The sequence below is a fragment of the Phocoena phocoena genome, chromosome 3 (genome assembly GCF_963924675.1).
Source record: "Phocoena phocoena chromosome 3, mPhoPho1.1, whole genome shotgun sequence".
In the NCBI taxonomy this organism is placed as follows: Eukaryota; Metazoa; Chordata; class Mammalia; order Artiodactyla; family Phocoenidae; genus Phocoena; species Phocoena phocoena.
In genome coordinates this window covers 78,243,162-78,387,340 of record NC_089221.1, presented here as the reverse complement: position 1 = coordinate 78,387,340, position 144,179 = coordinate 78,243,162, and the positions used below count along the sequence as shown (strand labels likewise).

Genomic DNA, 144,179 nt, shown 5'->3' with positions numbered 1-144,179 from the left:
TGATGTGTAATATTTAAGATACATAAATTTGACGTGGGGTAAAATGACGCATAAAATGCACTTATTTTTTATTAGTTTTTCACAGCAAAGAATTAAGCAAATATTTCCTTTATTGGAGGTACAATTGGCTCCTATTGGACCTTTGGAGGATAGATAATATTCTCACTTATTTAGAGATAAGGGCATGTGAAGGGGATTAATACTTTATTTTGATAAAGCAAATTAAAATAAGTTATTAAAATGGTGAACTTTTAGAAACTACAAATGATTTAAGTCTCTTAAGAAGAAAAGTGAGGTATTTGTCTAAGATCAATTATCTGGAAAATATACTTATATCACTGCTTAAAAAGGAATGCTTAAATTAGCAGTGTGAATAAGGGGCATGAAAACAGGTGTTTGAACATTTGGTTTGTGTCTCTGAGTAGCACAAGCTCTGGATCCCATGCCTTCGAGCTTAGTTATCACCTCCAGCCTCTGTGCCTGAAGGTCCGTTCTTACAGTTTGCTTGATGAGGAAAATCAACAAGCTTTCCTACCCTCCTGCTTTCTCATTCTCTCTGATGCTCTTTATCCTCATTTTAGAACCTTTGATTATATGTTCAAATCTGGTACTTGCAACCTGGATAACTGAATCAAATTGGGAGAGAAAATGGATATTTTCACCTGCAAAGACTAGGAAGAAAAGACATGCAGATTTTTGTGTTAGCGTATCTTAAAATAGCCCAGGGGTGTTGAGAGCATATACAGCCTGTACCATGAACCTAGGAATGCTGGACACCATCGTTGGATGTTGAAGAATTATGGGTCAAAATATAATGGTGACTATTGTAAAAGTAATTGCTGATAATAATGTTTGTGAAAGCAAATTGTCAAGGTGATTGTTGAATTATTCCGAGGAGTAACTATTCTGTAAGAAGGCTTCACAAAGGCACCATTTACCTAGGCTGATGGATCCATTTGAAAGTAAAAAGAATAAATGAATGGGCCAAATACAGAGCCAGTCTAGAGATCCTCATGTTGTGTGTATGTGTGCATGTATCTCTAGCTCTCTCTACCCATATATGTCTCTATATATGTATTCCCTGATGTAAACTACAAAAATCTCATTAAACTGATATAATAATTATCCTGCCTAGATTAAAGAGATCCTGCAAATTTTCAGCAGAATTTGTACATGTTTTCCTTATGAAACATAAAAAGTATTCTTTTGAGTTTCCTGATACTGTGAAACTTCTGTTTTTTGACACATTGATCTACCATTTACTAGATCAACAACTGTGAGGGAAATAGAGATAGATGTCTAGCTGGGATCTTTGGACTTAATTAAAAGGGCTCTAATAATAGATTTTTTTTTTTTTAGCTGTCCACATCATGACTGGCATTGAGATTGTTTCTTTCTACACTAAGGCAAGAGATGTCCACTTATTTTGAGACAACTGTGAAGTGTATATGCAGGAAGATGTGTTAATAGAGTGTATATGTGTGCGTGTGTGCGTGTGTTTTTGAGAGAATGAGAGAGGAAAGAAAAGTATCATATTGCACAATTACCTTCCTGTCTATTGGAAGTTGGACTAATTTGCCATGAATATCAGGACTGTCCTGAGGGATACCCACGTGGGTAGTCTTTCAGGCTAAGCACAGAGAAAAGGCTAGCCAAGGAACTGATGTTTTTGAAATGTGTTTATAATTTTCCTTGGGGCTTCCATTTAAAATGTTTCAAGTGTTTGGATGAAATTTAAAAAAGAACAAGAAATGAAGAGGCAGAGTGATACTGCTCTGTCCCGGCTTTAAAAATTCCTGAGCGTAGCTCTAGCTAAAACATCTTTCTGAATAATTCCTAGCGTCACTTTAGAAGTGCTGCTGGGAGTGATGGTAAGTGGTCAACTTGGCATCGGATAACCATGACACTCTTTCAAGTTAACATTGTTAAGAAATAATCAAGTCAGGCAAACAAGCATGAACATGGGGAAAAATAAGTTTGGTGCTATCCAAAAATAAAAACAAAAAGCCACTGGCATGAAAAAAATCAACAAAAATAAATTTTAATGCAAAATGTAGTTGCACCTTAAACTTACCCACTCTAACACCAAATGTGCACCCAACAAAGCAGCTTCTTTATTTTCTATGGCTGAAGTGATTTTCCTTATGAGGTCCTCACCAGCAGGGAGAAGACTTGCCAATAAATAGTATTTTACTTTCTTCTAAATGTTCCATAACAAGTAAAGGAGGGTTTAAATGGCATCTTCTGGATGACTCCCTTTTCCTGCCCAAGATAAAGTGGTGGAGTTCTGGTATATGAAGGGAAACTAATTGTGACCCTATGGCAGGGGTAGCTGGAGTCTTAGATCCACTGACTGTCCCCTGGATCCTCACTTCTCTACTGTTCTACTCTCTTTCTGCACTGCTGACCCTTAAGCTGCAATTGGTTCAGTCTGGCCATTCAAGAAGAGCTGCCCCCTACTCTTGGAGGTGTAGTCCTAGAACCTTCCCCCTGTTTCACAATCTTTTTTGCAGAAACCTCTTATTTCACCCCCAAACATTTGCCAATCCACATCCCCTCACTGGAGGGTGTGGGAACTTCCAGGACCCCTGCTTGTCACTCATGGACCGAGTGGATTTGCCAGAATAATCTGTGTGGTCAATAGGGCACAGCCTGACCACTACTGCAGTTCCTTCCCCGCCCGCCAACCCCGGGGCACTCAGCCCCCTTGACCTGCTTTGCAGCATTTGCTCATTATTTAACAGGAAAAGCAGCTGGGCCTAAAAGCTGCTAAAGTTAATATCCAGGTTCATTTCTCGTGATTTGGTGTGAGATGGAAAGGAGAATGTCCAGAGATTTTCATTATTTATGTCTTCCTGCAACTAGAGCTGGTGCTTAATCTTAGTGGGATTTAGAGACTTCAGTTCCTCAGGGACAGAGGGAGGAAAGTACCATGGTAATAAATCCTTATGAATTCATTTAAGATGAAGATGCTATTATGAGAGGTAAAGCTGGGGAGGCGTGATCCCAGGTCCTGTCCTCAGCTACTTACTCACCCTGGTGTTTCATTTCCCCACAGGTTGGGATGGGGGTTCACTCTGACAGACTCACCACTGGCCAGGAAGAACTGTCAGATTCTGGGCAACCACAATGGCCAAGGGACTCTGGGAGGTAACAGAAAGGATGTACAGGGAGTACCTGAGAGAAAGAAAGATGACTGTGGTCAGGAAGGGGGTGGGGTGCATTTGAATTTAAGAGGAGGAACTACCCTGGGGTCTGGTTGGCGTCTTGTTCTCTGGGAATGAATGCTGTATATAGGGCTTCCTCTGGGGGCAGCGGTAGAAGTAGGCTATTGACCATCTCCGCTGCCATGAGGAGTAGACATCTGCTGCCTTTGGCCCAGGGCACCAGCCAAAGGGCAGAGGACAGGTGAGGCCTTGCTCCCTCTTCTCTCCTTCTTGTCCAACAGCACAGTTTTTCTTATTGTTATTGTTTTTAAAACAGGCACAGAAAGGCTAAATATCACAGTTGTCTCATTCCACAAGGCAGTCTGGCAAAATCCAGAAGACCTAGTTTCTGGTCTCAGTGTCCACACCATCTCCTTAGGCAGAGGCATTCTCTGAGACCGAGATCCTAACCAGACCCCAGGGTGGTTCATCTTCTTAAATTCAATCTCCCCCCTACCCCACTTCCTGACGACGGTCTTCTTCCTTTCTCTCAGGTACTCCTTGTACATCCTTTCTGTTATCTCATTGAGTCCCTTGGCTATCCTGGTTGCCAGCATCCTAAGCTTCTTCCAATGTTTGGGGGAATTTCTTGGTGAGAGGAAGAGCCACTTCTCATGTCAGGAGGGAAAAAAATGCCAAATATTCAGACTTCCTGGAAAGCTGGAATTTAGGCCCATGACAGGGACCCCAGCCATCAAGATCTCTTGCACAGACTTTGAGTTGGGAGTTGACACAAGTTGTACTTAGCAAGGAAATTCAGGGGGGGAGCCTTCCTGGGCCCCCAGAAGAAGGGCTTTTGGGGGTGGCATCTCATGTCTGGTGGGGTCAGTGCTCAGCAGTGGTAGCCTCGCTTATCAGTTCTGCATCCTAATTTGGACCTTCTTCCTGACAGTGCAGCCCTACGTGGTTCTTTAGGTCTGGAAAATTCTGTGAGCTCCCTAAGAACATTTTAGTATTTTCATTTTCTTCTTGAAACAGCCGCAGTTGGCTTCTAATTGTATCCAAAAGCGCTAAATGATACATATGGTTTACGGGACATTTTATGATCCGACCACTACTTTCCTCCCTAGATTTATCTTGTAGTGTGACTTCCCACCTCATATACTGCAATTTAGACACATGTAAAGTCTTTCATCTTTTCTTGCTGGCTCTTTCTTTCCTCCAGAACTGTAGAAACTCTCTGCCTTCTGTCTGGAAAACCCCTCTCTGCCCTCTGCACCTACTCATTCTTTGAGTCTCAGTTTTGGCACCACTATCATTGGGACAGTTTCTATGGCAGAATCTGCTAGTTCCCCTCCTCCCTCTACATCATTAACAGAACCCCAATTTTACACAGACTGGTATGGGCCAAGTTAGTGCTACTCACCTCCTTAGTCTCTCCGAAACTATGAATGGCTCTGTGACTCAGTCCTGGCCAATGAGTTGCAAGTAGAAGTCTGCCAAGTGGGGCCCCCAGGATGTAAAGGGTCAGACTCAGTCCACAGATGCCTCTTTCCCTGCTCCTTCCCTTTTTACCTGTAATGCAGACCTGATGTCCAGCATTGAAACAGACGATTTGTGGCCATAAGAATAAGAGCCACACTGGAGGAGAAGGAAACCAGAAGGAGCCTGGGTTCTCAATGACTTCCTGGTACAGTTGCACCAGATATGAACGGCTTACCTGCAATTACTTGTTAAGTAATACAAATAAATCTCTATTTAGTTAGGTCACTGTTGTCAGCCTTCTGAGTGCAATTCTGAGTCCCTTAGGCACGCTGGCTAGGTGCTCTTTTTAGTTGTTCTCACAGTATCCTTTACTGCCCCTATGAATTTCCTATTTACTTGTCTGTATCTTCACTCTCAATGGTAAGCTCCATGAGGACAGTGATTAGAGTGGCTTGAATTGTGTTCCCTTAAAAGTTGTGTTCTAATTCTAATCCCTGGTGTCTGTGAATTGGGATCTTATTTGGAAATAGAGTCTTTGTAGATGTAATCATGTTAAGAAACATCTTATTGGATTAGAGCCCTAAATCCAATGACTGGTGTCTGTATTAGAGAAAAGAGAGGGAGATTTGGATACAAAGACACATCCAGGGAAGAAGGCCATGCGATGCTGGAAGCAGAGATTGGAGTTACGCTGCCACAAACCAAGGAACACCCAGGGCCTCCAGAAGCTGGAAGAGGCAAGGAAGCCTCACTCCTAGCGCTGTCAGAGTGAGTGTGGTACTGCAGATACTTTTAGATTTCTAGCTTCCAGAAATGAGACAGTATAAATTTCTATTGTTTTAAGCCATATGTAGTCAGTAAATTGTTACAGCAGTCCTAGAAATCTAACGTCATCCCCATGCCTGCAGTATTAAGATTGGCACCATGCCACCTTATGTTAGAGTCACCAACCCTCGGATTTCTCTTAGAGCAGGTCAGCCCTAGAGCTATAATGTGGGGTGGATCAGAGCCAGAAGAGATACTTGGTCTGCTTTGTGAGCTAACAATTTGTTAATTCTGTGTTCTGTGTCTTGGCATCCTCACAATGAAGTCAGCATCTAAGAACCCGGAATCCAAGGATGGCAAACAGATTTTATTCTGATTGCCTAGGGTACTGTTTTGCACAGGATTCTGAAGCTGTATTTGGTCATTTATTCCATTTATCCAACAATTATTTATAGAATGCCTACTATGTGAATACGTGAAGTACTGTTCTAGGTCCTGGGAATCCAAAACACACAAAAGAGCAAAATTAAGCAATCTATCAATCCTTGTCTCCATAGAGCTGATACTGGAAAGAGTGTTCTGATGAAGCAAAGATGTCTTCCATAAACATGGGAGGGAAGAACTGAAGAATACCTTCAATTTGCTGTCCTTCCAAACACAGCCTTGGATTTTCAGGCAGTTCCATAGTTGTATGTACCTTTTCTTTGTTTTCATATAAAAATTTACTCCACTCGGGCCTGCTGGCAGCTCTTTCTTATTTTGATGTTTAAAGAGCACAGGAGTGGCGGACCTCAGTTTGAAGAGAGGGGCTGAGTGCTTGGTGCTAGATGAAACAGACCGCTAAAACCCAGGGGAAGAGTTAAGGACATTCTCTTGCCTAAATCAGAATCTCAAGAAATTCAGAGTGTACCTCAGTGAAGCAAAAGATTTCATTTTCCATTATAGAGTAAAAGCTAGAGGTTGGAAGGTGTTGTAGATAACTTTAAAATAATAGCTGTGGATAGTTGTCCAGAATAAGGCTGGTATGAGGTTAAATGTGTCTTTAGCTGAACTTCTGAGAAATAATGAAAAAAATGCAAGCTAAATTTAAAGACGTAACCAGTCCAATATGCAAATGAAAAGTTCACACACACACACACACACACACACACACACACACACACTCCACATTCAATTTGAAAGGATAACTTAAGGTTTTATCTTGGTCTCAAAGAAGCTGGCTCTAAAATTTGGTGAGAGTCAGGAATCCATTGGAAACACATGCTGTGTAAGCAAGTCCATTTTCCAGATTAACAGAATGCCAGTGTCTGTAAGTCCTAAATTCTCCAGTCTGTGTAGAGCAGGCTTTTTTTTTTTTTTTTTTTTTTTTGCGGTACGCGGGCCTCTCATCGCTGTGACCTCTCCTGTTGTGGAGCACAGGCTCCGGACGCGCAGGCCCAGCGACCATGGCCCACGGGCCCAGCCGCTCCGTGGCACGTTGGATCCTCCCGGACCGGGGCACGAACCCGCGTCCCCTGCATCGGCAGGCGGACCCCCAACCACTGCGCCACTAGGAAAGCCCAGAGCAGGCATTTTTATATCAACATGCCAGACACCTCAATTCATGTTATACCACCTCCTTTGACCATACTTGAGGTCTTTTTTCAGTCATTTGAAGCAAAATTATGTTTTTCATTGTAATTTGATTGTGAAAAGAGAAAATGGAACGTAATTTTGGCTGGAGGCTGAGAAAATATGAGGATATTATGGTAGTCTCAGGTGGACACTTTGGTTCTGACACAGGCAGACAAGAGTACAGCCATTTTGGAAAAGGACTGGGGACCGGCCTTGGGCAATACAGGCCTTGCAAGCTAAAGAACAAAGACCCTGGGGGCCTGACTCCCAGAGGAAAAAAAACTAAGCTTGCAGGAATAAAAGCTTAACTTTATCTCAGTTATACTGATGAGTATACCTAGTTGCCACAAGACAAGAAGCTCAACTATAAATTTTCACCTTATCTGTTCCTGTGCTTTCTTGCATAAAATCATCACGCATCTTTCTCCTCACAGAAGCACTCCCTATTCCTGACAACCACCACGGAGCCACCTGCTGTTGATCAAAGAAGTGTGATGATTTCTGGAAATTATCAGTGATCATGAGATAAACCCTCCCTTTTTTTTTATAAAAGCAACCCGTCCCTTCTACTCGAGGAGCTGTCATTTATTTCCCCACCTTCTTCCTTGTGCACAAGCTCTTTTAATAAAAAGCTTTACTTGCCTAAGGGTCTTGTGGAAGCGATATTCATTTCTATGGTATTGTTGTCCAAGAATCTGGAAAGGGCCTGGTAACAGTTCAAGGTGAGGTATGGCTTGAATTTTCTGGTAAATATTCTGGCAAATATTCTATTCTCTGTCAGCTGATATCTTAGGAATATGACTCTGGGAGTTACTGATTCAACATTCAGAAATTATGGAACTGTGCAAATTTGACCTGTCTTCCACCTCACTTGCGATATCAGTCAAGTCACTTACGGCTACTGTAAACTTCAGGTCCTAACACAATTACAAAGACCTCCAAGTCTGTCTAATCCGGCTGCAGACTTATTGGAAGGAAGGTCCTCTCTCCACGACCTCAAAGCCCTTTTCAACTTTGTAATGTATTTTTGTGCAAAGAGGCTCTGAGGTCAGCCCAACCAGTGACAACTGAGCCCTGAATCTCATTAAGCTCTTAACAGTGTGAAACTCTGGCCAAACAATTTGTGACATCTGCATACACTAATTTATGGCTGCTTTTAAAAAATATATGCACTTTCCCTTTAGCCATGTAACCAGTGACTCTTAAAGTAAGCTCCAAGGCCATAAGTGGATTACTAATATATTTCACTCTCTCGAAAAGTACATCCTTTCCCAGTTCTTACGTGTAAGGAATACACAAAACCGTAGACTTTTATTTTCACATAGGACTTAAGGCTGTTTATGGCTAAATTAATGGATGAGCTATTAGAGTTACTTAAGTTTGATATTTGCAAAATTAGCACATTAACTAAGCATATTGAGGACTTAAATTCAGTATTATACTATGAAGACCACACTGTGCTATCAAATGTGGTAGAGTTTGAATATTACATGCCTACACATAATTTGAATGTCAGAATCCTGGTATTGCTGCAGTACCACTGTTGTCTTAAAATAGATGTCATTTTAGATGCTGTTCTTTTTGCCTTTCCATTCTAATTTATCATTATTTTAGCTCCATTATCATCTGTTTATTTACTGTGGTAGCTTGGTTAATGCTACAGTGTATGGTGATACATATGTGCATCAACAATATTTTTGGCCTATGACCCATGATTTCTGTAATGACTAGATGTTATGCATCTATGTTACATGGTTTCAGTGTGAATCATCCCTCCTGTCATTTCTAAAATCAGAATGCCTTCTGTCTCTGTCTGTTTTTCTCTCCCTGTATGTATTTGCTTATATAGTGATACTTCCTTTTCTTCACCTAGTTCTTTTTCCTTTTGAGAAGTGGGAAATGGGTGGGGGGTAGGCGTGGCAGGGGAATCTTGGGTCCTGCCAAAGAAGGCCACACTGAAGAAGTCTGAGATATCATAATACAGACTTGAATGCAATGTAACAGAACGAGGCGGAGATAACACAGATTTATAAAAAATTGATACTCATGTTTTATATTTTAATTCACACCACCTTTATAATAATTTTAAAGTTCTTGGAAACTTTATGCAAACACAAAATACATATATCTATTTGTTCCTTTCTCCTCTCTTATTTTGTGAGGGATGCTCCTTTACACAGATAGTTTTCAAAAGACTACATATCATCACCAAACTAGAAAACAGTGTCTGATGTAAATCATATGTATACATGTATATACATATACACATATACACTTATACACATAAGTGCGTATTATTTGTATAGTATCTTGACGGCTATTTCCAATGCATTCTATTTTCTCCATTAGAATGAGACAAGGGGTGGTCTTATCTCAATTTGTATTTGACTCCTTAAAAGTCACCTAGCTGAGAAATGACCCAACTGGAATAAAGTGACCAAATTTTCTAAAGGCAAAGTTGGTTTCTAATCTTTAAAAATTCCTAGATAAAAGAAAAAAAAAAGAAATCACCTTGGCAGTTGAATCCTTTTTGGAGGAAGGAGGCCACTTCGTATTTTACTTTTTAGTCAAGAGCCTGACTGTCATACACCATCTCACCACACAAAACATAATCCTGTTCAACATATCGTGACAGGTGTTTTTGAACATGTAGACTGTCAAATTAGAGTTGTACAGGCTACATGACGATATTGAGAACAAACACTTGTTCTTGGGGGAGTGCATTTAATCACGCTGATGTACTTTACCACCTATTTAGAAATTTGAAATCACTCAGTGGTTGAGCTGTCACAAAAATTACTTTTAGACACAATACCTGTGAATGAATCATAGCTATGGTCTCCCTGTCACCTGCTGCCTGTATCAGTAGTGGAGTAAGAGACATAGAGACAGAATTCTTTTGTAATGGCTTCTAAACAGTACATGTGCTTTTAGCATCAGTCTATTTATTGAAGTCAATAGTTGGGGAGACATTTTCTGGCATAAAATTTAAGTTTGTGTGTAAGTCAAGCACATATTATTTTTAGCTTAACTGGAACTCAAAAAGAATCTGTTCTAGAAGAGATCCCCTTTATCTTTTATTTTGTCTAATTAGCTTTGGAATGCCAATAAAAAGATGCTTTTTCTATCCTTCTGCTCCATTTGACATATTCTAGGGGAGGATGTTTTGGAGTGGGCAACATACTAACATACCCAAATTTACTAAACACACAAACAACAGCTCTCTTTTCATCCTCCTTCCTAATTTTCTTCATAATCTGTCTCAAAAATTATCTACTTCAAACTAACTAAAATCAACTCTAATTGCACTTTTAGTTTTTAAGTCTTCAGTATTTTTATCAAATATTGGTCTATAAGTGATGTAAAATAGTTTTATGAATATAGTGATTTATGACCCTAGCTGGGTTATAAATGTTTCATGTTTGTACTCATTACCATGGGATTGGATGAAATAGGCACACCCCTTAGGCTAATGCTTCTTGGGGTTTGTCTTCAAAATAACACATGGGCTTGGGTAGAATGCAGATTCCTGAACCACACCAGACGCACAAGGTTAGAATATCCAAAGGATAGGGCCAAGTAATCTGCCTTTTAGCCAGCATGCCAGGAGATTTTCATGAACACTAGTATTTGAGGACCACTGCTCTAGACAGTGTTTCATCTAGATACACTTAGCCAACAGATAGTAACTCTTTAATAGGAAGGAAATTAGCATTTATTAAGTGCCCAGTGTAGTGTATAGGTTACATCATTTAAGTTGCACACCAGTATTTTGAAAAGTGATATCATCCACAATTTGCTCAAGAGAACATGGCGCCTCAGATGTTAATGCTCTTTTCTGTTCCAGGATCCAATCCAAGGTACGACACTGCATTATAGAAAGATGGGCTTGCTAAGGAAACTGAGTAGTCATTTGGAAAAATATAAAACTAGATCTACACACAAGAATGAACTCCAAGAAAATCAGGGACAAATACTAAAAACAGTATTATACATAAATGCAAAAATAAAACCATACAAATACTAGAAGAAAAACATGGGTGAATTTCTCTTAATCTCACTGTAGGAGAAGTTTTTCTAACTATGTCTTAAAATCTAGAGGGAATAAAAGAAATGACTAATAAATTTGATAACAACAATATTTGTATGTGTCAAAAAAAACAAACCCATAATCAAAGTCATAGGAGAAAATATTTTCAACATTAAGAGAAAATATTTTCAACATATATCGTAGACCAAGGACTACATCCCTAATGTAAAAAGAATTCTTAAAATTTGTGGGACAAAGATGGAAAGCAAATAGGAAAATGAGAAAAAGACATGAAAGACAGTTGACAGAAAAAAAATATATATAAAATAACCCTTCAGCATATGAAAAGATGTTCAAAACTACTAATAATTAGATAAATAAAAATTAAAACACTAAGATAATATTTTTTGCTTATAAGATCAACAACTATTAAAATGTATGACAAGCACTCTTTTGGCAAGGCTGTAGGGAAACAGTCTTATACACTGCTGATGCAAACATTAACTGGTACAACCATTCTAGAATTTGGCAATTTCTAACAAATCTACGTATGCATTTACCTCTTGACCAAGTAATTCCACTTTTAGGAATTTACCTCTTCAACAATACAAAAATACATGCATACGAGGTTATTCATTGTTGCACTGTTTGCACTGAAACATACTGGAGACATCATAAATCTTTTATAGAGTACCTGAATAAATTATGGAGTACTATGCAGCAGTAATTAGAAGGATGAGGAAGAGATTTATGAACTGATACGGTGTGAGTTCCAGGATATATTGTTAAATATAAAAAAACAAAATATAAGAGTATCTGTGGTAAGCTATCTTGTAAGGGAAATGGGATATGAGATAAAATGTATTTATCTGCTCATCTGTGCAAAAAAATACAGAAAGGATAAAAGAGAAAATAATGAGATAGGTTATCAACAAAGGGTGGGTGAGAACAGAATGGAAAGAATGGGAGAACTTAAACAGAAAAGAGGAATGATCAAAGTGACACTGCTCCGAGTGTACCCTTTCATACAGTTCTGGCTTTTAGAACCATGGTAATGTTTCACAACCATTAACTTAATCTTATTTTATGTCAAAAATTTAAATTCATTGACGTGAGTTTGTGAAAGCAACTCCAAACAGAATACAAAGAATAACAAATGTGCCTAACTATAAAACAAATCAACAACAACAAAAATCACACTGAAGCGGGTAGGGGAAAAAGAAAAGGAACCTAAGTAAAACAATATTTTCACAGTAACTCCAAGGCTAAGGACAAAAGAAACTATATACAAATATAGTACTCTAGTTAGTAAATTTGTTTTTTACAGGGTTATGGGTTAGAAAATCTACAACTACTTTATGTGTATTCTAGGATTGAAAAAATAAGTAAATATATTTTGGATAATGGGATCCAGGTATTTCTTGTTGGAGAAAATATTACAAATAAGGCAAGGAGGAAGGCTAGAATGAACCCTGTGGAGATGAATTGGAATTGGAGGTACCATTTATGAACTCAAAGGTATATATACACACACACAGAGATGGATATAGAGATAGATATAAATTCATGTATATGTGTGAGTATATCCATCCATACCTATATTTCCTAGCTCTCTTCACTAAAAAGGTCTAGAAGCAAGGAGACTCCAGTAACAATGAGCACCTAAACACCTAGATCTTGACAAAATTCAAAATCCATCATGATTAAAAAACTAAATCCCATAGCAAATGAGGAAAAAAAACCCAAAACGTCCTTAGCTGGACAAAGATTATCTATAAACACCTATCACATACATTATGCTTAATGATAAGAATACTGAAAGTTTCCCTTTCAAGATAGGAACAACACTTCTATTTCACATTGCACTGGAAGTCCTAGTTGGTATTGTATGGCAAGAAAAGAATATGTATAAGGATTAGAATGAAGAGCAAAAATGATTATTTATAGATGTATGGTTTTTTACATTAAAAAATCTAAAGGAGGGCTTCCCTGGTGGCGCAGTGGTTGAGAGTCCGCCTGCCGATGCAGGAGACATGGGTTCGTGCCCTGGTCCGGGAAGATCCCACATGCCGCAGAGCGGCTGGGCCCGTGAGCCATGGCCGCTGAGCCTGCGCGTCCGGAGCCTGTGCTCCGCAATGGGAGAGGCCACGACAGTGAGAGGCCCGCGTACCGCAAAAAATAAAATAAAATAAAATAAAATGTTTATTAAAAAAAAAAAATCTAAAGGAATCTATAGCTGGACAAGTAGCAGGATAAAAATATCCATACACAGAAATCAATTTTCTTTCTAAATGATGAAATATAAAAAGAGTAAGATAAATAGAGATAGCATTTACAGTATTATAAAATATCAAATATCTAGGAGAAAAATTTTATCAAAGTGTGTCTAAGATTTCTGCACATAAAATTATAAAATTTTATGACACAATTTTTGTAAGATCAAATACCCTGGAATAAATCTTCTAAAGCATATGCCAGACTTCTACAGAAATCATTCTAAAACTATGAAAAAACTAAAGGCTTAAATAAATAACTGATAAATATACTATGTTCTCCATATCAATCTATAAACCCAATGCAATCCTAATGAAAGCCCCAGCAGTATTTTTGTTAGAACTTGAAAACCTATTTCTAAAATGTAAATGGAACAACAAATGGTGGCAAAGAACTAAGCCACACCAGAAGAGCAAGTTGGGGGGACTTGCCCTGTTAGATGTTGTCTCAGTCCATTTGGGTAGCTGTAACAAAATATCACAGTCAGGAAAGCTTATAAACAACGGAAATACATTTCTCACAGTTCTGGAGGTTGGAAGTCTGAGATCAGGGTGCCACCATGGTCTAGTGAGGGTCCCCTTCTGGGTGGCAGGCTTGTATCCTTACATCGCGGAAGGGGCTAGGGAGCCCTGTGGGACCTTTTCTAAGAACACTAATCCGTTCCTGAAGGCTCCACCCTCATGACCTAATCACCTTCCAAAGGCCCCCAACTACTAATATCATAACCTTTGGGGCTAGGGTATGAATTTAGGAGGGAGACACAAACATTCAGACCAGAGCAGATGTCAAGATTCCTAAAAATCTATAGCTGGCAATGTTATATTTCTTGACCTGTGTCATGACTACACAGGTGTTTACAATATACATTAAGCTATACATCTAGGTTTACTCACCTTATTGTGGAATAGATGATTTCTATTGTGTTACGTTTCACAATAAAAGGTATATTTAAACAACGAAATTTGTTTAAAAAAATTTTTTTTTCTGTCATTCCAACCAAGATTCATTTGTGGGTATTAAGTATTTGGACTGCAAATGGCTCAAAGCCATGTAATATGTGACTTGGTATTTTGACTATATGCTCTTTGACCTGAGTGGAATCAGCTATGGCTATCTCAAGTACAGTGACATTAAGATGTAAGAAGGGACTATGTAAAACCTAGGACTTTTACCAAAAGGAAAACACACACACACACACACACACACACACACACACACACACACACACACACGGTATAGGGCCTGGTCCTTGAATTCAGTAACTACTCTTAACATGAAACCCTATTCAAATATATCAGAGAGAGTATGTACTGGCATTTTTGGCTGAACAAAAGAGCTCACAAGTAATAATGGGAGAGAAACAACCTAGGAAAATACTTTGTCTGTTTCAAAGAGGAAGTGAATTTATTAAAAAGTCAGATAGCATGTTTCTTTTACCAGGATATTTTCTGAAGTTCTTTTTCAATGTCGGGAAAGGTGTGTTGATGTCTAGCCTGGGTACTTTTTCTTTAAACACTCTATCCTTGCCTTCCCAGAAAATGTATCACATATGTTTCTCTTAAGTACTTTGGTAACTTGTCCTCTCTTTCATTCCATGCCCCTCAATTAAAATTAACTTTGTTTCTACAACTCCTCCAGATTTTTCTTCCCATCTTCTACTTTTTCCTCCCTTTTCTCCCTATCACTTTCTGAGTCCTCAGGTTAAAATAGAATGGTTAAAGAGGCAAGAGTTTCAGAAAAAAATAAGAGATGGAGGTGAAGCAAATGTCAAGTGATCATAGAAGGTAAAACAAAGAAAGATAAAGGAGAAGAGACATGGAAAGTTCAGTCTTGGGTAGGGGAGGTGAAAGAGGAAGGAGAAACACAAAGATAGATTGGGTATTTTGGGTGAAATTTACCGATGGGGGCTCAACTGAGGCACTATCATCTATGCTCCATTAATCCACTTATGACTGACAAAGCCATTTAGCAAATCCTTTAACACAAATCAGTATCAGTATGAATGAAAGGAATCTGAGTAACAGCCATCTTCTCTAACTGGAGGTTTATTATTTTCAAGAAAATACTTTCAGAAGAACAGGAATTAATACTGTGTTTCCCTCCTAGATAAGATCAGGGATTCACAGAAAGGACTGGTATTTTTCCTATAATGTGATTCCCCCAAGGAGCAGTGTGCTCTGAAAGTTACTTTGGGATTTGAAATGGTCTATGGTAATAACCTTTTGCAAATCAAAAAGCAACCAACCCACAGGATTTGATTTCACCAAAAAGGACACGACATTTTCTTAAACTTTTCTAAACTCACCCTAATATTTCACTCTGTGTCATCAATGTACAAGAGAAAAATAAAGCTGAGTTCCAAAACACGAATGAATTAGAGAAAAATATAAATTATCAAATGGAATTTTGTCTCCATGAATGAAATTTGGGCACTTCCATTGTTATCAAGCTCCTACATACATGTGTCAACCATACCACTTTCCCCAGGAATGAAATATTCAGAACCACGATGGGTAGGGATTATCACGCTAACAAACATATTATCAAAATATTGGCACTGAGAGGCATGTTAGAGAGACGCTTATTCAGACCTTTTTAATTTTCATTGAGAAATTGATACCTCAGAGTGAGAATCAAAATAATGATAACAATGAATATTTACTGATTGTTTACTGTGTGCCACCAATTTTAGGGTGTTAACTTATATTTAATTTAGACCTGTAGTGACACAATTAAGTAGGTACTACTAATATCCCATCTTATATTTTACAGATAAGGAATCTTATCTGTAGAGAGAGGTACTATTTAGGTAAATGATAACACTCCGTTCTAATATTAAGTTGAAGATGTAGTTCAGTGACTTGTACAAGATCTCTACAATATTTACTAACCAGCTGCTTTAAGTCAAGTACTGGGCTAAAGCACTGAAAATGAAATGGTAGACACAACAGAAAGGATTCCCTGACTTCATAGAGCTTACAATCCAGGGACCACAGGCAGTCAATTAAGGAAGCAATAGTGTAAAACATTTTAAGTGCACTCTTAGGGTCAGTACGGAGAGAGTGTGGTAACCAAAGAGCAGACATGTCTAACCTGGTAGGAAAGAGTCAGTTCTGGGGAACAGGGTAGGATACAGTTCATTCACAGAACTGGAACCCAGATCCCCTTGAATCCCAGGCCAGGGCTCTTTTCAATACCTCATGTTGTATTGCTTCATTGTACCTCCATTAGCAAAGGCCTCATCATTCATTATTAAGGTTGTTTACCTGTGCTGCTCTGTTTGGTTATTAAGCAGTTACAGTCAGTATTGGCCACACCCCAGCAGATGGAGCGCTCATCTACTTCTATTTGGTTATCAGCTTAATCAGTTCGTATATATCAGCACTTAACAGAAAACTTGACTTTGCAAATGAAAGCATGCATGTATGATGCCCATGATAATTATTAAAACATGACCCATATTAAATGATATCCACTAATGGTTTAGTCTTGGGTAAAACCAGCCCCAAATTAGGATAAAATATATATTTTTAGTTTAATTAACTTAGTCTGCAGCCCCAAAATAATATGGATTAGATGGTAAAACCTGATGAAAGACCCAGACCTGTTTGACCTGTACTAGGCCATTCTGGAGGGCTACTAAGAATCACTGTGTCTAATCACTTCATTAGAATGGCTATAATCAAAAAGATGGACAATAGCAAGTGTTGGAGAGGATGCAGAGGAATTGGAACCCTCTTGGAACCTTCCTGAAGGGAATGGAAAATGGGACAATCATTTTGGAAGGTGAAGTTTCTCAAAGAATTAAACATATAGTTACCACATGATCCAATAATTCCACTCCTACGTACCCAATAACTGAAAACATACGTCCACACAAAAGCTTGCACATGAATGTTCATAGTAGCATTATTCATAATAGCCAAAAAAAGGGAAACAATCCACATGTCAATGAACTGATGAACAGATAAACAAAATGTGAGATATCCATACACTGGAATATTATTCAGACCTAAAGTAATGATCTACGCTAAAACATGGAGGAATCTTGAAAACATCATATTGAGTGAAAGAAGCTGGACACAAAAGATCACATATTATATGATTCCATTTATATTAAATGTCCACAACAGACAAATCCATAGAGACAGAAATCAGATTAGTGATTGAAGAGGTTGGGGGCAAGAATGGAGAGTGACTTCTACTGGGCATAGGGTTCTAGGGGGAGGAGGGATGTAATGTTCTAAAACTAGGTAGTGGTGAGAGTTGCACAACTCTGGGAATATATGAGAAAAGCCCCACTGAACTGTACACTTTTAAAGGGTAAATTTTACAGTATGTGAATTATACCTCAGTATAACTTCTATCTAAGAAATTATGTCTAATGACATACAGTTTATACAGAAGTCATGAATATAGTTAATATTTTTATATAGCTCTCTCCATTCAAAACAAAGTATAAAATTGAGGAAAAGATAATTCAAGCCTGAAAATACTTTTACCATGAATAGGCAGCTACTTTTTGCAAGCATGGCTTTTTCCATCCCATTGCCTCTGTTCTCCACTTCATTTCCATTCACAGATATAAACAAGGCTACTGGATACCGTGTTCCATTCTTATCTACTTCTTTGGACTTGAGTTTTATTTCTCCTCTGGTCATGTTCTCCTTGCAATTCTTCTGTCTCTATGTTCTCCATGTCTTCAAGGAACTCTTCCCATTCTTTTGTGCTTCTCAGAACATCCTTCTTCCGGGCTAGATCATGAAAACATTCGTCGAAGTGCAGCTAATATGCACGATATTGAAACTCCAAACACTCGAAACATATCCTCCCACTGGGTCAGAGCCTCTTCTACTTCTGTGACATCAGGGCCATTGTCAGCACTTTCAATGTTTAGCTGTTACTGTGTATATTTTCCACCCCTTTTGGTTGGATAGGTCTGGAATTGTTAACCAAACAAAAGAAGGCTTGTTGCTAAGCCTGGAAAAACCAAAGCTGTTCACGGACAGCTTCCTGTTTGCCCTGCATGATGTGGGCAGAGGGTAGGGCAAGGCTCATTCTGCTTACGTCTGTATGTACAGAAGATGAGGAACGTTTTTGTCTCGCTTACTCAGACACACTCACTCAGAGCTGCTTCCAGGACCCATCTGTGGTAAAATCTGAAAATGTGCTATGCACAATTACACAAGCAAACACAATGTCCCAAGACAAATATGCCCTATTAGTAAGCAGGCCAGAACTGAAGTAAAAACAGGTGTTTCTTATATTGGGTCTGATTGCCTACATGTGTGGCTACTCTAAAATTATTTCTTAATTACTTCAAAGGTTTAGCTCCAGCAGAGAGGGAGAGAGCAAACTCTGTGGGAGTCCTGAGGGCTCTTTGGTGCTCTGCCGAATTAAAGCTTAAGCAGCTGAATCCTGCTGTAATTAGTTAATTTTTTTTAAAAAAAGAGCCATCACAGCCCATTTTTCCTAAGCCAGCAAATTATATATTTCAACTACTATATTAATTTTCCTCTCAATAAGCACAGGCTTTATTGACCCAGTTACCCACTTTGATAGGAACCTCACTTGACTTTGTGCCACATGGTTGATATGCAAGGTGCCCCTGAACTTGTGATCTATATTATATGACCAAAGGAGAAATGAATTATACAAAAAAAGATAAGAGGAGGCATTCTGCCATGTTTGCATTGCCAACACTGGACCACCCTAAGCAGCCCTGGAGAGCAGTCATTTATTTCTAGTAAGTAGAAAAGACTGATGATTTTATTTGTTTCTCAACCTCAGTATTTTCTGTGGATAAAGCAGAAGAGACAGTGTGGAGAGCCAGGAGCCTGCTCCATCAAGAGGACTACCTGTATATGGTATAGGAGCACTAACTATATTTTTGGTATCCCATTAGGCACTAAAAAATGAAAAAAATTATAAATTGTAGTCTCTGCCTTTGAGGATATTAAAACTAATCTGGTACTGGAATGCATAAATAAAGGTGATGAATAATAAATGCCAAAACATGGGCTACATCCTCATGTTATAGGCATTCTCAGTACGGTGAGATCTGAGGATGTGAGCTGGTTACAGATGACATGGCAAAATGGGATAACCTAGAAACTTGTCATTTTGTTGAAATAATACTAAAAAAATGATTAATTCTGAAAGTGTTTATGACATCCCTTAAATTAAGCAAATTAAAGATTAAAAGGGTAAAGTAATGAGGCCTATTTCCCACATATAGAAGAAACTGGACCCTGGACTCAAACCAGTTAGGTTTAATTCTAAGGCCCCATGCTCTTAAATGCACAATATTTTCCTTATTCTAAGAGCATGTTCATTCTTGTTTCTTTGGGCTATAATACATTTTCTTTTATTAAATTCTGGTGATAACGGCAACATTTAAGTGTCTTTACTTGGTAAGACACTACAAGTTGGCAGCTCTGTTTATTTACTCTCCTCTCCAATTCTTTAATTTTACTAATCCAGGAAATCCCAAAGTCTAGGAATTACTTCTCTAGATTTAAATTTCTGTAAAATCTAGATAGTAAATATTTTAGGCTTTGTAGGCCATATGATATCTTTTGCAATTACTCAACTCCGCTATTGTAGTGAAAAGCAGCCCTAGATAGCACCTAATCAAGTAAGTGTAGTTGCTTTCCAATAAAATTTTATTAATGGACACAAATATGAATTTCATAAAATTTTCATGTGCCACAAAATATTATTACTCTTTTGACGTTTCAACTATTTAAAACCATAATGACGGTTCTTAGCTCTCAAACTGTATACAAATAGGCGGCTGAGCGGTTTTGGCCCTTGGTCCGTAGCTTACTACGGCTTGGACACTGGACAAGCTGTTAACCCATGAAAACAGGGAATAAGACTCATCTTGACAATTTCCTTTCATGCAAATATATATCGTGAAAAGATATTTAAAATCAATTTTCCAGAGCAAAATCAGTAACATAAGGAAGATGAAATGCATTAAGATTCAGAGCCCAACTATGAGCTGCACAGAGGAGTTATAAACCCAGCACAGAGTACAGCTCCCTACCTAGGTGACCTTTGTCAGTGCACGTCCCGACAGAATCCCTTGGCTGGGAGGGGTGGCTTCCAGATGGAGGACAGTAACTGATCCATTCTGAGTTCGGGGAGACAAGGGACCATTCGATCCCTTAAAGGAAACATGATTCAGATAGGAAGGGAAAAGAGTCAGGAATTCTAAGGGACTCACGTGTACGAAGTTGTGCAGGTAGGAACACATGCTGAGTTCGAAAGACAGACAATTCATAAGACATAGGATGGGATTTGGACTCAGGAAGAATTAAAGATAAAGTTGCGAACATGGTTAGTGGAGAGCTTAAGGAGGGCTAAAAATGTGTATCTTACTGTGGAAGGCAGGGGTTAAAAGGGAATTGTCAGGAGCTACACCTAATATGTGGTTGTTTTGTTTAGTCTATATAGCATTTTTATAAATTTGAGGCAGTCTTTCAAAATCCAGTTTCTCTTGAAAAATTAGAAGATCTACAAATACTAGCCCAGCATTCCCGTGGCCTTATAACAATATGCATAACCCAGCTTTCCACAGTTCCAAACTCTTCTTACTGATTTATTTCTATCTCATTTAATTCATTTTTGCTATAGCCATATAGAAACTTCTCAGATCCTTGAAGCTATCATGCTCTCATTTGCCTCCAGGCTATTACATACACATTCACACATTCACATTCACACACACACACACATTCATCATCCCTCTACAGCCCAACATCTCCTACTTATCCTTCAGGGCTAACATTAGATGTGGCCTCTTCCAAAAAGCCTTCCATGATGTGCCAAGTCTGGGTCAGATATTTCTAGAGCATCCTGTAGCCAAGGGTGATTTTTCTATTGACCATGACAGTCTGAGCAAGGTCTGAATGTGTAATTGTTTCCAGTGTATATGGGGTATGATTTATCCGTTCACAGACATTTATTGAGGATCTATAGTGCCAAGTACTGTTCTGGGTACTGGGGATGCAAAAGTATACAAAATTAAGTCCCAGTTTTCTTGGAGCTTAAATTCTAGTGCAGGGTGACAGATATTAAGTTAATAAGTAAGTAGTACGCAAGACAGTGACAAATGTTATGGAGAAAAGTAGAGCAGGATAAGGGGGCTGAGTGCTCCTTCTGTAAAGTGTTTAGGGCAGGCCTCACTGACAAAGTGACATTTGAGCAGAGAGCAGAAGAAAAGTGAGGGAGCAGGTCATGTGGACATCTGGCAGAAGAATGTGCCAGGCGGGGAGAGGAACAATAGCAAAGGCCCCGAGGCCCACCTGACAAGGAATAGGTCCATAATAATCACCAAAACTTGCTTTCAAGAAAGGATTGGAATGTTTTTGTGTTAAACTAAACTCACTGGTGGGAGTTACTACATTACCTTTCTTGGTGAAGGTGGATTTTTATTTTAATAGGAATCAAAACTTTAAATTAAAAGAATCATGGCAAACTGAAATGAATCAGCAGAGCTCATGGAGACTGGAACATGAGTATCCATTATCTCTGAAATGATGTAATTGGGTAAAACAGGTATTACCTTGGGAAATAACTTGGCACAGGCTAATCTCAAACTGTAAAAGATAAACGAGCTTCAAAGTATTATTAGGCTGTATATATTTATTGTTTACACCAGCACCCCACTTATTCAGAGGCCATTTATCTGGAAACTTTGACTAGACTGATCACAACTGGGAACGAAGAAGAAAAGAAAATGGTTCTCGGCAGCTAAAACAAACGTCACAAAGCCCGCGTATTAAGCTCGTGTAGCACTCTACAACCGTGTCGTGGAAAAGCGTCCCCCCGCTTCTCCAGAGCACTGGATTCCAACCAGAAAAATTATATGTGTATGTATGTATGTGTGACTACGTGTGTTCTTATATGTATACGCATTTATACTTACATATCGCCGAGTTCTAACAAGCCTGGTTATCTAGAAGCAGCCATTCTAGAAGGTTTAAAGAAGTCTGCTGAAGTCAGGTACTTTGACAATGAATAATAATGATACCTGACAGTCTTGTAACAATGGTAGAGAAAGAAAAACATTAAAAAGTAGTGGCAAGAGTTTACAGGGTTTATCAACCCGGGCTATGGGGTGAGGGAAACAGCTTCATGCTCGTAGAACCTGAGGAGGTCAGCGTCTGTGTAGCTGTGCCTTAGTCATTTAATTTTCATACTGACAACCGTGATACACAGAGGTAATGCGTGTCATGCTATAGACAGTCTGCTCTGTTTCAGAGATTGCGGAGGGGTGAAAAACAGTACAGGGTAATTTCTGTCTGGAATGACTATAGAAAATCAGGAGCTTAAGTGGCAGCCTGCATTAATCCAATCAGCACATATTCAGGACGGCTGCCACATGTTCCAGTGACAGAGACAAAATCTCACCCTGACGGAACTGACACAGGAGCATGGGCACACAGAAGGTGTTTAAAGCCAGGTGATGGGGTGAAATCACCAAGCTTTGGATCTGGGATGTGTGCTTTAGTGGAGTGTACATTCTCGGCTGGTGTTGGGTAGGAGGGCCATCATTAAGTTGCCCATATCTGCATCCTAAGGAGAAAGTTTGTACAGGAGGCAAGATGCTCCTTAGTTGTGACAACTAAGTGGCAGATGTATTACCTGCGTATTCTGGTTTCAACCCCTCAAGTGAAATTCTCTTAATTAGTAGAACCATGATGTCAAGCTTCATTATCTGTATCTTTTTATAAACAACTTCATCTTATTTCCAGGGGTTATTTATAGTTTGCCTAGAAAAAAAGTCACCTATTGGTCACTCTGTTTATTTATGACCTTGAATGAGGCTTACAGGAGTAATTTTTTTTAATGCACAATTTCTCTTCTATAAAAAAGAACTTTCCACCTGTTAATCTCTATAAAAGAGGTTGGAGGTAGCTTCTCCCTACAACTGAGCAGGGGCAGAGCCTAGTTCAGGACCTACTGCAGGCTGGGCTGCCTGAGACCCTGCCTATTCTCTTTTGGTTGTATTCCAGTCCGTTTCCAGGGTTGGCTACCTTGCCATATCATTGTACTATTTTTTTTTAACATGTATTATCACCATATGCCTATATTATTACTTTTAAAATATCATTATTTCAATTGGCTCACTTTTAGCCTAAATTCATTTAGAAAGGACAATTTATATCACTATCACAAATGGAAAGTTAGCATCAGTTGTCATAAATAGAAGCTACTAATAAAATAAATGCTCTGTTGCTTGCCAAAACCTCTGAACCAAACGCCTGCTTTCACTTTATCGGTAAAAGAGATTAGCAGGAGCTTTAAAAGCATACTAGCACCGGGGTTCCCTGGTGGCGCAGTGGTTGAGAGTCCACCTGACGATGCAAGGGATGCGGGTTCGTGCCCCGGTCCGGGAGGATCCCACATGCCGCGGAGCGGCTGGGCCCATGAGCCGTGGCCGCTGAGCCTGCGCATCCGGAGCCTGTGCTCCGCAACGCGAGAGGCCACGACAGTGAGAGGCCCGCGTACCGCAAAAAAAAAAGCATACTAGCACCAAGCTAAGCCATTCTTCTTGATGATTATTGGAAGGATAGAAAAGGGAATACAATATTCCCTTTGAGATTCAATATTACTTAATTCAGGGGTCAGTGGACCACCTAAAATCATTTCAATTGCCACTGGTGAAACATTTGGGAAATAGGGGAATTTTTCAAAGAAACAATGTCTATTTAGTGTACCAAGGAAGTAGACTGGACATTTCGGTATTTTGTGTGTTCCATTAGGGTCAGCACAGAGCTGGGAGCAGGACAGACACCCCATAATTGCCACCTTGACATCTACAACTTCAACTGCACCCTGCCTCTGCCAGACATCCACAAAATTGCTTCTTTTGGTTGCAAAGATTTGGGCACAGTAAGATGGCTGAGCTCCGGGACAATAAAATCATAGTGCTGGGCCTGTTGACAGTGAATCAATCACCAACACCTCTTTTGTGTTATAACGACGTGAAAGTAGCACTGTAGAATTTTTAAAGGGAATTAACTTTGGATCTATGTTCTGATATATGCTTAGGAACTCACTAGTTTCAGATCTTGGCCAGGTTATTTAATCTCTCTGGCTTTGGTTTCCTTGTGTGTAATATGGGTCTGATAATACCTTTCTCATAGAGATGTTATCAGGACTAATGAGGTAGCACATATATTATGGTTGTTACGTTGTAGGGCTGCAATAATTTGGAGCTATTTTTTAGGATAGCACATAGATAGTCTACGATAGCTCCAAGGCCTCTTCTTACATCATAGTTGAGAAAGAAAAAATTATATTTGGAGAATTAGGCAAAGTCAGAAAAGCATTTCTAAGGATACAAATTGGAGAGAAATCTTGGAGAAATTATGCAGGCATTCCAGATCAAAAGTCCTGCTCATTAGAACTAAGGAAGGCCGGTTTGCATTGTTTTTTTATTGTCTTGATTCATCTAGATGATTTCCTGAATTCTCTCTTTCGCAGCTTGGATACATCTCTAGTGTGGACCAACAGATGCATCACTTTGCCCATTGTGTTTCATGGATGTTTTTGCATACTGAAGAATTATTTTTTAGATTTAGGTTTTTAGTTGCTGCCAAAGTCTTCTGATAGTGCTTTTGATTGAGTCTAGTTACCTGAAAGGTCAATGAATCATACGCCATATACGCTGGAAACAATTACACATTCAGACCTCGCTCAGACTGTCATGGTCAATAGAAAAATCACACTTGGATCTCCCCCAACAGTGCTTTATGGTGAGGCCCCAAATACCTCCTGCAGCTGCATTGACACATTATTGTAATATAGCCAGGATAGCCATTTTCTTTTTTATATTGTTCCACTCTTGATTTCGTAAAGGAATTCTATTCCCTTAAATAGAATTAAAATTCATAGTTTCCTTTACTTACAGTCCTCTCTAGAAGAACTCACCATACATAGGTAGTGGCAAAATAAAGTTAATCTGGAAAACAATTTTGTTCACCAATTATAAACCTTACTGCTTCTCCTTAAATACAATTAATAACTGTGCTTGAGTCAACGCAAAACGGGATCAAAACTGGATTTATGCGTATACATGGTGAAAAATAACAGATAATTATCCAACTGGCATTTAAAAATTTTTTAATTGAAATATAGTTGATTTACAATGTGATATTAGTTTTAGGTGTACAGCATAGTGATTCAAAATTTTTAAAGATTATATTCCATTTAAAGTTATTACAAAACAATGACTATATTTCCCTATGTTGCACAATATAACCTTGTTGTTTATTTATTTAATATATAGTAGTTTGTATCTATTAATCCCATACCCTTATCTTGCCCCTCACCCCTTCCCTCTCCTCTCTGGTAACCACTAGTTTGTTCTCTATATCTGTGAGTCTGTTTCTGCTTTGTCATATACATTTGTGTTATTGTTTTAGATTCCACATAAATGTTAACATAGAGTATTTGCCTTTCTCTGTCCAACTTATTTCGCTATACACTCTAGGTCCATCCATGTTGTTGCATCCATGTTGTTGCATCCAAAACAACATCCATGTTGTTGCAAAATGGAAGAATTTCATTCTTTTTTATGGCTGAGTAGTATTCCGTTTTCTATATATACCACATATTCATTTTGTTTTACACTTTATTTAAATTTATTTTGTAACATTTTGATATTTTCATTGTACAAGTCTTGAACATCTTTTATTTAATTTATTTCCAAGTATATTATTTTGGGTGCTATTATAAATTGAGTTTTTTGTTTGTTTGTTTGTTTGTTTGTTTGTTTTGCAGTACGTGGGCCTCTCACTGTTGTGGCCTCTCCTGTTGCAGAGCACAGGCTCCGGACACGCAGGCTCAGCGGCCATGGCTCACGGGCCCAGCCACTCCGCATGTGGGATCTTCCCAGACCGGGGCACGAACCCACGTCCCCTGCATCGGCAGGTGGACTCTCAACCACTGCACCACCAGGGAAGCCCCACAAATTGAGTTTTTTGTTTCATTTTTAAAAATTGTTCATTCCCAGTATATAGAAATATAATTGATTTTTGTATCTTCAACTTCGATAATTTCCCTTATTCATTCTAACCAATTTATACATACCTTAGGGTTTTATTTTGAATTTTTTATACAGCAGGTTCTTATTAGTTATCTATTCTATACATATTAGTGTATATATGTCAATCCCAATCTCACAATTCATCCCACTACCACCCCCGCCCCCCACCACTTTCCCCCCTTGGCATCCATACGTTTGTTCTCTACATCTGTGTCTCTATTTCTGCCTTGCAAACCAGTTCATCTGTACCATTTTTCTAGATTCCACATATATGAGTTAATATACGATATTTGTTTTTCTCTGTATGACAGACTCTAGGTCCATCCACCTCACTACAAATGACCCAATTTTGTTCCTTTGTGTGGCTGAGTAATATTCCATTGTATATATGTACCACATCTTCTTTATCCATTAGTCTGTCGATGTACATTCAGGTTGCTTCCATGACCTGGTTATTGTAAACAGTGCTGCAATGAACAATGGGGTGCGTGTGTCTTTTTGAATTATGGTTTTCTCTGGGTATATGCCCAGTAGTGGGATCGCTAGGTCATATGGTAATCCTATTTTCAGTTTTTTAAGGAACTTCCATACTGTTCTCCATAGTGGCTGTATCAGTTTACATTCCCACCAACAGTGCAAGAGGGTTCCCTTTTCTCCACACCCTCTCCAGCATTTGTTGTTTGTAGATTTTGTGGTGATGCCCATTCTAACTGGTATGAAGTGATATCTCATTGTAGGTTTTTTTTGTTTGTTTTTTTAAATAGGATTTACTCTTTTTTTCTTAATTAATTAATTAATTTAGGGCTGTGTTGGGTCTTCGTTTCTGTGCGAGCGCTTTCTCTAGTTGTGGCAAGCAGGGGCCACTCTTCATCGCGGTGCTCGGGCCTCTCACTATCGCGGCCTCTCTTGTTGCCGAGCACAGGCTCCAGACGTGCAGGCTCAGTAGTTGTGGCTCACAGGTCTAGTTGCTCTGCAGCATGTGGGATCTTCCCAGACCAGGGCTCGAACCCATGTCCCCTGCATTAGTAGGCAGATTCTCAACCCCTGCGTCACCAGGGAAGGCCCCTGATTGTAGTTTTGATTGGCATTTCTCTAATAATTAGTGATGCTGAGCAGCTTTTCATGTGCCTCTTGGCCATCTGTATGTCTTATTTGGAGATATGTCTATTTAGGTCTTCTGCCCTTTTTTTCATTGGGTTGTTTGTTTTATTAGTATTGAGCTGCATGAGCTGTTTATATATTTTGGAGATTAATCCTTCATCCATTGATTCATTTGCAAATATTTTCTCCCATTCTTAGGGTTGTCTTTTCATCTTGTTTATGGTCTCCTTTGCTGTACAAAAGCTTTGAAGTTTCATTAGGTCCCATTTGTTTATTTTTGTTTTTATTTCCATTACTCTAGGAGGTGGATGAAAAAAGATCTTGCTGTGATTTATGTCAAAGAGTATTCTTCCTATGTTTTCCTCTAAGAGTTTTATAGTGTCCAGTCTTACATTTAGGTCTTTAATCCATTTTGAGTTTATTTTTGTGTATGGTGTTAGGGAGTGTTCTAATTTCATTCTTTTACATGTAGCTGTCCAGTTTTCCCAGCACCACCTATTGAAGAGGCTGTCTTTTCTCCATTGTATATCCTTGCCTCCTTTGTCATAGATTGACCATAGGTGTGTGGGTTTATCTCTGGGCTTTCTATCCTGTTCCATTGATCTACATTTCTGTTTTTGTGCCAGTACCATATTGTCTTGATTACTGTAGCTTTATAGTATAGTCTGAAGTCAAAGAGTCTGGTTCCTCCAGCTCTGTTTTTTTCACTCAAGATTGCTTTGGCTATTTGGGGTCTTTTGTGTCTCCATACAAATTTTAAGATTTTTTTGTTCTAGTTCTGTAAAAAATGCCATTGGTAATTTGATAGGGATTGCATTGAATCCATAGATTGCTTTGGGTAGTATAGTCATTTTCACAATATTGATTCTTCTTCCAGTCCAAGAAAATGGTATATCTCTCCATCTGTTTGTGTCATCTTTAATTTCTTTCATCAGTGTCTTATAGTTTTCTGAGTACAGGTCTTTTACCTCCTTAGGTAGGTTTATTCCTAGGTATTTTATTCCTAGGTATTTTATTCTTTTTGTTGCAGTGGTTAATGGGATTGTTTCCTTAATTTCCCTTTCTGATCTTTCACTGTTAGTGTATAGAAACACAAGAGATTTTTGTGCATTAATTTTGTATCCTGCAACTTTATCAAATTCAGTTTTCTGGTGGCATCTTTAGGATACCACAACTTCTTTATCCATTCACCTGTTGATGGACACTTGGGTTGCTTCCATATCTTGACTATTTTAAATCATGCTGCTTTGAACACTGGAGTGCATATATATTTTCAAATTATTGTTTTTGGTTTTTTGTATATATACCCAGAAGTGGAATTATTGAATCATATGGCAGTTCTATTTTTAGTCTTCTGAAGAAACTCCTTCAGAGTTTCTTCACATCCTCACCAACATTTGTTATTTGTAGACTTTTTGAGGTTTGACAGGTGTGAGATGATAGTTCATGGTGGTTTTTATTTGCAATGTGGAGCATCTTTTCATGTGTCTGTTAGCTAGCTGTATGCCTTCTTTGGAAAAATGTCTATTCAGGTCATCTGCTCATTTTTCAGTTGGGTTTTCTGATATTGAGTTGTATGAGCTTTTTATATATTTTGGATATTAATCTCTTATTGGTCATGTCATTTGCAAATATCTTCTCCTGTTCAGTAAGTTGTCTTTCCATGCTGTTTTAATTATTGTAGCTTTGTAGTATAGTCTGAAGTCAGGGAGCATGCTACCTCCAGCCACGTTCTTTTTTCTCAAGATTGCTTTGGCAATTCAGGGTCTTTTGTGATTATATGTAAATTTTAGGATTATTTATTCTTGTTCTGTGAAAAATGTCATGGGTATTTTGATAGGGATTGAATTATATCTGTAGATTGCTTTGGGTAGTATGGATATTTTAACAATATTTATTCTTTCAATCCAAGACCATGGGATATCTTTTCATTTCTTTGTATCATCTTCAATTTCCTTCACCAGTGTTTTATAGTTTTCAGAGCATAGGTCTTTCACCTCCTTGGTTAAGTTTTCAACTGGCATTTTTAAATAGCTCTTTCTGCTATGTTTTGAGATTCAGAAATAATGACTTTGAGGATTTACATTTCATCATACTTTGGAGGCCCATTTTTCTGTATTCATTCTTTCTTAGCTGAAATAAACAGTTGGGTTTTTTTTCTCTATAGCTGTTGGGGGTCATGGCTGTTCATTGGCTGAAGTCATTCCTTAGCTACTTGTTATTTCTGTGACAGGATGTTTAAAAATACATCAATTTCCTCACTTTCATTGTTCAACAGATGTTTATTAAGAACTATGTAGTGGTAAGCACTGTGTTAGATTCTTGAGGTTATATGTAGGTAATAGGTGGTATGCAAAGATGTATGACTAGGTCCTTGCTGTTCAGGAGTTTGCAATCTAAGCTTATGTAGAGTTCATATAAAGAGTTAAATATATGCCGCAGAAGTAAATGATAGGTGCACTGGAGTACTGCAGGGAAAGAGTAGAAGAATCAGAAGAGAGGACATAGGTCAGATCTTGCAGGAAAGGCAGAATGTCAGTAAATGAAGAAGGAGGGCAGCCCAGCAGGAAAGAATTTTCTTAATATGAACTCCTTCAGTTTAGTCTGATTCAGCCATCATTTGCTGAGCAACTGCTAAGGATAAGATACCTGGGACTCTGAGAGATAAAAATATGAATATGAAATAATTCCTGCCCATAAGAATGACCAGTCCAGGAGGTCCAGCATCCAAATAACAGATACAAGTCCCAGAAAGAGAGAATAAGGAATATTGATGGCAAGAAAATGAGTTTCCAGATTATCCTTCAGATTTCCTGACACACATGAGTTTTCAGATTGAAAGATACACTAAATGTCCAGTACAATGGATGAAAATAGATCTGCACTGAGGTACTTCACTGTGAAATTTCAGAACACTGGGATAATTTTTTTAAAAAAATGTTAGACCTCCAGCAATAAAAAAACCAAACAACAGGAATCATAATAACTTTGAACTTCTCAACAAAACATTTGGCAGTAGTATGAAATTAGAGTAATATTTAAAATATTCCAAGGAAAACATTTTCCCAACATGAAATGATACATCCAATTAAATTCTTAGTTAAATGTGAGGGTAAATTGAAGGCATTTTCAGACATGTACTACACTTTTTCAGAATTGTATTTTTAAAAGTACTCTGTAAACACAAGGGAAAATACCAAGAAGGCAAAAGAGACAGAATCCAAGAAATTGGCTCTAACTCAAGAGGGTGGTGAAGAGAATCCCTGATGATGATGAAAGTGTACAAGATACACCAGGCATGAAGAGAAGAATCCTGTCCAGACAGGCCAGGCGGTTCTCGGAGAATATCCCCAGGAAGATGAGATGGACAGATTAGTTGATGCATCTGAACATAACGAGAGGAGATTTAGACAAATGAGTGAGAATTTAGAGATGAATTGGTGATAAACACATAAAACACTAAGCAAAGAACACACCTGGCAAAGTGTATAAGAAGGAAAAAGTAATCATAGTAGACAATATGCCTCATGGGTGAAAAGACTTTACACAGTCTAATCATGTAAACACTGAATATGTGTTTAAACAAGATTGTGATATAACTGTATGAAGAGACAAAAGTTAACTGCGTATGGCTGGAGTGCAAATGTGGTTAAAGAAAACTAGGTGCTTTTAGGCTAGATAATGCTTAAAATGGAAAAAAAAATCAAGAAAGCAGAAAATAAGATAATATAGAGATGTGGAAATAAAATGAAGATAAAATACTGAAAGCTAAGAAAACAGAAAGGGTTGTTTTGGAGGAACTGGAAATGGAACAGACTATGGAGGGCAGAGGACTCCTCATTTCATGAGTCCAGCAGAAGTAGTTGATCTAATTACATGTATAACTTTATACAAATAAAATGCCAAATATTTTTAAAGGTACTATTTTTCTTCACAATTTATCAAGGAGTCTAGGTCTAGGGAATGGTTGCATTTTTAAATGGCATATGAATCAATTAAGCAGCAAACAGAAATGTTTTTGAGGGTCTCTGCTGGCCTACCTTTTTTGATCTGTGATACTATCTTTGTGTCCTTGTGTCTTAGACCAGATTCCTTCCTCATGTGAACATGACAACCTGGGCAAGCTCTAGATATTTTGAGTTTCTGGGTTGATCTTTCCAAAGGGACTAAATGCACTAAGAGCTTTGAGAGTTTAAGCACTGTTAGAAACACATCCAAATATTCACAGCTTGTTCTGATCTGAAATGGCAGCAAGCAGCAGAAGGATCTATAGTTCCAAGGATATATGTAAAGATATCATAGTCAATTGAGGGCAGGGAAACTGTTTCCAAGCACAGTGCTTGGTATTTGGTGAAAGCATAATAAACATATGTTGAATGAATGAATGATGGAATGAATTAAATAGAGCAAATTCTTTTGGGACGGCTGACGTCCCAAAAGACGTTACTTTCTATCACTTCTTTAAATCCAGCAAGGCAAGGACTCAGATGAAGTTATAAGCCCAAGGGACATAATTAGAAACATTTTATGCACAAATTTCCTGTTCCATTTGGAATTAAACCTAGGCCTTTAAGATTAATAGCCCCAGGCTTCCCTGGTGGCGCAGTGGTTAAGAGTCCACCTGCCAATGCAGGGGACACAGGTTTGAGCCCTGGTCTGGGAAGATCCCACATGCTGCGGAGCAACTAAGCCACTGCACCACAACTACTGAACCTGCGCTCTAGAGCCCGCAAGCCACAACTGCTGAACCCACGTGCCACAACTACTGAAGCCTGCGTACCTGGAGCCCATGCTCTGCGACAACGAGAAGCCCGCGCACCGCAACGAAGAGTAGCCCCTGCTCACCACAACTAGAGAAAGCCTACACGTAGCAACAAAGACCCAACACAGCCAAAAATTAATTAATTAATTAATTAATTTTTTAAAAAAAGATTAATAGCCCCCACACCTGTTAATACACTCTCTGTAACACACCCAGCACCGCAATAGTAGAGCAATAGTTTTCAAAATGAGGTTCTTTATACAGGGGCAGTCCTATCCCATGAAAATACTCCAGACAAATGCCCTGAGTTGCTTCCTGGTCCCTCCTCTCCACTCAGCCAGGAGGGCCCTGCTTTTATCTTTTTTTACAGATGAGAGTTCCATCCAACAGGACATCTCTACCGCTTAAAATGAAACCACTGATGTAAACATGTGCTGTTCTAGCAGAGCAGCCGTTCTACTTCTTGTTGCGTATTTTCTGGAGAGACTGGAACAGATATGTGGTCTCACCACACGATGGACAGCATGTGAGCCAATTCAATTAGAATCTCAAAGAACAGGGCCCCTCGGCTGACATCTGGGTTTTATATACATGTGCACATGTATGTGCGCACACACACCTCATTAGGCACCCAATGGGTAAAATACATCTTTATTTATCTGTAAATAAATGTAGTGTTTATCATAAATCCACATTTCTGTCTAAAAGCAGAAACTGTGATCAAATTTTCCCAAGTGGATAGTAAAATTATTGCTCAGCTATTCTAATTTCAAACTCAGACAATTTTAAGGTTCTGCCTTTCTCTATTTTCTCCCCTGAACGATATTTAAATTCTGAAGAGGGCTTGGCAGGGGTGTGCATGTGTGTGTGCGCATGTGTGTGTGGTCAATAGGCATTCTTTATTCTCTGCTGGCATCAGCTGCTATGTAAATTGTCTTGCCTACCCTTTGGAAATAGGCCCTTATGCTCCTTAGTTCTGCTACTGCCTGAGGTCCTAACACGGGTTCAAGCTTCTTAGAGTCCACTGGTGTTCTCAGCCACTTCCAAGACCCCTTGGGGCTGCACACTTTCAGCTGTCACCATATTACTGGAAGCCTGAAAGAAACTCAGAGAGGTATCTCATGCTTTCTCATGCCTTAACTTTTTTATTTTATTCCTCTCTTGCCACTGTCCTATGAAACACATACACAAGGCTCTGCCACCCTGAACTCTCAAATGGGAATCAGGCATTACTGCACTCTGTCCAGGTCTGTTATTTAGCCAACATGCACCAGAATGATCAGTTGGTTTGATTGTGTATCTCTTCTAACTGGCCAATCTTTGTGCTATGTTAAATACTTAGAATGATGACTATACTCTCAAATCTCCGAAATGATAGAAAGCTCAGTCACTTCTCTCTCTTAGATGTTGTTCTGATGGGGACAGGAGCTGAAGTCTCATGCCCATATTCCACTGTTGCTTTTTCTTCAAGGTAACTTTTTCCCCAAGTCTAGATAACCTTTATCTGGTCTCCAGGATGGGGCACTCTGACTCTTTCTGTATTCTCTTCCCATTCTATTGTTTATAGCACAAACTTTATGCTCACTCAGTTTCCTTCGGGGCTTGGCCTCTTGCAGATCAAAAGAAACTGGAATATCTATACCCTTGACTTTATAGATTACTTTCTTTGCAGTGAGGTTGAAATTTTATTTTTAGACATTCAAAAGCTGAGCACTGACTGCTTATTTTCTTTTTGTATTCTTGGTATAAAACCCCACATCTTCTCTGAAGCAGTGCTTGCTACTGACTGAATAGGAGAGGATGTTGGACCCTGGCTAATATCTCAAAATTTTATCCTGCCACACCTGTAAGAGTGATGGGCCTACCCAGTCCTTTCTTTGTGCAAACATGGAAGAAGGCCAAGAAATTAGAGAGAAGCAACTGGCCATGGTATCCTTCAAAGTCATGTTAATGGTAGAGTACTTTGTGATGTAACCCAGGGTCATGAGTAAATGGTTCTTATACCATAATAAAGAGTCGAGTTAAGAACAGAAGGACGGGTTTCTTATGTAGACTCAATGAAGGGTTCTGGTAGGGAGGTAATCCTAGGAGTTCTGTGATGTTCTTTTGGACACAAAATTATTTTGCAATTCCAAATAGAATCCCAGCACCCCTTACTCCCCACCCCAATTTCACATAGAACAATGAGAACTGGGTTCATCTTTTCTCAGAAACCAGCATGTTTCTTTTCATTTTACAGAAATTGAATCATATATTATAAACTTTGCTTATTAACTCTACAAAATAGGCTGTGACCAGGCCTACTTATGGAGAGCCACTGAATACACATAAGTGGAAGACTCCCCCGGTGCAGGTGTAGAATAAAGTAAATCACAAAAGTGTGTCATGATAAGAATCTCTGGACCTAGAACCTGGACACAGCCAGGTAGCACGATTGCTAAGTATTACCTTACATGGTAGAATAAATTGTTTCTGGGGATTGAAATGGCCTGGAAAGCATACAAGGAAGTAAGCCTGATCACTGTTTGCCCTGGGCCTCTCAGACTTGTCAGATTTCTCACCTGCTCAAGCTGCTGACCACTGCTTTATCCCTGGGGGAAGAAGAGGAACACCAGAGGCTATTCTTGGTCAGAGGCATCCTTGTCAATATTGTCCTCATACCCTTTTGACGCCGGATACAGCTTGTGAATAGAATTCACTGGTGCCTATGAGTTCTATTTCTGTCATTTTTGAACCCAGTTACAGTCTTCTCGAATCTGGGCAAAAATACTGTGACCTTGGGCAAATTGCTTAGTCTATCTAAGCCTCAGTTTCCTCATCTATAAAATGGATAATAAAGATAGTTTCCTTATAGCATTTTTTGTGTGTGAAATTACATGAAAAAAATTCATTAGGGTCCTTAGCAAAGGGTGAGGACAGAGAAAGTACTTTGTTAGCTACTATTATTAATGTTCTTAATCTGTCATTTTCCACATGGAAATTGATATATTTCTATGTCAATAACTATTCATTGGCATAATTTTTTAATGATTAGATAATCTTCCATTTTATGAGAGTCCTACGGTTTATTAACTAGTCAAATATTGGGGGTCATTTAGATTGTGTTTATTTGTTTGGCTATTATCCTTTCAGGTAAAGTTAGCTGATTAAATGCATGTGTCTACATGCACTCCCTCCCCAAACCCCTCAAAAACTACAGGGAAGGGATTTTTTTAAGGTATAAACTCATTGTAATGAGAACAGGAATGGAAGCGATAGCAATAAAATTATGGAAGCAGACAAGCAAATACTTTGGCGGACCCAAGAAAATTGAATCTTAAGCCAGCAGCAGGGAAAACTAAGAACTAACCCTTTCTACATCTCAGAATTCCCCTAAGGCTTGGGAATTCATGGCACCAAATGGCTCTGGAAGCTGAGATGTAAAGAGATGCTAAAATAAAATGGATTACTCTAAAGCCTGCTTCTGAAGCAACTATACCCCCAGATCCCCTTATCACTACCAGGAATCCACTCTTTTGCCACCCCAGCCAAAGACTAAAGGTTTCTTCCCTACAGAGAGTAAAACAGGGATTTACCAGGACACAAGCACAACTAAAGGTGGAGTTTTCCTATGGAGCTACGTGAGGCATAATGGATGCTGAGTTCCCCAGGGTTCTTTTCCCTCTGCAGCCACCCTCTCTCCCTCCAGACTGGGGGTTGGAGGTTGGTGTCTTCTCTGTGGCACCTGACCAACCCAAGAGGAAAGACTTAAAAGATTCCGGCATCAGTTTTCTCACCTCGACTATCTGCTAGACCGCCCTACAGCAAAGTTCTCACTTGTCAGTCCCCTTTGAAAGGATCACAACTTCCAACCATCCTTTCCTTGCCTCACTCTTAAACAAGGTCTGGCAATCAAGGATCGCCAGATATCTGAGGAATGCGTTTGCTTTGACAGAGCAGAAACAGAAAAAAACAAAAACCAAAAAAACTTAGTGGCTGCACAGGGGGAGGAAACTTCAAAAAAGCAAAAAACTGGCAGGAATATTCTCAAAGATACGAGGACATTTTGCAACGATGAGAGAAAAACAAGGACAAATAAAAAGGAACATTCGTAAAACAAAAAGGATCTCTTGGAAATTAACAATATGATGGCAAAAATGAAAATGAAGGACTCAGTGGAAGAGCTGGAATATAAGAAAAATTTTCCAGAAATAGTAAAAAAAAAAAAAAAAAAAGACTGTAAATGAGAAAGAAAAGATTTTTCTTTTATCTATTATACACAATGATTTGGTGGAAATCTTTGAAAGAAAGATTTTAAATTATATAAGCCAGCAGATTTTGCAGCATGAGATAAAATCAGAAAAGAATTCAACTGCTAAAAGGTCTTTAAACTTTAAAATATAGAAAACAGGAGAAGTTTATTCCCAAGTGCCAGAACATCTAGGCAGACAGCAAGTACTAGAACTTTATTAGTGATCTTTCTAAATAAAACAAATTTTATGCCTAGCACCTACAAAGTGAAAAATCTGTTACACGAGGCATATTGGCAAATCACGATCTCAATGCACCTATTTTCAATGAGAGCTGAAAAGGCCTAAGCCGAAATTGAAGACCAGTGTAAAAAAATAGCCTCTTTACATAAATCTCTCCAGCTAATCTTCACAAGCTCCAGAAAGGGTGAGGGGGCGTGAATAAACTCTCAACTCCTGGCTACTTCTATGACTACTCTGATTCAGCCATGAGAAATGACTGACCAGCAGACTTAACTTGCTTTTTACCGTCATTCTTCACATTGCTAAGATTCACTTGGAATGTCCTTGAAGTTGCATATGTTATTAGGTGATAAGAGTATTTTGACAAGGTCAAGTACACCCTAGCAAAATGAAATGGAGAATTCAGGCAGTTAAGAAGTCCTAGACCTAATATTTCACTTTCCCTAAAATATGCAGGAATTGAGACTAAAACGTTCTTAAAATTCTCTGCTTTATTTTACTTCTAATCTTAATCCGTACCTATGCCTTACAGAGGGAGGCAGAGAGCTGCGGTTGTCAAGTAAATCTGATCTGTGTGTATTAATAACCACCCTGTGATGCTCAGTAGATTTCCTTCCTAGCATGCTCTGGGACACACTAATTCAGTCATCATCTCTGGGTGTGGGTCCATGGCATCAGTATCGTTTAAAAGCTACCTAAATGACCCAAATGTGCAGCAAGAACTGACAACCACTGATAATCACATCTATAATTTGGGCTAAAAACACTTAGAAACTCATGCTTTGGATTAGCTATTTATATTTCTTCAAAAGTTGGTAAGCGCTAAGTATCTTCTTTCTTTGAAGCGGTACAGATATAGTATCCAAATAGGTGACCATACTTTGTTCGATTAAGTGGTTTATAGCTGGCACTTGGCTCTCTTTTCTGGTTTCTCAGCAATAAGGTTCAATAAGGTGGGAGTTGGGATGGGGAGAGAGGACCAAGAACATATTTCCTGGAATGCCTGGCTGATTTGAAGCAAAAAATCAATGTAAGTAAGATTCCTATTGGATTGTATGGATAATAATCCTATACCTAGTTATGCATCTTAATTAGAAAGACTTTAAGGGCATTAAAGACTTTCAGGGCATTAAATTTGGTTCTAACGTTAATAAGCTCTGGAAACAAACATGGGCTATTTTACTCTTTGTGACAGGGCCAGAGCCCAGCAGCCATGTGAGAGCAAAATGATTACTTCAACTAAATAATTGTCTTCCTAATTGGCTCCAGGGAAGTTATATATATATATATTATTTTTCCCTTTGAGTAATTACTCTGTATTTTTCCCCCAGGTTCAGTGGCATTTTCTCTAAAGAGATAATAATATAGCTAGCTTAACAGTGGAAAATAACCTCAGGAAGTCTGTTTGAAAGGCTAAAAAAAAGAAGAAAGAAATGAGAAGATAGAGAAGACAAGGGGATGAAGAGGATGATGGTCACAGTGACAAAAAGGAACAGAAGAAAGAGAAGCAGGAGAAGCAACAGCAGAGTAGGAGTGAACACTGGTTAAGGGCCTTTCAGAGTTTCTTACGGCCTCCAAGGGTATTTGTTAAAGTTTGCAGATACCTACACCCCACACTCTCCAAGAATCAGAATGGGAGGAGGGATGCTTAGCAATTTGCATTTTAAACAAGCACCCCAGGTGAACTTTATGTAAAATAAACAGTTTGAAAATTACTGGCCTAAAATATGCCTGGTACTAATGCCAGGGATGCTGTCCAATTGAACTCATTTATTTTTCGAGCTCCCAGTCTTGCAAAAGCAACAAAGGGTAATAATATTTTAAGATAATATAAACCTAGGGACATAGTGTTTCCAGGATTACTCTCAAACCATGGGCAGTTCTCTTTGATTCAAGGCCAAGAGAATGACCAGAGAGGACAGACCAGCAGTCATGACAGGTAGCCTTTACTGAGCACTTACCATGCTGCACCAAGCCCTGTTCTAAGCGATTTACATGACTGAGAACCTTCAGTTCTTATAAAGAGTAGTCAGTATTATTTCCCCTACTGCACAGATGAGGAAGCTGAAGTTTCAGTTTAAGTAAGAGGACTCATATCCTCAACTGCTCAAACTATTAAACATCAAAATATTCCATGCAAAGGAAGATAGAAGTACTGCAGGCCTGCGTTCTCATTTTAGCTCTACCAGATTAATTATGCAAACTCTGGTGGCCTCACCTGCCTATGACTTAGGTTACTTGTCTGTAAAATGGGATTGGTGGTATTGGTGTAGTGAGAAGCTAGTAGATGTTAACTCTTTATCAAGAGCATAAGGTACCATATAAATGCCAGTTATCATTATACTCCTGTAATCATGGTACACGTGGGCCAGATCTAAATCTTCCCACATGAAGTTAGAAAATAGAAATGAAGTAATTTTGTTACTATTCAATCACACAGGTAGAATCATAGGTTGGTTCTAATAGCAGGAGGACAAGGTGGAGGGGTGAAGTAAAGTTTTTAAAAAGGTGCCCCTTTGACTGTTTTCTCTGTGTGCCTCAAACTTTGACCACTACTCCTGATACTGACTGTAGAATACACTGGCTCAAGATTTCACACAATACTTTTATTTTTTTTTTTTTTTGCGGAAAGCGGACCTCTCACTGCTGTGGCCTCTCTTGTTGCGGAGAACAGGCTCCGGACGCGCAGGCTCAGCGGCCATGGCTCACGGGCCCAGCCGCTCCGCGGCATGTGGGATCTTCCCGGACCGGGGCACGAGCCCGTGTCCCCTGCATCGGCAGGCAGACTCTCAACCACTGCGCCTCCAGGGAAGCCCCACACAATACATTTTCATCCTACTTAACATATCAAGTCAACACAGTACCTCATTTTTTTTAAAGTGCCATTTTTAGAGACTGTGTTTAGAGGAGTAACTTTCTAGTTCTTCCCAATACCCTTAACTCAGTGACTGTTTATTCTCCACCATGAAATCAAACACCAAGTGCTCAAAGAGGAAGGAGCTGGTACCCAAAGTCAAATGTGTGATGTCAGCTGCATGAGCCCAAGGTAAATTACTTCACTCTTCTCCATCTCAGTGGAGTAGAGTTAATCAAATCTGTCTTGCTCCTCTCAACAGGATTATGGGAAAAAACTACCGAGAATATGCAAGACTATGCTAGAAAGAGAGAAAAGAGGGAGGGAAGCACACTGAAAAGCAGTGAGTAGGAACAGAAGAGAGAGTGATGTGCGAATTGGGTGCCAGAGCCAGGCAGGTTTAAGCACTGCAATCACACAACCAGTGTGCTTCCACAGCCCCACAACCTCCTCCGCATTGAAAAGACAGTTACATAGCAAACTGTGGTATATCCAATGTGCTCTTTTCTCAATAAAAATAACTATCATTTACTTGCACTAGGTATATTATATACCTGCATCAGGTAAGTTACTATTATAGACCTTTTTACAAATGAAGAAACTAAAGCACAGAAGGGTCAGAAACATGTCCAAACATCACCAGCTAATAAGTGGCAGAACTGGGATTCAAACCCAGGCAGTCTGCTTCAGAGCCTGTTCTTACCTCTGTGCTTATTACTTTTCAAAACAGTGTCCATGTAGAGTTTGGGGCCAGTCTGTCAAATGGTGTCAGTTTTCCAGTCAACTCTCAACTAACCTTGCAAATAAAATTAAAGGCCGTGCTTCTGCTTGGTCTAGCGATAGAGTACCAGGAAGGAGAAAATGGATCACCAGCCACGACACACCACAAAACACTTTCTCATGCCCATTTTTCCCCAGCTTTCCCAGTGCCAAACCCCACATTTCCCCATGTGTAGGTGTGACCCCACCCTAGAATCCTGATTAACCTGGACTGGAGAGTCAGAAAACCATGAGCATCCTTGAATTGACCCCTTCACCTTGCTAACATACCTTCCACCTCCATCCCCACCAACACACCCACTCACAAGTCCATCTCTTTCCCAAGTTCATGGGCTGGGTATGAACTCTTGCCACCTATTAGTTTCTTCCTGGGATGTAACAACCCAGACCTGGCCAATTACACGTTTTCTTAAGCTACTGGACCTGCTGTCCTTTGCCTCTTTCTTCTTGTGAGTAAAGAGCTATGGCTGCAGTGTGGCCAGTTCTGGACAATACAGGAAAGAGTCTTCAGGAGGCTCCAGGGAAAAGGTTGCAGACACAAATTCTCAGAGGAGATAGGCAGATACCATAGCTGAACAAGTAAGTCAGGCATAAGAGAAAGTTGTCTTTAAAAACTTGATTCTTTCTGCTGTGCTTTGTTTTCCCACTTTCGATACAGTTAAGGATACCTGAACTCTATCATAAGAAAACAAAAGCAGGGGTAAACGTAATGGCAGAAATTGACACTTTGTCTCAGTGTCTGAGAATGGTGGGAATTCAGACCCATATATTCTAGTTTTTAAAAGAAGCCAGAAAACCCTATTTGCATTAGACATCTCCTGAGCTTGAGCGTCAGAAACCAGTTCAGAATTTTAAAGTAATGTGCTATGGACCGATTCTGCTTTCACAGATTTGCTTTCTCTTTCCAGTCAGAGAGCAGTGGTCAAAGAGGCCCAGGAGAGCAGCTGAGAACTGAGTCATCTGTGCTAGGGTGGCAATTTAAGACCCTCCTCCATCCCCCAGCATCAGCTTTAGGATTGGTCATCCTCAGTGAGGGATAAACAACAATGGACTGAACCAAACTTTTCCTTTGCTTCTCATCTCCCTCCAGTGAATGCTGGAATTAATCTGCTTATTGTTTAAACAAATGTAATCCAGGAAGGATTGCACTGAAGCTGCTGTAAACAGGTGAGGAAAAGCAGGCCTCAAACAGTTGTCTCTAATTGTGGTTATAAGAGTGGGCCAACCCTGATCTCAGACATGACAAGCAAGAAATACAATCAGTAAGGCTGAAAAGCAATCTCCTGGAACGTGGAAAAATAAATAATGAGGATCATAAGTGCAAGTGTCCGTGGAAGTGAAATTATTTTTATTTTCTCAAAAAAATAAATTTGGACATTATTAATTTACTTTGGTTCTTTTTGTCATGACTTCAACAATTATTTTTGCATGGAAATAGTCTTTCTCAAATAGTAACTTTATAGTGGAGGATAACATGGCCAATGCCACTTTACTCAAGGGATCAGAGATTGCATCACTAGTAATTAGGCATATGGATATCTGTGCCTCCTGATACCAGGAATGAAAATGACATAACATCACTTCCTACTAAAAAATGCATAATTCCAATCTAATCATGAGAAAATTTGAAGAAGTTCTGTAGAATAGTTAATAGTATTGTATCAATGTTAATGTCTTGGTTTAGCTAATTGTACTATAGATACATAAGGTGGGAAAGCTGAGTGAAGGGTACATAAGAGTTCTATGTACTGTTTTTGTAACCTTTTGTAAATCTAAACTTTCAAGATGAAAAGTTAGAAAAGATATTATCTTGTTTTTATAACCTTACCCCTAAGTCTTCTTTAAACAATTTTTAAGGATTTAAATTTATCACATGCTATATTTATATTATTTTGTCTAAATTAACTAATTCAACATTGATATTTGCTTTTAAATGTTAAATGATGCTTAAATGCATCAATCACAGGACAGATAATATGCAGAATGGGAAAATATGAATTGTCAATGACTATTCTTTACTTGCTTTCTGCCTACTGAAGGGCATGGTGATTGTTTATGTTTCTAAACACTTTTTCTCCTTTTATTATGGGAACTTCCTTTTGTTTCTAAACACTTTTTCTTCCTTTATTATAGGGACCTCCACCTCACCCTTCCTTTGGGGAATTGCTCTTTCCTTACTGAAAACTCTGAAATAATGGTTCGGCTACAAATCGTAGTAAAGCTAATACCCTCCTCCCACTTTCAAATACAACGTTGGCCACATGGCCTACATCTGGCCAATCACAGCACTAAAACTTCCTGACCACAGTGATTGGCCCAGGGAGAACATATCACCCAAACCTACCTAGCACCCAGAGTTTTGTTCTGGGACTTTCATGTTGAGGATGGAAAGGAGGTCCTCTTTTTCTCCTTGGATTATGAACTGGAAAGCTGTGATCCCAGAAGTACCAACAGTTGTGTATTTTACCCTTTGGAGAAGCCTGAGAAACAAGAGCTAAGAAGATGTAGAGGCTGAGAAGTGAGGAGAGAGTGGGTGGGGAGGGCACTCGATAATGCTGTTTAAGTCTCTGATTCCAGTCTCCTGGGCCAGTTCTATCTTTCTTTTTTCAAGCTTTAATAACATAAGCCAATGTAGTTCCTTTTTCTTGTTTAAGCTAGTTTTAGTTAGGATACAGCTCTTTGTCTTTTGAAACCAAAATAATTTTGATTCATCCAAGATTACTTTTGTTTTGATAGACAAAACTGTTACATGTATCAGATGATTCTGTTTATACCACTACTACTTGGGACTAATTCAAGGGGAGGGGACAGATAATATGATAATATGGGTAAACTTCAATTAAGAATAAATTTATTCTAAACATGAGACACCTGAACCAGTGTCAAAGATCACTGAGAAATATTAGAAAGCAGAATAAAGATTCGTACTGAAAGACGAGAGAGTCAAAAATTCTCAGTTCCAAGAATGAAAAAGAAGTTCTATGAACTAGATCAGTGGACTACCATCAATTTCAGAACAAATTATTAAAGTTTTGGTTTTTATTACTCACAAAATAAATTTTGATCACTGACACCCAGCATGACATACAGTCCTATAGCCACTATATATCTGGACTTCTGCATATCATGTGACAAGGTCTTTTTGCTTTCCTTTTGAACAGTCACTGGCAAGATAAATTTGTAACTGATTCTAAAGCATAATGATTATTAAATCAATTAACTTGTAGGGAAGTTTCTAATGGTTCTATCTTTTCTCCTGTCTTTTAATTAATTAATTTAAATCTTTTTATTAATAACTTGAATGAAGATACTAATGGAAAGTTGACTACATTTGTATATAGCATAAAGCTAGGAGCAAATCAATGGATGAAAAAAATCAAGATTCCAAAAGTCCTGAGAGGCTGAAACTCAACAAGGAAAACACTTAACCCCCTGCCTCTATATACACAGATAACAAAAACATAAAAACTGTGCAAATCAGGGTGGAAATGTAACTTAATAGCAGCACATGTGACTACAAATAGAGATTCTAGTAAATTATTTGTTCAATAAGAAAAAAGTAAAGCTAATTCAGTTTTAGGCTATAGTGGCAAAACGATAGTTTCCAAAAAGAGGTAAAATTCTTGCTCTAATCAACACAGGTTTGGCCAACTATATTACATTTAATTCTGGGTGCCATATTTTTAAAAGTATGGTAAAAAGACCCTGTTCAGACAAGAGTAACCAGGATGCAAAATCATTAAAAAGATTGGGGATGTCTAACCTAGAGTAGAAAAACTTAGACAAGACACACTAATCTGTCTTCCAGGTCAGAAGAGCTGTCATAAAGAAAAGAGCTTGAGACCTATCAGTGTGGTACTATAGGGCAAAGTTAGCATGACTAGAGGCAGATAATGGGGGAAGATTTATGTCATTATAAGGAAGGGTTTTGTAACTATTTGAGCCAACCCAAACCAAAGAATGGGCTGTTTTTGGGAGACCTTGAATTACCTAACCACTTGATAGAAATATTCCTTTTTTTAAAAATTTCAATTTTATTGGAGTAGAGTTGACTTATAATGTTGTATTAGTTTCAGGTGTACAGCAAAGTGATTCAGTTATACATATACATATATTCATTCTTTTTTAGATTCTTTTCTCATATAGGTTGTTACAGAGTACTGAGTAGAGTTCCCTGTGCTATATAGTAGGCCCTTGTTGGTTATCTATCTTATACATAGTAGTGTGTGTGTGTTGACCAAAGTTCTTGATTTATCCCTCCCCCCCTTCGACGTTTCCACTTTGGTAACTATAAGATTGTTCTCAATAACTGTAGTCTGTTTCTGTTTTGTAAATAAGTTCATTTGGGTCTTTAATTTTTTATTAGACTCCACATATGAGTGATATCATATGATATTTGTCTTTCTGTGTCTGACTTACTTCACTTAGTATGATAATCTCTAGGTCCATCCATGTTGCTGCAAATGGCATTATTTCATTCCTTTTTATAGCTGAGTAATATTTCATCATATATATGTACCACATCTTCTTTATCTGCTCAAATCAATAAAATTAGAAATGAAAAAGAAGTTACGACTGACACCACAGAAATACAAAGGATCATATGAGACTACTACAAGCAACTATATGCCAAAAAAAAGGACCACCTAGAAGAAATGGACAAATTCTTAGAAAGATACCATCTTCCAAGACTGAACCAGGAAGAAAGAGAAAATATGAACAGACCAATCACAAGTACTGAAACTGAAACAGTGATTAAAAAACTTACAACAAACAAAAGTCCAGGACGAGATGGCTTCACAGGCCAAGTCTATCAAACATTTAGAGAAGAGTTAACTCCTATCCTTCTGAAACTCTTCCCAAAAATTGCAGAGGAAGGAACACTCTCAAGCTCATTCTATGAGGCCACCATCACTGTGACACCAAAACCAGACAAAGATACCACACACAAAGAAAAATTACAGGCCAATATCACTGATGAACATAGACGCAAAAATACTCAATGAAATACTAGCAAAACGAAACCGGAAATACATTAAAAGGATCATACACCATGATCAAGTGGGATTTATCCCAGAGATGCAAGGATTCTTCAACATACGCAAATCAATCAGTGTGATACACCACATTAACAAACTGAAGAATAAATACCATATGATCATCTCAATAGATGCAGAAAAAGCTTCTGACAAAATTCAACACCCATTTATGATAAAAGCTCTCCAGAAGTGGGAATAGAGGGAACTTACCTCAACATAATAAAGGCCATGAATTCAAACCCACAGCTAACATCATTCTCAATGGTGAAAAAGACTATTCCTGAGGAGTGTTATGTATTTAGGGATGTGTTAACTAGATCAATGCTTCTCAAACTTTAATTGCATGTGAATTGACATGGACTAATTAGAAAAACTGATTCTGATTCAGTAGTTTTGGGGTGGGGGCTGAGAGACTAAATTTCTAACAAGCTCCAAAGTGATGCCTATCATGTGGTATATGGACCACACTTTGAGAAGCAAGGAACCAGATAACTTGTTAAGGTTACTTTTTGATACTGAGAATCTATAATTTTCATTAAAAAAATACACTTCAGGAACAAAGAAAGCAGTTATGTACTGTGTTTTCCATATGAAAATGGCAGTGTTTGAGCACATAGAGGAAGCAGGAGCATTGCCTGGAGACAGAAGCAGCCATACTACAAAACTTACTCAGTAAATGCATATTTTTAAGGAACCTGTTCTAAGGTAAGAAAAATTGTTAATAAATACTTGTATATGACTACATTTAATTATCCACTTTCATTAGAAGTGATGAGTCATATTCAATAATCAGAATTAATAGCACTCATTTCTTCAATTTTAATAATCCAAATCTATATTAAATTCAAGACTTTAAGTGTTTGTCTAGTTCACTCAGCAGAAGTCCTTTATAATTATCCATCACTTCAGAGCCTTTCAGTGTACTGACTTTGCTTTATTATTCTCTTACCTTCATTTCTATAGATTAGGGCTTTCCAGCTGGTAGAACTATAGATGTCCTTCAAGATATTCGGTCTTCTTATCCTTTGGGAAGGCCAGCCAAGTAGCTTGATCCTGGGCTCCTGGGAAGAAGACCCAACCAGATTGGCAATTAGTCAATCACGATTAGTGAGTGACAGCTAGCACTCATTAGTCTGGCCTCAAGACATTGAGCTCAACCAAGCCAAGTGTCTATCATCTTGATATCAACTTCAGCAACTTGCTGCAAGCATGTCCGTTTTTATCTTAGGAGAAGGCTCTGTGGATCTGTTGGAGAAGTTCAGGTCTTAAGTGCTTCACTAGCATAGCATGCCCACCAAAACTTGGCCATGGGAGGATAGACAATGAGAAAGAAAGAGGTTTTTGGCAGGTGTATCTTTAAGTGATGATCCTGATATCAGTCTTCCCATACATTAAATACTTTTATCCATTTGTGGCAAAGTAAGTGCATGGTAACATCTCTAAAAGGTTTGTGTATTTTTCAATTTAGAAAAATGATTTTGTAATACTTGACATATAAAGTTTAGGTAAATTCTAAATCTATAGCATCCTCTTATGAAATTCCAATGGTAAATCTCACAAGGAGCTAAAAGGAAGAGTTGCTATATTTAAAACCAAATGTTGCAAATTGTTTAATGGTTGTAAAACTTGTTTCAAAATTTTTATTCTCTTGTACAAAATTCTTTTTTCATTGACAGCAACCATCAACAATTCAAAAAGCCTTACTGTTTTGATTAGAAATGGTATATAGGCTTTCAAGCATAAAACCTGAGATAAAAAGTTATATTGATGGAAGTATATTCACAGTTCTCAATTTAATGTTATCTATATTCAATTTTAATATATTGCTCCAAATATTGTATTTTATTTTCTTGTCAAAACTGTATCATATAAAAAAATGTAATGAATACCTTTACTAAGTACCATACAGATATTCCCAAATTTCCTCCAGTTTTACCCTGGTGTGTCATACAAATATTGTAATTTTCTATTTGGGGGAACACTGCTATAGGCAGATTTCCCTCTATAATATGTTCTGTTACCAAATATCTTCTATTATACGGACTAATTAATTATATATTTGTCTTAATATATAGCTACTATTACCCAAAGAAAACAGGTAAGTCTACATAACAATTGGAAAATGTTAAACCTAAGTTATTTCCTCACTCCTTCTCCTATGCCTCTTGAAAAAAAACCTGGAATATTATTCTGGAGGGCTAGCAATGCTCTTTTTCTTGACCTGAATGGTTATACAGTGTTCACGCTGTGATAAATCATTGAGCACCTGGCTTTGTGCACTTTAGTGTACATAGTTTATTTCACTGTAACAAAAGGTTTAAACATTTTGTTTTCTAAGACTAAAGAGATACGGTCATCTCTGAACATATTCTTACTTCCTGTTCATAATAGCCTTGCTCTTATTACTTCCCAAGAAAACCTAATAAATGATTAACTGTATCACTGGGCAGTTGGGAGCAGTCATGAAAGGCATGACACTTACTTAATAATTCATAATAGAAACACAGTCCTCCTCAGTTTCTGAATTATCCTGTTTTCTACATAAATTAATCAGATGAATCAAATGCTGTTAAAACCAACTTAAGGGTGATAATTGGCTCTTCTAATTCATGATATAAAATATGACAGTGATGGGCCTGGAGGTTATTACTATGATCCACATAGCAGGATAAGACTAGCCCTTGATATGACAAAGTTAAGATGAATTCTACATCTATTTGCACCCTCCAGCCTCGGTAAGCATTCATTTCTTCTGCATCCCAGAAACTGTGGCAAATAAGGTCCATCAGATAAGATTCAGAGAATTTCAAAATAAATTACTGATATATATATATATATATATATATATATATATATATATATATAGTATATAGTTTGGATGGGGATACTATCTTTTTACTGTGAGAATTTAGTTTGCCCTATTAAATATATCAACCAAATGTTTATTCCAGGTGTGTAGGGAACTGTCAAATTGACAGTAAATATTTAATAATATTTATTAAATAATATTAAATATTTATTAAATAAAATTAAATATTTTAAAATATTTAATAATGAAACACGATTATTAAATATTTGCCACAAGTTTCTTTTGCTTTGCTAGCACACAGTTAGCATCTGTCTGTTGTGAGAATGAAACACGCTAGAGAGCTTGAGGCCACAACTCAGGCTGAGGCACGAAGAGAAAAGAAGACAGTTCACCCAGACATCAACATTCACACATGTGAATTTACGGAGCTGACAGAAGAACTGTCAATCTGAGCCCATTCTACAGCACCTCATGTGAGAGTTACATTATAGTAATAGACTTAACTGCATCACATGGCTTATTAACGTTGGAATTTGTTTTTGTTAAGAAGCTTTATGTTTAAAGAAATTATCAATCTACTCCACATTTCTGCAAACATGGAGGCAAATGCATTTCTCAGCCTTATCCTCCACCAAGCCTCCATCTCACTTGCTTCCGGTAAAAAGTTATCTCTTGCTTCCTTTCTCCACAAGCTCATATGCTTTCTTCCACTCTTATCTCTTTTCTTCTTTTAGAATAGGCTGCGCCCCCCGGCGGCTGTGAGCTTAAAAAAAGAAAAAAGACCTTTCTCAGGCAAGACTTTGAATCCCCTGCAATTTTACCTTTGGGCTGAGACCGTCGGTTTCCCGCGAACTCCGACGGAGGTAGTCACGATCATTACCTAACCGTCCTTTTCCCTTGAGGTCAATTTCTTATTTTTCCATTTTAAAGAGAGGAAAGGCACCAGTCAAAAGAGAAACAGTTTGGTTCTAGGCGGTTGCGGGAGGACGACAGTTTTTGGAGCTCAGAAGGGCAGCTCCAGCAACCAGCGCTTGTGGCGCTGTCCATTCCTCGGTGCTGAATGGAGATCCTGGCATTTCCCGCCAGGTTCAACCCCTCAGGATCAGAATAGGTTCAGCCACAGTGCACTGTACCCATTTCCCTGTTCTGGGATCGTGGGGGAGGGGTGGGTGGCGGGGAGAACCATTTAGACGTCTGCTTATTCTCTTTCCACGGGAAAACACCCTTCCACAAAAAGAAATTGTGCATTTTATGGGAAAGTAATGGCATAGCTTCAGTTCAACACCAAAGTGAAGAGCTCTACTGAAGGAAGAATGGAAAGTTCAGAGTTAATGAAACCTGCTCTTTCTCTCCCTGAGTCAACACAACAGCACTTGGGTCCCTACACTCCCTTGTTTATAAATAAAGGAAATAATTTTCTGTTTTAAAAAATCATGTGAATAAAAATAAATAAAATTTTAAAGTCACGAGATTAATCATTTTTTTTTTTTCTGATAAGGACTGTAAGGTGGGTGGTAGTGGGTCCTGCAATATCTGGAATAGAAATTTAGATATTGTTTTACTGAGGTTGAGAAACGGAGGAGAGAAGGATGTAAACTTGTTAACTAAGGTGGTTTGAACGGTTAAAAATACGTTTTTAAAAGTATTGCTTTAGCATTGTCTTCCAGAAGTGCTCGTTTATCCCAGGCGATTTAGGTTAGAATCCGGGCAGTAGAAGCTTCCCTCCTCTCTGCCCTCCCAGCCTCTGTCCGATTTGAAAGACTGAGAAAAGCCCTGTTCTTCATAGCAAGTGCCGATATCCACAGGGCCGTTATAAGAATCCTCCTCCCTCCCTTCCCCTCTTACACAAGATAATCAAGTAAAGATAAAGAAAACGGACAGAAGGGAAGGAAAGTGTGCTGCACTCCAGATCTTTGATTCGCGGTAGTTATATTCAAATGGGGCACTTCTCTTTGAGAAGTGAAGGTGTTCCTCACGGCTACAGAATTTACAATCAGAACGGGAGCAGACTTAACCGATACGAGCAAACGTTTCCTTCCTTTTCTTCTCTGCTGCTTATTTTAGCCGCTTCTCCATCCCGCTGAGAATACCATCCAGATCTTAGTCCAGGTAGATCTGACGTCAAGAGATGGCTTTCGTAGATTTGACGTGTAAACACTGATTTCCATTCCGACTCGGAAGGGCTGGGGCTCCACTCTGCCGGGAGACCGGGAGACCGAAGCGCTGCACTGAGCGCTCGCCGCCGCCCAGCCTCTCCTGCGCGTCTCTGTCTTGTCGCAGAACAACCGGGAGCGAGAAGTGGTCCAGAGCCGGAGGGTGGAAGGGGCGATCCTTTCTGGCTTTTCTATCTTGCTTCTCATTCCCCCTCTCCTTCCCACTCGTGTGCGAGCGAGTGGGAGAGCCATGGAGCCAAGAGCCTGGACTCTGCAGTGTACTGCTTTCGCTCTCTTTTGCGCTTGGTGTGCATTGAATAATGTAAAAGCGAAGAGGCAGTTTGTGAATGAATGGGCGGCGGAGATCCCCGGGGGACCGGAGGCAGCCTCTGCGATAGCCGAGGAGCTGGGCTATGACCTTTTGGGTCAGGTAAGAGTTTGCACTTTCAAAAAACTTTCTGGGGCTCGAGGGGACTGGCGGGACTGGAGCGTAATCTCCCATGTGGGAGTCCCAGGTTGCACTCTCCTGAGCACAGTGGCAAGGAGCGGGAGCTTCTCCAGCTCTCGGCCCTGGCGCGCTTGGAGAAGGCTTGCCTTATTTATTGTTTGGGCTGGGCGCAGCCAGGCAGAACCAAGCCGCTGCAGCTGGGTACAGCTTAGTCTTGCTGCTGTCCGCTCTGGAATTGAAATCCGTTCCCGCGCGGTTTGGAAGAAAAACCCCTCCACGCTTGCTCACGGAACTTGAGATGCACGCAGGCTCTTACTAACCAGTGCTCAGAGGAGAGGCAGTGCGCTCTGTCCCCTGAGACTCAGCGGGTCTGCGTCAGGAGCTGGCTGTTTCATTCTTTTCAATATGGCAGCAGCAGATCCAAGTCCTGATTCAAGGGGCCAAGCAGGCTTGGAGATGTTCGCCGGCAGCCTTCGAGGATACGCCCAGGGCAATGGGAGAGTGTCAGCGGCCGGGCCTCGCGACCCGGGGGCTCGGGGGCTATGGAGTGGCAGAATGAGGTGGGTGAAAGACATGGGACCAACTCTCCGGGCCTCTACCGCGAGCTCTGGATTCTCAATGGAAACTTGCAAAGTCCGAGCTTCACAACTTTGCTCGGTCAGTTCCCCTGAAGGGTCAAGCTGCCGAAGTGACTGGGGAAAGGATATCTTTCTTGTTCCCCAGCCAAATGCGTATTAGCTTTCCAGGGGTTTCATCCAGTGAAAAAAGCTGTTGCCCGTCCAAGCAAGGCCTGGGTTAATAGACAGCTGGGGGGTGGGGGGACTTTAAGGCATTATGTAGGGGGCTCCTTAGCTGTGCACCGCAGGGGGGTGTGAGTTCTAATATGAGCTTTCCTTTACCTTGGCTCAGAATCAAGCCCTCATTCCTTGCCTTGTAAGTTGCTGTGCATGGAAACGGGGGCGGGGGGGGGGGTGGTGGGAGGGAGGAAGGAGTTGTAAAACATTTTGGCGCGTTTTTTCTAGAGGTGGTGGTAGAGATGCAGCTGAAGTCATGGATGAGTAATGGGGTGTGGGCGTTGGCAATTCCATAGATCCAGATCCACTGGGGAATGTGCCTTTCCTTCCCAGAGGCTTCATTCTCCAACTTCATGAGCCAAACTGTCTGAAATCCCCAGCAGGGAAGTCAATACGCATATTGAATTCTCTTCTTCGTGTCCCAGTAGCAGACCCATACTTCTGCTTTTGTCCAGTCTTTGTTCTGTGCTAGGCTCCGTGTTAGGGGCTGAGGAATAATAGGAGGAAAATAAACTTTCAAGGAATCAAGAGTCTAGAGACTGGTTTAGAAACAAATGACTGCAATTGCAAGCAATTGGTATAGCAAAAGAAGCTGTTCCTGGAGTCTCAATACTTGTTGATTGAAGGATTGAGGATGGAAGGGAATTGGGGAGGGGTGAAAGAAGACAGCCCAAGGAGGAAACACTTGCACAGGTTTAGGAAGAAGAATCAAAGGTTGCCCTGGAGAACATGAGGACATTGGAGAAGGCACTCCAGGCATAGAAAACAGCTTGTGGGAAACCAGGGAGCTAAAAAAGAAAGTGACTTACTTATAAGTCTGGAAACCGCAAGGCATTGTTGGGATCTAAAAAGAGAGTGAGTAGTGGGCAGAACTGCATGGGTGGGTACTGTGGGCATCATGGAAATCTTGTGTGTCCTATGAGGGAAAAAAAAAAACTGGGAACTTTTGGGCAGCTAAATAGCATTGGTAATTGTGTGAAAGGAGATTGGAGGAGAGAGCAAAAAATAACTCCCTCTTCATTTTCTCACCTTATTAGCCCCAGACATACATCCAAACCCGGACCATTCATTATGTGGACTGTCTTGCAAATTCACAAGTCTCAATAAATAAATAAATAACAATAAATCAGTACTCTTGGTAGGATCTTCGAGGAAGGGGTGGCATAGTCACAAGAGGCTTTAGAAAATAGTGGGAAAACCTATCTATACTTGCATGTGATTTGCATATGCATATTTCCAGTTAAATGACATTACTAGTAAATGTTTTTAAAATAATAATTCTTTGTAAAAGACTGATGGTGCTTTCCTGGCTCTGCTTGTTTCTTCCTTTGTTTACACTTAACTTAGCATCACTATCTTGAGCTCCTTAAGGCCTCAAAAGCTAGGATTGGGGGCAGGGGTGACAAGAAGCAAAACCAGTTGATAGCAGAAACAGAGCTAAGCACTGGTGATCTTTTCTTATGGCTAATATTCTCTCTCCCCAACTCCATGTAAAGCTTATAGCAGATTCAGCCCCTGAGGTTCAGGCTTGGAGCAGGCCCTAAGCATCTCTATTAAAAAATTTTCTAGGTGATTGATAAGAAACACCAATTTAAAGAATGTAGTTCTTCTGAAATAACCCATTGTCAGTTGTTTGTCTCAGTTTAAAAACATACAGGGCATCTAGAGAATTTGGTAGGTTCAAATTAAGTACTATTTTGAATAAAGGGAAACTAGCTTAAAAGAATAATGAACTTAGTTCTAAATGGACCAAATGTATTGACAGTCACCCAGAGAAGTTTACACACTCCAAGGTGGAACACCTGTCCTAAATGTGGCATGCTGGTTTCTTCCTCAAAGCCTTGAACTATTGGAAAGTCAGATGGTCACTACTAGTAGCTTATAATAATTATCACTATGGATTCAATGGCTATATTTCATAACAAATTATTCTAGCTGAATGTGGCACTGCCTATATATCGTACCAAAGGGTTTGCCTGCCTTCCACAAATTATTGTCCTCTGACAGAATAAATTTGACAAAATGAATATTTTTTAAGAAATGTCTATCTACACAATAACATCACCTAGAAAAGCAAATGTAGTTCCTCTGAAATACATGGAACAGAAGCATCAACAGCTCCCACGTATGCTGTGAGCCCAAGTGATAATATCATGAAGCTCATCTCACTCAACACACTGAGAGGGAAGGCTTCTATCAGTGTCTTCCTCATGAAGAAAAAAGTTAACCTCAATACAAGAAATGGATTTAACAAAAGCTGCCTGTCTCCAAGTTAGCTGTGTTTCAACCTAACCTATAGATACTTATTTTGGAAAGAGGATTTTTATTTTAATTTTTTCTTTTATAGATTGGGTCACTTGAAAATCACTACTTATTCAAACATAAAAACCATCCTCGGAGGTCTCGAAGGAGTGCCCTTCATATCACTAAGAGATTATCTGATGATGATCGTGTAAGTGTTGTGCATTTGTCTTCAAACCAGTAACCTGACTTATCTGCCTTCTTTGTGATTGCTAACAAGAGCAAAAGCAAATATGATTTTTTTTATTGTGTTCACAAAATCTGTAGTGTTTCTTATTATCTTCATAGTGTTATAATTGCACATAATAATAACTGGATCAGATTGGGTTGACTAAATTTTATACATACATATATATATATATACACACACACACGCACTATATATATAAACACTAGCTCACAAATCCAGTCTAAGAGCATGAAAATGAATATGAGAATCAAGTGACAGCACTGATGAACTGTTTGACAATACAATCAATCAACAAACTTTTATTACATGCCTATTATGTACCAAGCACTTTGATATCCGATGTGATGATGCCAAAGAAATATAATACATGAACCCTGTTCTTAATATTTCAGTGTAACTGAGAAAAACATTCTGCCATTCTGTCTGGTTTGGTTATGTAGGGAACTAGTGCTTTTGAAGGAGTTTTAAATCCGTGTCTTCATGAGGCAAATGTTTCTGTAATTATTGTATAGTCTGATCCAAAGCATTTGATCTCTTTTTATCCTGGTCTGTATACATATTCAATGATTAGGCAACAGCAGGAAATGTCTAGAATGGATATAGGTAAAGTGTGGAGCCAATTTCATGTATATCTAATGTACCTTTTGATTTTGAAGTCTGTTTTCAAGGTCAGCAAACACACCAATAGAATGCTGAAATGAAATAGAAATTTGAAGTATTGGAATCTGCATACACAATGTTGCCTTTTCACAAGAATGTGCCATACTGGTGAAAACTTATCCTGGCTAGCCTGATATCTGTGTACATGATTTCTGTTGTCTAGGACATTCTAAAGAATTCTGGAAGCCTTGTGAGAGATACAACACATACTTTCAACTTCCCATAAAGAAAAGTATAAGTGACAGAAAGGTGCTAGAACTGTTTAAAGTACAGGAATTCGTGAACCCTGTAAAATAATTTGCTATTTTATTTGTTATGCAACTGATAGAATTTTTTAAAAAAAAAAAGAAGAAAAGGAAGACAGATTAAGAGAGTAGGAAATGACTGGGCCTGGGTTACCAGTGTTCAAACATGAAAGGAGCAACCAAACCCAGACCAAGAATGCTGTATCAGGACCACAGACAGCAACACCACAGCTCACAAACAACCATTGCTGGCTTTTACCCAAGTTAATGGGTAGAAGTGAGAGACCTAATCAGAGGCCCTGAACATTACTTTAAACGTTTCTTGTCCAGTGAAATCTTCTCTTCGCTGTCCCAAGGCAGATGGCTAATTGTATGTGGGCTTTGAAAGTAGGGCAACTTCTAGCACTCTGGCTAGGCTTAGTCCTTGGGCAAAACAAGAGAGAGATTTCCTTGTCTGCCTAAATATGTGCCTGACATTAATGCACAAGAAAGTAAAACTGACCTTCCTTCTCATCTTAATAGGAGGAAATTGGATAGAGTGGAGCAGACCTGTTACTATTACCCAGTATCTCACTAAAATGAACAGATGGCCCAGTTCTATTCTTTAGATATTTTCTTAATAATTGATTCGGGGGAGAAATCTCAAAGCATAAGGAAGAAGAGCTAAGAAATTACTCTTCAGCATAACTTCATAAAAAAGGAGTCTATATAATCCTATGAAAAGTTATACCCAGAATAACTTTAGTTCAGGAAAAACCCCAGAACACACTGAAGCTTGCAGTAGGAGGTTAGACTAGATGATTTTTAATTCCCTTTTCAAATCAAAAGGATTATTTACAATTAAGCACATGATACTTATATACATAATAGAAGGACACCATTAATTTGCTCTGTTCCACTTGGTCTGCTCTTACAGAGATTAATATGGCATTTGGAGTTAATGACATTAATCATAACACTGTTTCCAACAATTGGATGTTTATCTGATCAGATGACAGAGTGTCTCCTCTTCCATGTTTTAAAAATTGCTTTTGATTTTCATTTTATTGCTCCTTTTTTTTTTTGATAGGGATGATATTCTTTCAAATTAGCACTCTGAAATGCAGCAATAAGCTATCTTTATAAGTCTGTTAATGAAATCTCCAACTGTAAGTGACTCTCTCCCTCAAAGATTAGTACTTGTTCCCTAGCAGCCAGTTCCCAAAGACCAACTCAGAAGACAGGCAGTATATTCCAAGCATTGAGGTATTTTAAGCCAAAACACTTACGCTTGAAAATACAGGCGCTTTAAAAATAAATTATAGTGACTGATTTCCAACTCTCAAGTCCCTCCCAATGTTTATAATAGGTTTGCAGTATATTTTCTAATTGGAAATTCAGGACAGTCTTAGTGGATGGTTTTATCCTTTAGTTGCAAATTATTTTTCAGTTTTTATTTTTGGATCTGACTCATTAGTATTCTCACATTAAAAATATCCTATCACACCATGGACTATCGTCATGTGTACAGAAGAGGGGATATGTTTTGGGTAGGAAAGAGTCATGTTGCTTAGCAAAATTAGAGCATGGTATTATCTCCTAACGAATATAACCACAAGGCAGCCCCTCACCCTCTCAGGGCCTCAAGTGTAATAGGATTATGCTATAAATGTGGGGAAGGTAATTTTTGTATTGTCGGGTGTCTTTGCATAATACATGAAACTAAATCAATGGTAAGTGTGCATGGTCAGTAGTGCTCATTCATCACCCTGGATCTGTTTCTCATATTAAATACACTTAAACAGAAGGTTGAAGAATAGAGGAGGCAGAATTTCAAATCTGCCAAGACATAGCGCCTCTCTTGTCTTTTGTCACATTTGCAATTTCTATTTTTGTATATAAAGAAAGAGGAATTAAGCTGTAAGAGCAACATAACGGCAGTCCCTAGGATCTCTTAGCTTGTTGACTCATTCCACGAAAATGCACAGATTTTCTGCCACAGAACCCTGGAACCTCAATATAAAAGTGAGTAATATGGTCCATTTGCTGATGAAAGCAGGGTGAACTTTTACTTCCACTGTAATCACAGTGTAAATAATTTGAGGGAATCATCACTTCACTGACTGCTTCTCCTCCCCCTAAAGGTACATTTTACTGTAATAGAGGAAATGTTCATCTCACCAGTGGGCAATCCCTTTTTCTCACTGAGCTGCCAGTTTGATCTATAGTCAAACGAAAACACTGTGGAGCTGCCTGAACTCTGATGGAGAGAGTACTAGAGTTAGTTAGAGGGAAGATGATTACACCAGAGGTGGCTATTTGTTGATTTTTTTGCTCTAAAACTCCTTGTAGGTGCTATGGGCTGAACAACAGTATGAAAAAGAGAGAAGTAAACGTTCAGTTCTAAGAGACTCAGCACTAGATCTCTTCAATGATCCGATGTGGAATCAGCAGTGGTACTTGGTAAGTACCTACAGGAGGACTGTGTAGGACCTGGGATATTTGTTATATCTGAACAACAGATTTTTTTTAATGATAGATAATTCAGCAGAGGGCTGTGTTACCTAGAGATTAGGGTTGACGGGACCTTCCATGATCTGGATCTTCTGTTTTACTATGTGAGGATGTCTGAAACACAGATCTTTAGCTACTATGAGAGGAAGGGTTGTTGCCTTTTGTCTTCTTAAGTTTATCTGGAATAAATACAGAAGAATCATGTCTTGCAAGTTAGGGGTTCCAAAACAGTACTCATGGCAAAAAAAACATATTTGATCAAAGTCACTCTTGAGAACCCTTTAAATCACCCAAAGAGTACAGAGAACATGATTCAGTATATATAGCCCTGAGAGGCAATTTGCACATGCTTACAGGTGAGAATTTCTGAACTAGGCTAAAGGAAGGAACACAAGGAAAGGCAAAAGGCATCTATCTGCAGATGTCTAGACTTGCGAACCAGTTCTACCTTTAAGATAGTTATCAAATCCTTGTTGGAATGTAGGCACCTAGTGGAGAAACTGTAAGTGTTCCTGCTTGCCTACATAGTGCTCTCCTCTGTTTTAATGTTAAGCCTCTATCGTAGTAATACATGTTAATAGAAGTGTTTATTGTTGAGAATATTATAAAAGATGAATTTTCATGACAACCATAAGCTAATGCTTAGACATCCTTGTTGCATAATGGATGGGAAAGGAGATCAATTCCTTTTGAAACTCTCTTAACCTAGGCAATGCCTACTCCTTGCAGCAGAAGAGACTCATTAGCTAACACTGGTGCATTTGCCATGTGTCAAATACTATTCTAAATGTTTAACATGAGTTAACTCATCTAGTTCTCACACAACATTTTGTTGTAGGTATAGTAAGTATCCCCATTTAACACATGAAGAGACAGAGACATTGGCAAGTTGAATAACTTGCCAAAATCACATAATTATAGTGGAGGGGGCATAATTCATGGCTCCAGAGGCCATATTCTTAACCACACTCTATGATTGTTCTTCTGACTGACAGAGAGTCCTTCTTCTCTGGCGTTGGCCAACAATCTGTGTGTAGTTCCAGCCTCCTGTGATTCAGCTTCATGTTGGCCTAGTAAATTCTTGTTTTGCCCCCACCTCTTTCTGAGGAGCATCAGCCAGGGGCCAATGCATTCACTGATACTTTTGATTGTTGTTATTTATAAATATCTTGTTGACCTCTTCACTAAAAAGCAGGCATTTTTCTAGTGCATCTCTCTTGAATGCTTGGGGATGTGCTCATATCTGTGTTCCCTTGCTGTCTAGCTCTTCTTCCTTACAGTCCCACATACAGTAACTAACAGAAAAATTATCTGAAAACAAATCCCAAATCTTCTCTCACAGGTACTTACTCCCTAAATCACTAATACTTGGACATAGGCAGTTAGATTGCAAGTCTTGGTAAGACCACAGCCTCCTGGGCATTCCAGGTTCTGTCTTTTCTTTTAGAAAATTTATAAAAACATCCATGAAGAGCTGTGAACCAGACAATATAAAGTACATTCAGTTTGGCAGTGGAGGCTCAGGATTTGGGGGGGAGATGGAAACATGGGACATCAAATAAAGCTTTGGTAGATGAAAAGCTTGAGCATGTAATTATAAATGAAAGCAACTTAGGGATGAACTTCTTCAAAGCCACGCAGCTCAAAGACAAGGGGCATAGGGTGATTCATCCTTTTGAGTGATTTTCCATTGGAACAACTGGAAAAAGAGCAGCACTCAATGATTCACTTGGTCTTACCCTTAACTTTGTTTTTTTATTTCACCTAATTGCCCGCTTCTAACGAATAGAGTGACCCCAGGAAGAAGAAAGATGGGTCTCCAGACTGGAGCTTCAGTTCTTATTTTGCAGCAAACAAATCATGGTTTTACCAATGCTTCTTGGTTTTTCTTTATCAGCAAGATACTAGGATGACTGCAGCCCTGCCCAAGCTGGACCTCCATGTGATACCTGTTTGGCAAAAAGGCATCACAGGCAAAGGAGTTGTTATCACTGTACTGGATGATGGCTTGGAGTGGAATCACACAGACATCTATGCCAACTATGTGAGTCTAAGCCCTCCCATTGCTGCAACTTAGGGAGTTGTCTACACTGACACACAGTTAGGACTTTGCTTCCCTCAAGCAGGAGGCTACTCTGATGTCAGTCCTGGTAATGATGGGCCACGGTTTTGCCACTTCCCTCACCCTTCTGTCAGTGCACATAAATTTTTTTTTTTTTTTTTTTTTTGTATCACTGGGCATCGAAAGAATTTGCTGGAGCCAAGGATTGTACAAAAGCATGTGTGTTGGGGTAGGGGGAGGCACTTAACATCAGCTAAATTATTAAAAGCCATTCAAACTCTATGCCACTCAGTATTTGGGGACATGAAAGCAATCAAATCAAGCCTGATGCCTGAGACCATTTTCACAGTCTTCCTGCTGACATCCCTTATGGGTCAATATCTCTCACATTGTGAAGTTATGTGAATGTGATTCCTTCCATGCAAATCAAAGCGTGCACTACACAATACAAAAATGACAAGCTGAGAAAAGTTTACTAAAAATGGGAAATAAGTAAATGAAAGTTATTTACTTAATTGGTTATGAAGTTCTCCATAATATTTTAGGTCTTTAAATCAGTGTTTCATCTTGAATATTGCCCCTTGTCTTTCTCTCATCCTTTCTACTCAACCAACATTCCCCAGATAAAGAGCAAAGGAAACAGGAAGGAAAAGAAGAGATGAAAAAGATTAGGAATTATTAAAAGATATGGAAAATATAGAGAAGTAGCAGTAGTAGTGATACAATTCTTACGTGGAAGATATTTAAGTGTAGCAATCTGATTGCAAAGGGGGGTGGGACCTGGAAGCTTGTCTTGAATTTCAAGCACAGCCTCTTTAATTAAATTACATGTTTATTTTAACTGAGGAGGCTGAAGGAGATCACTGTAGACCTGAGCCCCAGCCCAAAGCCAGCTCTTTGCACCTATATTCTTAAGAAAGGTGAGCATCAAAGTGTCACTAACTAGGGCTCTAGCTTAATTAAGCCATTCAAATTCTCTGGGCCTCAATTTTCTCATTTGGAAAATGAGGTGGTTGAACTAAGTAAACTTTGACTCCTTCTGTTCTAATATCCTATGAGAGTCTATGAGCTAGAGGTTTGGAAACATTCACTGAGAATTGGATGATGGCTCACTTTTCTGTGTATATCACCTCTGCCTGGTTTATGGGGATGATAAATGATCAGAAACTGGACCAGAAACTCTAAAATGCAGACTTTCGAGCTATCAGCCAGGATGGAAATAGGATAGGGATAGAAGACTCGAAAGTACTGCTTTTTTTATGATGCTACGGTGTTATTTTTGTTTTCTCTTTAGGATCCAGAGGCTAGCTATGATTTTAACAATAATGACCATGATCCATTTCCCCGATATGATCCCACAAATGAGAACAAGTGAGTAAATGTGGATTTGGGGGTGGGGGTAAGTGCTTTAAAATGCTTTTATCTTACTTGAGAAAATTACACTATAAATATAATCCACATTTGAGCTCTCAGAAAATGTTCATGTACACCATCCATACCACAATATTTTGTTGCTTTTAAAACAGAAACAAAAGTTTCTATTTATATATTCCTTTGGGCTTATAGAACCATATTTCAATTAAACTTTCTTCTTACATTACGAAATGTTCCCCTCAAATGTTACTGAATAGTTATGGCTTTAAAAAAAATTGTTTGAGACATAAAGAATAAAAATCTGAGTCCACCCCCCCCCGCCCCCAATTCCTCTATGAATCGTTTATTACTAGCAACATGCTTGATGTTAGTCATGAAGAGAAATATAGATGACCAAGGTAACAAATCCCCATGATTTCCTATATTGGCCACAACCATGCTCACAATTTCCCTCAGAAGAATATGACAAGGCACCAGACGAGAAATATACCATGGGCTTGGCCCTCAAATCCAACACAGTCTCCGGGGCATTGGGCTAATTAGTAGCCTGTTCCAGAATTTCTGCTGGGTATTCTAAAGCTAAAGGGAAGAGAAAAAGGATATCTTCTGATTCCTAAATTAACTCTCCATAGCAGCCACAAGGTGACGAGTGAGGCCAAGAGCCAGACCCACCGAAGCAAGAGGCCAAATAAAGACCCAAAGGCAAGAGACATTTTAACCTTCTTTTTCTTAGCTCCAAAGGAACTTCACCCTCTAGGCACACAGCCTCAAGTGTCCATGCCCATGTGAAAACTCATCTTTGTGCATAATGATGTCTCTCACAGACTTCAAGGAGACATTCACACTTTCCCCTTCATTTGCTCCACCCAAAAGAAACTTGCACCAAAGCAGATGAAAGCCAAGGCAAAATGAGTGCTGCTACAAGTGGGGATGGAAAGAGCAAGTAGTGAAAAGCTCTTTGTGGATGCCACATAAAGTGCTTCCCTTTTCTTTCTTCCTCTCTCAGATTATTAACCAATTAGGGTCAATAGAGTTCTCTCTCTCTTGCTCTCAGTTTCCCTCTCCCCTTCTCCCTTATTTTCTCAGAATTCCCTTGTGGCTGGTGTAGTAATGTTGACCTAAAGTTGTTACTTTGGATTGTCCTCCAGGAGGCCAACAAACCCCAGGAAGGGAGGCTGGGGCTCCAGGACTTGGCCTCAACTTCCGAGTGTATATTTCTTCCTTGAGGGGAAGGGGAGGCTTGGGGAGGGTTCTTTCAGTACCATTTACTTCTTTTAGGGTTTATCTCTTAAAGGGGTTAACAGCAAACAGCCCTTGAGGTTAGAACATTCCAGTAACAATACAAAAGGAACCATGAGAGGGCACCCTTGGAGGAAAGTGGGATATCTCAGGAACTTAGAGTAGGACCCCCCAAGACAAACGTTCAGCCATATTTCTGAGTGAGGGCAGTGCAAGACCAGGAGGAACACATGTTCTTTTAGAGCATGACCTTGTAATGTTAGCCTGCCTGGTAGTGATGGCTTTGCCAATTACCAGGAGGGAGGATGACCTTGAGGAAATCACTTATCTCACTCTGCCTCTATTTTTTATTTCGTCTCCTAAAATGGTGACAAGGTATCTGTTCCCTACCCTCCTAAAAGAAGCTTCCTAAGGAAATGGGCAGTAAGTGCTTGGAAGAAAAGGACACTCTTCCTAGAATGAAGTAAAAATGACAACTCTCAATCCATCCCCTTGATCAAGACTAAGAGGGAAATCTGCTCCCGACCACATGGGCACAGCTGAGGAGACTGTTAGCTGAAGGTGTCAGCCTCCTTCTTAGGCAGTGTGTACTGGGTCTGGCCCAGGATCCAAAGTGGGTGATAACTTGTGTGGTAGATGCATGATAGGTGAATACCTGGTGAAATGACATTCTCTAGAGTTTTGTACTCATGAGAAGGGGAATTCAGATGTCCCTCTTCCCTTCCCCCGCAAAAAAGGGGACTCTCAACTTATGGTACTGATAATAGCCACATTTCCCCCAATTCACAGAGTTCCAAAGGCCCCAAGGAAGCAACCCATAATTGTATGTATTTTGTGCCTGAAAACTCTGAGCTTCCAGAGCATAGCAGACCGTGGCCCTTGCACATAGCATAGAGTTAGTGTAGCATGGCCAAACAAGAGAGCACAGACTTTGCAGCTAGATTTAGATCAAATCTTAGATCTTCCACTTAATAGGTGAGTGACCTTGAGCAAATTATTTAACTTCTTTGTGACTAGTTTATCATCTACTAAAGAGGTAATAATAATACCTACTTCATTGGGTTCTTAGGGGGATTAAATAAGTTTATATATGTAATTGGCTTGGATAGTGCCTTGTATATAGAAAAAGTTAAATGTGTGCTATGATGATGATAATGATCAAGGTTTTTCATTTAGCAACTAAGGTAGACCTCCTTTCACTGAGAAAAAAAGCATGACAAGAATAGTATCATCTGGTAAGAGCAGAAGCAGAGACAATTTTCTAAGCCAATTCAGAATCTGCTATTTGAAAATTACACAATAAGCAGCTATCTCTCACGGTCCTCTTGACTATCAACTAAAAAACTAGCATCCCCATCATTTATCAAAATGTATAATAAAAGTAGAGTTACCCTTCTAGCATATTGTCAGAAATAAATCCCTTAGGTTTAGAAAATGAATGGCCCCATTTTGTCTTGGCCTTTATAGCAGTTAGAGACCTATTATCTCCCAATTCCAAGGGCATTATCTCTCCAAACTATCTGTGTTGCTGCTGTTCTTTATTACTATGTAAATGAGGTTAATAAAAGCTACATTTGAATTCTCCTCTGCAAATCAAATGAGGAATCACTAAATAACAAAATCTTAAAAGTGCAGGTAACTCTTACTACTAATCTGGCATGAATTTGTGATCAGTATTTCAACACCAATTACAGATTATTCTATTTTATAACATGTGTGGCAAGGATATTTTAACTAGTACAATAGTAGTCTTTAAATTATCTTCTGGAAAAATTTTTTAAAAATCAATTTGTTTAAATGCCAGTTATAGCCATTGTTCTAAGATAATAGAGTGTTCTTTTATCTCAGAGCCTGATTTAAGGAAAGAAAACTGCAGGTTTAGGAAGAATGATATAGAACCACTTTAATAAAGTCTTTTTTTCTCAAGGTGTGCAGGTGAGAAGTGAGGATAAGAGGAGGCAAAGATATCAACCCCTATTTGTACCACGATCCTGCACATTTTAAGAAAATAGTACTATGTAAAGAGAGATAAACACTATATAAGGAGAGATAAATAATAGGTAGTGTCATACTGAATCATTTTTAGGACAGAGGTACAATGCTGGAGATGTTTGCCAACAGGTTGATTCTGTAGGCTCTACCTGGAGACTTTGCTATCTTGGGCGCTGTCTTTCATCTTGTGTAAATGGAAATACAGGTGGTGGTGACTTCTGGTAGCATATTTCCCCGATGATGGCAAATGAACTTTCCCTTCCACAAAAGGAAAGAAGGCTAATCCACAGGCATAAGGTGCCTTCTATGTGTTCAATATGCATGCATTTCTCAGAGAATCGGTGTGTTGGTCAGGAGAGCTTCAGTTGCAAGTGAGAGAATCCTAACACAAAGATTAAGTAAAATGGAGATATGAAAATATTTTCCCCAAGAGATGTTCAGCTTCAAGCATTGTAAGATCCAGAAACTCAAATAGTATGCCATCGGGACACCAATTACTCTGTATCCATCTCCTAGTGCTGCTCACCTCCACTTAGCTTCATTCTCAATAGAACACTGCCTGGTAGCAAGATCCACATGGCTCACGTGGAACTTAAAGCTGAAGATTCTTGAGAAAGAATATAATTCTTTCCCCCAGAATCTGCATCAATTCTTGAAATGCTCTCTGGGAGGACAAGCCTCATGATAGAGAATCACAAGAAGTGAGCGAGGGCCACTTCCCAAAAGGGGGAAATGCTAGAAGACCAAAAAGAAGTGGGTGCCTGCTATATTAGGGAAGACTGTGAATTAAAGATAATTACATTGTTCTGACTTAGGACTCCCATCCAGTAGTAACATAAAGGAAGAACATCATTCAGTGGAAGGAGAACAGGAAATCATCTTTGGTATTTTAGGAAAAAAAAATAAGTGAAACAGGCTTATTTTATTTTTTTCCTTAGGAATTATTCTTTCTTTGATTCATAATACAAGTATTAAATAAATCAAGTATCAATATTTAGAATTTTTAAACTTTTTTTAGTGGTTTGAGAGATGGCAATTTTAAAAAATTAATTAATTAATATATTGATTTTTGGCTGCATTGGATCTTTGTTGCTACGCGCAGGCTTTCTCAAGTTGCAGCGAGCGGGGGCTACTCTTCGTTGCGAGGTGCAGGCTCCTCATTGCAGTGGTTTCTCTTGTTGCAGAGCACAGGCTCTAGGCATGCAGACTCAGTAGTTGTGGCTCACGGGCTCTAGAGTGCAGGCTCAGTAGTCATGGTGCACGGGCTTAGTTGCTCTGTGGCATGTGGGATCTTCCCAGACCAGGAATTGAAACAGGCTTATTTTAAATGACCCAGTCAATTTAGGATTTTTATATTTCATGCTGGGCTAAATTAATTGATGTCAAGTACAATAGTGTTCAAAGGGAGCTGGCTGACAGAGTTGCTCAGAGCTAACCCTTCCTCTTTTTTCCTCTATGTCAGCATATCTGGTCAGTGGCTCCTCCAAGGCACTAACAGTCTTCATGCTGCTCCCAGGAGCTTCCACAATGGAATAAAGTCATGAAGTAAACAAATTCACATTAAAGTTTCTCTCAACTTATTGACCCTCCTGAGGTCAGGGAAGTGATGGGAAAAGACAATCACTATCCCCAGAATTTCAGAATTGATACTTTAATGGTGGACTTTGGTCTGTTTTAGAGATGGATTTTTTTTTTTTGTCCCCAAACACTCTGAAATCATAAATTACCCTCATTGTCCCTAGTTGCAAAACTAGTCTTGTTCAGGTTTCTGGTCCCTGTCAGAGTTGCAGGAGCACCCTGGTTTCCCAAATAGCCTGTAGTGTCCTGTTAAAATTTCAAAATCCTCTTGGTACCAGGAAACCTTCAGATGTTTTAGTCTGGTATATGGTTAGAGGAGGAGAGGAGGGCTTGAGAGGGGGCTCTGTTTTACACATCCTACTAGGACTTGTACAGGTTAAACTAATCCAAGGAAGTCACTAGTGAGGGGAAGTGAGGAGTCACTTTAACACCAAAATTCTGGTACAGAAACCATTTCTTTGAGATGGTATCAATAGCTAACACTTCCTGGGTTCTTACTATATACCAGCCACTTTCCTAAGTGTTCTGCATACAATTTTTCATGGGATGCCACAATTCTTTGAGGACCAGTAACTTACCCAAGGTCACATCACTAGTTTGTGGCGGAAGATAGAACTTGAACTCATATACTTGGGCTCCAGTACGTGTTCCCTTCATCTGATACCTACACTTCATCTAATGCCAATGGGAAGAAAACCAGCAACAAGCCTGACAAATAGTTAACATATCCATGTACCATGGATTCATATGCAACACCAATGTCTGTCCTCATTTATGTTTTATAAATCCTATTTTCTAATCCTCAGACATGGGACCAGATGTGCAGGAGAAATTGCCATGCAAGCAAATAATCACAAGTGTGGGGTCGGAGTTGCATACAATTCCAAAGTTGGAGGTAAAGCAAAGGGTTGTTCCTGTAGTTTTGCACCTTAATTTGAGTCTTGCATTACCTGGTGTAAATGGGGTGGTGTGGGGGGACTTTCCAACAACCAGAGGAAGAAATGAACTCCATGCAAAATTTGCTACACGACTTGAATGTGATTTGCAAGCAAATCAATTGACCTGGATTCTTAGAAAATGATAGCTGAATATAGCCCATACGTCTTTGTTGGGTGGGAAAAGGAATTGTTGAATAGCTTTTGAAGCAAATCTAATTTTCTCTGTGTTCTGATTTAGAAGAATTTGTTATTGAGTGCTTGCTAAGAGAACAGAAGGAGGAGGTAAATTTAGGCAAAGATTTTCCCTGCCTCTCAATTCTGTAGTCCTTTAGTTCATAACAAAGAACAGTTAAAAACAATAAAAAGAATACATACTTCTTATAGTAAGAAGCCAAAGGTTATCTGTGGTAGCAAAAATTTAGAATCTCTGGTTGTTTCAGTCAGTGTCTTTATAGGTAAGCATATGGTAAGTTCCATCAGGGCAATTTAATAAAGGAACTATTTTCAAGAGCTAAAAGAAACCAACAAGGGACTAACTGATGTAAGCAGATGTTACCACCTTTAGACTTAATGGAGCAAGGGGAGGGAGTAGTCATGGAAACTGGAGAGAGAAAGCTGTGACCACATGAGACAGCCACTGGATAGGAGCTGTGGCCATGAGTACAACAATGGAGCTGCTTCTAAGCAGGGGGGATCCAGGAATGAGTACCTCACTCTCCCCTCACCCCCAAACCTCCTGCTGCTGTTTCAGTTGGCTGAAACCAATGGGAAGACAAAAGAACCCACTGCTGCCATCCACGTTCCCGTGAAGAAGGGTACAGAGTGGATATGCAGGGGCTCACAGAGAATAAAACACTTGTCTCTCCTCTTCACACTAGCCCTGCCTCAGGCTTTCATGGTTATACTATGAATTTTGCATTTAGTTTGTTTTCTAAAACCACAACAAAAAAGATTCATTGTAGAACATGGCAATGACAGTAAAACTCCTTTAAGCTGTGCCTGAGTATACCTTGAATCTGGCTTTGTATTCCGTTTCGGAACCAAATAAATATACATCCTAGCATATAGAATGCATCTCTCACTATTACAGCACACTCCTAGATTTTAAGGGTCATTCTTGATTCCTTTATACAGCATCGTCAAAATGCCATGTTAATTTAAAGAAAATGGAGGCAGGAGAACAAATTACATAATCACCTAGAAAAAGAATGCACTTTTAAGTAATGATGAACTAAGTAGCTATAGTCTGTGAGAGAATCATCTCATCCCTTCATTTTATAGAGGAGGAATCAGAAGCAAGATTCTCAAGGAAACCAAAACACACCTACTGTATGTCCATCATTTACCTTCCAAGACATTATCCACATCCTGGAAGTTAACAGGATGGATTTGAGTGCCAGATTTCTGGGATTCAAGTCCCAGCTTCCCAGCTGCAAGTTGTGTGGCCTTGGGCAAGTCCCTGTCCCTCTCTGGCCACAGTCTCTCTCCCTGTAAAATGGGGAGAATTACAGCACCCACCTCAAATGGTTGTCATAAGGATAAATGAGTTCATATGTTTAAGGCCTGTACAATGGTAGCCGCATATAGTATATCCTCAATGCACATGAGCTGTTATCATCCGCATTTTACAGCTGAAGAAACTGAGGCACATAGAAGTTAAGTGGCTTGCCCAAGATCACAGAGCTAGTAAATAGCAGAGCTGGGATTTTTTTCCCAAATGCATTTTAAACAATTTTTAAAAAATAAATGTAACTTCTACTAGTCATGTCAACTACATGTTCTTTTACCCAAGCTCCATAGTAAATAATAGTGTGAAAATATAAAGCTGTGCACTCCATTGCATCATTAGCCTGAAGCCAGGAATAACCAGGTAGCTGCCTGTATCCGTCTAAATTGCTTTTGCCTTCCTGGCTCTTGAATACATGAGTCTGATGATGGGTGACAGCCTGTTGGAAAGCACAGAGCCACTGCATCTGCCTTCTCCTGATGAAAACTGATTCCCCCTCAGGAGTAAAATCCACGGCAATGATTTCATCCTTGAGATTATTTAGAAGAAAAGGAAGCATGTTCCCTGAAAATGTTTCTTAGCAAACACATAAAAGAATGGCCTCTGGGTTATTTTTAATCAGTGCTTAGAAACAAGAGTTTGTTCCCTATTTGTGAGTTTCCTATTGTAAGTAGACCTTTTCAAGCTGCACGGTTTCCTGTACAGAGTCCTCTGTGAGGCACTGACCGGGCCACAGCCATTCGTGGTATAGCCATGAGCAGGCATGTTGAGAGAGAGCTGTTTGATGCCTCTTGCTGAAAGCTATCCTGTCATTTTCAGGTTATCAGGGCAGCAGAGGGAGGGGAGACATTTTGTAAGCGACAACAACCATGGCCACAGCACAGCACAGCGCATAAGGAAGCTTATGCAGGCGGTGACTTGATCTCCCTGCTGTGCTTTTAGCAGCTGGGTCACAGTCATTTGGGACATACACTGGTTACCTATTTTTGACTCTTTTGGGAGTCCTTTAAAAAAATGAATATTAAGAGCATCGTGCCATTCTACACGTACACACTGACATCAGCATATGTATTTGTCTGTTTTGCTGTTCAGGGATAAGAATGCTCGATGGCATTGTGACGGATGCTATTGAAGCCAGCTCAATTGGATTTAATCCTGGACATGTGGATATTTACAGTGCGAGCTGGGGCCCTAATGATGATGGGAAAACTGTGGAGGGGCCTGGCCGACTAGCCCAGAAGGCTTTTGAATATGGTGTCAAACAGGTGAGATGTTTAACACAGACCCACTCGAAATGAAACCTGACCATTTGAATATGAGGAGAAGGGAAGGACACTTAGTTTATATGCAAAGAAATGGTTGTGAACTTCTTGTTATTGTTTATGGTTTGAAGTGCATTTAGAGGGCCAGATCGTTCTTAAAAGGGATGGAAGTTAAGGGTTAAGAAAGTTTTCCCCATTTGGGTCTGACATTCAACAGATATTCATTAGTCTTAGAATATTTACTTTCAGAAATACTCTGGATATGTCCTTTCTCATTTTCCCGCTGCTTTTGGATTTCTACATGAGGTAAACTACTACCCAGACTTCCTTCAAATACTCTGAAAATGCATCCTTAAATATAGCAATGTGCCACCTCCCTCTCTGCACGTGCCTGATGAATACTTGTGCCTTGGTTGTGTTTCTCTGTCACTGGGGTTGAGTGCATTCTTGCCAGGATTCTAAGGCCTCATTCTGCACAGGATGAAACAAAAGTAGGAATTTTGGAGAGCACAAATTGAAAAATCATAGAAAGGGTAGCCTTGACGAGTTCCATTCAATTGAAGAGTCCCTTTTAAAGCAGCTGCAAAGCAGATCTGAATAATGCCTGATTTTGTCATTCTATCAGTCAGCCAGAAGATTCAAGCAGAAAGAAAGGAAGTTCAAAGATTCAAGCGTAGTGACATAAGCCAAGGGAACAGTGAAGATATTCGAGTGAGTGCTGAAGGCCAGATTATGAATCCACATAATAAAGGAAAAAGAGAAAAGTCCTCACTCAGTGCCATCCCAGAGAGGGCCCAGATGGAGGAGGGCTGGCAGCACCAGAGCTCAGTGGCTTATAACATACAGTCTCGCGAGAGTTCCAATATCAATGCTGGAGGACCTGGAGTTGAAACAGACTCCAAATTACTGTTTCTGAGAACTTCATGCATGTATTTATATATTTGTTGGGGATTTTATTGGGATGTGACAGTGACCCCAGTGATGATAATAGACGTGATATGTTTTGGCTTTTCCTTTAGGGGAGACAAGGAAAGGGCTCTATCTTCGTCTGGGCTTCTGGGAATGGGGGGCGTCAGGGAGATAACTGTGACTGTGATGGGTACACGGACAGTATCTACACCATCTCCATCAGCAGTGCCTCGCAGCAAGGCCTATCCCCCTGGTACGCTGAGAAGTGCTCCTCTACGCTGGCCACCTCGTACAGCAGCGGGGATTACACGGACCAGCGAATCGTAGGTTGCTTTTGTCTAACTCTCTCTGCTTAGGTAGGAGAACACGGCTCGCCTTCAAAAGGATCCTTTGGTCAAACTGATTTGCTTAAGCTTCATGTCTCAGTTGGGGAGACTCACACTTTGCTCACTTGAAGGGTGGGTATATATTGGGAAGTTTTCTCTCCCAGGGATAATGACGCTTCTGCCAAAATGATGTCGCCTCTCAGTCATTTTTAAACTCAGCCCTGAGAAGCCACCAATCTGTCATTACATATGGCCGAGACTCCAAATGTCTGTTCAGCTTGTGTGATGCCTCCCTGAAAACAGCCTTAAAGAAGATTTTAAGGGTTGTTGGAGCTTTATCACCCTTGTACTTGTTGATCCTTTAATAGCAGGGAAAATGTCTGACTTGCCCTTTAGCAGATGATAAAAATACAGAGCATACACCAGCTATGTCTCCTAAGGATGGACGACCTACAGGAAAATAACAGTCTAAATTTCCCCTGAGGTGAACTTCTCAGCATCCAAATAAAGAGCTTAGGAAGGTTATATGCTCAGAGAACATCTCCAGCCCCCGCTTGGCTGTGCCTTCATTTCCATGAGTCAGACTGCCAAGGGCAATCATTGGATTTCCCTTCAAGGGCAGGATGATGAAGGCCCATTCGGGGGCTTTGAGAACAAAGAGAGGCACTTCTTTTCATTTAAAAATTGAAAGCCTCAAACTTAACTCCTGACACAGAAAGAACCAACCAGCTAAAGGATGTAGATCCTAATCTCAATAAAAAACCAGGTCATGATCCAATTAGATTGTGGGTAACCTGCCTAATAATTAGCCTTTGGAATGTGTGTAAAATTCATATTAATGGCATCTCAACAAGATTGTCAGAACTACGATCTTCATGCAGGATCACTCTTCCGGAACTGCCTGTTTCTGCAACCTACTCTAGTTTAGACAGTAAAACTATGGTCTCAACTTAGAAGCCCTGGCCTACCTCTCATGCCCATATCTTCAATTACTCAAAGAGACAGTAACATTCTACCTAGGGGTTCTTTACGGCAGGTATATCTTATACCCTGCTGTAAAGGAGCCTACCAGACGTGTGCCCCACTTGCATTCACAGCCCCTGGCTCTTGATGACCCTGTGGGTGTTCAGAGTGGCTTTTCAAAAAATGGCCTGTGGTCCATTTCAGAGTCACCATTTCATAGACGGTCCCTCATCTGAGCCACTCTGCTGTGAAGCAGGAGGAAGAATTTCCATCTTTGTAAAGATCCCTCCTTAGGTAAATGAGCCATAGAAGAGACAGCTGGTGGATTCTATTTGAGACAGTTGCACTAACATAGCCTTTGTCTTACGCAAACCTCTTCCTCAGCACAGTCATCTCTGGGGCTTACTTGCGTCAACAGGTAAAAAGGGTAACCTTGCTTCCGCAGCCCCCAGAGGAACAGGGCCACCAGAACTTGAGATATTCAGCGACTCCAAGTGGGAAGCCAAAGGAGGTGATAATAGAACAAACTGTATTTTTTGCACCTGCCTCCCACACCTTGAAATCTCTAGCTAAAAATCATAGTGTGAGAGCCTGGGTGGGTGTCTTGTTAGTAATCCTTTGGCCCAAGTACTTGTTCAACCAACAACACTGTGGTCCTCAGGCAGACTAATGGGAAGTCTCTATGGTTTCTTCCCTTCATCTCAGCAACCTCTTCACTAAGCTAAAATTAGCCTGGGTAATTCCTTATGTGCAATCACATTGTGTGAAAATGCTTTCACAGACAGGATCTCATTTCAGCCTCAGAATAGGAGTTGAGAAATATCAACCTCATTTGACAGATGGGGAAACCAAGTGGCTTGCCCATGGGACACATCTACTGAGTGGCAGGTTTAGAATTTGAGCCCAGATCTAAGTCCAGCACACTTTCATTTGAAAAACTCACCATGTTCATCAAAGTACAAATGTGACACTAACTCATGGCCATCAGATTACGTCAACAGTGAGTGCAAACCACACACTAGACATGTTTTGTGCAAATAGTTCAAGTGGCCCAGATCAGGATGGCTTTACCTCCTCCTGCTGAAGAGGCATTCAAATGTCAATCTGAAGGCAAAAGGGAATTGTGCCTGGGGCAAAACTTCTAAATATGCCAGGCCAAGCACAATGGACCTGATGATTAATGGGCCAGTATGATTCACAGTGATTTTGAAACATTCCCTTTCTTACAGACAGCATTTCATTTGGGAATCTCAGAAGAGAAAAAAAATTCATAGTGGGAGGACTTCATCCCCAGAAAAAGGCATTCTGATGCCAGAATTATAGACAAGTTGCATATAGAGGAGAGTGAGCTAAAACATCAGCAGATGGCAAACATCCGCCTGTAGTTTAGAGGAGGAAGTAGGGAGTCGAATCAGCTGGGCTTCCTGATCCTAACAGATGCAGCCCTCGGTAGGGCTAACCCCCGGGGACAGGATCACACTCCTCACATGTTCTCCCATGTTTCTTTCTTTCCTGGTGCCCCTCAGACGAGTGCTGACCTGCACAACGACTGCACAGAGACCCACACAGGCACCTCTGCCTCAGCACCCCTGGCTGCTGGCATCTTCGCTCTGGCCCTGGAAGCAAAGTAAGGCCCAGCAAGCGTCGAATCACCTGTAAAAAGCTGTTTCTCCTTCTTTTTCATAGCATATATATTTTTTCTGAATATATGGTTACAGTGGAAAACTACAAAAAATAATAAAAAATAAGCTCTTTTCCTGTCAACATCTCAATGTAGATTTAATACACACACTTATCTTGCAACATTGGAATCTTAATTCACACACTGTTTTGTAATTTTTTTTTTTTTTTTGCGGTATGCGGGCCTCTCACTGTTGTGGCCTCTCCCTTTGCAGAGCACAGGCTCCGGATGCGCAGGCTCAGCGGCCATGGCTCACGGGCCCAGCCGCTCCGCGGCATGTGGGATCTTCCCGGACTGGGGCATGAACCAGTGTCCCCTGCATCGGCAGGTGGACTCTCAACCACTGCACCACCAGGGAAGCCCTATTTTGTAATTTTTTTAATCCACCTATATTAAGAGCACTTTCTCATAGCTAAATCAATCTTCCTTGACTTTAAAAAAACTCATGCTCTCCTCCCACTCAGTCCTCCCCAGTCCTCCTACCACTCAGCTATAAGGCCTTCTCACTTCTGTTTATTCCCACCAAGAAAGACTTTGTCCCGATAATTTCCTGTGGGTAGTGTTAGGAATAATAAGTTTAAAAAACATCCTTTTTTTTTTTTTAGATTATATAAGCCCCACCCTAGAGCTGATATAACATATCATCGGGGGACATGAGAATTAAAAACAGGACTTTTATCTTTTTGTAGTATACCATTATATAAATGCAAATTTTATTAAGGCCATTTCATTCTCAAACACCCTTGTCCATAGATATCAGTTATCATTTCTGATAATTTCCTTAAGATAAACACTTACGATTGGAATTTTTGGGTCAAAGGGCATGCATGTTTTAATGATTTTGATACATATTGACAAGTTACTGTTGATAAAGATGGTACCATTTTGTATTCCCACCAGCAGTATATGTGTGAGAGTGCCAGTTTCCTAAACCCTGATCAAACCTACTTTTATTATCTTTTAAAATGTTTGCTACTTTGTTAGGTGAAAATGGCATCTCATCTCTATATGCTTTTATTTCATTACTAATGAAGCTCAATATTTTATATTCTTTTGCCATTTATCATCTGTGACTGTTTATGACCTTGATTTTGTTTTATGGCCTTAGTTAGAAAAGCTACTAATGCTTGGTTAGTTTGACATTTACCTTTTAATTTTACTTACATGTAATTTTTAATGTAATGAAGTTAATATGTACACAGTTATCTTTGTTAGTCTCTTTAAGGTTTTTTTTCCTTTTTATGCTCAGAAAAATCTTTACAACTCCAAATTATATACACATTTATTTATATGTCTTTTATTATGGTTCTTTTACCATATTTACGTTCTAAATCTCCCTGGAATTTATTTTAGTGTATGTTACCAAAAAGAGATTTAGCAACATTTTTCCCTTCATAATAGTTATTCAATAGTCTAACACTTAATACAGAGGAAAAAATGTTCTGATGTTGTGTGGTGAGAAATCTTTAAATGTTAAGTCAGGTGCTGTGGCCGCATGATAGAAGACGTGTTAAAACTTGTAAATTACTATTATCCTTCCTAATAAGGAATTTATCTTAGAAGAACATCCATATTCTCTACAGAGAGGACAAAGCAGTTCCTTCATGTCAGGTTCAGTAGATGAGGTGAGGTTCACAGTAGTAGAAGAACAGAACTCTTTGGGCTGGGCCATAGCTGGAAAAGCCCTGCCGCTGCTGAGGAGAGTCCAGCATTGCTCCAGGAGCCCTGGAGCCACCTGTGGAGTTGTGGTTTAGTCCCTGGTATCTCAGTTATGTAACGGCCACAGCGGCTAAGAAAGATATGCCTAGTAAGGCTTGTATCAAGAGTCTACCTACTTGGAGAGGCTGGAAAGGTACTGATAAAGGAAGAGCAAATCCAGATGCCCGATCAGAAACAGGGAAATCTGAAGCTCTTGAACCCAACAGAAAAGCTATGTTCAGAATCTGAGTCCACTTGTAACAGGAAGGGGATGGACAGAGGGCAAAGTCTAAAGACACAAGCTTTGACTGGCATCAGCAGACCCAAACCAAATTTGAGGAAAGATAATCTAAGCAGTGAAAAGTGCAAGGAACACCTGGCTTCAAGTTCTAGGCGTATCACTAGCTATGTGACCTTAGGCAAATTAAGAGGGCTCAATTTATCATCTATAGAATGGAGGCGTCAGATCAGATTATTTTTTTCGAACCTTTTCCCTTTATAAAATCCTCCAGTTTGAAATTGAAGGTATCAGCATATATAGATCATCCAACATGAATTGCTGAGGTTGGTGGTAAGAGGTCCAGAGTGAAAGAAATAAGGTCCTATAAAGGCAAGTAGTTACACACAGGTAGTGAAACAATATCATGATATTTATGATTTTAGGATACAAGCTTTTAGCTCCAGGGAGCTTTTAAAAGAAAACCATCCTTAAAATCTTGTCTTCCCTACCCAATACCTATCAAATGCATGCAAATGTAACTAGCCAGACCTAGCCCATCCTTGTCTAGTGACCAGAATAGTAGAAACACCCATCTAGCTGAACAGATGTGATTTTATTTTGACTAAGAACTGAAATTTTAAAAGTGTAATCTCTGACTTCTAAAATTTCAAACCTTCTATTTCTGTATAAGGAGAAAGTGATCTAAGAATGATCTAGCCTCATTAATCTCAGTTAATTCCTAATGGACTATTTATAAAGCAGGGGCTCCATGGATTGTTATGAAATACATGGGGTCCATGAACTTCTTTGAAACTAGATGCAGAAATGTTTGGGAGTGCGTGTCTGGCATTTTGGGGGGAATGGTTTGTAGGTTCCATCAGATTCTCACACCGCTCATGATTTAGGAGACATTAAGAGTCTATGATCTCCCTGGTGCATGTAATAAGAATTTAATTCTTTTCGTTTTGATTCAATCATCAGTAAGATGGCCATAATCTATCTTAACATTTATAAACTTCCTGCCAAAGTACATACAGATTATTGGGATGTCTGTTCTCAACTGGGCAGTTTTCTTAGCTCCATTCAATTGTCTATACCCAAATGACTATTTCAGAAAATCTGAATGCCAGAATTTCTAGAAGAGTCCCTAGACAATCAAGATTGGAAGAATCATTTAACCATGTGCTTCTCCTCAAGGAACAACTATGGAGACTGAAGAACAACTCTGGGCTAAATTTATCAAGGATAATAACGTTCAGTATCTATCAGCCTCTTACCATGGCCAGACATTGTGCTAACCTCTTTATATACAAGACCAACTCTAATCCTTACAACAGTCTTGTGACACAGAAATTATTAATTGCATTTTACTAAGGAAGAAACTGAGACTTAGAGAGGTTGAGAAATGTAACCAAGTTCCCACAAAAGACCAGCAGCTACAGGACACTGCCTCCTATAGTCCTGTGAGGGAGGGAAAAGTTCATCCCCTCAAAGAAAGAGGAGTTAAGAAGATTGAGACTGATAAAGAAACATCTTAACTCATATTTATGAGTTCTGAATAAAGGCTCCTGTCATGCATATTACTTACTATGCTGCATTAAATATGGGACTCTGGGGAAAGGGAAGAGGAGAGGGAAGGAGAAAGAATGATTTCTGGCTCAAAGAATAGTATTCTGAGGAATACTTTCCTTCCCTAGAAGAGTGTTTCTCAAACACCAGCATACAGTCATCACCTTGGGTGTTTATTTAGTTTGCAGATTCCCGGGTCCAACGGCCAGCGACTCAGATTCAGAAGTTTCTGATATTCCAGGCAATGTTTATGCCGGTAGTTACCCTAGCCAAAACTTGAGAAACAGCTGCTATGAAGGGTTACCTTACAACTGTATTTTCCTACAACCTCACTGGGCTGTGACTGTGAAGATGCCCATTAGGATACTCAATAGGCATATCCTGGAAATATATATATATATATAATAAATAATACACACGCACACACACACACACACACACACACACACACTAAGAGAGACAGGACTTCCTTGGATAAATGCCTGTGGTACTATTATACGTAAGAAAGATGGCAGACAGTAACCTGTCTTTTGAGGGGAGAGCAAAGAATCAGAATAATTTTTAATAAAGAGCAAAAAGTGAAACATTGAATCCCTTCACCTCTTTGGAGGTATTAAACAAACAGATGAACCAATCTTCTGTTTTGATTAAAGGTTAGAGGATGGGAAATGGACTTTCAAAGTTGCATGAAAACTTTGGATAAATCACATCAAAGAAATCCTTGACTCAGTGGATTGTGAAATGTTGGAAAGTCTCTAGGTTAGAAAATCTTCAACATCTAGGCTTATCTAATTGTGATTAGAGGCTAAACCACGTAGCCTTTAAGATTTTTCCCCTTAGAGTTTTGTCTCCAGATTACTTTACCTACACTCTTCTAATTAGAAGCAATGCTTAATTTCAGTGTTTAATTCCAAAGCCCTTATTTTCTATAAACACAGCCTTGATTAGCAACCCAATGTAATTTAAAAAAAATTTAATTATTCTGGATGCCACTGAGGAGTGTGTTGCTAATTAACAGAGGAAGACTGTCAGGAATGAGATGCACTATTGTTAGAAGCTCCTTTTCATTTATGAAATGCACTCACTCAAATGAAAAATAGACTTAATTTTCCTAATTCCATGACAATGAAGCCTCTTTGAATATTTTGCAAAGAATAGGTAAAAGAAAATTAAAAAACAAAATCTGCAACTAAATAAAAAACAATTCTCTAACTATAGAAATGTAGAAAATCTGCTTTGTGCTTGATTATCATGACTATCAAGACCATGCCTCCTTACTACATATCCTCATCCCAACCTACACACACACACACACCCCTGCCCATCCAAGTGGGAAATTGGTGTGTTGCCCAGAGACCCCCTTGATAAGAGGCTTTTACCTAAAACTCCCTTTAAAAGACTGGAAGCAAGAATTTCAATAAAGTGCCATATAGGCCAGAACTAGTTCCCACATTCAGAAAATAAGCCATTTCTGCTCAGCTAGTTAATTATTCCTCCGTGTGGGATGGCCAATGTGGAAACAAGATCTACAATGAAGTATATATGATATTGGGCAGATTGGAGTTCTGAATGATATGGAATTTTCAAGATTGTCATACTCAACCACTCATCTTATAGATGAGTCCACTCAGGCCCAGGGAGATGAAGTGCTTTGCTTAAGGTCACACAGGTCTTTGGCAGTAGAATATAATTTAATGTGCCTTCTATTACTCCCTATTCTGACCCTTAATTGTCTTAATTAGTTATATGCTTGTATTCTTTCTTCCAACTCCTATTATTTTAGGTATAACATAAAACTGCCTAGACAGGTTTTTTCAAATATACATAGAAAATCATACCCTACCCTCAGATATTTTGATTCAGTAGGTTTAGACCTTTATCAGTCACTCTCTGTGCTGTTTGTCAGGAGCTCAGCTGAGCAGAGAGAAAGCATACTGAGCTGCCAGGGGTCAGAGTAGCTTTAAAGCAACAGACCAAAAATGAAAGGGTTAAGCCTTTCATCACTTACTGTGATGGTAAAGGCCAGAGTCTAAAACCAGAGAAAACACTGACTCTCCCTATTCCATTTTCCCCCATGGAAAGGTGCACCAGCTGATGGTCAGGTGAAAGCATGGACATGGGGGTTGTCTCACTGTTGAGGAAGCCCCAACAGAAGGCTCTGGTAGCTTTATGGACTCTGGGGTGGGGTGGGGTGAGGGGGAAGGCTCAGAGTGGAGAAGTACTGGGTACTGAGTCAGAGTGGGGAGAAGTATCTTCAAGGTTCCTTCTTCTCCCCCCCACCCCATCAGGAGGCCTTGGCTGAGGCGCCTGAAGAAGAGCTTTGCCCAGGGCCTCAGATAAGGAGACCTAGGAATGAAGGCGCAGGGCCTAGGAATGTAAATATGGGAAGAGCTTGATGGGGGAGGAAGGCCTGAGTCCTTGACTGCAGCTCCCTTCAGAGATGGTGATGCACGGGCTGTGCACTCAAACTGGGGTGGAGAGGACAGCTTCCCCATGAGGCCCACCAGATAGAGCCTTTGCAGCGCTTACGATGAGGACTTAGATCTTAGCCAGCAACGGACTCCTCAGTGTTTAGGAATGTGTATTGCCTCTTGCTTGTCACCAGGGGATTGTTAAACCAGTCCATGATGGGCTCTGGGGAGAAAATAGCAAGTTGAGACAGATTCCCCTGATGGTTGTTTCACAACCTAGTGGTAAGATAGAAACCTTGAAGACTCAACACTTAGGCATTTATTATTTAATAAATAATGCTTGATTGGCTTGATAGAAACAATGCAGGTCTCAAAGCTAAGGAAAAGCTTGAGATCATGAAAGACTCTAATGACTAATAGCAGTAAGTTTTAAAATTGTATTTAAGGCTAGTTAACACTTGCACACATTCAATCATCCAACCAACCGATATTTATCCAGCATATATACCCTGAGCCTGGCATTCTTCTGAGTGCTTGGTACACATCAGAGAACAAGATGGATAAAAATCTCAGCCTTTCTCCCAGCTGATTCTAGCAGGGGAGACAGACATTAATAATACACAAAACAAATGAGTTGCTCAGTATGTTAGAAGATGATAAGCACTATGAAAGAAAAAAAAAAGTATAGCAAGGTAAGAGAGCTCAGGAGTATTTGGGGAGAACTGAAATCTTAAATAGGGTGATCAGGGAAGGTTTCATATTCATTATAACAGACCTGACAATCCCATGCATCTCTGATTTATCTTTATATTGCTGCTAAATTAATTTTGCCAAGGCTCCTCATTATACCATTCCCTTGCTCAAAAATCCTCAGTGGCTCCCCTTTACCCAAACAATAAAGTATAAGCTCCTTTTCATGGCATTCAAGGTCCTCACCATCCGGCTCAGTACTCCAGCTCACCTCTTCCTTGCTTCAGTAAACCAGACTATCCACTGTACTCTGGCCACATCCTATCCTTCCCCTGTCAGAGGTTTTGACCCATTGCCTCAACCCCTGTTCTCTCTCTTTCAACTTTTTGACATTCTACCCACCCTTTAAAAATCAACTCAAATATTTCCTCCTAGAAAAGCCATCCTAGATCTTTCCATCCCAAAGGAATTCTTTCTCTTCAAAGTTCTACAATACATTATGCTATGAATACAGCACTCAACAGATATATTATAGTTATTGAAAGACTTAGTTCATTTACTTGATTGTACACTTCTTAAAAACATGAACTACCTCCTTGAATATCCCCACACTATTCAGCATGGTGCCTTGTAAGAATGATCTCAAGTAGCTAAGAGCTTCTTGACACTTTTGCTATATAAAGAAAAGAGGTAAAGAATATTTAAGAGTTGGGCTTCCCTGGTGGTGCAGTGGTTGAGAGTCCGCCTGCCGATGCAGGGGACACAGGTCCGTGCCCTGGTCTGGGAGGATCCCACATGCTGCGGAGCGGCTGGGCCCGTGAGCCATGGCCGCTGAGCCTGCGCGTCCGGAGCCTGTGCTCCGCAACGGGAGAGGCCACGACAGTGAGAGGCCCGTGTACCGCCCAAAAAAATATATATATATATATATTTATTTATTTATTTATTTATTTATTTAAGAGTAGGTAGCCAGCCTATGTCTAAATCTGAGTCTTCCTAAGAAGGAAGTCAAAAGCTCAACTGTGGGTTCATAATGCTGAAAATACTAAGGCTGTTAATGAACAGCAGACGATTGGAGGGCACAAAGGAAGTGCTGTCATTTTTCATTTTTGTTCCAGTTAAATGTAAGTACATAGGAATCAGGGGCCAAGTTCTACTTTTCTACAATGCTGAAAACGAATTTTATTCATGCTAAGATCGTAACTTATGCGGTATGAGGAGAAGTTTTCAAGACTGTATTTTAAATTATGAATGAAAGACATAACAATAGTGATACACACAAAATTTACATAAGCACAGTTGCAAAAGATACCTCATCATCTCTGAATGGAGATGATTGTTTTTAGCACTTGCTTTTGCAAGGAAACTTCTTTTTGTCCCTTAAAGATTCTTTGGGTCACTTCCTCTCCAGTCCAAATCTCACCTGGCGAGATATGCAGCACTTGGTTGTCTGGACCTCTGAGTATGACCCACTGGCCAATAACCCTGGATGGAAAAAGAATGGAGCAGGCTTGATGGTGAATAGTCGATTTGGATTCGGGTTGCTAAATGCCAAAGCTCTGGTGGATTTAGCTGATCCCAGGACCTGGAGCAGTGTGCCTGAGAAGAAGGAATGTGTTGTAAAGGACAATGACTTTGAGCCCAGGTAAGTGTCTCCAGGAATTTTAAACAAATGTGTGCCCATGGCACTATTTGAGTATGACGTTTGTCACTCTGCTTAATTTTTCTCACCTACCCTTCTGAAGTAGATGGAGATGGCATTTGTCAGTGTTCCCTGTGTGTCCATAAGGAATCACAGAGATCAAAGATTTGCAAATCATGTTAACATATTTGTATTTTCCTCTCATAGCCTACCAACCAGATAGCAGTAAGTTAAAGTGCACAATTGTTCTATATATCACTAAGAAAAATCATTGCCAATTAAACTATTACCAACCATCAGTTCTTTAATATTCATTCCAAATTCAAAGATGTTAAAGTTTTTTTTAATGCATCTTAGAAATGATGAAATGCAGTACTTGCCAACCAGTGTTACCCCAAACCTACTTCCAAAAGAACCTCGCTTCATGCCACAGTGCTTTGTGATTCATGACTTTCCTTCCGTGAAGGATCTTTTATCATATGGCTTTCAATTAGACTACACCTCTCCCACTACATCTAGCTACGGAAGCAGAATCTCGTATCAAGGCAACTGCAATTATACTGAAGACCCACTCACACAAAATACCCAAGGGTGGGAGGCTTGGAGGGCCTGCATTAGGGAGAGAAAATCATTTCTTAAGAGGATATATTTCAGTATTGGACCACTTTTTGATGGCTATAAGGCAAATCTGCTTGAATTCAATGCCACGGCAAATAGCATTGTATTTAAGTACCTGTGTCTTCCTGAACATTTTTTTTCCTTTTTTCCCTTTTTATTTTATTGTGTTAAGAAGTCTTAACATGAGATCTACCCTCTTAAATTTTAAGTGTACAATACATAATTGTTAACTATGGGTACAATGTACAACTGATCTCTAGAACTTATTTATCTTGCTTAAACTTTATGCCCAGTGGTTAGGAACTCTCCATTCCCCCCACAAGCCTCGGGCAACCAACATTCCGCTCTTTGATTCTATGAGTATTTTAGATACCTCATATAAGTAGACTCATGCAGTATTTATCTACCTGTGACTGGTTTAGTCACTCAGCACAATGTCCTCAAGTTGTATCCATACTGTCACATAAAGCAGAATTTCCCTCTTTTTTAAAGCTAATATTCCATTGTATGTATGGAATATTACATATTCTTTATCCATTCATCTGTTGAGGAATATCTAGGTTGTTTCCACATCTTGGCTACTGTGACTAATACTGCAATGAACATGGGAGTGCTAATATCTCTTTGAGATCCTGGTTTCAATTCTTGTGATAAACATCCAGAAGTGAGACTGCTGGATCATACGGCAGTTTTATTTTTTTTTTAGGAAACTTCATACTGTTTTCCATAGTGGCTGTACCATTTTGCACTCCCACCAATTGTGCAAGGGCTCCAATTTCTCCACATGCTCATCAACACTTGTCTTTTTTCTTTTTGTTAGTAATAGTCATCTGACTCTTGACAGGTGTTTTTTTTTTGCGGTATGCGGGGGCCTCTCACTGTTGTGGCCTCTCCCGTTGCGGAGCACAGGCTCCGGACGCGCAGGCTTAGCGGCCATGGCTCACGGGCCCAGCCGCTCCGCGGCATGTGGGATCTTCCCAGACCGGGACATGGAACCCATGTCCCCTGCATCGGCAGGCGGAATCTCAACCACTGCGCCACCAGGGAAGCCCCTTGACAGGTGTTTTGATGTGGGTTTTGATTTGCATTTCCCTGATGATTAATGATGGTAAACATTTTTTTTTCACATACCTGTTGGTCATTTGTATGTCCTCTTTGGAGAAATGTTGATTTAGGTCCTTAGTTCATTTTTGAATCAGGTTGTTGGTTTTTTTGCTATTGAGTTGTAGGAGTTCTTATATATTTTAGAGATTAACCCTTTATCAGATATTGTCTACCATTCTGCAGGTTGCCATTTCAGTTTGATTGTTTCCTTTGCTGTGCAAAGGCTTTTTAGTTTGATGTAGTCCTACTCGTTTATTTTTTTGTGTGTGTGCTGCCTGTGCTTTTAATGTCATATCCATTAAATCACTGCCAAGACCAATGTCATGAAGCTTTTTCCCTATGTTTTCTTCTAGGAGTTTTACAGTTTCAGGTCTAATGGGTGGGTTTATTTCTGGGATCTCTATTCTGTTCTATTGGCTTGTATTTCTGTCTTTATGCCAGTACTATACTTTTTTTCTTTTGAAGTATAGTTGATGTACAATATTATATAAGTTGCAGATGTAAAATATAGTGATTTACAATTTTTAAAGTTTATACTCCATTTATAATTATTATAAAATATTGGTTATATTCCCTGTGTTGTACAATATACCTTATAGCTTATTTTATACCTAAGAGTTTATACCTCTCAATCCCCTACCCCTGTATTGCCCCTCCACTTCCCTCTCCACACTGGTAACCACTAGTTTGTTCTCTACATCTGTGAGTCTGTTTCTTTTTTGTTATATTTACTAGTTTGCTGTGTATTTTAGATTCCACATATAAGTGATATCATACAGTATTTGTCTTTCTCTGACTTATTTCACTTAGCATAGTACTCACCAAGTCCAGCCATGTTGTTGCAAATGGCAAAATTTCATTTTTTTTATGGTTGGTTAGTATTCCATTGTATGTGTGTGTGTGTGTGTGTATCACATCGTCTTTATCCATTTATCTGTTGATAGACACTTAAGCTGCTTCCATATCTTGGCAATTATAAATAATGGTGCTATGAATACTGGGGTGCATGTATCTTTTCGAATTAGTGCTTTTTTTCTTCAGTACCATACTGTTTTGATTGCTGTAGCTTTGTATTATATTTTGAAATTAGGAAGTGTGATTCCTCCAGCTTTGATCTTCTTTCTTGGGGTTGATTTGGCTATTTATAGTGTTTTGTGGTTCCATATAAATTGTAGAATTGTTTTTTTCTATTTCCAGAAAAACCTTATCATTTTCTTGTGCATTAAAATTAGTTTATACCTAATCCTGAATTGGTTTCTACTCGTAATAGAGAGAGACAACAAGCCTAGCTGAGTATCTCCTTAAGAGTGTTGTGTACGTATTTCCATAAAATGCAAGGAAGAAGAGATACACTTTGTTCAGTGATGATTCTTTAATGTATTTAGAGCCCTGAAAGCTAATGGAGAAGTTATCATAGAAATTCCAACAAGAGCTTGTGAAGGACAAGAAAATGCTATCAAGTCACTGGAACATGTGCAATTTGAAGCAACAATTGAATATTCCCGCAGAGGAGACCTTCATGTCACCCTCACTTCTGCTGCTGGTAAATTTCAAAAAAACAAAACAAAACAAAATTCAATTTCTTCTGAATTATGTGTTTAAATTTTTCAGTATAAATTAAATGATTTCAAATCAATGATTGATTTTTGTTTATATATAGACCTAAGTCTTCCCATAGACACTTTCAGGTCTTAAAAAATATGTTTGTTTGGTTTTTTTTTTGCATCAGAACTCTGCTCTGCTCATTCAAACTGATCCTTAGATAAGCAAAGAATGAGGCTTATTCAAATAATACCAATTAATAAACCCTTCTGAGTTATGCATTTTCAAACTGTGCTCATTATCCCAGGTCACTGATCTGTAATTCATTTCTCTCAGGTAACACATTAGTGAAAATTACTCTAATAATTAAGCTGACAGATATATCAGTCTCATCCAAGGAAGTAAGTGGAAAAACTGAGAATTCTGATCCATGAAAGAGAGTTGAGGAGACTAACAAATTTTCCACAATTATATGATTAAGGCATATGATATGATATATGGACAATTTGTCCTTTCCTGAAAGGTTACTAAGTCAGACAAGATCATAGATGGTAAAGAGCTTGTGAAACATAAACCACGATCCAACCAGGAGAAGCTGTCCTAATCCTTTTTCATGTTTTAGTAGGATTCAACTGACTAAATTTAATTCCCATAAGTGATGTATGAGAAAGATGAACTATCTCTATAATGCCCTTCCAGGATATGAACTTCCTAGAGGTTTGGAGTAAGTTCTGTTAATTCTGGAATTATGCTTCCTTAATACCTTGGAATTGGCCTGAAATATTGGCAGAATGCTTTTTCACTAATGGCCCTATAGTTCATTTGACACTTTCTCTTAAAAAATGTTATTTATTGATCTATAGAGAACTTGGATTTGAAAATTTAGAGTAACTACTCTTACTAGTAAACTCTTCTTACTAGTAGTTTTATATGACAAGAGATTAAATTATATATGGCTTTATTTTATTATGTCTATGCTACATTATAGACTCAGGCACCTATTAAATTTTCAAAACTTCCTCTTAATTTCAAAATGATAGTTCCATTAATATGTATGTTAGGTCTTTGATGCTCTTCTTTAATGTAGTTCATAAACATAGTTCTCTGAGTTCTCCTTATTCAGATAAACCTTACTCAATATATTCATCCATTATTTATTTTTCTACAATATTTATTGACAACTTATTATATGTCAGGCAATGCACTAAGTACTGTGAATAAAAACTTCTTTATTTCCTGAGAATGTCTCCATCCTAGTATTATACTCAAAGGGAAAATTAAGAGAGCTAGTTTTTCCCAGCTTCCATTTCCAGTTATCAAATGCTAAAGTGTGTCCTACTATCAGATCTGTTAGGACACTTGTTAATTTGTGATGCTTGCTTGAAAACAGGAACCAGCACCGTACTGTTGGCTGAAAGAGAGCGGGATACATCTCCTAATGGCTTTAAGAATTGGGACTTCATGTCTGTTCACACATGGGGAGAGAATCCCATAGGCACTTGGACTTTGGGAATTACAGACATTGTAAGTATGAATGAAAGGATACAGAACCACAAGCTCACTTTTAAACACTCTGAAGCTCTTTTAAAGTCAGTGCATAAGAAAGGGCCCAAAGGAAATTTGATCACTCCTTATAGAGGTAAGGAGAAAGTTTAGTGTTTCAAGTTCTCCCCACTTGGCTATATAGAAAATAAATTTAAAAAAAATTAGGCACCAGCCATATAAGAAGGAAGAAAAGATATTTTGATACACAATGTGACAGACTGTGGGGCAAATCCAAGTATACCCATGTCAGAACACAGCCAGCCACATGACCTACTCAGCCACCAGAATCAGCTGTATTTACAACCATAGTTAAATGCTACACCAACTTTGCTATGACACTCTGCTGGGGTCATATGACAGAACTCTTACCAATATTTACTGCAGTGGCTATTTAAAAGTAGCTTACTTGTTAGATAACATATCTTATTTAATATGACTGTTTTGGTTTTGTTTCAGTTATGAAACAAAAGCATTTCTCAGTTTTCTTTCTGTTTGCTAACACTGATTTTCTTCTATAATTGTAACACACAGTCCCAAAAATAAAGTGTATGAGCAAAAAGCCAAATACATTTGAATTATTTATTTTTATATCATTTCTCCAGCATTTTCTATAGGTGAGCATATAAATGAATGGTTTTTCAGGTCCAACTTATTCTGAGATAGCAGTGTTATAAGTACCAGTAGCACCAGAATCAATGTCTAGATAACTTTTTAAAAATAAATGATTTTAAATTCCTGGAGATGTTAATTAAGTTAATAAAAATTCTACAGTCATTGTTACTTTTTTTTCTCTGAGAATAGCTTTCACCTAAAGACTGCTAAAATTGTGATTTAGCAATGGAAGTTGTAAAAATTTCTGCTCTCATAGGGAGAACAAGAAAACATTCTTAGTTTATGGTCCTGTTCCTGACCTTGGCCTCCATTCTTTAATTCAGTTTCACCATAAGGAAACTAAGAAAATCTGTTTACCAAGATGGGACTATTTTATACCAAGTCTGCAAAATCTGACTCTACAATTTTAGATTTTTTTAAAAGATATTTTAGATTTTTTAAAAAGATATTTTAGATTTTTAAAAAATATATTTTAGATTTCAGCATTATTTTTAACATAATTGTTGAGCCTGTGAAAATTATTACTCTTCCCATAAATATACAGCTCTTAAGGACTGCTTAATGCTGAGGGAGGGCTATTTATATTACTCTGCAGACTTTTTTTTTCCCCACTGGAATGTTTCTACAAGTTGATAATTGATAAATATAATTCTCATTATATAAGATACAGTCAACTTTTCAAGGACACACCCAGTATAGAAAAGAAGGTTCACGTAGAGCGTTCTCCTTTTTTAATTGAAGGCAATTGATCAGTTTTTAAATCTTTGAACCTGTCAACTATCTATTTTCATAGGAAGAGTGAGGCCAGTGATTTTTGTCTTTGTACCCAGAGCTCTACACGTGAAATGCACAGAATTTTAAAATTAAACTATAAAATTTAGCTATTTTGAAGGAGTTTATATTGCTCAGAACATACACTAAAATTATGTATGCTTACTCATTAGTCTGGAAGAATGCAAAATGAAGGAAGAATCGTGAACTGGAAGCTAATTCTGCATGGGACCTCTTCTCAACCAGAACACATGAAACAGCCCCGAGTGTACACGTCCTACAACACCGTTCAGAATGACCGAAGAGGGGTGGAGAAGATGGTGGATTCGGGGGAGGTCTGTGTGGCTCTGTTCTTACTGGCATGTTCTTTTGTGAACTGTAGTAGACAATGTAGTGGGTGAAGCTGCCCGTAACTTTTAGGCAGGAAGTGAATCAAACATGGGTTGGCAGGGCTTCCCTGGTGGCGCAGTGGTTGAGAGTCTGCCTGCCAATGCAGGGGACACGGGTTCGTGCCCCGGTCCGAGAGGATCCCACATGCTGCAGAGTGGCTGGGCCCATGAGCCATGGCCACTGGGCCTGCACGTACAGAACCTGTGCTCTGCAACGGGAGAGGCCACAGGAGTGAGAGGCCCGCGTACCGCAAAAAAAAAAAAAAAAAAAAAAAAACATGGGTTGGGAGGAAAGGGAGTAGGAGTAAACTTTATTTTCCACAGGAAATTGTTTCATTCATTTATTCTTTTATCCGAAAGTTAGAAATTAAAATTAATGAATTCAAAATTATTCAGTTCTCTAACATGAATTTTCTCCATTTATAACAATATCAAATTTTAAAGAGAGCTGTCTTTTTGTATGATCACGTATAGCTAACATTTGTATTGTACCTAGTTTGTAAGCATTTTTCACATTGTCTCATCTAACTTATAATCCTTGTAACCTAGAAAGGATAGACCTCAATATATCCATTTTACAGAAAGAAGACCAAGGCCCAACTGATCAAATCATGCAGGCTTCTCTTTACTAATTCCTTAACTGACACTTCTTGGCAACTCCAAGAGGAGCTATAGAATCACAGTTTCTCTCAGAAAATTGCCAAGGAAAGCTGAAGTCAGTCAGTTACATTCCTAGGTCTCAGCCTACTGAGGCTGCTGGCTTCTCCCTTATCAGATGGTGGGCAGAAAACACATTTTCTTTATCTCTGTATCCCCCAGGCCTCTAGCACAGTGCCTCAGATGTAGTAGGTAGGTTATCAGAATTCCCAGAATGTCCTTTCCTGAATAGGTCTGGCTCTGTGACAAGTGTTTTGGAAGGTACAAAGACATTATTTATTCAAGAAATTTATAAACTAGCTGTGAGAAGGCCTCAGCTCATATTATGGCCCCACTTACATTCTGCAGAATAGCTTTCCTCTGGGACTCCACCTTGGAGGCCTCCTCTTCCCAATTCTGGAGGCAGGTGGACCTTGTGGGTATTTCTTCCTCCAAGATTCCTTAAGGGGTATTAACGGGACCATTTGGCTGTTAAAATACTGAAATGCTTCCACAATGTTGACAAAGAGCCGCTTCTCTGATCTCTCCAGTTCCCTCCTTCCCCGCCCACCACCCCAATCTCTTCCCAGGCCCCTTCTGACAACTCAGAGGCTGAAAGTGCAGCTCCTGACAGAGCAAGAGGCCTCTAGAAAGCTATTCCCACATGACAGCATGGTTGGCACCTCTGTACGAGTTATTACCTACTTTATTATCAGCTCCTTCCCAAAACATGGGTGGGAGGAAAGGGAGTGGGAGTGGGAAACTGCTTCTTTTCCATAGGATGAAACTCTACTATCTTTTTTTTTTTTTTGCGGTACGCGGGCCTCTCACTGCTGTGGCTTCTCCCGTTGCAGAGCACAGGCTCGGGACGCGCAGGCTCAGCGGCCATGGCTCACGGGCCTAGCCGCTCCGCGGTACGTGGGATCTTCCCGGACCGGGGCACGAACCCGTATCCCCTGCATCGGCAGGCGGACTCTCAACCACTGTGCCACCAGGGAAGCCCCCTACTATCTTTTAAAATTTATTTTTTCATCCAGAATTCAGACATTAAAATTAATGAATTCAATATTGTTAAATTCCCTAACATGAATTCTACTACAGCAGGCTGACAAGTGAAGGAGACCGATAGGTATGAGCGCTTACATACATCATCTGGTTCAGTCTTCAAAACCACCAGAAATGGAGGGATTCTTATTGCCATCTTACAGGAGAAGTTCACGGAGTTTAAAAAGGTGCCAAAGGTGCCGCAGTAAATGAGAAAATGAGGATTGAACTCCGAGATAGTGTGATTCCAAGCCTTGTGCTCTCTCTGCTCCCCAGACTGCCTCTCGAGGGGCAGGCAGTGGGTGTGTGCTGCAGCTGGCTTGCCTGCTCCTAAATAATGAGCCTTCTCCCCTTTGCCGGTGGCTTTCTGTGTTTCAGGAGCAGCCCACACAAGAGAACCTGAATGAGAACCCTCTGGCATCCAAAAGCCCCAGCAGCAGCGGTGTGGGGGGCAGAAGGGATGAGCTGGCAGAGGGAGCCCCTTCTGAGGCCATGCTACAACTCCTACAAAGTGCTTTCAGCAAAAACTCACCCCCAAAGCAATCACCAAAGAAGTCTCCAAGTGCAAAGCTCAACATCCCTTACGAAAATTTCTATGAAGCCCTGGAAAGGTTGAACAAACCTTCCCAGCTTAAAGACTCTGAGGATAGTCTGTATAATGACTACGTTGATGTTTTCTATAACACGAAACCTTATAAGCACAGGGATGATCGGCTGCTGCAAGCTCTGGTGGACATTCTGAGGAAGGAAAATTAAAATGAGTGGTGGTCCTAAATTGGAAATAGTCATGCTTTTTCCTTCCCGTTAGATATTGCCTGTGTCTGAAGTGGTTGTTTTGTCATTGATTCTTCTGCTTGTAATATCCTTTGCGGTACTTTTTCTTTTTCTCCCCAACCTGGAGAGTTGAAAGCTATGAGCTCAAGCAGCAAATCCAACTTCTTGAATCGATTATAGCTCTTTCAAAACACATCTTCCCTGCCTGCACAAGTCAAATGTTTTGTTCTTTCTGGAGCCACGGTTCACACGTGGTCCTCATACCACATGAGAATGCCTCCTCAAGCCTCCCATTTCCTGTCTGAAAAGAAAAGGCATCACCTGGGCAACAGTTAATTTGAAAAAGTAATCTGCAAAAAAATGAGAGGAAGGGAAACTATTCTTAACAGCTTGTCCTCTGTCTTTGCCATGTGGTGATTCAAATTTTGATGCCAAAGAAGGGTTTGGAAAGTCTCTAATGAAGGAGTTCACAATCAGACTCACACCCTGGGTCTTTCTACTCCAAAGTACTGCTCATTCAGGAAGTGGCCATTAGATCATTCTGGGGAAAGGCTGGGTTATTTAGATCCAGAAACAGGCCTCAAACCCTGCATTTTCTGGTTTGAGCAGTTTTAGAGCATTTTTCTTTGCTTGGCTTGGTGTGCCATGGAGAGGCCTCCATGGATCTAAAGGTGACTGTGACTCATGCTGTGAGCTCTGGCCTTCCTCTCTTCCTCATTACCTTCTCCTTTCTCAGCCACAAACTAAATACTGAGAGAGCTACTGATACCACTTTCTTAGAACAACCTTATACTCGGGACTTGGCAAATTCCTAATCATAATATTTTTAATAGTCATAATAGGAAACCACTCATAACATGGAAAACCAATAACAGGAAAATATTCATAATAAGGAGAGCCAGTGGGAGGTTTCATTTGTTTTTTAAATTATGTTCATTAGAGCAGATTTTTCTGGATCTTTGAAACTGAGTGTTTATTCCTTGACACGAAAGGCCCTTCTCCAGTCTTATAGATGATAGTATCCAAATTCTCACCAAACTGTTTCCAAGCTTCAACTCAGAGGACACAAGCTGGCAGCCCAAAGGCTAGATTTTGTTTGGCCTGTTAAATGTTTTAAATATGTGAGTGATTATTGAAAATATGAGATTTCACATAAAACCTAATTCTCAGACCCATCTTCCCTCATCGCAACAGTTGGCTGGAGCTGAGTAGCAGCTTCCCAGCTAGACTTGAACACATGCCCCCATGATGCCCTGTTCCATGCTGCTTATCACGGGCACCTTACAGGTCAGCATTCAATAGGCATTTGATTTTACCCTTTCCTGCACTAATGAACATGTACAAAGTGTAAATGCATTAGGAAAGAAATAGCCCCAACTTCTTTCTGTATGATAATCAATAATTATAAGAATCTGTCATGATCTAATTTATAGGCCAAAAAAAAAAAATGGTATTTGAGACCCCTGAAAGTAGCTCTGAAATCCTATTTGACTTATGTGTTTAATCTCACCTTACCCAGATGCTCATTTATACTAATTCATTAACTGCCAATCCCCTCACTTCCCACTTACTATATGCTCACAAAGGTTCCAGTTGCCTACAATACTGGCATTCTCCCACCGAGTTTGCTGTTTGCAATTCTTCCATGAAGTCTGAACTTCTTAAGGCCACACATGCACTGGACCAGGAAGAGAACTACATTGAACTAGATCAGGAAAAGAACCCTAGAGTCTGTCACTTGCTTTAAAGTGTGTTTGGTAAGACAAACTTTCACCCCCAATTCTACCATTTGAATTTGTGCAGAATGAGGGTATTTCCAGAGCAATACCCATGATGCATCTAGGATGTTCTCCTGAAAGAATTGCAGTATCACTCTGTCCTTGGAAGTATCACATGTTTGATACACAGTGTTAGATAGAATTTTGAAAATTTCTGCACAACAAAAAGTATTAAATAAAGCTGAAAAGTACCAGATAGTTGTTAGATCAATTTTCAACTAAAAAAATAAAGCTAAGGCCCAGAGAGGCCAATAAACAGTAAAAAATGAAAAGTCATCCTATCCCCATTCCTAACCTAGTGCTAATTGTATGAAGCTTTCTTTTTCATTATTCTGACAGTATCTTTTCCTGGTTAAAACCCCAACCAACCATTGGATTGTAGCCAAAGGTTCAATCAAGAGAAGCTTTAATGTTTAAATAAAGTCATGTTTGAATGTTTCCAACCTGGAACATACTGTTCAGACATAAAATATTTTTGTCAGTCTTTCTTAGTGCCTGTGTGGATTTTTGTGAAAATGTAGAAAAGGAAACTTATATAATATTTCCCTCAGAATTTTAAACTATATTTTCTTTACAGGTATTTATAATGCTTTACCAAATGCTTTTATCAAACAGAATTTTAAAAGGCATAATAAATTATATCAAAAACCAAAATTTTCCTGAGAATAAGAGTTTCATCCAATAAAATATTTTTGAAAGGCATGTTCCTCTGTCAGTGAAAAAAAAAAGTGTAATATATATGTGTTGTGGTATTAAAAATGACATTTGTCTAGTAGCCTAATACAATGTGTAGCTGAGTTTAACATGTATGGTCTTAGCATTTTTAAAGGAACTCCCACATTATATACTTGATGTATTAACTAGAATATGTACAATATGCTTATAAATCAAAAGAATAAATGGTTTCTCACAAAGTCAAAAAAAAAAGCTTATGTTTCCAACAAAAACAGGACCTCCTTCTCTTACTTACTATATTTCCCAAATGAACTGTAAAAAGGAAAAGGTGAAGGTTTACATTAAGAAGTTAAATGGGCTTTCTTTCCTTTTTTATTAATTATTCTTCTTTATTTTTTGGCTTCACCACAGGGCATGTGGGATCTTAGTTCCCTGACCAGGGATTGAACCCAAGCCCCCTGCAGTGGAAGCACAGAGTCTCAACCACTAGACCACCAGGGAAGTCCCTAAATGGGCTTTCTTGAAGGTAATTTAAGAATCTGCTTAAATAGGTATATTTCATTTTCCTTTATAGCCCCGTCTTTCACTGTGTGAGTTGTATGATTGAGCGTTAACTAAAGTGTTGAGGGAAAAACAGAAAACAAAAAACCCGAACTACAGGGACTGCGTGTGAGAGAAGTCATCTGCAACAGTTCACTAATCATGACATTGTTTATAGGCCAGATTACAGCAACTAAGCATTAACTCCCTCCCAGAGGGCCCCTCATTAGAAGCCCCCAATTCCTAACTCTGCTCTCCTATTCTCAGGCCCATTTTTCTCTCCTGCTTCAAACCTTCATTCCAGGAATTTCCACCCACCATTTCAGAATCTGACCTCTTCCTACCGGGGGGTGGGAGGGGGAGTGTTGGTTTTCCCCCAGACCCCATTCCTTCCCCTTAAGTTATAAATACTCAGTAAAACTAAAATAATTTTTCCAGAATTCCAGAGGATTGTTCAACTGGCTTTTGTCCTCCATATCCAGCCACCTTCAAAGTCTTCCCACCAGGAGGGTTGAAGATATATCTCTGTTTTCTTTTGAATGCCCATTTGGTAACTGTTGGACTAACCATGTGCAGGTTGTGAGTACAAACACAGATACACACACATGACTCAAGGATAGACATTAATTCTTAAATAGAAATTTAAACCCATAAGCAGGAAGAGTAATGTTTTCCTAACTGCCTCATAATTTTACAAGGCTATATAGCACCAATACACACGATGATGATTATTCACTCTACTCTTTCTGCCCCAGTGGACAGAGTGTACTTTCCTGTCCTATGGATGCTAAGCTTGATCTGCTTTGGTCAACGAAATATTAGTGAACGTGGTGCAAATAAGGGCCCTAAATCTGCTCGCAGTTTGGCGTGGCGCTTACTTTTCGGTGGTTCCGTGCTATGAGAAGAGTATGTTCCTGGGAGCTATTGCCCCTTCGGCCTGTTTCCGGAACAGATATATATGGAGCAGATCCACATTCTGGAACAAACCCCAGCCATCTCACAGCAGGAACCAGAGCTGTCCAGATGAGTGCAGCCTAAATAAACTGAACTCGTCACCTTGGCAAGTTGAATTGAGAATAAATGCTTGTTGTAAGCAACTGAGTCTTCAGGTAGTTGATTACACAGCCTTACTATATCAACAAAACTAATAAAAGTTCCATTTGTTCGTTCCACTGCCAATACCATCCCTTTCAAATTGTGCCTTCTTGAGCCTAGAGTACAAAAACAGAGCCAGTACTAAACCATGCACCTCTTAATGCTGATCCAATAGATAAACAAAAACCCTGCCCAAGCTTAGTTCCACCTGGAAGCAGAGCCTCAAATAATAAACAACGGCATACAGGTAGTCATTTAGGAGGTAATAGCCAAGAGCAAAAATGACTCTCACATAACTCTCAAGGAGCATGGAGTAACATTGATCAGCACAAGACTTCCCAAAGACTAGAATGGACGTTTCAGCTGACAATGGCATTGGTAGAAGGTAGCTCAGAGCAGACACCTATGCTCCCTTCTCTCCCCCATCCCTACCCCATCCAATGCCTTCATGGTCCACCAGCCGCTCTCAGAAGCAACCCCAGCATAAGGGAAGAAAACTTGATTGGCTGAGATCAAGTTGACACCACTTATTAGAAACGCAACTTTCAACATAAACAAAGTTCTGTTACAAAAAAAAAAATGAAGTAACTTTTGCTCACTTGGGTTTTGGCTTGCAATTTGTACATCTGCACAATTTGTGTTGCCTGTATATTGCTACATATAGATGTTAGGTAAGCACTAATCTACCATCAGTGTATGGGCAAAGAGGTGACTATGGTCATTATGTGTCCACCATTCTCAGGGCATGTGCAAGGGAGGCAAAAATCACTTTCTATATGGGACCTCTATCATATGTGCTCCTTCCAGACAACTTGCCCGGAACTCCATAAAGGACATTCACTCTCATCCACACCCACATACCCTCCACCTCCATAGAAGCCCATATTGTAGGTATTTTCACTGAATATTTACCTGGGGAAGGGGCCACAGTCTCAAAAAGGGTCTTCATAGGAGAAGGTAGGGGGAAACATTCTCAAGTCTGCTCCTGCAGGGCTGTCATGACTATTCCCTTCCATCATCAGTTCCTTCATCCCTGGCCCTAGTAGCCCTAACAGCAGATGGTTTATAAATCTAGATGCCGCTTTGATGTGAGGAGAGTAGCCTCTATATCTGGTTCTGCTTTAAATCCTTTAGAGTTACTTCTGGCATCATCATTATTAAAGGGCAAGAAAAGTCTGAAAATGCAACAGCAACACAAAGTGGCTAAAGGTATAGGTTCTTGAGTCAGCCACAAGTGAATCTAAATTCTGGCTCTACAATGTCCCAGCTGTGTGCCCTTGAGAAGGTTACTTCACCTCTCTGGGTCTTGTTTCTTCATGTATGACAATGAAGTCTACAGCTTATAGGTTTCCCGTTAGAATTAAATAAGATAATGGAGATAAATAATTCAGTATGGTTCTTGACCTAATAAATATTCAATAAATTTTAGTTTTTATAATTAGTGAGACTGTTATTATTACTGTGGTGCTGTGAAAACAAAATGGACATTAAAGCCAAATAGATTTGAATTTGCAGCTCTTACCTACAAATTCAAGAAAGGGGAAAAAATTAGAATCAATGAAGAAGATGGGCTAGAGGGGGAAGATGGTGGAAGAGTAAGACGCAGAGATCACCTTCCTCCCCACAGATACATCAGAAATACATCTACATGTGGAACAACTCCTACAGAACACCCACTGAACGCTGGCAGAAGACATCAGACCTCCCAAAAGGCAAGAAACCCCCCCCCCCCACGTACCTGGGTAGGGCAAAAGAAGAAACAATAAAGAGAGATGAAAGGATAGGGACGGGACCTGCACCAGTGGGAGGGAGCTGTGAAGGAGGAAAGGTTTCCAAACACTAAGAAGCCCCTTCACGGGCAGAGACTGCGGGTGGCGGAGGGAGAAAGCTTCGGAGTCAGGGAGGAGAGCGCAGCAACAGGGATGCAGAGGGCAAAGCAGAGAGATTCCCGCACAGAGGATCGATGCCGACCAGCACTCACCAGCCCAAGAGGCTTGTCTGCTCACCCGCCGGGCGGGCGGGGCTGGGAGCTGAGACTCGGGCTTCGGTCAGAGCGCCAGGAGAGGACTGGGGTTGGCGGCGTGAACACAGCCTGCAGGGGGTTAGTGCACCACAGCTAGCCGGGAGGGAGTCGGGGGGAAAAGTTTGGACCTGCCAAAGAGGCAAGAGACTTTTTCTTCCCTCTTTGTTTCCTGGTGAGCGAGGAGAGGGGATTAAGAGCGCTGTTTAAAGGAGCTCCTGAGATGGGCGGGAGCCGCGGCTAACAGCGCGGACCCCAGAGACGGGCGTGAGACGCTAAGGCTGCTGCTGCCGCCACCAAGAAGCCTGTGTGCGAGCACAGGTCACTATACAAACCTCCCCTCCCGGGATCCTGTGCAGCCCGCCACTGCCAGGGTCCCGGGATCCAGGGACAACTTCCCCGGGAGAACGCACGGCGCGTCTCAGGCTGGTGCAACGTCACGCTGGCTTCTGCCTCTGCAGGCCCGACCCGCATCCGCACCCCTTCCTCCCCCCTGCCTGAGTGAGCCAGAGTCCCCTAATCAGCTGCTCCTTTAACTCCATCCTGTCTGAGCGAAGAACAGACGCCCTCAGGCGACCTACACACAGAGGCGAGTCCAAATCCAAAGCTGAACTCAGGGAGCTGTGAGAACAAAGAAGAGAAAGTGAAATCTCTCCCAGCAGCCTCAGAAGCAGCGGATTAAATCTTCACAAACAACTTGATGTACCCTGCATCTCTGGAATACCTGAATAGACAACGAATCATCCCAAATTGAGGAGGTGGACTTTGAGAGCAAGATTTATGATTTTCTCCCCTTTTCGCCTTTTTGAGTGTGTATGTCTATGCTTCTGTGTGAGATTTTGTCTGTATAGCTTTGCTTTCACCATTTGTCCTAGGGTTTTGTCTGTCCGATTTTTTTTTTTTACTTAAATATTTTTTTCTTAAAAATTATTTTAATAACTTTATTTTATTTTATCTTACTTTATTTTATTTTATCCTCTTTCTTTTTTCTTTCTACTTTTTCTCCCTTTTATTCTGAGCCGTGTGGATGAAAGGCTCTTGGTACTGCAGCCAGGAGTCAGGGCTGTGCCTCTGACGTGGGAGAGCCAACTTCAGGACACTGGTCCTCCCAGCTCTACGAAATATCAAACGGCAAAAATATCCCAGAGACCTACATCTCAACACGAACACCCAGCTCCACTCAACGACCAGTAAGCTACAGTGCTGGACACCCTATGCCAAACAACTAGCAAGACAGGAACACAACACCACCCATTAGCAGAGAGGTTGCCTAAAACCATAATAAGTCCACAGACATGCCAAAACACACCACCAGACGTGAACCTGCCCACCAGAAAAACAAGATCCAGCCTCATCCACCAGAACACAGGCACTGGTCCCCTCCACCAGGAAGCCTACACAACCTACTGAACCAACTTTAGCCACTGGGGACAGACACCAAAAACAATGGGAACTACGAACCTGCAGCCTGAAAAAAATGAGACCGTAAACACAGTAAGATAAGCAAAATGAGAAGACAGAAAAACACACAGCAGATGAAGGAGCAAGATAAAAAACCACCAGACCTAACAAATGAAGAGGAAATAGGCAGTCTACCTGAAAAAGAATTCAGAATAATGATAGTAAAGATGATCCAAAATCTTGGAAATAGAATAGACAAAATGCAAGAAACAGTTAACAAGGACCTAGAAGAACTAAAGAGGAAACAAGCAACGATGAACAACACAATAAATGAAATTAAAAATACTCTAGAAGGGATCAATAGCAGAATAACTGAGGCAGAAGAACAGGTAAGTGACCTGGAAGATAAAACAGTGGAAATAACTACTGTAGAGTAGAATAAAGACAAAAGAATGAAAAGAACTGAGGACAGTCTCAGAGACCTCTGGGACAACATTAAACGCACTGACATTCGAATTATAGGGGTCCCAGAAGGGGAAGAGAAAAAGAAAGGGACTGAGAAACTATTTCAAGAGATTATAGTTAAAAACTTCCCTAATATGGGAAAGGAAATAGTTAATCAAGTCCAGGAAGCACAGAGAGTCCCATACAGGATAAATCCAAGGAGAAACACGCCGAGACACATATTAATCAAACTGTCAAAAATTAAAAACAAAGAAAACATATTAAAAGCAGCAAGGGAAAGACAACAAATAACACACAAGGGAATCCCCATAAGCTTAACAGCTGATTTTTCAGCAGAAACTCTGCAAGCCACAAAGGACTGGCAGGACATATTTAAAGTGATGAAGGAGAAAAACCTGCAACCAAGATTATTCTACCCAGCAAGGATCTCATTCAGATTTGATGGAGAAATTAAAAACTTTACAAACAAGCAAATGCTAAGAGAGTTCAGCACCACCAAACCTGCTTTACAACAAATGCTAAAGGAATGTCTCTAGGCAAGAAACATAAGAGAAGGAAAAGACCTACAATAACAAACCCAAAACAATTAAGAAAACGGGAATAGTAACATACAAATCGATAATTACCTTAAATGTAAATGGATTAAATGCTCCCACAAAAAGACATAGACTGGCTGAATGGATACAAAAACAAGGCCCATATATATGCTGTCTACAAGAGACCCACTTCAGACCTAGGGACACATACAGACTGAAAGTGAGGGGATGGAAAAGATATTCCATGCAAATGGAAACCAAAAGAAAGCTGGAATAGCAATTCTCATATCAGACAACATAGACTAAAATAAAGAGTATTACAAGAGACAAAGGACACTACATAATGATCAAGGGACCGATCCAAGAAGAAGATATAACAATTGTAAATTTCTATGCACCCAACATAGGAGCACCTCAATACATAAGGCAAATACTAACAGCCATAAAAGGGGAAATCGACAGTAACACATTCATAGTAGGGGTCTTTAACACCCCACTTTCACCAATGGACAGATCATCTAAAATGAAAATAAATAAGGAAACACAAGCTTTAAATGATATATTAAACAACATGGACTTTATTGATATTTATAGGACATTCCATCCAACAACAACAGAATACACATTTTTCTCAAGTGCCCATGGAACATTCTCGAGGATAGATCATATCTTGGCTCACAAATCAAGCCTTGGTAAAATTAGAGAAAATTGAAATTGTATCAAGTATCTTTTCCAACCACAACACTATGAGACTAGATATCAATTACTGGAAAAGATCTGTAAAAAATACAAAAACATGGAGGCTAAACAATACACTACTTAATAACGAAGTGATCACTGGAGAAATCAAAGAGGAAAGCAAAAAGTACCTAGAAACAAATGATAGTGGAGATACGATGACCCAAAACCTATGGTATGCAGCAAAAGCAGTTCTAAGAGGGAAGTTTATAGCAATAAAATCCTACCTTAAGAAACAGGAAACATCTCAAACAAACACCCGAAGCTTGCACCTATAGCAATTAGAGAAAGAAGAACAAAAATCCCCCAAAGTTAGCAGAAGTAAAGAAATCATAAAGGTCAGATCAGAAATAAATGAAAAAGAAGAAAGGCAACGATAGCAAAGATCAATAAAACTAAAAGCTGGTTCTTTGGAAGATAAACAAAATAGATAAACCATTAACCAAACTCATCAAGAAAAAAAGGGAGAAGACTCAAATCAATAGAATTAGAAATGAAAAAGGAGAAGTAACAACTGACACTGCAGAAATACAAAAGGTCATGAGAGATTACTACAAGCAACTCTTTGCCAATAAAATGGACAACCTGGAAGAAATGGACAAATTCTTAGAAATGCACAACCTGCCAAGACCGAATCAGGAAGAAATAGAAAATATGCACAGACCAATCACAAGCACTGAAATTGAACCTGTGATTAAAGATCTTCAAACTAGCAAAAGCCCAGGACCAGATGGCTTCACAGGCGAATTCTATCAAACATTTAGGGAAGCGCTAACACCTATCCTTCTCAAACTCCTCCAAAATATAGCAGAGGGTGGAACACTTGCAAACTCATTCTACGAGGCCACCATCACCCTGATACCAAAACCAGACAAGGATATCACAAAGAAAGATAACTATAATCCAATATCACTGATGAACACAGATACAAAAACCTCAACAAAATACTAGCAAGCAGAACTCAACAGCACATTAAAAGGATCATACACCATGATCAAGTGGGGTTTATCCCAGGAATGCAAGGATTCTTCAATATACATAAATCAAACAACGTGATACACCATATTAACAAATTGAAGGAGAAAAACCATATGATCATCTCAATAGATGCAGAGAAAGCTTTTGACAAAATTCAACAACCATTTATGATAAAAACTCTCCAGAAAGTAGGCATAGAGGGAACTTTCCTCAACATAATAAAAGCCATATATGACAAACCCACAGCCAACACTTTCCTCAATGGTGAAAAACTGAAAGCATTTCCCTAAGATCAGGAACAAGACAAGGTTGCCCACTCTCACCACTCTTATTCAACATAGTTTTGGAAGTTTTAGCCACAGCAATCAGAGAAGAAAAGGAAATAAAAGGAATCCAAATCAGAAAAGAAGTAAAGCTGTCACTGTTTGCAGATGACATGATACTATACATAGAGAATCCTAAAGATGCTACCAGAAAACTACTAGAGCTAATCAATGAATTTGGAAAAGTAGTAGGATACAAAATTAATGCACAGAAATCTCTGCCATTCCTATACATTAATGATGAAAAATCTGAAAGTGAAATTAAGAAAACACTCCCATTTACAATTGCAACAAAAAGAATAAAATATCTATGAATAAACCTACCTAAGTAGACAAAAGACCTGTATGTAGAAAATTATAAGACACTGATGAAAGAAATTAAAGATGATACAAATAGATGGAGAGATATACCATGTTCTTGGATTGGAAGAATCAACATTGTGAAAATGACTCTGCTACCCAAAGCAATCTACAGATTCAATGCAATCCCTATCAAACTACCACTGGCATTTTTCACAGAACTAGAACAAAGAATTTCACAATTTGTATGGAAACACAAAAGATCCCGAATAGCCAAAGCAATCTTGAGAACAAAAAACGGAGCTGGAGGAATCAGGCTCTCTGACTTCAGACTATACTACAAAGCTACAGTAATCAAGACAGTATGGTACTGGCACAAAAACAGAAAGATAGATCAATGGAACAGGATAGAAAGCCCAGAGATAAACCCACGTACATATGGTCACCTTATCTTTGATAAAGGAGGCAGGAATGTACAGTGGAGAAAGGACAGTCTCTTCAATAAGTGGTGCTGGGAAAACTGGACAGGTACATGTAAAAGTATGAGATTAGATCACTCTCATACACCATACACAAAAATAAGCTCAAAATGGATTAAAGACCTAATCGTAAGGCCTGACACTATCAAACTGTGAGAGGAAAACATAGGCAGAACACTCTTTGACGTAAATCACCGCAGGATCCTTTTTGACCCACCTCCTAGAGTAATGGAAATAAAAACAAAAATAAAAAAATGGGACCTAATGAAACTTCAAAGATTTTGCACAGCAAAGAAAACCATAAACAAGACCAAAAGACAACCCTCAGAATGGGAGAAAATATTTGCAAATGAAGCAATGGGCAAAGGATTAATATCTAAAATTTACAAGCAGCTCATGCAGTTCAATAACAAAAAAACAAACAACCCAATCCAAAAATGGGCAGAAGACCTAAAGAGACATTTCTCCAAAGAAGATATACAGACTGCCAACAAACACATGAAAGAATGCTCAACATCATTAATCATTAGAGAAATGCAAATCAAAACTACAATGAGATATCATCTCACACCAGTCAGAATGGCCATCATCAAAAAATCTAGAAACAATAAATTCTGGAGAGGGTGTGGAGAAAAGGGAACACTCTTGCACTGCTGGTGGGAATGTGAATTGGTAGAGCCACTGTGGAGAACAGTATGGAGGTTCCTTAAAAAACTAAAAATAGAACTACCATATGACCCAACAATCCCACTACTGGGCATATACCCTGAGAAAACCATAATTCAAAAAGAGTCATGTACCAAAATGTTCACTGCAGCTCTATTTACAATAGCCAGGAGACGGTAGCAACCTAAGTGTCCATCATAGGATGAATGGATAAAGAAGATGTGGCAGATATATACAATGGAATATTACTCAGTCATAAAAAGAAACGAGGGCTTCCCTGGTGGCACAGTGGTTGAGAGTCCACCTGCCGATGCTGGGGACACGGGTTCGTGCCCTGGTCCGGGAAGATCCCACATGCCGCGGAGCGGCTGGGCCCGTGAGCCATGGCCACTGAGGCTGCCCGTCCAGAGCCTGTGCTCTGCAACAGGAGAGGCCACAACAGTGAGATGCTTGCGTACCGCAAAAAAAAAGGAAAAAAAAAAAAGAAACGAAATTGAGTTATTTGAGGGGAGGTGAATAGACCTAGAGGCTGTCATACAGAGTGAAGTAAGTCAGAAAGAGAAAGACAAATACCGTATGCTAACACATATATATTGAATCTAAGAAATAAAAAATGTCATGAAGAACCTAGGGATAAGACGGGAATAAAGACACAGACCTACTAGAGAATGGACTTGAGGATATGGGGAGGGGGAATGGAAAGCTGTGACAAAGTGATAGAGTGGCATGGACATATATACACTACCAAACGTAAAATAGATAGCTAGTGGGAAGCAGCCGCATAGCACAGGGAGATCAGCTCGGTGCTTTGTGACCACCTAGATGGGTGGGATAAGGAGGGTGGGAGGGAGGGAGACGCAAGAGGGAAGAGATATGGGAACATATGTATAACTGATTCACTTTGTTATAAAGCAGAAACTAACACACCATTGTAAAGCAATTATAGTCAAATAAAGATGTAAAAAAAAGAAAAAGATGGAAATACTGTAAATTATTACTGGCCAAGGTGATGTTGCCTTGGAAATTGTCATTGCAATGGGAACCTTCTTCTCCTAAGGCAATATTGGAAAGCATTTAATTGTAGCCAATGAAGATTGGACTGCAATGAGAAGTTAGTGTCAAAGTGACAGTTAAGACTCAGAGAGCAGTTACCCAAGGCCAAGGAAAGCCACAGGTGACATGTGAAGAGAAAGGAGATGAAGAAATAAAGAAATCATTTGTTACATTTTGTCTTATGTCCAATCACTTTTTCTGTGTGCAATGAGTCAGAGTTTTCAAATGCAAACATTTTTTAAAGCATTGAGAATTGTTGATACTAACAACAATTGAAAACAATGAGGCCTTAACTGTATCTGCAGCACGGTGCATTGTTTAGTTGAATTCTCACAAAAATTGTAAACGAAATAGGAGATAGATAATATGAGTGTCCTTATTTTGTAGATTAGAGAATTGAAGCAGAGAGAGGTACTGTGGTTTGTTCAAGGTCACATAGATAACAAGTAGTAGAATTGAGATTTTAACCTGGCAGTAATTCCACATCCCAGGCTATGCCTTATATTAGCAAGACAAAAAGGTGACATAGATTTGAGAAAATATTTATAGTATGGGAATCAAATGAATAGTATGTGTCTTAGTTCTTTTCTATTAGAATTAATAGAAATAGCTTTAAGTGAACATTTACTACATGATAAGCACATAGGTTCTATATTTTCACAATGATGAGATAATAATTCACGAGAATGGATGTACTATTTCTAATGCTTGCATTATGCTACAAGGGAAATGTTTTCATAGTTATTGAAACTGAGATGCAGAGAGGTTAAGTCACTGACCCAAGGTTACACAGCTAAGCCAAAATTTTAAAACTGGTCTATCTGACCTCACCTTTTCACTATGCCATCCTGTTTGACCTTTCGGTTGTACTTCCAACTTTCAAACTGATGCCTCAATAGACAATCTTATGCTTCCAGAAACAACTAGATAGATTTTATACTGCTTCTTTACTTCAAATTTTCAAATCTCAATAAATTTAAAACTGGGAGAGGCAGTTGTCTTTATCAGTAATCACTCTATGACCGATCTTGAAATGAACCAAAGTTCTTCTCTTAAGAGAGCAACAGTCCAATCCAATAACTCACGCATTCTTTGGATCAAGAATCAACTCCACATGAATTTATGTGTAGTCCAGCCCAAGGGCTGCCAAAACATATTGAAAATGGATGTTATTAGTCTGGGCATGATCTCTAGGAGTTTTCTACTATGTTGGGCCATTTTATTTGCCCTTCCTGCCTTGATGCTGATGTATCTTTTTTCCCTGAAAGTGTATTTTTCAGCATATTAATCAGTGGCGTGTGTGTGTGTGTGTGTGTGTGTTAAAAAGGGATTCCCTGGTCATGTACAGTTGTGAAACAGTGAATGAAAAACTGAGTGTTTTGTATTCCCTTATTGCAGGAGTTCTCAGAAGTCCTCTCAATACAATGCTGTGCATTCTAACTGTTCAAGAGGCAGATGTACTTCTCCAGACAGAATCCTTTTTTCCTGGACCGTCTTCCAGGACCAGTGTTCTCTCAGCTCACTTGGGGAGATATGATCTGCCAGAAAACTACCTCCAGTTAATACTTCCCTAGCGTGATTCTGGGTTCTATCAGAGGTAAGGCTTACAATCACCACATGCCTGATTCTTTCTGAGACTGTACAGCTCATGCCTTCTCCTTGCCTCAGTACAAAGTGCTACAGCACCCGTCAGCTGACAGAAAACGTGTGCCAACTGTTATCAATGAGGAGATGAGTCGGAGCCCACCCACAGTGATCCCTGGGGAGAGCTGGAACTCATCTTCATGAGGGGAGACAAGTGAGATGTGAGAAAAAAGAGGGAGCCTACGCAGTCACTCATGTCCATAATAGATAGAGTGGCCATTTTCCCAATTTGTTGAGTACAGCTCAGTTTACCTCTGTTGTCCAAGCATAAATTATTATTTCAACAGTATCTTGTTGTACAATAACTGTATTTTGTTACTAGAGCATGGGTGTGCATTGCCTTCTTGGCTCACAGATGATAATGCACTTGCCTAAATTGTTTTCTGCCCACCACAATCAGAGAGCCTCAGAATTGGAAGGGATCGTCTATTTTTCTATCCAACCTCCTACACTTGAGAGAAATGCTGTGAAGGATTCTGGGGAAAGTGTTGCCCCTCAGTAAAGAGAGATGCAGGAAAGGAAGCCCCTCCTCTTCCTCGTCCAGACCTCATTGTGTTCTGCATGTCTCCAATGTCTCTGGGCCTCTGCCAGCCATCTTTGGACCTTCCTTTATACAGGAAATCAATTTCTGGAGGAACTCTGCAGTTTCATAAGCTTTAGGTCCCATAAAATCTGGACTGGCCTCCTGCTCATCTCCCTGTTCTAAGTTAACAAGTCTATGAAGTCTATACCACAGGTATCTTTCAAATCTACCCACTTTTCTCCATCTCCTACCCACTATCCTGGTCCACACTGCCATCTTCTTTCAACAGAGTTCTCCCTCTTGTCCTTTCATACTGTGATTTTTCTGAATTGTATATCTTACCACATCACTCTCTTCTTTAAATCCTACTGGATTTAGGATAAGACCAAAATGCTTAACCTGGTTCTGAAGCTCTGAAAAATCTGGCCCTAACCTGTTTCTATAGCTTCATGCAACTTACTGCCTTACTTGCTCTCTGGGTGTAGCACACTGGCCTTCTTTCTTTTACTGCAATGCCCCGAGTTAGTCATGACTATGCACTATTCTGCCAGAAATGCTCTTTCTCAATTTATTTTCTAGTTAATTCTTTTCTATTTGCCCTTCAGAGATTAATTTAAAAATTCCTTCCTTAAGATATGGGGGTATAGGTATATACATAGCTGATTCAATTTGTTATAAAGCAGAAACTAACACACCATTGTAAAGCAATTATACTGAGAAATGTGCCCTGTTTCTGAAATTGGTGGCTTCAAGTGTCAAGGAAAACACAGGACACCTTGGAGACTCCATCCAGGCTTTTAAGAACAGGGGCTTTGTAAAGTCCTCACTTGGGCACCTTATGATCAGTCAACTGACCAAACCAGAAAGTTCCTGAACTACAGAAGGAGGAAACTTCAGGGTACAAAACACAGAGAAATGGACTGTTGTAGAGACCTTCAAGATGGTGGAGGGGTTAGAAGTGGAGATCACCTTCCTCCCCACAAATACATCAGAAATACATCTACATGTGGAACAACTCCTACAGAACACATACTGAACGCTGGCAAAACACCTCAGACCTCCCAAAATCCGTGTGGCTGATGGGGTCTTGGTGCTCCGGCTGGATGTCAGGCCTGAGCCTCTGAGGTGGGAGAGCCGAGTTCAGGACATTGGTCCACCAAAGACCTCCTGGATCCACATGATATCAAATGGCGAAAGCTCTCCCAGAGATCTCCATCCCAACGCTAAGACCCAGCTCCACTCAACGACCAGCAAGCTAGAGTGCTGGACACCCTATGCCAAACAACTAGCAAGACAGGGACACAACCCCACCCATTAGCAGAGAGGCTGCCTAAAATCAAAAGAAGGGAACAGACACCCCAAAACATACAAGCTGACGTGGTGCTGCCCACCAGAAACACAAGATCCAGACTCATCCACCAGAACACAGGCACCAGTCCCCTCCACCAGGAAGCCTACACAGCCCACTGAAAAAACCTTAGCCACTAGGGGCAGACACCAAAAACAAGAGGAACTATGGACATGTAGCCTGAGAAAAGTGTGCCAAACAGAGTAAGTTAAGCAAAATGAGAGGACAGAGAAATACACAGCACATGAAGGAGCAAGGTAAAAACCCAATAAACAAATGAAGAGGAAACAGGCAGTCTACCTGAAAAAGACTTCACAGTAATGACAGTAAAAATGATCCAAAATCTTGGAAATAGAATGGAGAAAATACAAGAAATGTTTAACAAGGACCTAGAAGAACTAAAGAGCAAACAATGATAAACAATGCACTATATAAAATTAAAAATTTTCTAGAAGGAATCAATAGTAGAATAACTAAGGCAGAAAAACAGATAAATGACCCGGAAGATAAAATAGTGGAAATAATTACTGAAGACCAGAATAAAGAAAAAAGAATGAAAAGAATTGAGGACAGTCTCAGAGACCTCTGGGACAACATTAAACACACCAACATTCGAATTATAGGGGTCACAGAAGGGGAAGAGAAAAAGAAAGGGACTGAGAAACTATTTGAAGAGATTATAGTTAAAAACTTCCCTAATATGGGAACTAAAATATCAGTCAAGTCCAGGAAGCACAGAGAGTCCAATACAGGATAAATCCAAGGAGAAACATGTCAAGACACATACTAATCAAACTATCAAAAATTAAATACAAAAAAAAAAAAATTTAAAAGCAACAAGGGAAAACCAAAAAATAACATACAAGGGAATCCCCATAAGGTTAAGAGTTGATCTTTCAGCAGAAACTTTGCAAGCCAGAAGGGACTGGCAAGACATATTTAAAGTGATGAAGGGAAAAACCTGCAACCAAGATTACTCTACACAGCAAGGATCTCATTCACATTCAAAAGAGAAATTAAAAGTTTATAGACAGGCAAAACCTAAGAGAATTCAGCACCACCAAACCAACTTTAAAACAAACACTAAAGGAACTTCTCTAGGCAGGAAACACAAGAGAAGGAAAAGACCTACAATAGCAAACCCAAAACAATTAAGAAAATGGTAATAGGAACATAGATATGGATAACTACCTTAAATGGAAATGGATTAAATGCTCCAACCAAAAGACACAGACTAGCTGAATGGATACAAAAACAAGACTCGTATATATGCAGTTTACAAGTGACCCACTTCAGACCTAGGGACACATACAGAGTGAAAGTAAGGGGATGGAAAAAGATATTCCATGCAAATGGAAACCAAAAGAAACCTGGAGTAGCAATTCTCATATCAGACAAAATAGACTTTTAAATAAAGACTATTATAAGAGACAAAGAAGGACACTACATAATGAATAAGGGACCAATAGAAGAAGAAGATATAACAATTGCAAATACTTATGCACCCAACATAAGAGGACCTCAATACATAAGGCAAATACTAACAGCCATAAAAGGGGAAATCAACAGTAACACAATCATAGTAGGGGACTTTAACACCCCACTTTCACCAATGGACAAATCATCCAAAATGAAACTAAATAAGGAAACACAAGCTTTAAATGATACATTAAACAAGATGGACTTAATTGATATTTATAGGACATTCCATCCAAAAACAACAGAATACACTTTCTTCTCAAGTGCACACAGAACATTCTCCAGGATAGATCATATCTTGGCTCACAAATCAAGCCTTGGTAAATTTAAGAAAACTGAAATCATATCAAGTATCTTTTCTGACCACAACACTATGAGACTAGATATCAATTACAGGAAAATATCTGTAAAAAATACAAACACATGGAGGCTAAACAATAAACTGCTAAATAACCAAGAGATCACTGAAGAAATAAAAGAGGAAATCAAAAAGTAACTATTAACAAAGGACAATGAAAATACAATGACCCAAAACCTATGGGATGCAGCAAAAGCAGTTCTAAGAGGGAAGTTTATAGCAATAAAATCCTATCTCAAGAAACAAGAAACATCTCAAATAAACAACCTAACCTTACATCTAAAGCAATTAGAGAAAGAAAAACAAAAAAAACGCACAATGTTAGCAGAAGGAAAGAAATCATAAAGATCAGATCAGAAATAAAGGAAAAAGAAATGAAGGAAACAATAGCAAAGATGAATAAAACTAAAAGTTGGTCCTTTAAGAAGATAAACAAAATTGATAAACCATTAGCCAGACTCATCAAGAAAAAAACGGAGAAGACTGCAATCAATAGAATTAGAAATGAAAAAGGAGAAGTAACAACAGACATTGCAGATATACAAAGGATCATGAGAGACTACTAAAGCAACTCTATGCCAATAAAATGGACAACCAGGAAGAGATGGACAAATTCTTAGAAAAGCATAATGTTCAGAGACTGAACCAGGAAGAAACAGAAAATATAAACAGACCAATCACAAGCACTGAAATTGAAACTGTGATAAAAAAATCTTCCAATAAACAAAAGCCCAGGACCAGATGGCTTCACAGGCAAATTCTATCAAACATTTAGAGAAAAGCTTACACCTATCCTTCTCAAACTCTTCCAGAATATAGCAGAGGGAGGAACACTCCCAAACTCATTCTATGAGGCTACCATCACCCCGATACCAAAACCTGGAAAAGATGTCACAAAGAAAGAAAACTACAGGCCAATATCACTGATGAACATACATGCAAAAATCCTCAACATAATGCTAGCAAACAGAATCCAATAGCACATTAAAAGGATCATACACCATGATCAAGTCGGGTTTATCCCAGGAATGCAAGGATTCTTCAACATATGCAAATCAATCAACGTGATAAATCATATTAACAAATTGAAGGAGAAAAACCATATGATCATCTTAATAGATGCAGAAAAAGCTTTCGACAAAATTCAACACCCATTTATGATAAAAACCCTCCAGAAAGTAGGCACAGAGGGAACTTACCTCAACATAATAAAGGCCATATATAACAATCTCAGAGCCAACATCATTCTCAAAGGTGAAAAACTGAAACCATTTCCACTAAGATCGGAAGCAAGACTAGGCTGCCCACTCTCACCACTATTATTCAACATAGTTTTGGAAGTTTAAGCCATAGCAATAAGAGGAATCCAAATCAGAAAAGAAGAAGTAAAGCTGTCACTGTTTGCAAATGACATGATACTATACATAGAGAATCCTAAGGATGCTACCAGAAAACTACTAGAGCTAATCAATGAATTTGGTAAAGTAGCAGGATACAAAATTAATGCACAGACATCTCTTGCATTCCTATACATTAAGGATTAAAAATCTGAAAGAGAAATCAAGGAAACACTTCCATTTACCATTGCAACCAAAAGAATAAAATACCTAGGAATAAACCTACCTAAGTAGACAAAAGACCTGTATACAGAAAACTATAAAACACTGACGAAAGATATTAAAGATAATACAAACAGGTGGAGAGATATACCATGTTTGTGGATTGGAAGAATCAACATTGTGAAAATGACTATACTACCCAAAGCAATAGACAGATTCAATGCAGTCCCTATCAAACTACCAATGGCATTTTTCACAGAACTAAAACAAAAATTTTCACAATCTGTATGGAAACACAAAAGACCCCGAATAGCCAAAGCAATCTTGAGAAAGAAAAGCGGAGCTGGAGGAATCAGGCTCCCTGACTTCAGAATATAGTACAAAGCTACAGTAATCAAGACAGTATGGTACTGGCACAAAAACAGAAATATAGATCGATGGAACAAGATAGAAAGCCCAGAGATAAACCCACACACATATGGTCACCTTATCTTTGATAAAGGAGGCAAGAATATACAATGGAGAAATACAGCCTCTTCAATAAGTGGTGCTGGGGGGGGGGTACCTTGAAGATGGCGGAAGAGTAAGATGCGGAGATTGCCTTCCTCCCCACGGGTACACCAGAAATACATCTACACGTGGAACAACTCCTACAGAACACCTACTGAAGGCTGGCAGAAGACCTCAGACCTCCCAAAAGGCAAGAAACTCCCCACGTACCTGGGTAGCGCAAAAGAAAAAAAGAAAAAACAGAGACAAAAGAATAAGGACGGCACCTGCACCAGTGGGAGGAAGCTGTGACGGAAGAAAAGTTTCCACACACTAGGAAGGCCCTCCGTGGGCGGAGACTGCGGGAGGCGGAGGGAGGAGCTTCGGGACCGCGGAGGAGGGCACAGCGACGGGTGCGGAGGGCAAAGCGGGGAGATTCCTGCACAGACGATCGGTGCCGACCAGCACTCACCAGCCCGAGAGGCTTGTCTGCTCACCCGCCGGGGCGGGCGGGGCTGCGAGCTGAGGCTCGGGTTTCAGTTTTGGACGGAGCGCAAGGAGAGGACTGGGGTTGGCAGCTTGAACACAGCCTGAAGGGGTTAGTGCACCACGACTAGCCGGGAGGGAGTTCGGGGAAAAGCCTGCACCTGCCGAAGAGGCAAGAGACTTTTGCTTCCCTCTTTGTTTCCTGGTGCGCGAGGAGAGGGGTTTAAGAGCGCTGCGTAAAGGAACTCCAGCGACGGGCGCGAGCCGCGGCTAAAAGCGCGGACCCCAGAGACGGGCGGGAGACGCTAAGGCTGCTGCTGCCGCCACCAAGGGGCCTGTGTGCGAGCACAGGTCACTCTCCACACCCCTCTTCCGCGGAGCCTGTGCAGCCCGCCACTGCCAGGTTCCCGGGATCCAGGGACAACTTCCCCGGGAGAACGCAGGGCGGGCCTCAGGCTGGTGCAACGTCATGCCGCCTCTGACGCCGCAGGCCCGCCCTGCACGCAGTGCCCCTCCTTCCCCCCCACCCCCCACCCCCGGCCTGAGTGAGCCGGAGCCCCCGAATCAGCGGCTCCTTTAACCCCGTCCTGTCTGAGCACCAGCGACCTACACGCAGAGGCAGGGACAAATCCAAAGCTGAGCTCCTGTGAGCTGTGAAAACAAAGAAGAAAAAGGGAAATCTCTCCCAGCAGCCTCAGAAGCAGCGGATTAAAGCTCCACAATCAACTTGATATACCCTGCATCTGTGGAATACCTGAATAGACAAGGAATGATCCCAAATTGAAGAGGTGGAATTTAGGAGCGAGATCTATGATTTTTTTCCCTTTTCCTCTTTTTGTGAATGTGTACGTGTATGCTTCTCTGTGAGATCTTGTCTGTATACTCTTGCTTCCACCATTTGTCCTAGGGCTCTATCCGTCCATAGTTTTAAAAAAAATTTTTTTTTCTTAATAATTAATTTTAATTGTAATAACTTTATTATACTTTACCTTCGTTCTTTCTCTCTTTCTTTCCTTTCTTCCTTCCCTCCTTTAGACAACGAATTACCCCAAATTGAGGAGGTGGTCTCTGAGAGCAAGATTTATGATTTTTCCCCCTTTACCTCTTTTTGGGAATGTGTATGTGTATGCTTCTGTGTAAGATTTTCTCTGTATAGCTTTGCTTCCAACATTTGTCCTAAGGTTCTATCCATCCCTTTTTTTTTCTAAATATTTTTAAATTCAATAACTATATTATACTTTATTTTATTTTTACTGTATCTTCTTTCTTTCTGTCTTTTTTCCTTCTTTCCCTCCTTCCTTCCTTCCTTCCTCCCTCCCTCCCTCCCTCCCTCCTTTCTTTCCTTCTTTGCGTCTTTCTTCCTTCCTTCCTTTCCTCCTTTCCTTCTTTCTTTCCTCATACTTCTACTAATTCTCTCTACTTTTTCTCCCTTTTATTCTGAGCCGTGTGGATGAAAGGCTCTTGGTGCTCCAGCCAGGAGTCAGGGCTCTGCCTCTGAGGTAGGAGAGCCAACTTCAGGACACTGGTCAACAAGAGACCTCCCAGCTCCACGTAATATTAAACGGCGGAAATCTCCCAGAGACCTCCATCTTAACACCAGCACCCAGCTTCACTCAACGACCAGCAAGCCACAGTGCTGGACAACCTATGCCAAACAACTAGCAAAACAGGAACACAACCCCACCCATTAGCAGAGAGGCTGCCTAAAACCATAATAAGGCCACAGACACCCGAAAACACACCACCAGACGTGAACCTGCCCACTAGAGAGACAAGATCCAGCCTCATCCACCACAACACAGGCACTAGTCCCCTCCACCAGGAAGCCTACACAACCCACTGAAACAACCTTAGCCACTGGAGACAGACATCAAAAACAACGGGAACTACGAACGTGCAGCCTGCAAAAAGGAGACCCCAAACACAGTAAGATAAGCAAAATGAGAAGACAGAGAAATGCACAGCAGATGAAGGAGCAAGGTAAAAACCCACCAGACCAAACAAATGAAGAGGAAATAGGCAGTCTACCTGAAAAAGAATTCAGAATAATGATAGTAAGGATGATCCGAAATCTTGGAAGTAGAATGGACAAAATGCAAGAAACAGTTAACAAGGACCTAGAAGAAATAAAGATAAAACAAGCAATGATGAACAATGCAATAAATGAAATTAAAAAAACTCTAGATGGGATCAATAGCAGAATAACTGAGGCAGAAGAACGGATAAGTGACCTGGAAGATAAAATAGTGGAAATAACTACTGCAGAGCAGAATAAAGAAAAAAGAATGAAAAGAACTGAGGACAGTCTCAGAGACCACTGGGACAACATTAAACGCACCAACATTCGAATTATAGGGGTTCCAGAAGAAGAAGAGAAGAAGAAAGGGACTGAGAAAATATTTGAAGAGATTATAGTTGAAAACTTCCCTAATATGGGAAAGGAGATAGTTAATCAAGTCCCATACAGATTAATGGGACAGAGAGTCCCATACAGGATAAATACAAGGAGAAATACGCCAAGACACATATTAATCAAACTGTCAAAAATTAAATACAAAGAAAGCATATTAAAAGCAGCAAGGGAAAAACAACAAATAATACACAAGGGAATCCCCATAAGGTTAACAGCTGATCTCTCAGCAGAAACCCTACAAGCCAGAAGGGAGTGGCAGGACATACTGAAAGTGATGAAGGAGAAAAACCTGCAACCAAGACTACTCTACCCAGCAAGCATCTCATTGAGATTTGATGGAGAAATTAAAACCTTTACAGACAAGCAGAAGCTGAGAGAGTTCAGCACCACCAAACCAGCTTTACAACAAATGCTAAAGGAACTTCTCTAGACAAGAAACACAAAACAATATAGAAAATGGGAATAGGAATATACATATCGATAATTACCTTAAATGTAAATGGACTAAATGCTCCCACCAAAAGACAAAGATTGGCTGAATGGATACAAAAACAAGACCCTTATATATGCTGTCTACAAGAGACCCACTTCAGACCTAGAGACACGTACAGACTGAAAGTAAGGGGATGGAAAAAGATATTCCATGCAAATGGAAACCAAAAGAAAGCTGGAGTAGCAATTCTCATATCGGATAAAATAGACTTTAAAATAAAGACTATTACAAGAGACAAAGCAGGACACTACATAATGATCAAGGGATTGATCCAAGAAGAAGATATAACAATTGTAAATATTTATGCACCCAACATAGGAGCACCTCAATACATAAGGCAAATACTAAAAGCCATAAAATGGGAGATCGACAGTAACACATTCATAGTAGGGGACTTTAACACCCCACTTTCACCCATGGACAGATCATCCAAAATGAAAATAAATAAGGAAACACAAGCTTTAAATGATACATTAAACAAGATGGACTTAACTGGTATTTATAGGACATTCCATCCAAAAACAACAGAATACACATTTTTCTCAAGTGCTCATGGAACATTCTCCAGGATAGATCATATCTTGGGTCACAAATCAAGCCTTGGTAAATTTAAGAAAATTGAAATTGTATCAAGTATCTTTTCTGACCACAACGCCATGAGACTAGATATCAATTACAGGAAAAGATCTGTAAAAACTACAAACACATGGAGGCTAAACAATACACTACTTAATAGTGAAGTGATCACTGAAGAAATCAAAGAGGAAATAAAAAAATACCTAGACACAAATGACAATGGAGACACAACGACCCAAAACCTATGGTATGCAGCAAAAGCAGTTCTAAGGAGGAAGTTTATAGGAATACAAGCCCACCTTAAGAAGCAGGAAACATCTCGAATAAACAACCTAACCTTGCACCTCAAGCAATTAGAGACAGAAGAACAAAAAAACCCCAAAGCTAGCAGAAGGAAAGAAATCATAAAAATCAGATCAGAAATAAATAAAAAAGAAATGAAGGAAACGATAGCAAAGATCAATAAAACTAAAAGCTGGTTCTTTGAGAAGATAAACAAAATAGATAAACCACTAGCCAGACTCATCAAGAAAAAAAGGGAGAAGACTCAAATCAATAGAATTAGAAATGAAAAAGGAGAAGTAACAACTGACACTGCAGAAATAAAAAAAATCATGAGAGATTACTACAAGCAACTCTATGCCAATAAAATGGACAACCTGGAAGAAATGAACAAATTCTTAGAAATGCACAACCTGCCAAGACTGAATCAGGAAGAAATAGAAAATATGAACAGACCAATCACAAGCACTGAAATTGAAACTGTGATTAAAAATCTTCCAACAAACAAAAGCCCAGGACCAGATGGCTTCACAGGTGAATTCTATCAAACGTTTAGAGAACAGCTAACACCTATCTTTCTCGAACTCTTCCAAAATATAGCAGAGGGAGGAACACTCCCAAATTCCTTCTATGAGGCCACCATCACCTTGATACCAAAACCAGACAAGGATGCCACAAAGAAAGAAAACTACAGGCCAATATCACTGATGATCATAGATGCAAAAATCCTCAACGAAATACTAGCAAACAGAATCCAACAGCACATTAAAAGGATCATACACCATGATCAAGTGGGGTTTATCCCAGGAATGCAAGGATTCTTCAATATACGCAAATCTATCAATGTGATAAACCATATTAACAAATTGAAGGAGAAAAACCATACGATCATCTCAATAGATGCAGAGAAAGCTTTCGACAAAATTCAACACCCATTTATGATAAAAACCCTGCAGAAAGTAGGCATAGAGGGAACTTTCCTCAACATAATAAAGACCATATATGACAAGCCCACAGCAAACATCATCCTCAATGGTGAAAAACTGAAAGCATTTCCACTAAGATCAGGAACAAGACAAGGTTGCCCACTCTCACCACTCTTAGTCAACATAGTTTTGGAAGTTTTAGCCACAGCAATCAGAGAAGAAAAGGAAATAAAAGGAATCCAAATCGGAAAAGAAGAAGTAAAGCTGTCACTGTTTGCAGATGACATGATACTATACATAGAGAATCCTAAAGATGCTACCAGAAAACTACTAGAGCTAATCAATGAATTTGGTAAAGTAGCAGGATACAAAATTAATGCACAGAAATCTCTGGCATTCCTATATACTAATGATGAAAAATCTGAAAGTGAAATCAAGAAAACACTCCCATTTACCATTGCAACAAAAAGAATAAAATATCTAGGAATAAACCTACCTAAGGAGACGAAAGACCTGTATGCAGAAAATTATAAGACACTGATGAAAGAAATTAAAGATGATACAAATAGATGGAGAGATATACCATGTTCTTGGATTGGAAGAATCAACATTGTGAAAATGACTCTACTACCCAAAGCAATCTACAGATTCAATGCCATCCCTATCAAACTACCACTGGCATTTTTCACAGACCTAGAACAAAAAATTTTGCAATTTGTATGGAAACACAAAAGACCCCGAATAGCCAAAGCAATCTTGAGAACAAAAAAAGGAGCTGGAGGAATCAGGCTCCCTGACTTCAGACTATACTACAAAGCTACAGTAATCAAGACAGTATGGTACTGGCACAAAAACAGAAAGCTAGATCAATGGAACAGGATAGAAAGCCCAGATATAAACCCACACACATATGGATACCTTATCTTTGATACAGGTGGCAGGAATGTACAGTGGAGAAAGGACAGCCTCTTCAATAAATGGTGCTGGGAAAACTGGACAGGTACATGTAAAAGTATGAGATGAGATCACTCCCTAACACCATACACAAAAATAAGCTCAAAATGGATTAAAGACCTAAATGTAAGGCCAGAAACTATCAAACTCTTAGAGGAAAACATAGGAAGAACACTCTATGACATAAATCAGAGCAAGATCCTTTCTGACCCACCTCCTAGAGAAATGGAAATAAAAACAAAAATAAACAAATGGGACCTAATGAAACTTCAAAGCTTTTGCACAGCAAAGGAAACCATAATCAAGATCAAAAGACAACCCTCAGAATGGGAGAAAATATTTGGAAATGAAGCAACTGACAAAGGATTAATCTCTGAAATTTACAAGCAGCTCATACAGCTCAATAACAAAAAAACAAACAACCCAATCCAAAAATGGGCAGAAGACCTAAACAGACATTTCTCCAAAGAAGATATACAGAATGCCAACAAACACATGAAAGAATGCTCAGCATCATTAATCATTAGAGAAATGCAAATCAAAACTACAATGAGATATCATCTCACACTAGTCAGAATGGCCATCATCAAAAAATCTAGAAACAATAAATGCTGGAGAGGGTGTGGAGAAAAGGGAACACTCTTGCACTGCTGGTGGGAATGTGAATTGGTTCAGCCACTATGGAGAACAGTATGCAGGTTCCTTAAAAAACAACATATAGAATTACCATATGACCCAGCAATCCCACTACTGGGCATATACCCTGAGAAAACCAAAATTCAAAAAGAGTCATGTACCAAAATGTTCATTGCAGCTCTATTTACAATAGCCCAGAGATGGAAACAACCTAAGCGCCCATCATCGGATGAATGGATAAAGAAGATGTGGCACATATATACAATGGAATATTACTCAGCCTTAAAAAGAAATGAAATTGAGCTATTTGTAATGAGATGGATAGACCTAGAGTCTTGTCATACAGAGTGAAGTAAGTCAGAAAGAAAACGACAAATACCGTATGCTAACACATATATATGGAATTTAAGGGGAAAAAAATGTCATGAAGAACCTAGGGGTAAGACAGGAATAAAGACGCAGACCTACTGGAGAATGGACTTGAGGATATGGGGAGGGGGAAGGGTGAGCTTTGACAGGGCGAGAGAGAGTCATGGACATATACACACTAACAAACGTAGTAAGGTAGACAGCTGGGGGGAAGCAGCCGCAAGGCACAGGGATATTAGCTCGGTGCTTTGTGACAGCCTGGAGGGGTGGGATAGGGAGAGTGGGAGGGAGGGAGACACAAGAGGGAAGACATATGGGAACATATGTATATGTATAACTGATTCACCTTGTTATAAAGCAGAAACTAACACACCATTGTAAAGCAATTATACCCCAATAAAGATGTTTAAAAAAAAAATTGCTCCCTCGGGCTTCCCTGGTGGCGCAGTGGTTGAGAGTCCACCTGCCGATTTAGGGTACATGGGTTTGTGCCCCGGTCCGGGAAGATCCCACATGCCGTGGAGCGGCTAGGCCCGGAAGCCATGGCCGCTGAGCCTGCACGTCCGGAGCCTGTGCTCCGCAACGGGAGAGGTCACAACAGTGAGAGGCCACATACAAGAAAAAAAATAAATAAATAAGTGGTGCTGGGAAAACTGGACAGCTACATGTAAAAGAATGAAATTAGAACACTCTCTAACACCACACACAAAAATAAACTCAAAATGGGTTAAAGACCTAAATGTAAGACCAGACACTATAAAACTCTTAGAGGAAAACATAGGCAGAACACTCTATGACATAAATCACAGCAAGATCCTTTCTGACCCACCTCCTAGGGAAATGGAAATAAAAACAAAAATAAACAAATGGGACCTAATGAAACTTCAAAGCTTTTGCACAGCAAAGGAAACCATAAACAAGATGAAAAGACAACCCTCAAAATGAGAGAAAATATTTGCAAGTGAAGCAACTGACAAAGGATTCACCTGCAAAATTTACAAACAGCTAATGCAACTCAATATCAGAAAAACAAACAACCCAATGCAAAAATGGGCAGAAGATCTAAATAGACATTTCTCCAAAGAAGATATACAGACTGCCAACAAACACATGAAAGAATGCTCAACATCACTAATCATTAGAGAAATGCAAATCAAAACTACAATGAGATATCATCTCACACCAGTCAGAATGGTCATCATCAAAAAATCTAGAAACAATAAATGCTGGAGAGGGTGTGCAGAAAAGGGAACCCTCTTGCACTTTTGGTGGGAATGTAAATTGATACAGCCACTGTGGAGAACAGTATGGAGGTTCCTTAAAAAACTACAAATAGAACTACAGTATGACCCAGGAATCCCACTACTGGGCATATACCCTGAGAAAACCATAATTCAAAAAGAGTCATGTACCAGAATGTTCATTGCAGCTCTATTTACAATAGCTGGGTCATGGAAGCAACCTAAGTGTCCATTGACAGATGAGTCGATAAAGAAGATGTGGCACATATATACAGCGGAATATTACTCAGCCATAAAAAGAAACGAAATTGAGTTATTGAATAAATGAATAAATGGATCTGAGTGGACACAGAATAAATGGATCTTCCTAAGTTTTAGTTTCTTCATTCGTAAAACGGTGAGAGTAATTATACTTACCTCATAGGTTGATTATTTGCTTTTCAGCACATATTTCTAAAACATCTACTATATGTCAGGCACTTTGATAGAGGCTAGAAATAGAGTAATGTGCTACATGGACAAAGCATCTGTCCTTCTAGACATTGTTTGTATTCATTTTGTATCCCCAACTCTAGCACAATGTCTGGTATATAATAGTTTAATATGTACTTGTTGAAGTATCTAATATAGTTCTTTATTTTTCCTACTCATTTAAAGTACAGTTGAGATAAAAGTGCCAGTGAGTAAAACTAGGGTGGAGTAGTCATGGCTGATATCCATGGAGGACTCACTTGGTGGCAGGCAGGATGCTGAACATGGTACATGAATTGTTTCACTTAGTCTTCATTCAATGATGTAGATTCACTTATTATTATACCCATTACATAGAAAGGGAATTAGAGCACAGACAGCTGAAGTCACTTGATCAAGGTCACATAGCTAATAAGTGGTGAAGATGCATTTGAGCACAGGTGACTTCACTGTACTGACAGTACGCTTAAGTTATATCAAACTAGCTGAAAATACAGAGTCCCAAGGAGAGAGGAAATGAGATAAATTCAAAGCTTAGAGAAAGAAACACTGACAGCAGGAAAACATCGTTCTTTTCTTTCTCTGGCTGTTTTCATCCAGCTGCTTTCCCTCTTCTGTTTTTATGTTCTATATCAGGTAATAATAGACTTAACTATCTCAGGCTGTATAGTTTTACTCAGCTCTACATTATATGTCATCAGTAGAAGCACTAAATCCTAAGAATGCCATATAATTCTATGTATTTTGATAAGGAAATGCACTTAAAACAGAATTGTAGTCTGCTGATTACTCCTTATACTGATTTCAAAGTACCCCCAATGAAACGACATAATAAAAGGTAGAGAAACAAGCCATATGTCAGAAGTATTAAACACAAGGAAACCAGACAGAAGAATAGTATCTGAGATCAAAAAAGTGTGTATGTGACATGGCGAAGCAAACAGCTTCCCTAGGAGACCAAGAGCTGTATTCACCATCTTGTGCCAGTAACCAAGTTCAGTAGTCTTCGGTGCATGTGAACAAAGTGTCAAAGGGGCTTTTTAAACTGTTTTCCTTTCTGACTTCTCTTATTTATGTGACTGTTATTGATCATTATTCCCACTTTTACATTCAAATTGGGAGGTCATCCTAATCTACTGCTGAATATATTAACTTGCTTGGTATAGCCTCACGGTATTGAAATGCAAAATTCCTCAAAAATAATTTATTAGGGTAGCATTTAAAATTTTTTTGAGGGGGCTTCCCTGGTTGAGAATCTGCCTGCCAATGCAGGGGCCATGAGTTTGAGCCATGGTCTGGGAGGATCCCACATGCCACAGAGCAACTAGGCCCCTGAGCCACAACTACTGAGCCTGCGTGTCTGGAGCCTGTGCTGTGCAACAAGAGAGGCCGCGATAGTGAGAGGCCCACGCACCGCGATGAAGAGTGGTCCCCGCTTGCCGCAACTAGAGAAAGCCCTCGTACAGAAACGAAGACCCAACACAGTCATAAATAAATAATTTTGGGGGGGGGGGAATCAAGTCCAGTTTACACTCAATATTATTGAGGTGGCTAAACATTGCAAATCAATAAATATGAAACATCACATTAATAGATAGAAAGATCTATCAAAACAGTAATGGTACTGGCATCAAATCATTTACATAGACCAACAGAACAGAATCGAGAGCTCAGAAATAAACCCACACATATATAGTCAACTAATATTTGACAAGCGGACCAAGAATACTCTATGGGGAAAAGGTTGTGTCTTCAATAAATGATGCTGGAAAAGGAATGTTCACATGCAACAGAATGAAACTGGTCTCCTATATTACACCACTCACAAAAATTAAATCAAAATGGATTAAAGACTTAAATGTAAGACTTGAAACTATAAAACTCCCAAGAAAACATAGAGAAAAATCTCCTTGACATTGGTCTTGCCAATGAATTTTTGGATATGACACCAAAAGCTTGAGCAACAAAAGAAAAAATCCGGTGGGACTGTGTCAAACTAAAAGTTTCTGCACAGCAAAAGAATGATCAACAAAATGAAAAGGTAACCTATGGAAAGGGAGAAAATATTTACAAATCCTATATCTGATAAGAGGTTCATATCCAAAATATTGGATTGGCCAAAAAGTTTGTTCGGGTTTTTTCAGTAAAATGTTTATGGAAAAACCCAAACGAATGTTTTGGCCAACCCAATATATAAGAAATTCACACAACTCAATAGCAAAAACAAAACAAAAAACCAACCAAATAATCCAGTTAAGAATTGGACAAATGAACTGAATAGATATTTTTCCAAAGAAGATACACAAATGGCCAACAGGTCCATGATAAGGTGCTGGACATAACTAATCATCAGGGAAATGCAAGTCTATGCCACTGTTAGATATCACCTCATTCCTATTAGAACGGCAATGGCTATTATCAGAAAGATAAGCAATAGCAAGTGCTGGTGAGGATGTGGAGAAAAGAAAACCCTTGTGCATTGTTGGTGGGAATGTGAATTGGCGCAGCCACTATGGAAAACAGTATGGAGGTTCCTAAAAAAAATAAAAATAGAGCTATCATATAATCTGGTAAGTCTACTGCTGGGTATATATGTGAAGGAAATGAAAACACCATCTCAAAGAGATATATGTACCTTCACATTCACTGCAGCATTATTTACTATAACCAAGGCATAGGAATAACCTAAGTGTCCCTTGGCAAATAGAGAAAAGGTGAGATAGATGGATAAACAATGGCATATTATTCACCCATAGAAAGAAGGAAATCCTGCCATTTGTGACAATATGAATGAACTTAGAGGGCACTATGCTAAGTGAAATAAGTTAGATAGAGGCAGGGGGCTGGCGGGGTGGGGGTGGATAAAAGTGGTCAAAAGGTACAAACTTCCAGTTATAAGATGAATAAGTTCTGAGGATCTAATGTACAACATGGTGACTACAGTTAGCAATACTGTATTTTTATACTTGAAAGTTGCTAAGACAGTAGATCTTAAAAGTTCTCACTGTACATAAACACACACACACACAAAATAGTTATGTGAAGTGATGGATGTGTTAACTAACCTTATTGTGGGAATCATTTCACAATTCATACACATATCAAATCATCACATTGTGTACCTTAAACTTACACAATGTCGTATGTTAATTATATCTCAATAAACCTGGAGTGAAAAAAGCTAATAATAACTTATCCCAAATGATGATTTGGGACAATTTTTATTTCCTTCATACTATTTTACAAGCCCTTGAATATACTCAAGAATTTTTCCCTAGTGTCGTTCCTTGTACAGCTATGGGGAAAGTTAAAGGGAAAAATCTCATATTTAATCAAAAAAAGAACATTCAATTTGAGGGCCTTCAAAATCTATCAGATTCTTTTATTCTGTGGACACTCTGAATCTTCCATTTCCAAAGCCCTTCTTATCTATTTCTGCTGAAGTTAAACTACTTCTCTGTTGCCATGTTTTGTTTCCAGAATCTCAAGCAGAGTCAGAGAATTAGACTTGCATTGCTGACTAGTGAGTAATAAAGTGCCCAAGAACAACACCCAACCACCTGGGGGGAAACACCCTAGTGACAACACCACAGCTGCCACTGCCCACTGCTTGGCACTGAGAGTGCCTGGGACTGGGTGCCAGATGTGCCACCACTGCAAACCCAGAAGAACAAGAATCCCTCTGCCACCATGCTGGCCAGGTCTGCGTGGGACCACATCCTAGCATTGTTCACTTCCTCATCCATCTCTTGCACGGGTGCATCCAAATGGGAAAATCTAGGTCATGTGCTTTTGTACCTTAAGCAGCGAGGGATTCTGGGGCAGTCTTTTGCATCATATCTCAACAAGGCAGGACCCAAAATGGGGACATGATCAAGACATAACAGAGTGTTTTCAAAAGATGTTAAGCTGCCATAGGTGCTTACTGTACCCACGGGCATATGGATTATTCAGATTGAAGTTGATACTTTGCTGAGCCACAAAGAAGGCTTGGGATGGTGTTCTCGTTGTGTAACATTGCCACCTCCCTCATCCCAAGCCTAGAGAATGGAAATCAAATTATTTCAGCCCACAACGCTTTCTATTACACCTTTTCTATGTCAAAAGTTTCAGAATAGATTAAATACTTAACATGGGCATATAAAAGATTTTTTTCTGGAATGCCCTTTTCTAAAGGACTGGCTTGTTTTCTGGAAATGGATCTGTGTTACAAGGTCCTAAGTATTTCCTGCTGTTTTCTTGCTTGTCATGATAGCAAAAATCTGATAAAGAGGGAGAACATTCTGATTTTTTTTTAAAAAAAAAACCTTGTATTTGGATTGGAAAACATATGGTTCAGGCAGACATTGCTTTGGTGCCATGGAAACTCATCTTTTCTCCACCAAGTATATTTGAATAGCTGGCAATTATCCAGTTTTGAGTGGCACAGAAGAGGTTCTCTACATAAAGTGCCCAATCTTAATGTTTTTACACATTTTATGTAAACTTCATATGTTAAATGGAACAGCAAATGCTACTGCCCACACTCAGAAGAGGCAAAATATCAACTCTCTTCAGCAAAAACAGCAAGTTTAAGAAGATAGCATGCAAGGCCAAAGATTTTTAGACTCCTGGTAGACTGAGATTTCTCAATAAGCCTTCTTCCTACCAATCAAATAGGACAATACTCTGTCAAGGTGCTTCTGCCAGTGACTCAAAGAACAACAAGACTTTCCATTGCTCCAACAACTCAGATTCTATCAATAGGAAATTACATGCTCCATATCCAGCAAAACCAGCCTCACCGATAATAAAACTGCTCATGCTGTGCCTTTGAGCATTACAATTCCACCCTTAGATGTGAAGTTATTCACGAGACTGTCTTCAAGGGAGTAGCCGCTTTTATTCCCTATGAAAATTTCTACAGGGCTGCAAATCTTCTAGGATATTAAGCAATTTTCTGAAAGCCCTACACCTTAGTAAGAGAGGAAAGCCTGGTGCTCCTGAAAAAGCAAAATGGCTACACTCTCTGTGTAATATTTTGGCAAACACAGAGACGATTAAGTTGATCTACCAGCATTCGAGAATTCTATTGCATTTGTTTACCTATTTTAGTAGAAAAAAAACCTCATTGTTACAGAAGCTAAGATACAGTATTTCATGTCCTACCTTTTGCCTTACCCAAAGAAGCTATTATCCATCATAAAGAGTCCCTTGGTGCTCCCTGCCATCTCATTCCCAGCTCACAGGTAGAAATGATCCTGAAGCCTTAACTGCTTTTCATAGGTCATCATCACTGTCATCCAATGCTCTTTAAGGAGCAAAATTTTAAAAGGCATGTAACGTAATCAGCTGTCAGAGTGTTCAGCTTTTCCTTGTAAGACAATCCTGCCTGTCAAATGGAGAGAAAGTATTACAGCGGAAAGATACGCGTGCCTGCATTCAAGCAGATGCTAAAGATTCTCTCATAAGGGAGAAAGCAAAGAAAATGGAGGATCAGATCAAAAGAGAGAGGGTTGTACATCCTAATTAGCAAACAATTTCCTTTCCTAGATGTGCCTGGACACTGCACTAAATAAATTCCAAATGAAATGCCAAAGCCACTGAGAAAAGAACTGCTGCAGTTCAGCTTGGGGGCCTGACCATGAAGAATAAAGAGAAGGATGGGCTGAAAGGGAGGTTTCAGTGATATAAGGAACAGACAGTAATTGTGAGCTTACAGGAAGTGTCGGGAGTGGCTCCACTCCTGTTCCAAACGCTGGGCAGAGACACAGATTGTCAGGAAGTCAGGGAAACTGCTTCATCGGGTTGAGTATAAATTGATGAAAAAGGCATCTACAAGCTAATTTTCTAAGATGATGATGAAGGTGCTCTCTTCAGAGTGCACTGATGGGGTCTCAGGCTGAGGCTATCCATAAAACAAGGAAGAAAGATCACAGAAGATAAAGGAAATAAGAGAGTGGTTCCCAAGGTGTATCCTGAGGAAAGGCAGAAATCTGGAAGATTTCAGCCCAGAAGGTGTGAAGGAAGCCCCAGCAGGGTTTGTTGCTTTAATAGGGACAAGGACATTTCAATCCGGAAATAGGACCTCCCAGTTACCCTTCACCTTGGCATCTGACTTGTTCATCTTCTATCCAAGTCCATGATATCCACATCTGTGGCCAATGTTGCACTCCCTGGTAAGTTCTGGTCTCTCTAGGAGTATTCAGCTGTGTTCTTGAGCAAGTGGGGTTCATCCTCCCCAAGTCCTTCTCCTGCAGGTTCTCATGGCTTCTGAGGGCAGCTACCACAGTGTTCATTGGCTATAAGAGCCAACGCTGCCCCAGGTCTAGTCGTATTCTAAAGGTCATGGGTGCAACTTCAGTGTCATCAAATTTATGGGCAAAAGAAAAAACTGAAGCATTGAAGAACAAAGCTCTCAGGAAATTCTATCCTAAATAGAATTCAAGGGGATGAGGTATATCCAGGGAGCAGTGAAGGAGCCATCTGATATTTAATAGACAGTGTGATGTAGCAGTCAAGTAAACCTGTGTTCAAATCTTAGCCATTCTATTTACTACTTGTGGGAAAATTAAACTCTCAGAGCCTTCAATTTTTTTATCTCCAAAATAGTGATGGTCTCTGCTTCCTGTAATTTGCAGGCGAAAACATCGATAAAACATCTCTGCACAGTATCTATAATTAATAAATGTGAATTTTTTATTTATTAAAGAAATTTTAATCAAGGGCAATTTATTAGAAGAAAAAATCAGAAAGTGAGCTAGGGAATTTCTATCAGTGATAATAAAGGCAGCCAGGTATACTGCCTTAGTATTAGATTATAAAGTGCCATTTACCTCTATATTAATTATAAATACTGCTGTGTTTAGGGGGTTTTCCTGCTTGTCTTCATTTTTTATTCTATTTTCAGCCTATATCTCTAGTGTGCTATTTAAAGACTAATACAGATTGACCATCTAGGCTCATGACCAAAATCCCTCCCAGTATATGTATACAATTTATTCATACTTTCAGCCAATGGGTATTATTGAGCACCTACTATGTGCTAGATGCTATGGTAGGTAATGAGGACCCAATACTCAGAATGGTTCCTTCCTTCCTGGAAAGTGTATTTCAACAGGTGAAAGAAACAGATTCCTGCTGTAATATAAATGAAGAAAAGTGCTATTTCACACCTTGAGAGTTCATTCACCTTATAAAACACTTCATCGCCATATCACTGGCAAAAATGTTCCTGAAAGAAGGAAGGGAAAAGAAAGGGAGAGAGAGGAGGAAAGGTGCCATTGAAAAATAACATAAATGTGGATATGCTAAGCCTCTGCCCCACACTACATTTGACAGCAATCCAAGTAGACTTCCCGTCCACCACAGGCTGCCATAGGATTAGTAAAGTACCTACAGGCAGTAAGAGTTTATTGAATAGCCTTGTTAATGATGATCTTCCTGGAAACTTTGCCAGAAACTCTGAGCGGGGCGGGGGGGGTTTCCCCCTTTGAAGCAATCATGTTTTATCAGTTTTTCTACATAACAACCTATGGAAATGAGCCAACCACGAAAAAATGACTCCATTTACTTAGCTCTGAACTACAGATGGCCTGGTGAACACAGTGAGCTAATGGAAAACTAACACATGCGTCCAGGTCAACAGCTGTTTCCACTGTAGCTGTGGCCTGCGAGACACAGGTGTACTTCATGGGCCCTGATGTAGACTGCCATCTGCTCAATGAGTGTTTCTCATTTCCTTTCAATATGAAGATGGATACCAAGAACTGGAAGTGTGAGTGAGTGTATGATGGATACCAACTTTGCTTCTTTTAGGCCTACGTGGTTAGAGAGCCCTCCAATTTGATTTACATCATGAACAGGGGAATCTGTAACTCAGCGCCTCAAGCTTTCTCGTTGATCTTCTCTGGGAGAAATAGGAATGATATGTGCTTTCTTTTGTCATTTTGCTTGAACATTTAATATTTACATATTCTCATAATTTCACATTAAATCTCTCTGGAATCATAGTTGCACCAAGTAGTAGAAGCATTCAGGCTGGGCACTTACAATCCAGTCTCTTTACCATATCCCCAGTCTGAATACAGAGGCAGCGCAGATAAAGCCACAGTGCTCTCAATTCCTAAGACTACCCTTTACTGTGAATCAGTGCCCCTTTCTCTATGAACTTCCGTATTCTGAGTGAACAGGCTGGGTACAGTTGTCGGGGTGAGATTTGAAGGACCAGTCTGGCCCTGGAGGAGTATTTGACAACTCCACATTGCTCTCTTTAGTTTATGAGGGTTCATATTGCCTATGTTTGGGGACTTTGGCTGAATTTGCCAGATGATAAGAACAATTCCATTCAATGCCCTATTATACTTGTTTGCTTGGTTTTTCTCTCTCTCACTTGCAGAAATCCCCAGCAGAGGCCATGTCTACTTCAGTTACTGGTTCATCCCCAGAGCCTCTAATAGTGCCTGGTACATATAAGATTTTGGTCCTGGTTCTACTACTGCCTAACATAGTCTTATCCTGAGCAAGTCATTTAACTTCTCTGGGCTTGAGTTTCCTCACTCACTATTTATTAGATTACTTTCATACAATAAACTATAAAACATATTCAATACCTCCTATAATCACTTCCCTATGACTAAGAAAAAGCTATTAATCCTTAGCCACTAGGATGCTCTTTTATTTAGCCTAAACTATATGAATTTGCATATAGTTGAATAGCAGAAATTTCATATGATTTAACCTATCCCATTACATAAATTTTTATTAAGCACATCCTACGTGCAACACGTTGTTGTCAGATATTGGGGATACAGCAGTGAACAAAAAAGAGATAAAGCCCTGTTTTCACTGACCTTACATTCTAATTGGAGAAGACAAAGAATAAACAAACAGATGAATATATAATGGGTCATGCAGTGAAGGGCACTAAGAAGGAAAATAGAGCAGGATAAAGAGACAGAGAATCACTTGAGACCAGGGGCACATACTGAAAAGAGGGAGATTGAGTGAAATTTACCTACTGAATGTTGAGACTCTCAGCTGCCTTCCCTTATTTGGTTCCAATTCTCTGGCAGGGAGGTGATTAGACATCAGAAAGGCGATTAATGGAGACTGTTCTCTGAGGAATATGATTATCCCAAAAGAAAATATCTGAAGATACTAACATTGGGTGCTTGTTAACAAAATGGCTCAACATTTCACCAATGTTGGAGTGAAACCCAGCCACACAGCTTCCAAAAGAGCTTTTTGGTGTCTAATACTTAAATTTGAACAGGCATCCAGGACTGACAGATGTTTGAGGATAGCTACTCACCTTAAGGTCAGAAGACAAAGCCAACAAACAAACATAATGACTTAGAAGAAACAAAAACTTCATAAGAAGAAAAGTTCAAAAAATGTTGATGTGTTCAGACTGAGAAGAGAGGAAATGGATTCTTAACTGTTTAAAGACAAATCTGGAGAATAAAATAATTCTAAGAAACAAAAAATATATACTGGAAATAAAGGAAAAAACAGTGAGAGGATTGAATGAAAACCTCCCAGAAAATAACTAAAAAATATAGAAAATAGAGGAATGTAAACAAAGATGAAAAATCAAAAATAGAAAAAAATATATAGGTAAAAAGACAATGATCCACAAGGTCAATATCCAAATAATGAAAGTTTTAAAACACAGAGAAGAGAATATTGGGGAGGAGGGGATGAAATCATCCCCTTGAATATCCTTGAATCCCCTCATGATTCAAGGAGTTACTGACGAATCACTATGAAGTTTTAGAACCCTGGTCACAAAGAAAGGAGCACTTTCAAAAAAGGGGAGAAGACAGGTTTCACATAACAGCAATACTGGACTACAGGGAAAGAAATGGAGCAACACCTTCTAAATACTGGGAGAAATTCTTTCCAGCTTGAAATTTCATACCCAGGCAATTAAATGCAGGGGTAGAATAAAATTATTTTTAGACATGCAAGGTTTCAAAACATTACTTTGAAACTTTCTCAGAAAAGTAATATAATAGACACTCTATACAAAGGAGCAAACCAAGAAAGACTATGCGGGATCCAAGGAACAAGGGTTTGTTGAGAGGGAACAAGAATCCCAGGGTGATGGTGAAAAGAAATGCCAAGCTCACAGCTCTGCAGCAGGCTCTGCCGTCACACTCCTGGCTAGAGGGCTCAGAAGACTCTAGGACAAAGAACTGAAAGTTTCTGAGATTTATACACAGGAGAGTGAATTTGAGAATAATTGTATAGAAATGTAAGCAAATTTTTTAAAAGACAATAATTCCAGGGGAAAACAGAAAGGAATGGGAAAGAAAGAGACAAGATCATTAAAGATTATATGGTCCAGCTGTGACTATGTTTATATAGTCATACTGCGAAGATGTTGGATATTAATACAATCATATTACATTATATGTGGATGAGGGGTATGACAGTAGGGTAGAGGATATAAAAGCATAATGGAGCTTCATCTTCCATAGTGGGAGGTCAATGTTTAATGGCTAAACCCAAGAATCAAGAATATATATATACACATATATAAAACCATATTATTCAAAGAAATGAAAGTACCATATTTCTGAGACATTTTTTCACATTTCAGCATGTCCATAATCAGGATATGTCTCAACCCATGGCGTACCGTGGTGTAACTGGCAGCTTTTGTAGCGTCATATAATCACAGGCACTGGTGACTGAATGAAATGTGGTCAATACCAAAAGAATCAGATAAAGGAGTTCAAAGTGGTTGCCTCTGGGAAGCAGTAAATGGGGGGAGGGGGGAGGTAAGGGACTGCTGTTTAAGTAACAAACTTTTGAAATTATTTAACTCTTTAAATTATGTATATGTATACATTATTTTAAAAAATAAATGTTAAAAAAAAAAATTCCTGTTGGCTGCTTTGGTGAGAAGTGTCTCTGAGAGGACAAGACTGGGAACAAGGAGATGAGTAGGGGCTCTTGCTTAGTCCAGAAGGGAACTGGTGATGGTTTGGACTAGATTGAGAACAAGGGAGATGGTTATAAGTAGTCAGATTCAGGATATATATTTAAAATAAAGCAGACCAAATCTACCGATGCATTCAGTGTGAAAGAAAGAGGAGAGTCAAACGTAACTCCAAAGTTTTTGGCCTGAGCAGCTGGAGAAATGAAGTTTCAATTTCCTGAGATGGGAAAGATTGCAGGGAAAGCAGGTTAAAGGAGGGAGATATCAAGAGTGCAGCCGAGACACAGAAGTTTGGATGCCCGTTAGACACTTAAGTGGACGTGGCTAGCAGGCAGACTACATAAATCTGGAGCTCTGTAGCTCTGTTCTAGCTACAGTGACGATAACATTTGGGTTTGTTTCTTCATTTTCCTACCTCCCCGCTTTAAACAGTACGGAAATTTTGTGCTTGCTTTTATAGATAGCAGTAAACTAAGCCGTAGGTTTTGTTTGTGCACTTACTCAAAGAGAAGTTGTTTTTTTTTAATCAATTGATATTTGCAAGTGTTTCCTTCTCTATAGCATTGTCAGCAAATGTATATCATGGCCAAGTAAGACTGCATACATGTCCAGTAAACCTAAGCATTTTTTACTTACACTTTGGTTCTTTTAGGCATAATTCATTCTATTCCAGGTATTGTGTTTAAAGGGATGCTATAAACCCTGTTTGTGGAAGCAGATACGTCCTGCTTGGAGAAGAATCTAAAACCTGGTCTCCTTATTGCACTGATGCCACATTTCTCAAGTAACCGCTGGAAACCCTTGAAAACAGCTGACTGGTCAATTACATTACGTCTAATTTCTTGGAGCTCCCTCTACACACATACATACCCTGCAAAGCAATTAAAGATAACTGTCAATACATTCAAGTCAGATGAAGCAACTCGTGCTTACTTTCTTCAAAAACACTAAAGTCAGGTCCTGATTTTATCATCTCATCAAACTTTTTGGGGGGATATAACTGACATGTACAACATTTTGATTTGATACATTCATATATGATTGTAGTCAATAATACCATACTATAAACTTCAGAGTTACTAAGAGATTAGATCTTAATTCTCACCACAAAAAAAGAAATAATTATGTGATATAATAGAGGTGTTAGCTAATGCTATGGTGGTAATCATATTGCAATACATAAATGGATCTCATCAGACTTTTCAATTCACATTTCAATCTGAGGAACACTCTAAGAGACATAAAGAAATCCTTTCTAACCAAGAAAACATATATCAACCTGATAAAGTCTTCAGCAACTTGGAGAAAGGCTCTCTGGGGACTTTTCTTTAGTTCTAACTAGTTTTTGGCCGTCATACTTTGCCTACCGCATGGGTGGTAGGCAGATCTGATAGATTTCTCCAATATTCCAAGCATTGGATTGATCCTCTAAAATGTGACGAGCAGAGTGGGGTAACACCCACAGGCTAATCCTAGATGAGGAGTTAGAAAAACACCCAGCCAACAGGGTTTTTTTTGTCTCTGTAGTTAGAGGTATTTCTATTAGTTCACTTTTCTTTGATCCTTTTAGAAAATCTGGAGAACTTTCCATTTCTTTGTACATTTAGTATTTTGAAGTCCCAACTCCTCCACCTCCTTCCCTACCCCTAAGCACTTAAAACAAAATATTTGATCAGTTTTACAGCAGTATATAGTTAAACATGAAAGAACAAGTAGGTTATTTTCACCAATTTGTAGTGACAGTTTAAAGACTATTTCCTACCAATTTTTTCTTGTTACACCCACACTACCTTTTCCCCCCAATGTTTCTTTCTTATAAAAACGACTCCAGATAATATAATAGAGGTGTGCAGTAGAAATATACACTCTTTATCAGTCAAGTTAGGTTGATTATGTTGTGGTAACAAACAACTCCAAATCTCAGTGGCTTAAAGTTACAAAGGTTTATTTCTTACTCATAATACATTTCCCTTCTATGCTAGCTGGGGGCTCTGCTCCACATCACTTTGTCCTTACCCAGTGATCCAGCCAGAGAAGGAACCACTGGCTATAACTGCCGGTTGCCAAGGCAGAGGAGAAAGGCAGCACTACAAAAATGCACCGGTTCTTAAACTTCCACCAGGAAAGGATATGTGTGTCACTGCCATAACATTTCTTTGACCAAAGCAAGTCATATGACCAAACCTAATTTCAAAGGGTGAGATAAGTGTAAAATTTTTGAAAATGGGGCACTGAATATTAGTAAACAGTTATGCAGCCTATTATACACACTTTGCTACCGAGTTACAATGCATCTGCTCTAATATCAAAATCCCCAGTAATAGAGGAAATTTGTTCATTTTACCCAGATGTTTTTTAGAGAAACATCTAAATTCTGAGATTACAAGTCATGGTCTCAACCTCACTCTGTATGTTTGGCTAACAGCTAATGGTGTCAAATTTTGTAGATAAATACAGGTCATCATCTCATTAAATGTTTCAGATCACAGGGAAATGTGTGACATGGTTACCAAGTTTCTCCACTTATAATGAAGGTCTGCAATTTCATCAGGGGAGACCAAGAACAAACTTCAGGCTGGAAGGATCAGTTCCAATTGCGATTGTGCAATGGTAATTATGCAATTGTTTTTCACCCTTCCTCCCTAATGTTGTGGATGTCAGGAAACGTGCTGTTCTTTTTAACACAGATTCTACATGGCCCAGAAAGATATTTGGGTGCCTATGGAGGAGGATTTAGTTGAAGTGGGAGTAGTGAAAAAAACATAAGTTCAGGAATCATGATCTTTCTAGTATAATTTGACAGATCAGGCAGTTTAGTCAGTTGCCAATCAAGTGTGGGTTGTGTATCCACAGTTTACTTCATCCCCATCTGTGATATTGTGACATAATAACAAATATTTTGCTCTTGGCTCTGGTCCCTAGCACAGCACTCCTAAAACCCTTGAAATTTCTTGAGTGGCAGTGATAAGAGGAGCCTCTTTTGTTATTCATGATAAGCCCCCTTCAACTATACCTGTGTGTATGCTAATGAGGTGACTCCTGGAGGATGGCTGCTGAGCGGTGATTAGAGGGTTGAAACTTCCAGCCCTACCCCCTGACCTCCAGGGAGAGGATCGTGCCTGGAGTTTGAGTTAATCACGAATGACGAAGGCTTTGCTCAATCATGCCTATGTAATGAAGCCTCCATAAAAATCCTATGGGGCTCAGAGAACTTCTGAGTTGGTGAACACAAGGAGGTACTAGGAGGGTGGTGCCCCTGGAGAGGACATGGAAGCTCCACTTCCTTTCCCCACACATTACCTTATACATTTCTTGCGTCTGCCTGTTCCTGAGTTGTATCCTTTTATAACGAACTGGTTATATAGTAAATAAATTGTTTTCCTGAGTCCTGTGAGCAGTTCTAGCAAATTGTCAAACCTCAAGAGGGGGTCACAGAAACTTTTGATTTATAGCTGGTCAGTCAGAACACAGGTGACAACATGGACTTGTGATTAATGTCTGAAGTTGCGAGGGAGGGCAGCCTTTTGGGACTGAGCTCTTAACCTGTGGGGGCTAAGCTAACTCCAGATAGTGTTATAACTGAACCATAGGACACCTAATTGGTGTCCAGGAAGTTGGAAAATTGGTTGGTGTGGGAATAAAAAACCACACATTTGGTGTGAGAAATGTGTGATTCGCGTTAAATGAGGTGAAGATGCCAGGACAGCCTCATTAGAGTTCCAAGAAGATGATCCACAGGCCCCAGGATGTGGGCATGTTAAAATGGTTCTGTTATATAATACCTGAGAACCCATCCAATGACGGAGGAGGAAAAACCTAGGTCTGGTTCATAGCTGGGTCAGATTGGTATGTTGGTACAAACTAAAAGTAGACTGAGGCTGGTCTCTCGCATACTGCATAACCCAGACATTACTGTCCTGATAGAGATTGGAACAGCCTCTTGGAGGGACAACTAAGGTTACAGTTTGGAGATGACACCCAGTGAGGTTGGGGTGTTGCTTTCAGGATATAACATATACCTTATGCCAATGGTCATTATGTGTTCTTCTGTCTCCAATACGTAGAATGGATGAATCCAGGAGCCAGGGTAGAATTAGAGTCTACTCACCTCATTCCCAGTGACCACTTGTCACTTGGGAAATTTGAGCTTCTAGGGAACCAGACCTAAGAGAGGCTTTGATTACCATCCCTATGGTGACAAATACAAACTATCATATGACCCATAACTTTCTTATGAGCTCCAAATTTCAATATATAACTACCTATCTGCTTATGTCAAATTAGATACTGCAGGGTCACCTGAAACCTACTATATCCAGGACTGAACTTATCATCTCTCCCTTCCTGCAGGATATCACTATAAGGAAATAGTGCTGGTATCTACTCAGGTGTTCAAGCCTGAAATCTGGAGTTTTCTTTAAAATCTCTCATTCCTTTATCCACCATATCCAAGCAACTATCAAGTTTTTCCAATTCTGTCTTCTAAATATTACTCGTGTTTGGCAAGAGGAAGAATACCAGCACTTCTCTCTGACCCTCCTGCTACCACCCAAGTTCAAACTGCATTTTTAAGCTGGACCATTGCAAGAGCTACACGGTGGCAAAAGATCCCCAGTGACCCCCCCCCCCCCACGTTCTGGTATTCACAGTGTGGTGTGATCCTCTCTCCTTTCACCTCTAAATAGGATACAGCAAACATGATGGGTTGCCACGGCTGAGAGGGTGACAAAAAGACTCTGGCTTTCATTTTGTTCTCATTCTCTCACTTGCTGCTTCTGAAGGAATCCAGCTGCTGCGAGTGAGAGCTGCCCTGTGGAGAGACCCAGATGACACTGAACTGAGGGAAGCCTCCAGCCACAACTATGACAACTAAGTCCCCAGCCCAATGGTCCCTGAGGTACTGATTCCGGCCAACAGCCGTGTGAGTGAGTGAGGATGTGGCTTCTCCCTCCCGTGAGTGTCAAACGTGACAGCAGCTCTGGCTGACACCCGGATGGTAGCCTTGTGAGTCCTGAATCAGTGACACCAGGCAAGCTGCACCGGGATCCTGACCCATGAACTATGAGATAGTGCTTGCTGCAGGCTGCTAAAATTTAGAGAGATTTGTGATGCAGTAACAGGTTGACTACAGTTGCCTTACTGGTCTCCACCTGTGTGTTCATTCTTACCTTCTCTAATCAACCTCCCCACAGAAGCCAAAGTCTTATTTTAAAAGTGAAAATAGGTTGCTCTCGCCTTCTGAGATGGCCCACACTCTCCCTGTGGAGTGTGTTTCTCTCTAAATAAATCCATTTCTTACCTATCACTTTGCCTCTCACTGAATTCTTTCAGCGATGAGACATCAAGAACCTGAGCTTCGCCTGGAGGGGAAGATGGCAGAAGAGTAAGACGCGGAGACCACCTTCCTCCCCACAGATACACCAGAAATACATCTACATGTGGAACAACTCCTACAGAACACCCACTGAACGCTGGCAGAAGACCTCAGATCTCCCAAAAGGCAAGAAACTCCCCCACGTACCTGGCTAGGGCAAAAGAAAAAACAAAGAGAGACAAAAGGATAGGGACGGGACCTGCACCAGTGGGAGGGAGCTGTGAAGGAGGAAAGGTTCCCACACACTAGGAAGCCCCTTCACGGGCGGAGACTACGGGTGGCGGAGGGGGGAAGCTTCGGAGCCACGGAGGAGAGCACAGCAACAGGGGTGCAGAGGGCAAAGCGGAGAGGTTCCCGCAGGGCCAACCGGCACTCACCAGCCCAAGAGGCTTGTCTGCTCACCCGCCGGGGTGGGCGGGGCTGCGAGCTGAGTCTCGGGCTTCGGTCAGAGCGCCGGGAGAGGACTGGGGTTGGCGGTGTGAACACAGCCTGCAGGGGGTTAGTGCACCACGGCTAGCCGGGAGGGAGTCCGGGGAAAAGTGTGGACCTACCGAAGAGGCAAGAGACTTCTTCTTCCCTCTTTGTTTCCTGGTGAGCGAGGAGAGGGGATTAAGAGTCCTGCTTAAAGGAGCTCCAGAGACGGGCGCGAGCCGCAGCTAACAGTGCGGACCCCAGAGACGGGCATGAGACGCTAAGGCTGCTGCCACCGCCACCAAGAAGCCTGTGTGCGAGCACAGGTCACTATCCACACACCCCTTTCGTGGAGCCTGTGCAGCCCACCACTGCCAGGGTCCCGGGATCCAGGGACAACTTCCCCGGGAGAACGCACGGTGCGCCTAAGGTTGGTGCAACGTCCTGCTGGCCTCTGCCGCCACAGGCTCGCCCCGCACTCTGTAACCCTCCCTCCCCCGGCCTGAGTGAGCCAGAGTCCCCGAAGCAGCTGCTCCTTTAACCCCGTCTTGGCTGAGTGAAGAACAGATGCCCTCAGGCGACCTACACGCAGAGGCGAGGGGGCCAAACCCAAAGCTGAGCCCCGGGAGCTGTGAGAACAAAGAAGAGAAAGGGAAATCTCTCCCAGCAGCCTCAGAGGCAGGGATTAAAGCTCCACAATCAACTTGATGTACCCTGCATCAGTGGAATACATGAATAGACAACGAATCATCCCAAACTGAGGAGGTGGACTTTGAGAGCAAGATTTATGATTTTTTCTCCTTTTCCTCTTTTTGTGAGTGTGTATGTGTATGCTTCTGTGTGAGATTTTTGTCTGTATAGCTTTGCTTCCACCATTTGTCCTAGGGTTCTATCTGTCCGTTTTTGTTTTTCTTAAAAATTTTTTATCTTAATAATTATTTTTTACTTTAATAATTTTATTTTATCTTACTTTATTTTATTTTATCTTCTTCCTTTCTTTCTTTCTTTCCTTCTTTCTTTCTTTTTCTATTCTTTCTTCTTTTTCTCCCTTTTATTCTGAGCCATGTGGATGAAAGGCTCTTGGTGCTACAGCCAGGAGTCAGTGCAGTGCCTCTGAGGTGGGAGAGCCAACTTCAGGTCACTGGTCCACAAGAGACCTCCCATCTCCACATAATATCAAATGGCGAAAATCTCCCAGAGATCTCCATCTCAACGCAAGCACCCAGCTTCACTCAACGAGCAGCAAGCTACAGTGCTGGACACCCTATGCCAAACAACTAGCAAGACAGGAACACAACACCACCCATTAGCAGAAAGGCTGTCTAAAATCATAATAGGTCCACAGACACCCCAAAACACACTACCAGACGTGGACCTGCCCACCAGAAACACAAGATCCAGGCTCATCCAACAGAACAAGGCACTAGTCCCCTCCACCAGGCAGCCTACACAGCCCACTGAACCAACTTTAGCCACCGGGGACAGACACCAAAAACAACGGGAACTATGAACCTGCAGCCTGCAAAAGGAGACCCCAAACACAGTAAGATAAGCAAAATGAGAAGACAGAAAATCACACAGCAGATAAAGGAGCAAGATAAAAACCCACCAGACCTAACAAATGAAGAGGAAATAGGCAGTATACCTGAAAAAGAATTCAGAATAATGATAGTAAAGATGATCCAATATCTTGGAAATAGAATGGACAAAATGCAAGAAACATTTAACAAGGACTCAGAAGAACTAAAGAGGAAACAAGCAACAATGAACACACAATAAATGAAATTAAAAAAACTCTAGATGGGATCAATAGCAGAATAACTGAGGCAGAAGAACGGATAAGTGATCTGGAAGATAAAATAGTGGAAATAACTACTGAAGAGCAGAATAAAGAAAAAAGAATGAAAAGAACTGAGAACAGTCTCAGAGACCACTGGGACAACATTAAATGCACCAACATTCGAATTAAAGGGGTTCCAGAAGAAGAAGAGAAAATGAAAGGGACTGAGAAAATATCGAAAGAGATTATAGTTGAAAACTTCCCTAATATGGGAAAGGAAATAATTAATCAAGTCCAGGAAGCACAGAGAGTCCCATACAGGACAAATCCAAGGAGAAACACGCCAAGACACATATTAATGAAACTGTCAAAAATTAAATACAAAGAAAACATATTAAAAGCAGCAAGGGGAAAACAACAAATAACACACAAAGGAATCCCCATAAGGTTAACAGCTGATCTTTCAGCAGAAACTCTGCAAGCCAGAAGGGACTGGCAGGATATATTTAAAGTGATGAAGGAGAAAAACCTGCAACCAAGATTACTCTAACCAGCAAGGATCTCATTCAGATTTGATGGAGAAATTAAAACCTTTACAGACAAGCAAAACCTGAGGGAGTTCAGCACCACCAAACCAGCTTTACAACAAATGCTAAAGGAACTTCTCTAGGCAAGAAACACAAGAGAAGGAAAAGACCTACAATAAAAAACCCAAAACAATTAAGAAAATGGGAATAGTACCATACAAATTGATAATTACCTTAAACGTAAATGGACTAAACGCTCCCACCAAAAGACACAGATTGGCTGGATGGATACAAAAACAAGACCCATATATACGCTGTCTACAAGAGATCCACTTCAGACCTAGAGACACATACAGACTGAAAGTGAAGTGATGGAAAAAGGTATTCCATGCAAATGGAAACCAAAAGAAAGCTGGAGTAGCAATTCTCATATCAGACAAAATAGACTTTAAAATAAAGACTATAAGAAGAGACAAAGAAGGACACTACATAAGGATCAAGGGATAAATCCAAGAAGAAGATAGAACAATTGTAATTTCTATGCACCCAATATAGGAGCACCTCAATACATAAGGCAAATACTAACAGCCATAAAAGGGGAAATTGACAGTAACACATTCATAGTAGGGAACTTTAACACCCCACTTTCACCAATGGACAGATCATCCAAAATGAAAATAAACAGGGAAACACAAGCTTTAAATGATACATTGAACAAGATGGACTTAACTGACATTTATAGGATATTCCATCCAAAAACAACAGAATACACATTTATCTAAAGTGCTCATAGAACATTCTCTAGGATAGATCATATCTTGGGTCACAAATCAAGCCTTGGTAAATTTAAGAAAATTGAAATTGTATCAAGTATCTTTTCCAACCACAACGCTATGAGACTAGATATCAATTACAGGAACAGATCTGTAAAAAATACAAACACATGGAGGCCAAACATTACACTACTTAATAACGAAGTGATCACTGAAGAAATCAAAAAATACCTAGAAACAAATGACAATGGAGACACGATGACCCAAAACCTAACGGATGCAGCAAAAGCAGTTCTAAGAGGGAAGTTTATAGCAATACAATCCTACCTTAAGAAACAGGAAACATCTCGAATAAACAACCTAACCTTGCTCCTAAAGCAATTACAGAAAGAAGAACAAAAAAACCCCAAAGTTAGCAGAAGGAAAGAAATCCTAAAAATCAGATCAGAAATAAATGAAAAAGAAATGAAGGAAAGAACAGCAAAGATCAATAAAACAAAAAGTTGGTTCTTTGAGAAGATAAACGAAATTGATAAACCATTAGCCAGACTCATCAAGAAAAAAAGGGAGAAGACCCAAATCAAGAGAAGTAGAAATGAAAAAGGAGAAGTAACAACTGACACTGCAGAAATACAAAAGATCATGAGAGATTACTACAAGCAACTCTATGCCAATAAATTGGACAACCTGGAAGAAATGGACAAATTCTTAGAAATGCACAACCTACCAAGACCGAATCAGGAAGAAATAGAAAATATGAACAGACCAATCACAAGCACTGAAATTGAAACTGTGATAAAAAATCTTCCAACAAACAAAAGCCCAGGACCAGATGGCTTCACAGGCGAATTCTATCAAACATTTAGAGAAGAGCTAACACGTATCCTTCTCAAACTGTTCCAAAATATAGCAGAGGGCGGAAAACTCCCAAACTAATTCTACGAGGCCACCATCACCCTGATTCCAAAACCTGACAAGGATGCCACAAAGAAAGAAAACTACAGGGCAATATCACTGATGAACATAGATGCAAATATCCTCAACAAAATAGTAGCAAACAGAATCCAACAGCACATTAAAAGGATCATACACCATGATCAAGTGGGGTTTATTCCAGGAATTCAAGGATTCCTCAATATATGCAAATCAATCAATGTGATACACCATATTAACAAATTGAAGAATAAAAACCATATGATCATCTCAATAGATGCAGAGAAAGCTTTTGACAAAATTCAACAACCATTTACGATAAAAACCCTCCAGAAAGTAGGCATAGAGGGAACTTTTCTCAACATAATAAAAGCCATATATGACAAACCCACATCCAACATCATCCTCAATGGTGAAAAACTGAAAGCATTTCCCTAAGATCAGGAACAAGACAAGGTTGCCCACTCTCACCACTCTTAGTCAACATAGTTTTGGAAGTTTTAGCCACAGCAATCAGAGAAGAAAAGGAAATAAAAGGAATCCAAATCGGAAAAGAAGAAGTAAAGCTGTCACTGTTTGCAGATGACATGATACTATACATAGAGAATCCTAAAGATGCTACTAGAAAACTACTAGAGCTAATCACTGAATTTGGTAAAGTAGCAGGATACAAAATTAATGCACAGACATCTGTGTCATTCCTATACACTAATGATGAAAAATCTGATAGTGAAATCAAGAAAACACTCCCATTTACCATTGCAACAAAAAGAATAAAATATCTAGGAATAAACCTACCTAAGGAGACAAAAGACCTGTATGCAGAAAATTATAAGACACTGATGAAAGAAATTAAAGATGATACAAATAGATGGAGAGATATACCATGTTCTTGGATTGGAAGAATGAACATTGTGAAAATGACTCTACTACCCAAAGCAATCTACAGATTCAATGCAATCCCTATCAAACTACCACTGGCATTTGTCACAGAACTAGAACAAAAAAATTCACAATTTGTATGGAAACACACAAGACCCGAATAGCCAAAGCAATCTTGAGAACGAAAAACGAAGCTGGAGGAATCAGGCTCCCTGACTTCAGACTATACTACAAAGCTACAGTAATCAAGACAGTATGGTACTGGCACAAAAACAGAAAGCTAGATCAATGGAACAGGATAGAAAGCCCATAGATAAACCCATGCACATACGGTCACCTTATCTTTGATAAAGGTGGCAGGAATGTACAGTGGAGAAAGGACAGCCTCTTCAATAAGTGGTGCTGGGAAAACTGGACAGGTACATGTAAAAGTATGAGATTAGAAGACTCCCTAACACCATACTCAAAAATAAGCTCAAAATGGATTAAAGACCTAATCGTAAGGCCTGAAACTACGAAACTGTTAGAGGAAAACACAGGCAGAACACTCTATGACATAAATCACAGCAAGATCCTTTTTGACCCAGCTCCTAGAGAAATGGAAATAAAAACAAAAATAAACAAATGGGACCTAATGAAACTTAAAAGCTTTTGCACAGCAAAGGAAACCATAAACAAGACCAAAAGACAACTCTCAGAATGGGAGAAAATATTTCCAAATGAAGCAACTGACAAAGGATTAACCTCCAAAATTTATAAGCAGCTCATGCAGCTTATTAACAAAAAAACAAACAACCCAATCCAAATATGGGCAGAAGACCTAAATAGACATTTCTCCAAAGAAGATATACAGACTGCCAACAAACACATGAAAGAATGCTCAACATCACTAATCATTAGAGAAATGCAAATCAAAACTACAATGAGATATCATCTCACACCAGTCAGAATGGCCATCATCAAAAAATCTAGAAACAATAAATGCTGGAAAGGGTGTGCAGAAAAGGGAACCCTCTTGCACTGTTGGTGGGAATTTAAATTGATACAGCCACTGTGGAGAACAGTATGGAGGTACCTTAAAAAACTACAAATAGAACTACAGTATGACCCAGCAATCCCACTACTGGGCATATACCCTGAGAAAACCATAATTCTAAAAGAGTCATGTAGCACAATGTTCATTGCAGCTCTATTTACAATAGCCCGGAGATGGAAACAACCTAAGTGTCCATCATTGGATGAATGGATAAAGAAGATGTGGCACATATATAAAATGGAATATTACTCAGCCATAAAATGAAATTGAGCTATTTGTAGTGAGGTGGATGGACCTGAAGTCTGTCATACAGAGTGAAGTAAGTCAGAAAGAGAAAGACAAATACCGTATGCTAACACATATATATGGGATTTAAGAAAAAAAAACATGTCATGAGGAACCTAGGGGTAAGACAGGAATAAAGACACAGACCTACTAGAGAATGGACTTGAGGATATGGGGAGGGGGAAGGGTAAGCTGTGACAAAGCGAGAGAGTGGCATGGACATATATACACTTCCAAACGTAAAATAGATAGCTAGTGGGAAGCAGCCACATGGCACGGGGAGGTCAGCTCGGTGCTATGTGACCACCTAGAGCGGTGGGATAGGGAGGGTGGGAGGGAGGGAGACACAAGAGGGAAGAGATATGGGAACATATGTGTATGTATGACTGATTCGCTTTGTTGTAAAGCAGAAAATAACGCACCTTTGTAAAGCAATTATACTCCAATGAAGATGTAAAAAAAAAAAAGTGAAAATATAATTGTGTCATTTTCTTTTTCAACCCTTAAATTGCCTCCTATCACTGTTGGAATTAAGTACAAAATCTTCACTCTGGCCTTTGGGGCCCCCACGATCTGGCTCCGGCTGGCTTTTTTAGTCTCATTTCACATCACTCTTCCCATCACTCACCCTGATCCAACCCCACAGGCCTTCTTCCAGGTTTGGGGCTGTTGTTGTTTGTCTTTAATGTGCAATGTCTCTTCCTTCCTTATACACACTGTTCCCTCTGCCTGGAATATGCACACCCTCGCTCTTCACCTGCTCATTGCTACCCTACTCTTAGTTCCCCTCTGATGTCACCTCCCTCAGTAGGCTTTACTGATTCCTTTTTGTTTTCATTCTCAGACTGAGTTGAGCGCACCTGCTACACACTCCCATAATACATCACACTCACATGAAAAGGGACATTTCTCATTTTTTCTGTCTGCCTTTCCTGCCAAACTGTAAACACCCTGAGGGCAGAGAAGATAATTCTCTTGTTCATATCTTTATCACCAGTGCTAGCACAGGGTCTAGTACATAAGAACAACCTTATAAATAGTTCATGAAAAAAGGGAAGAAATGGACAAAATGAATGATAAAAATATAATCTTATTGCATTATAAAATATGGTCAGTTATTTCAAATCACCTTAAAAATTAGAAAGCACACCAAAAGGCATCCAGTGCTTTACGTGCCAAATGTTTGAGATTCATTGTTCATGTGAAAGCCTGTACGACCTATGATACAAAAGCAGTGTGAATTACATCATATTTTAGACATTTCAAATGCATATATCTGTCCAAGTACTCTTTCCCTCAGCAAATATTTACTAAATGTCTGCTCTGTGACACGGAATTTTCTAAGCTCAGCCCATCAAAAATAACCAAGTTTCTTGCTTGAGTAAC

General features: G+C 39.7%; 1 protein-coding gene across 1 annotated transcript; it reads left to right on the top strand.

Annotated features, from left to right (window-relative positions):
- The first annotated feature begins 50,518 nt into the window (after window positions 1-50,518).
- Window positions 50,519-90,888, top strand: PCSK1 (proprotein convertase subtilisin/kexin type 1). The gene is made up of 14 exons (XM_065875651.1): window positions 50,519-50,777; window positions 53,937-54,041; window positions 57,317-57,427; window positions 59,376-59,522; window positions 60,835-60,911; window positions 66,530-66,618; window positions 69,261-69,433; window positions 70,450-70,662; window positions 73,155-73,255; window positions 81,306-81,539; window positions 84,644-84,801; window positions 86,191-86,324; window positions 87,902-88,063; window positions 90,176-90,888. Exons 1-14 carry the CDS (start codon window positions 50,598-50,600, stop codon window positions 90,551-90,553), a joined length of 2,262 nt encoding a protein of 753 aa, XP_065731723.1. The 5' UTR covers window positions 50,519-50,597; the 3' UTR covers window positions 90,554-90,888.
- The last annotated feature ends 53,291 nt before the right edge of the window (window positions 90,889-144,179 follow it).

What these genes read in the sequence shown, in the direction of transcription:
- PCSK1 (XM_065875651.1), top strand. Translation starts at nt 50,598, where the DNA reads ATGGAGCCAAGAGCCTGGACTCTGCAGTGTACTGCTTTCGCTCTCTTT. An exon ending in CAGACATCTATGCCAACTAT is followed by an intron (nt 59,523 to 60,834) that starts GTGAGTCTAAGC and finishes TTTTCTCTTTAG; the next exon opens with GATCCAGAGGCTAGCTATGA. An exon ending in GATCCCACAAATGAGAACAA is followed by an intron (nt 60,912 to 66,529) that starts GTGAGTAAATGT and finishes TCTAATCCTCAG; the next exon opens with ACATGGGACCAGATGTGCAG.